At 49.1% G+C, this 114668-nt stretch overlaps 4 protein-coding genes, 1 long non-coding RNA gene and 2 pseudogenes across 29 annotated transcripts; 5 read left to right on the plus strand and 2 right to left on the minus strand.

Moving 5' to 3' along the window:
* Nucleotides 1–1308: 1308 nt before the first annotated feature.
* C19H19orf18 (chromosome 19 C19orf18 homolog) lies at nt 1309–22377 on the minus strand. The gene is made up of 6 exons (XM_028838785.2): nt 22153–22377; nt 21940–22044; nt 19693–19734; nt 10722–10824; nt 5171–5331; nt 1309–1592 (listed from the first exon to the last, which is right to left on the minus strand). Exons 1-6 carry the CDS (start codon nt 22271–22273, stop codon nt 1474–1476), a joined length of 651 nt encoding a protein of 216 aa, XP_028694618.2. The 5' UTR covers nt 22274–22377; the 3' UTR covers nt 1309–1473.
* A 2625-nt stretch (nt 22378–25002) lies between these two features.
* ZNF606 (zinc finger protein 606) lies at nt 25003–52161 on the minus strand. 7 transcript variants are annotated; one of them, XM_077980111.1, is made up of 7 exons: nt 51586–52161; nt 50120–50188; nt 49519–49575; nt 48636–48724; nt 37679–37805; nt 37291–37386; nt 25003–28212 (listed from the first exon to the last, which is right to left on the minus strand). In XM_077980111.1, exons 2-7 carry the CDS (start codon nt 50148–50150, stop codon nt 26234–26236), a joined length of 2379 nt encoding a protein of 792 aa, XP_077836237.1. In that variant the 5' UTR covers nt 50151–50188; nt 51586–52161; the 3' UTR covers nt 25003–26233. The 7 variants fall into 7 exon arrangements, with proteins under 7 accessions (XP_077836237.1, XP_014980527.1, XP_077836241.1 ...); XM_015125041.3 differs by having other exon boundaries at nt 51206–51648; XM_077980115.1 differs by having other exon boundaries at nt 37674–37805; nt 51206–51648.
* On the plus strand, nt 50921–57548 carry LOC106994879 (uncharacterized; annotated as a pseudogene). The gene is made up of 4 exons (XR_013409783.1): nt 50921–51857; nt 52026–52151; nt 54331–54335; nt 57189–57548. The product of XR_013409783.1 is annotated as an uncharacterized LOC106994879 (transcript).
* Nucleotides 57549–58262: 714 nt separating this feature from the next.
* On the plus strand, nt 58263–61539 carry LOC144337140 (uncharacterized). The gene is made up of 2 exons (XR_013409812.1): nt 58263–59394; nt 61000–61539. It is a non-coding gene; the product is annotated as an uncharacterized LOC144337140 (long non-coding RNA).
* A 2709-nt stretch (nt 61540–64248) lies between these two features.
* On the plus strand, nt 64249–89664 carry ZSCAN1 (zinc finger and SCAN domain containing 1). Of its 4 annotated transcripts, none has more exons than XM_015124971.3 (6): nt 64249–64318; nt 66067–66305; nt 67633–68105; nt 70351–70445; nt 87027–87165; nt 87973–89664. In XM_015124971.3, exons 3-6 carry the CDS (start codon nt 67736–67738, stop codon nt 88593–88595), a joined length of 1227 nt encoding a protein of 408 aa, XP_014980457.3. In that variant the 5' UTR covers nt 64249–64318; nt 66067–66305; nt 67633–67735; the 3' UTR covers nt 88596–89664.
* Nucleotides 78776–81305, plus strand: LOC106994877 (mitochondrial proton/calcium exchanger protein-like; annotated as a pseudogene).
* A 4005-nt stretch (nt 89665–93669) lies between the features above and the next one.
* ZNF135 (zinc finger protein 135) lies at nt 93670–103003 on the plus strand. 15 transcript variants are annotated; one of them, XM_077980150.1, is made up of 8 exons: nt 93830–93882; nt 94529–94595; nt 96060–96186; nt 97896–97991; nt 98082–98210; nt 98884–98948; nt 99675–99798; nt 101195–103003. In XM_077980150.1, the coding sequence occupies exons 7-8, from the start codon at nt 99702–99704 to the stop codon at nt 102913–102915; spliced, it is 1818 nt and encodes a 605-aa protein (XP_077836276.1). In that variant the 5' UTR covers nt 93830–93882; nt 94529–94595; nt 96060–96186; nt 97896–97991; nt 98082–98210; nt 98884–98948; nt 99675–99701; the 3' UTR covers nt 102916–103003. The 15 variants fall into 15 exon arrangements, with proteins under 15 accessions (XP_014980514.3, XP_077836270.1, XP_014980510.3 ...); XM_077980153.1 differs by lacking the exons at nt 98082–98210; nt 98884–98948 and adding an exon at nt 97503–97576 and having other exon boundaries at nt 93830–94415; nt 99701–99798; XM_077980151.1 differs by lacking the exons at nt 98082–98210; nt 98884–98948 and having other exon boundaries at nt 93830–94415; nt 99701–99798.
* The last annotated feature ends 11665 nt before the right edge of the window (nt 103004–114668 follow it).

Below are 114668 nucleotides of genomic sequence, written 5' to 3' on the forward strand. Positions count from 1 at the left end.
AAAGGAAAGAGGTTTAATTGGAAGGTGGAAACAACACAAATTTCCATTAACCAATAAGTGGATAAGCAAAATGTGGTCTATCTGTACAATTAAATATTTTTCAGCAACAGAAAAGAATGAAGTCACTCTGAGAGGCCGAGGTGGGAGGATCACGAGGTCAAGGGATTGAGGCCATCCTGGACAACATGGTGAAACCCTGTCTCTACTAAAAATACAAAAATTAGCCAGGCGTGGTGGCGGGCGCCTGTAATCCCAGCTACTCACAAGACTGAGGCAGGAGAATGGCTTGAACCCAGGAGGCGGAGGTTGCAGTGAGCCGAGATCGCACTACTGCACTCCAGTCAGGGCGACAGAGCAAGACTCCATCTTAAAAAAAAAAAAAAAAAAAAAAAAAGAACATTAGTGTACAGGTTTTTGTGTGTACATGTGTTTTCAATTCCCTTGCATGTATACCTAGGAGTGGAATTGCTGGGTCGTAAGTAACTCTGTGTTTAACTTTCTGAGGAACCGTCAGATTGTTTTCCAAAGCAGCTGCACCATTTCACTCAATCTTGCCTCTTTGCATTCCCACAGCCCTTGGTGTCCACTTGCTACCTCTGGCTGTGTTTCTTAGCTCCTTGCCTGTGGGCCTGTTTCCCTTGAGAGAGCTGGAACCTGACAGCGATGAGCATACATTTCCTTTTTTTGTGGAGACGGGGCCTCACTATGTTGTCCAGGCTGCTCTTGAACTCCTGGACTCAAGCAATCTGCCTGCCTCATGCTCCCGAAGTGTTGGGATTGCAGGCATGAGCCATCATGACTGGCCTGGATGAGTGTGTTTTATTTACTTATTAATTTAATTTATTTATTTATTTATTTTTGAGACAGGATCTTGCTCTGTCAACCAGGCTGGAGTGCAGTGGTGCAATCTCGGCTCACTGCAACCTCCGCCTCCCGGGTTCAAGCGATTCTCCTGCCTCAGCCTCCTGAATAGCTGGGATTACAGGCGCGCACCACCAGGCCCGATTAACGACTATGTTTTAATCCGGTGTCATATTTATTTTGACATCCTCAGTTTCCTCATGTGTACAAAGGAGACAAGGTATGTAACTGACAGGTAATCTCACCAGGAAAGTTTGGCTTCATGAAAGCTATTCCCTGGCAAAGTCTGGGAGATGGCCCCCCAAAACTACTTATGCCATATTTCTGGTCAGGGGCAAGAAAAGAAAATCCTGACAAGTTCTCTTCACCCTTAACAAAGTTAGATTCTTTTCTATTTTCCAATTAAGTTATAATTATTCATGAAATATGAGAGCCAATAAGCAAGAGTTGCTATATCATGTGCCTTTATTTTCTGGGATACACGTTTGGCGTTTCTTTCTTTGATGTTCTCTTCCACAAGGTTCTCTGGGAGCAAGCCACGCCCACGGGCTCAGTCTCCCAGCACCCCCATAGTCTCTCCTCTGCCTCAGCCGGCACCTCTGTCATCTGTGTTCACAAATCTTCCATTTTTCCATTATGTGACGCATTCTTTGTTTCTTTTTGTGTTACTGAGTTTTTATCTTCCCTCAGTTTCTTCTTCTTCATATTTTTCCTTCTTTTTGATCTAATAACTAAAATGTAGAAACGATGTTATCGATATAGTAATAAGTGAGGATTAAAACTGGAGACACAGGGGTGAGGGAAAAAGCCTGGAAAAATGGAGGTACCAACAGTGGAATTTTCAGAGGATTCATAATGAAAGTTATTTGTCTGACAAGGATGGTGAAAATTAAATTTTAAAATTATTTTCCCATATTTTGTATTCAAGTTGTATAAATGCCCAGTAAAAGAAGAAGAAGAATGTAGAAAAGTTATAATCCAATGTGGTAAAGAGACATTGGGAAAGTGTTTTCTTTTTCTTTTTTTTTTCTTTTTTTTTTGAGGCGGAGTCTCGCTCTGTCGCCCAGGCTGGAGTGCAGTGGAGCGATCTCAGCTCACTGCAAGCTCCGCCTCCCGGGTTCACGCCATTCTCCTGCCTCAGCCTCCCAAGTAGCTGGGACTACAGACGCCCGCCACCTCGTCCGGCTAACTTTTCGTATCTTTTTAGTAGAGACGGGGTTTCACCGTGTTAGCCAGGATGGTCCTGATCTCCTGACCTCGTGATCCACCCGCCTCGGCCTCCCAAAGTGCTGGGATTACAGGCTTGAGCCACCGCGCCCGGCCCGGGAAAGTGTTTTCTACAGGTTATGACAAAGCCCTCTGCCTCAGTGAGCATCAGTGATCTCTCCTGCTCTGGCCGTTCTGCCTCTTTCTGGCTATGTCTGGAGTTTTTAGAGAGTAAGTTCATGTGAGGAATGGTTAGTATGGCTGAATCACACACTGCACTCTCTATAGGTTTCTCTCTAGAAATTTTTAAACAGATACCCACGAATCTCAGAACTTCTAGGCTGGGCTCAGTGGCTCAAACCTATAATCCCAACAGTTTGGGAGGCCAAGACAGGAAGATCTCTTGAGCCCAGGAGTTTGTGACCAACCTGGGCAACACGGCGAAAACTGTCTCTACTAAAAATACAAAAACTAGCCCAGTGCAGTGGCTCATGCCTGTAATCCCAGGACTTTGGGAGGCTGAGGAGGGCGGATCACTTGAGGTCAAGAGTTCGAGACCAGCCTGGCCAACATGATGAGGCCTTGTCTTTACTAAAAATACAAAAATGAGCCAGTCATGGTGGTGCATGCGTGTAATCCCAGCTACTCGGGAGGCTGAGGCACGAGAATCACTTGAACCCAGGAGGCAGAGGTTGCAGTGAACCAAGATCGTACCACTGCACTCCAGCCTGGGCAGCAGAGCGAGACTCCGTCTCAAAACAAAAACAAAAACAAAAATGAGTTGGGCATAGTGACTTGCACCTGCAGTCCCAGCCACTCAGGAGGCTGAGGTGGGAGGATTAACTGAGCCCACAAAGTTGAGGCTGCAGTGGGCTGATATGGCACCACTGCACTCCAACCTGGGTGACATAGTGAGACTCTGTCTCAAAAAAAAGAAAAAAAAAAAAAAAAGCCAGGAGTGGTGGCTCACGCCTATACTCCTAGCACTTTGGGAGGCCAAGGCAGGTGGATGACTTGAGGTCAGGAGTTTGAGACCAGCCTGGCTAACTGGTGAAACTCCATCTCTACTAAAACTACAAAAATTAGCCAGGCATCACGGTGCACGCCTGTAATCCCAGCTACTCTGGAGGCTGAGGCAGGATAATTGCTTGAACCCAGGAGGCAAAGGTTGCAGTGAGGCAAGATTTCGCCACTGCACTCCAGCTTGGGTGACATAGGGAGACTCTGTCTCAAATAAATAAATAAATAAGTAAATAAGGCCAGGCGCGGTGGCTCAAGCCTGTAATCCCAGCACTTTGGGAGGCCGAGACGGGCGGATCACAAGGTCAGGAGATGGAGACTATTCTGGCTAACAGGGTGAAACCTCGTCTCTACTAAAAAATACAAAAAACTAGCCGGGCGAGGTGGTGGGCGCCTGTAGTCCCAGCTACTCGGGAGGCTGAGGCAGGAGAATGGCGTAAATTCGGGACGTGGAGCTTGCAGTGAGCCGAGATCTGGCCACTGCACTCCAGCCTGGACGACAGAGCGAGACTCCGTCTCAAAAAAAAATAATAATAAAAATAAATAAATAAATAAAAAATAAATAAAATTCTATAGCTGGGGTGCACTGGCTCACTCCTGTAATCCCAGCACTTTGGGAGGCCAAGGCGGGTGGATCACGAGGTCAGAAGATCAAGACCATCCTGGCTAACATGGTGAAACCCCGTCTCTACTAAAAATACAAAAAATTAGCCAGGCCTGGTGGCGGGCACCTGTAGTCCCAACTGCTGGGGAGGCTGAAGCAGGAGAATGGTGTGAACCCAGGAGGCAGAGCTTGCAGTGAGCTGAGATTGCGCCACTGCACTCCAGCTTGGGCAACAGAGTGAGATTCCATCTCAAAAAAAAAAAAAAAAAAAAAAAAAAGAACTTGTACAAAATCAGTTTTAAATGATCAGTGTCACCCTCTTCTCACAAGTACAGGAGAACATGTCTGTGGTGGACATGGCATGCTGGGAACTTTGACCCTGGGCTAGTGACCTCTATTTTGTGGGTCTGGATCCCATTTCCACATCAGATGGAGACATGGTGCAGGTGAAACACCTGCGTGTTGGTGTTCTGAATGCAGGATAACATCATGGTAATGAGTATGTTTAACGGAAACATGTTTTGTGCTGGGAAAAGTTTGTTTCCTGAACTCTGTTAGATCCTTGGAATTGCCCTGCAAAAGGAACTGAGCAACCCCACAGTTGTTCACCCCTCTGTAAGATTTGATGAGAAAGGTTCATTTCCATAAGTGTGGCTGTGAATATTTGTCTCTCTTACTTCAAACTCCCTTAACTCCCACTTATCTTTGCCTTTGAAAACCAAGCCACAGGCCGGGCACAGTGGCTCACACCTGTAATCCCAGCACTTTGAGAGACTGAGGCAGGCAGATCACAAGGTAAGGAGATCAAGACCATCCTGGCTAACACGGTGAAACCTTGTCTTTACTAAAAATACAAAAAAAGAAAGAAAGAAAGAAAGAAAGAAAGAAAGAAAGAAAGAAAGAAAGAAAGAAAGAAAGAAAGAAAGAAAGAAAGAAAATTAGCTGGGCATGGTGGCACGCTCCTGTAGTCCCAATTACTTGGGAGACTGAGGCAGGAGGATCACTTAAACCCAGGTGGTGGAGGTTGCAGTGAGCCGAGATTGCGCCACTGCACTGCAGCCTGGGCAACAGGGAGACTCCGTCTCAAAAAAAAAAAAAAAAAAAGTTGGCAGCAGTGGCTCACGCCTGTAATCCCAGCACTTTGGGAGGCTGAGGTGGGCAGATCACGAGGTCATGAGATCGAGACCATCCTAGCTAACATGGTGAAACCCCGTCTCTACTAAAAATACAAAAAATTAGCTGGGCATGGTGGTGGGCGCCTGTAGTCCCAGCTACTCGGGAGGCTGAGGCAGGAGAATGGTGTGAACCCAGGAGGCAGAGCTTGCAAGGTGAGCCAAGATCGCGCCACTGCACTCCAGCCTGGGCGACAGAGCAAGACTCCATCTCAAAAAAAGAAAAAAGAAAGAAACAAAGAAAAGAAAACCAAGCCACCACTGCCAGCTTGGCCTTCCTGCGAGTGGCTCTGACAGGTCACGTTACCTGAGTGGATGAACTTCTCCAGCTCCTTTTCGTTCTCTGGAAGTAGGTGCGTGGACTCATCCTCATCCTCTGAGCCCTCTTCTTTGTCTCCTAATGACGGTATCCTGATATTCTTATAAAGCGACTCGAGCTGTTGTCTTTCCTCAGCCTGTGCCAGTCGACTGGAGAATGATATAAATAAATTTAGAAGCACAGTTTTCATGGTGAATAATTCATTTCTCAATCATGCCACTTTTTGACTGGAAAGGAGTTGCTTGTGGGGTGGGTGTAGAAGTAAGACTTTGAAACCAGACTAATCATGGTCAGATCTCAAATGTCTACCTGGTCAGGTCATTTCCTGGAGTAAGGAGTAACTCTTATCCCAAAGCATGGATCAAAGCCAGGACTAGACGTGAGCAAGGCACTCACATCGGGTTCCAAACTTAAGGTGTTGACAAAAAGCTCCATAATCAGACAAATCATCTTTCTTTCTCTCTTTTTCTTTTTCTTTCTCTTTCTTTCTTCCTTTTTCTTTTTCTTTTTTCTTTTCTTTCTTTCTTGTTCCTCTCTTTCTTTCCTCCCTCCCTCCCTTCCTTCTTTTTTCTCTTTTTTTTCTTTCCTTTTTCCCTTTTTTTTTTTTTTTCTCTCTCTCTCTCTTTCTTTCTTTGGAACAGGGTCTCAGTCACCCAGGCTAGAAGTGAACTGATGCAATCATGGTTCACTGCAGCCTCAAACTCCTGGGTTCAGTCTTCCCTGCTCAGCCTCCTGAATAGCTGGGACCACAGGCTCATGGCACCATGCCCGGCTAATTATTTTTGTATTTTTTTGTAGAAATGGGGTCTTGCTATGTTGCCCAGGATGGTCTCAAACTCCTAGGCTCAAGCTACCTTTCCTCCTTGGCCTCCCAAAGCACTGGAATTACAGGTGTGAGCCACTGTGCCCGGCCATAGTCATATTTCAGTGTAATATTTTACAAAATAAAAATGGAAGAAATCCGTGATGAACAAAATGGGATAGAAAGGGTGTTACTGATGTTTCTACCTCACTGTAGGTCCAATCCTGGAAGTGGATCATTGAACAGCTATTTCTGTTTGGTGTGGAAATGGATGACAGTGTTTTCTTAACATACTTACCTTCCCAGTACTTTGTGAATTATGTAATAAAAAAATACTTTTAGATGCCAGGCGCAGTGGCTCACGCCTGTAATCCCAGCACTTTGGTAGGCTGAGGCGGGCAGATCACCTGAGGTCAGGAGTTTGAGGCCAGCCTGACCAACATGGAGAAACCCCATTTGTACTAAAAAAATACAAAATTAGCAGGGCATGGTGGCGCATGCCTGTAATCCCAGCTACTTGGGAGGCTGAGGCAGGAGAATCACTTGAACCCGGGAGGCAGAGGTTGCAGTGAGCCGAGATCGCACCATTGCACTCCAGCCTGAGCAACAAGAGTGAAACTCCGTCTCAAAAAAATAGAAAATAAAAACTTTTAGGGTTAGCTTATTTGTTTTTTGTTTTTCTTGCTCAAAGCCAAATCCCAGCAGAGGGTTGGCTCCTTTGGGTTCCAGGGGCAGTGGTGTTGGAAGGGTGTGGGCACTCTAGAAGCTGTGAGGCAACAGAGCTGGCCGCAAACGTCACCCAAGATCGTCAAAAGGCTGGGGCAGGAGCAAGAATTGAGTGACAAGAGGGAGGTGCTCGCCTCAGTGTGAAATGTAAGGAGGTGCCCCAAACACTGAAAAATGAAGATGAGTTTTTTTTTTTTTTTTTTTTTGAGATGGAGTTTCGCTTTGTTGCCCAGGCTGGAGTGCAATGGTGCGATCTCGGCTCACCACAACCTGTGCCCCCCAGGTTCAAGTGATTCTCCTGCCTCAGTCTCCCAAGTAGCTGGGATTACAGGCATGCGCCACCACGCCCGGCTAACTTTTTTTTAATTTTTAGTACAGATGGGGTTTCTCCATGCTGATCACGCTGGTCTTGAACTCCCAACCTCAGGTGATCCACCCACCTCAGCCTCCCAAAGTGCTGGGATTACAGGCGTGAGCCACCACTCCCAGCCCTTAACTCAATATTTTTAAAAATTGAAATGAGGCAAAAAAAAAAAAAAAAAAATCCAGGATATACCAAATATCAAAATTTTAAACAGAGATAGGATCCAACAGTGCTGTGCTGAACCACGGGGGAGCTTGAGTCAAAAGGAAAGGTGTGAGTCCCTATACATATGTTTTAATGTATTTTTAAATGCTTATTCTTTTCCAAAACACTTAAGAAGTTCAGAATATTTTTAATAATTGAAAACTGGTGTATGAAAAGTCACAACGTTAAGTTTAAGTATTTTATCTAGGCCAGGCATGGTGGCTCACGCCTGTAATCCCAGCACTTTGGGAGGCCAAGGCGGGCAGATCATGAGGTCAGAAGATCGAGACCATCCTGGGTAACTCAGTGAAACCCTGTCTCTACTAAAACTACAAAAACAATTAGCCAGGTGTGGTGGCGGCGCCTGTAGTCCCAGCTCCTTGGGAGGCTGAGGCAGGAGAATGGCGTGAACCTGGGAGGTGGAGCTTGTAGTGAGCAGAGATCGTGCCACTGCACTCCAGCCTGGGCGACAGAGCAAGACTCCATCTCCAAAAAAAATAAAAATTATTAAAAAACCATTTATACCCCAAACAAAATTAATTGTAATTTTACTTTCCTGGTTTAAATAAAAGCAAACTTACCAATAGTATTTTCAGAATCTACTTCTGGAAAAAATGAACCACTAAAAATTACATAAAACTTGTAATTTTGAATAGGTAGTTTTGTTTTTTTTGTTTGTTTGTTTGTTTCGGTTTTGGCCTCAGGCTCCACTCTAGCTTAGTGCTAATACAAATGTGAAAACAATAAGAATTGACTAGCTCAACAACTCAATTCAACACTGAGTGTCCAGGAGATTTTTTTTTTTTTTTTTTTTTTTGAGACGGAGTCTCGCTCTGTCGCCCAGGCTGGAGTGCAGTGGCGCGATCTCGGCTCACTGCAAGCTCCGCCTCCCGGGTTCACGCCATTCTCCTGCCTCAGCCTCCCGAGTAGCTGGGACTACAGGCGCCCACAACCGCGCCCGGCTAATTTTTTGTATTTTTAGTAGAGACAGGGTTTCACCGTGGTCTCGATCTCCTGACCTTGTGATCCGCCCGCCTCGGCCTCCCAAAGTGCTGGGATTACAGGCGTGAGCCACCGCGCCCGGCCTGGAGATATTTTTTACTGAGTTGCATTAGAAAACTTTATATTTATTAATAGTTTTGTCTATAATAATGAAATATACAGAAGCTACAGTTACATATTTTTTTTTTTTTTTTTTTTTTTTTTTTGAGACAGGGTCTCACTCTGTCGCCCAGGCTGGAGTGCGGTGGTGCGACCTCAGCTCACTGCAACCTCCATCTCTGGGGCTCAAAGCATGCTCCCACCTCAGCCTCTAGAGTAGCTGGGACTACAGGTGTGTGCCACCATGCCTGGTTAATTTTTGTATTTTTTGTATAGATGGGGTTTCACCATGTTGCCCAGGCTGGTCTCAAACACTTGAGTTTAAGGGATCTACCTGCCTCGGTCTCCCAAAGTGTTGGGATCACAGGTGTCAGCCACTGCCCCCGGCCTATACAGTTGCATAAATTAAGTGGATGTAGTGGAGATAACCCACAACCAAGCATGCAGGTTACACTCTCATTAGCAACATTTTTCTCTTTTACCTTTAATGTCACTTTGCCTTCATGTGACCTACTCCAAGGTGGTCTCAACATAGCTGCCTCAAAAAATATCCCACACATGGCAATATATCCCATTTTCATACTTAATTCTAATGAAGCAAGTAATTTTGTACTTCTCAAGCTGTTTCTGGTGAGATAACAACGGAATCCTAGCATGGAATCATAGAGTAGGAGTCAGGGTCTGTTGCTTTGCTGTGACATGAGGTCACAGTGTGTCTCACCATTTTCTACCATGAATTTCAAAACGATTACATCACTCGAAAGAGCTTGATCTCAAGCTTTATTTGCGAAGACGGTGACGTATCTTCCCCCAAAGCTGCTATCACCCCAGACTGCACTGACATATTTCTAGTGAAAAGGAGAGTCGTCACTCTTTTCTGCTGTGCACTATTGAGATTCCTTCCAAAGTAGCAAGTTCATTTTTATTTATTTATTTATTTATTTATTTATTTATTTATTTATTTATTATTTGAGACAGAGTTTTGCTCTTGTCGCCCAGGCTGGAGTGCAATGGCGTTATCTCTGCCCACTGCAACCCCCGCCTCCCAGGTTCAAGCGATTCTCCTGCCCCAGCCTCCCAAGTATCTGGGATTACAGGCGCCCACCACCATGCCCAGATAATTTTTGTATTTTTAGTAGAGACAGCATTTCACTATGTTGGCCAGGCTGGTCTCGAACTCCTAACCTCAGGTGATCTGCCTGTCTCAGTCTCCCAGAGTGCTGGGATTACCGGCATGAGCCACCACACCCGGCCTCAAGTTCATTTTAAAATACCAAATGCTGGGGTCTGAGAATGGTGGCTCACATCTTTAATCCCAGCACTTTGGGAGGCCCAGGCGGGTGGATCACCTGAGGTCGGGAGTTCGAGACCAGCCTGACCAACGTGGAGAAACCCCATCTCTACAAAAAATACAAAATTAGCCAGGTATGGTGGCGCATGCCTGTAGTAATCCCAGCTGCTTGGGAGGCTGAGGCAGGAGAATTGCTTGAACCCAGGAGGCAGAGGTTGCAGTGAACCGAGATCCATACCACTGCACTCTAGCCTGGGCAACAAGAGCAAAACTCCGTCCCCACCCAAAAAAAAAAAGTAAAAAAATAAATAAAATACTGAATTTTGGGAGGATGCCAGCATCTCAAACTGTGTCTTTCAAACATTTTTTTTATCATGACTCCCAGTAAAAAATATATTTTATTTCACAACCATGTGACTCTGTGTGTACATGTCTCACATGTGCATCTGAAAAGTTTAAAAATCAGCCTTTTATATTAATATTTTAAGTAATATTTCCTAATATATTCTATTCTGCTGAATTGTATTCTGTCCTGTGCCTTTCTTTCTTTTTTTTTCATGTGTATCATGACTCAACATGAGTACAACCCACATTTTGAAAAACACTAATCTGGAAATTTATAATGACTATAATAATTTAACAATTGTAAGATGTGTCATCATCATCCTTTGACACTAAATAATAATCAGTTGACTTGTTACGTCTCATTTAAGGATAGCAGATTTTTTTTTTTTTTTGAGATGGAGTCTTGCTCTGTCGCCCAGGCTGGAGTGCAGTGGCCAGATCTCAGCTCACTGCAAGCTCCGCCTCCCGGGTTTACGCCATTCTCCTGCCTCAGCCTCCCGAGTAGCTGGGACTATAGGCGCCCGCCACCTCGCCCGGCTAGTTTTTTGTATTTTTTAGTAGAGACGGGGTTTCACCGTGTTAGCCAGGATGGTCTCGATCTCCTGACCTTGTGATCCGCCCGTCTTGGCCTCCCAAAGTGCTGGGATTACAGGCTTGAGCCACCGCGCCCGGCCAGGATAGCAGATGTTACTTAGCAGATACTTACTATATCATATAGAAGATTGCCATCCCACTTATCAGGGCAATGCTGAAGGCTACGCTCGAAATTAAAATTACTTTAACAAGAGCAGGTCTATGCCGAATTATTGCTAAAAAGAAAGAAAAGAAAATAGTGCTCAAAAATGTTCATTTTAGCTATGTCTTTCAGTTAATATATTTGTCCTTACAGAGGGGAATAGAAGTCAAAACCAGACACACTTTTAAAAATAGCTTTTTTTTTTTTTTTTTTTTTTTGGACACAGAGTCCCTTTCTATCACCCAGGCTGGAGTGCAGTGCATGATCACAGCTCACTGCAACTTCCATCTCCCGGGTCCGAGCGATTCTCCTGCCTCAGCCTCCCAAGTAGCTGGCACCACAGGTATGCGCCACCACACCTGCCTAATTTTTTTATGTTTTTGTAGAGATGGGGTTTTGCCACGTTGCTCAGGCTTTCTTAATTTTAGAAAATACTGGGCCGGGCGCGGTGGCTCACGCCTGTAATCCCAGCACTTTGGGAGGCCGAGACGGGCAGATCACGAGGTCAGGAGATCGAGACCATCCTGGCTAACACAGTGAAACCCCGTCTCTACTAAAAAATACAAAAAACTAGCCGGGCGAGGTGGCGGGCGCCTGTAGTCCCAGCTACTCGGGAGGCTGAGGCAGGAGAATGGCGGGAACCCGGGAGGCGGAGCTTGCAGTGAGCTGAGATCTGGCCACCACACTCCAGCCTGGGTGACAGAGCGAGACTCCGTCTCAAAAAAAAAAAAAAAAAAAAAAAAAGAAAATACTGAAGTTAGATTTTACGGCCTATGTGAACAAATATAATTTTTGCCCCCAACAATCCCTGACTCAAGTTCACCTTCCGTCCTGGGCTGGAGCCCTCCCCTCTGCTCTGTAGAGACACTGGGTCCCTGACTCTGTGTGGCAACACCTGCTGTGTATGCAGCTGAAGGGGAAGTGGCCTTCATCTTATGATTTGGGTGCTGCCCTGATGGTCTCAGATTGTGTGGTGCTCTCATGAAAGGACACTGCAGGACAACTTAGGATGGAATTCCATGGACCTGCATTCCAGGTGTCAATTTTAGGACTACGGAACACGCTATAAAATCACGGCTGTTCTTTGCAGGCTCAGGTGTGTCATCCTCCTTCATATTACCTGTAATGTGAAAAATAACGAGTTGTTGTTTGTGCAAACTGAACAAAATAGCAGCTGGCGAAGTAAGTGCATTATTCAGCCACTTGTAAAATCTGACAAGTTGGGGCCGGGCGCGGTGGCTCAAGCCTGTAATCCCAGCACTTTGGGAGGCTGAGATGGGCGGATCACGAGGTCAGGAGATCGAGACCATCCTGGCTAACACGGTGAAACCCCGTCTCTACTAAAAAATACAAAAAACTAGCCAGGCGCGGTGGCGGGCGCCTGTAGTCCCAGCTACTCCGGAGGCTGAGGCAGGAGAATGGCGTGAACCCGGGAGGCGGAGCTTGCAGTGAGCTGAGATCCGGCCACTGCACTCCAGCCTGGGCGGCAGAGCGAGACTCCGTCTCAAAAAAAAAAAAAAAAAAAAAAAAAAAAAAAATCTGACAAGTTGGAATGGGTGCCGTGGCTCACACCTGTAATTCCAGCACTTTGAGAGGCCAAGGTGGGTGGATTACCTGAGGTCAGGATTTCGAGACCAGCCTGACCAACATGGTGAAACCCTGTCTCTACTAAAAATACAAAAATTAGCTGGGCATGGTGCCGCGTGCCTGTAATCCCAGCTACTCAGGAGGCTGAAGCAGGAAAATTGCTTGACCCAGGAGGCAGAGGTTGCACTGAACCAAGGTTGTGCCATTGCACTCCAGCCTGGGGGACAGAGTGAGACTCCATCTCAAAAAAAAAAAAAAAAATCTGACAAGTTGAGGCAGCTCCCCCTTGCCTCATGCCTGGCCTTCCCCTGACTGCCATCTCTTCACTGGCACAGGGCAAGGGGTTCAGCCACCTGAGCTGAAAAGCGTCCTGAGATTCACCTGTCAGTGGAAACAGCATACTGAAAACAGCCTGGACTATGAAAAAGCTAAGCGTGTAAAATGAATAACTAGATTTTAGGTGAGGGATATGGGGTGTTCACTCTACAGTTCTGTCTACTGTTCTGTATGTTTTCAAATTTTCATGAGGAAATATTTTGGGAGGGAAAAGAACACAGGTTGCAGATAGTTTAGGTGTGATGAAAACTGAAAATGGGCCAGGCGAGCTGGCTCATGCCTATAATGCCAGCACTTTGGAAGGCCAAGGCAGGTAGATCACTTGAGGTCAGGAGTTCAAGACCACTCTGGGCAACATGGTGAAACCCCGTCTCTACTTAAAATACAAAAATTAGCCGGGCATGGTGGCTCACACCTGTAGTCCCAGCTACTTGGGAGGCTGAGGCAGGAGAATCACTTGAACCTGGGAGGCAGAAGTTGCAGTGAGCTGAAATTGTGCCACTGCACTCCAGCCCGGATGACAGAGCGAGACTCTGTCCAAAAAAAAAAAAGAAAAGAAAAGTAAAGACAACTGAAAACGGACCATTGGATGGGGCATCCAGGAGTTCATTAGAGATCTAGGCAGAGGACATATTAGCTGTGTGGTGGGGACACAACTGAAGCAGGTTCAGGAGGGAGTAAGAAGAAAGTAACTGGAAACCGTGATTTTGAAAATGATTTTGGGGAACTTTGTATAAAAGAAAGAAGAGAAATGGGCACAGCTCCTGGAGGAGTCTAAGAGATCGAGAGACGGATCTTGTTTTTAAGACGTGAACATTGGCAGCACGTTCGTGAATGGGAATGAGACAGTGAATCGTGATACTACAGTACCAGTTCATTCTGGCTGCTGTAACGAAACACCACAGGCTTGGTGGCTTAGAAACCACAGACACAGCCAGCCGCAGTGGCCCACTCCTGTAATCCCAGCACTTCGGGAGGTGGGCAGATCATGCGTGAGCTCAGGAGTTCAAGACCAGCCTGGGCAACATGGTGAAACCCTGACTCTACAAAAAATACAAAAATTCGTCGGATGAGGTGGCAGGTGCCTGTACTCACAGCTACTCAGGAGGCTGAGGCAGGAGAATTGCTTGAGCTAGGGAGCGGGAGGTTGTAGTGAGGTGAGACTGCGCCATTACACTCCAGCCTGGGTGACGGGAATGAAACCCTGTCTCAAAAAAAAAAAAAAAAAAAAAAAAAAAACCCTTTGGGAGGCTGAGGCAGGTGGATCAGGAGGTCAGGAGTTCAAGACCAGCCTGATCAACATGGCAGAACTCCATCTCTACTAAAAATACAAAATAAAATTAGCCAGGCATGGTGGCTGACGCCTGTAATCCCAGCTACTCAGGAGGCTGAGGCAGAAGAATTGCTTGAACCCGGGAGGCGGAGGTTGCAGTGAGCAGAGATCACACCACTGAACTCCAGCCTGGGCGACAGAGCAAGACTCTGTATGAAAAACAAAAAACAAAAAACAAAGAAACAACAGACATTGATTTCTCACAATTCTGGAGGCTGGGAGGTCCCAGATCAAGGTATCAGCAGCTTTGGTGGCTGGCGAGGGTTCACTTTCTGGTTCAACAGAGGATGGCTTCTTTGTTGTGTCCTTACAGGGTGGAAGGAGTGAGATAGCTCTCTGTGACTTCTATTGTAAGGGTACTATTCCCAATCATGGGGGTTCCACCCTCATGACCTCGTCATCTCCCAAAGGCTGCAACTCCTAATATCCTGACCTTTGAGATGAGGATTTCAACACATGAATATGGGGTTGGGGGACACCAGCATTCAGACCGGAGCATGCAGGAAAGGGAGAAAGAATTGCCAGGAAGTCCTTGAGTTGGCCTAAGAGGATGGAAGCTGGGACAGAGGCCAGCCTTGGCATGGACGGTTCAATTTCCAGCAAGAGATGGAGAAAGGGGGTGTGATTGCTGTTAGACAGGAGGGTGTGGACACTGTCTTTTAACTGCTTAAATTTTGTTTGTGAAGGAGGCAAACAAGGGCATTCTGGGAGCGCAAGGCTGGGGTAGAATACACTGAGATATTTGCAGAGCTAGATAAATATATGAGAAAGTCATGAAGCAGGATGGGAGAAGTAGACTAGGAAAATGAATAGCATATTTTTAATAAAATTTCCTAGAAATAGACCAGGCATGGTGGCTCACACCTGTGATCCTAGCACTTTGGGAGGCCGAGGTGGGTGGATCACGAGGTCAGGAGATCGAGACCATCCTGGCTAACATGATGAAACCCTGTCTCTACTAAAAGTACAAAAAAAAATGAGCCGGGTGTGGTGGCAGGCACCTGTAGTCCCAGCTACTCGGGAGGCTGAGGCAAGAGAATGGCGTGAACCCGTGAGGTGGAACTTGCAGTAAGCCAAGATCGTGACACGGCACTCCAACCTGGGGGACAGAGTGAGCCTCTATCTTAAAAAAAGAAAGAAAGAAATTCCTAGAAATGGAATTGCTGGGTGGATTTATTATATTTTCTTATTTTCTGTATTCCTGATGCTCTGGCATTTGGGGCCTTAATCCTGGAGAGACCTCCCTTCTCAGGGCTAGTTATTTCTTAGAGACAGCAGATGACTCCCCTGCAAGCACACCTTTGATATACAAACCAACCAATCCAGAGCCCACACCCCAACCATCTCCTTTTCAAACTCACACACTAAGCCAATCTCTCCCTGCCTGCCCTAAATCACTCCAGGGTCAAATACTGGATAACTAGAAACCACCCCTATGGTTTGCCAAAATTAAACCATTCAAATCTAAATTTACTCAGAGTACCTGCCATGCCTCACCCATTCTTTCCCTCGGAAACCCCAGGAGAGGCGGGGGCCATGCTCACCCTCCCTCCCTGTGCTTCCTGAGGGTCCTGCTGTGCCCCTCTGTGGTGGGCCGTGTCTCCTGTTTCCAGGAATCTGTGGGTATAAACTTTTTCCTTCATGAAGATCATTTGTATGTCTGGGAGTTTTGTCATAACTGATTAAAATAAATCCCCCAGGTATATTTCAACACTCTAAGTTAAAAAGTAACCACTGGCCAGGCGCAGTGACTCACACCTGTAGTCTCAGCACTTTGGGAGGCCGAGGTGGGTGGATCATGGGGTCAGGACTTTGAGACCAGCCTGGCCAACATGGTGAAACCCCATCTCTACTAAAAATACAAAAATTAACTGGGTGTGGTGGTGCACACCTGTAATCCCAGCTGCTCGGGAGGCTGAGGCAGGAGAATCTCTTGAGCCCGGGAGGCAGAGGTTGCAGTGAGCTGAGATCACGCCATTGCACTCCAGCCTGGGCAACAGAGCAAAACTCTGTCTCAAAAAAAAAAAAGTAATTGCCTTGGCCAGGCACGGTGGCTCACCTCTGTAAGCCCAGCACTTTGGGAGGCCGAGCCGGACAGACCACCTGAGATCAGGATTTCGAGAACAGCCTGATTAACAAAGTGAAACCCATCTCTGCTAAAAACACAACATTAGCTTGGCATGGTAGTGGGCACCTTGGCTGGGCGCAGTGGCTCACGTCTGTAAGCCCAGCCCTTTGGGAGGCCGAGCCAGACAGACCACCTGAGATCAGGATTTCGAGACCAGCCTGATTAACAAAGTGAAACTCCATCTCTGCTAAAAACACAACATGAGCTTGGCATGGTAGTGGGCACCTGTAATCCCAGTTACTCGGGAGGCTGAGGTAGGAGAATCGCTTGAACCCGGGAGGTGGAGGTTGCGGTGAGCTAAGATCTTATCATTGCACTCCAGGCTGGGGGCCAAGACTGAAACTCCATCTCAAAAAAACAACAACAAAAAAGTGATCGCATTGTTTTTCTATTTTTTTTTTTTTTTTTTTTGAGACGGAGTCTCGCTCTGTTGCCCAGGCTGGAGTGCAGTGGCCAGATCTCAGCTCACTGCAAGCTCCGCCTCCCGGGTTCCCGCCATTCTCCCGCCTCAGCCTCCCGAGTAGCTGGGACCACAGGCGCCGCCACCTCGCCCGGCTAATTTTTTGTGTTTTTAGTAGAGACGGGGTTTCGCCGTGTTAGCCAGGATGGTCTCAATCTCCTGACCTTGTGATCCGCCCGTCTTGGCCTCCCAAAGTGCTGGGATTACAGGCTTGAGCCACCTCGCCCGGCCTGTTTTTCTATTTATGAGAACTGTCAATTGCCCTTTCTAGAAGTTGTGCTCACTGCTAGCCTACAAACAAGACCTGAGGTTATGTTTCCCAGCTCCTTTGCCGATACAGTTATGAGACATTTTACCCACTTTCAACAGGATAGCTGAAAACCGGAATTACAGTGTAGTTTTATGAAATCAAATCATTCAAACTTAAACTAATTTAAACTTAAAGCTGCTGGAACCTTGAACAACTCTGAAACTTGAGAGCAATGTGGCTATGCAGCTTGAATCACAAGGATGCAGCAGCAACTTCTGCCTTTTTTTCCTGTAAATAAGAAGACCAAGAGGTGCCAGCTGTGAGAGCCCCCTCTGATGGTTGCTCCTCCTCACACAGCAATAATCTTCCTTGGAACGGGGTTACTGTCTGGAACCAATCAAATAGATGTAACTTATGCACTGGTCTCACATGGAAAATGTTACAATCCTGCTACAATGTCAGTCTCTGTGCATATAAGTGAAACCTTAACTTCTCTTTAGAAATGCTGTCCCCATTAGTTTGGAGTCAGTGTCTCCTGGGTGGACATCCTCAAGCTTTGTGCTCAAATAAACTCTGTACTTAATCTTATTTGTCGAACTTCATTATTTAAGCTTGGCAGTTTCAACGCACAATTCTTACTATGAGTAAGGCAGACATCTTTCCATATATATATATATATATTGATATTGATATAGAGTCTCACTCTGTCACCAGGCTGGAGTGCAGTGGCTGGATCTCTGCTCCCTTCAACCTCCACCTCCCGGGTTCAAGTGATTCTCCTGCCTCAGCCTCCTGAGTAGCTGGGATTACAGGTGCCTGCCACCATGCCCAGCTAATTTTTGTATTTTTTAGTAGAGATGGGGATTCACCATGTTGGTCAGGCTGGTCTCAAACTCCTGACCTCAGGTGAGCTACCCACCTCAGCCTCCCAAAGTGCTGGGATTACAGGCACAAGCTACCGCAACCGGACCATCAACTTTATTAGACAATTTTGTCCCGCCTCCATTCTACCTACAACTGGGACCTGAAGCTCAGGGGTGGCAGAGGTCTCAGTGACCTTCCAGCGCCAGCGCACAAAACAAGCTAGTGTCAAAAGAAGGACCAGTGTACAGGCCTTTGACACCCCAGCCGGGACTCAAGCTCTGTGCTTTGGTGACGGTGGTGTCAATGAGCAGGTGAAATAGTCATAGCTGAGCTTTAGGAAGATTGATAATGTGTTTGGCATGGATGGATGTATTCATTGTGTTTTTTATTTTCTGCATTTCCTGATACTTTGACATCCTGGGGCCTTAACTGACCCTTGAAGATACTGCCCCTCCCAGGTCCAGCCAATTCCTAAAGATAGTAAACTCTGGCCTGCGAGTCCACCTTTCATGTGCAAGCCGACCCACCCGAAGCCTACGCCCCAACAATCTCTATGGAGCTCTCATGCTCCAGGACACTATCCCCTGCCCCCAGCTACCCCAGGGCCAGGTCCCGGACAACCAGGGACAGACCCCATGCTGCACAGCCACCAAATCACTCAAGCTGATCCCAAGCCTGCCTTGCCTACCTGCTTCCTATAAAAACCAGAATAAAGTTTGTTTTGTTTTGTTTTGTTTTGTTTTTGAGAAGGAGTCTCGCTCTGTCACCCAGGCTGGAGTGCAGTGGCCAGATCTCAGCTCATTGCAAGCTCCGCCTCCCGGGTTCACACCATTCTCCTGCCTCAGCCTCCCGAGTACCTGGGACTACAGGCGCCCGCCACCTCGCCCGGCTAGTTTTTTGTATTTTTTAGTAGAGATGAGGTTTCACCGTGTTAGCCAGGATGGGCTTGGCCTCCCAAAGTGCAGGGATTACAGGCTTGAGCCACCGCACCCAGCGTTTGTTTTTTTAAAGACAGTCTCCCTCTGTTGCCCAGGCTAGAGTACAGTGACGCAATCTCAGCTCACTGCAACCTCCACTTCCCAGGTTCATGCGATTCTCCCCCCTCAGCCTCCCGAATACCTGGGACTACAGGTGCCCACCACCACTCCTAGCTAATTTTTGTATTTTTAGTAGAGATGGGGTTTCACCATATTACCCAGGCTGGTCTTGAACTCTTGACCTCAAGTGATTTGCCCGCCTCGGCCTTCCTAAGTGCTGGGATCACAGGCATGAACCACTGCGCCCGGCCCAGAATAAAGGCTTTTGCTCACACTTTCCTGGCTCCCTTTGCCTCCTGACCAACCCTGGTGCTTCCTTGTGTGGCCTCCTACTTCTAGGGACCCGTGAGTACCAGGCTTCTTCCTTCACGACAGTCATTTCTGCGTCTGCATGTCTCACTCAGCGTACGTGATTAAAACAAATGGTGGCTACGTGCTAAAGCGGTGGGGATGGGTGGGGGGCGGAGCTGACTCAGTAGCCGTCCAGTTGCAGGCACTTAGCGAATGTGCAGAGGAGAAGGAAGGACGCTCTGGGGCGGGAGTAGCAGCAGGACACAAGGTATCTTCTGCTTTGGAGGACTCTGAAGCGAGTGGTGTTGAGGAGGTTCCAGGACAAGCCACAGTGGGGAGAGTTGCTAGAAAGGCTGCTGACGGGGTCGCTGTGTGTGCCCATGCATTCTGTGTGTTCCACAGAGATCTCAGACACAGCCTGTGCTCTACTCACTACACCACCAGCCCATGGAGTTCAGCCACCTTCTCACCCGCCCCAGACGGTGTCACTGTGCATCCCCCTCCATAGGGGGCACCTTGTCTAACACACGTGAAGGTGCAGACTCCTTGTGCAGACTCCTTGGTGACCACCCGGCACCCTCTGCAGCCACATATCACAACAGCTTCAGGAATGTTGCGGGTCCACCCGCCCGCCCTTCCAGATCCCTTGTCTTACCTTTATTCCTCAGGAATTTCATGGGGTTCGTAGGTGACGCCGCTAAAAGGGCATCAAAGGGGATCAAGAAGAAGAGATTTTAAGATGGCTTAAGATGAATTTGGGAAAACAAGGAAATAACTTGGCATTAGAGAAGGCTGCCTAACACACAGCTTCCAAATATCTCAGATGGCATGTGTTAATACATTCCTCCCAACGCCTGGCAGCAATGTGTGGGTTAATTTGCAGAAACCTGGTGTTTTGCATCCGGTGCTCCCTATCACGAAGAATGACCTTTAGGAACAGGATACCTTTGGTTTCTGGCCTCCTTTTGCAGTCATACAAGTTGGGAAATCTCTGCCCAAATTGAGGACCTGGAGGGAATTTGAGTTGAAGGGGCTATGACCTCATTAGAAGGTCAGAGAGGGTTGGGCACAGTGGCTCGTGCCTGTAATCCCAGCGAGGCAGGCAGATCACGAGGTCAGGAGTTCGAGACCAGCCTGACCAACAGGGTGAAACCCTGTCTCTACTGAAAATACAAAAATTAGCCAGGCATGGTGGTGCATGCCTGTAGTCCCAGCTACTCAGGAGGCTGAGGCAGGAGAACTGCTTGAACCCGGAGGTTGAGGTTGTGGTGAGCCAAGATCGCGCCATTGTACTCCAGCTAGGCAACAAAGACTCTGTCTCAAAAAAAAAAAAAAAAAAAAAAAAAAGGCCGGGCGCGGTGGCTCAAGCCTGTAATCCCAGCACTTTGGGAGGCCGAGGCGGGCGGATCACAAGGTCAGGAGATCGAGACCACGGTGAAACCCCGTCTCTACTAAAAAAAATACAAAAAATTAGCCGGGCGCGGTGGCGGGCGCCTGTAGTCCCAGCTACTCAGGAGGCTGAGGCAGGAGAATGGCGTGAACCCAGGAGGCGGAGCTTGCAGTGAGCCGAGATCGCGCCACTGCACTCCAGCCTGGGCAACAGCGTGAGACTCCGTCTCAAAAAAAAAAAAAAAAAAAAAAAAAAGATCAGAGAGCCAGGCAGAGAGGCCAGGGAGCCAACAGTAGTGTCCTTTCCTCGGACACAAATTAGATGCAAATGTATCACACAGCATTTCCTTTGCACGGAATGGAGATTGTTTATAAGCATCATGTATCTCCACAGAGGGTTGCTGAGCTTCAAAGATTGTTGGGGTTGGTTTTGCTGTTGTAAGATAAACAGACATCCTCTAGTACTCAAATTAGAAAGGAACCATAGAAAACATTTATAAAGAATTCTCGGCCAGGTGTGGCAGCTCATGCCTATAATCCCAGCACTTTGGGAGACTGAGGCAGGAAGATCATGAGGTCAGGAGATTGAGACCATCCCGGCTAACATGGTGAAACCCTGTCTCTACTAAAAATACAAAAAATTAGCTGGGCCTGGTGGCAGGCGCCTGTAGTCCCAGGTACTCAGAAGGCTGAGGCAGGAGAATGGCGTGAACCTGGGAGGCGGAGCTTGCAGTGAGCCGAGATCGCACCACTGCACTTCAGCCTGGGCGACAGAGCAAGATCCGTCTAAAAAATAAAAATACAGGCCGGGCGCGGTGGCTCAAGCCTGTAATCCCAGCACTTTGGGAGGCCGAGGCGGGTGGATCACAAGGTCAGGAGATCGAGACTATCCTGGCTAACATGGTGAAACCCCGTCTCTACTAAAAATACAAAAAAAAAAACTAGCCGGGCGTGGTGGCGGGCGCCTGTAGTCTCAGCTACTTGGGAGGCTGGGGCGGGAGAATGGCGTGAACCCGGGAGGCGGAGCTTGCAGTGAGCCGAGATCACGCCACTGCACTCCAGCCTGGGAGACACAGTGAGACTCCGTCTCAAAAAAATAAATAAATAAATAAATAAATAAATAAAAATAGAAATACAAATAAAAATAAAAATTCTCTACACTCGTAAACCTTCTGTGTCTAGACTTGCATGCTCTACTGCCAAAACATGCACCAAATTACAATTCAAGTCAGACAGACACATCTGTGTAATCTGGATGGGATCAAGGTTTTTGTGTGTGCTAATTAAAGTGAAATGAAGAAGAAAGAGAAGAAAGTGGCAATCCCTAAAGAGAAAGCACAACTTAACAGAGTGAAGAGCATAAAATCGAATTTCCAAGCAAATGTTTATCTAATTACACTCTATTTTATGAACCTTTCTACTACCAAGCACACAGTACACATTCACATAGCAGATAAGAGAGGACTCCAGGCTACGATTCTCACTTCACTGAATGAGGAATTCAATGACTCACCCACGGATCTCGACGCAGCCCCTTGAATCCCAGGTAACTGGGTTTTACGAGAGAACACTTTGGGCCCTTTGGTGATGTTTCTGGGTGGTTGTGATTGTTTATTGCCTTGAAAAGAAAACGTTTTGCAGTGAAATGTAATTACCCTCTTTTTATCTCTCCTGAAACAGCTTTTCAGTTTTCCCTGAGTCACGTAAAACCAATGGTTGAAGCTACCTGGTAAGCCTGTTACGTTTCTAGTGGGATGGAGTCCATCTGCAAACGGCAAGCATAAATGAAGTGGGCATTCCATTACAAACAAAAACAAAATGAGGAAACCACTCTGAACCTTGTCCATCACTCTCAAATTATCAGCATTTTATCCTATGGATGAAAGGAAATACTCAGCTACAGTCCAGCATCTGCCCTCTATTTATCTGAGCAATCAAACTCTACTCCCTTCAGAATGTTTGGGCAGTGACTTGGAGCCACCAGTGTGAGGTCAGTCCTTGCTGTGGTAACGGAGTTCCTTCATGGAACCAAGCTGACCAATGGGGAGACTACAGGGTAAAAGGGCAGTGCTTGGAGGTGCAGGCATGATGAGACCAGGTCCCTGCCTGCAGTGTGCAGATTAGTGAGGAGGCAGAAAGAAATCAATTACAGTCAGCCCTCTGCATGCGTAGTTCCCCATCCGTGATTTCCACCAACCTCACTTGGAAAATGTTCAGGAAAAAAGGAATGGCCACGGTAGCTCACGCCTGTAATCCCAACACTTTAGGAGGTCAAGGGCAGATCGCTTGCAGCCAGGAGTTCAAGAACAGCCTGGCCAACACAGCAAAAGCCCAGCTCTACTAAAAAGACAAAAATTTGCTGGGTGTGGTGGTGTGCACCTGTAGTTCCAGCTACTTGGGAGGCTGAGGCATGAGAATCACTTGAACCCAGGAGGTGGAGGTTGCAGTGAGCTGAGATCATGCTACTGCACTCCAGCCTGGGCAACAGAGCAAGACTCTGTCTCAAAAAGATAAAACAACAAACGCAAAAACAAAAACAAAAACTAGCCATGCATGGTGGCGTGTACCTGTAGTCCCAGCTACTTGGGAGGCTGAAGCAGGAAGATCACTTGAGCCGAGGAGGCAGAGGTAGCAGTGAGCCAAAATCGTGCCACTGCCCTCCAGACTGGGCAACAGAGCAAGATTGTGTCTCCAAACAAACAAACAAACAAACAAACAAACAAAAACAAAGAAAGAAAGAAAAGAAAAAGAAAAGAAAGTGGAAGGAAAGCAGTTACCCTTAGAAGGGAGGCAATGTGCACCAGGGAGACCCACAGCAGGAAGGTGAAGGGGGACTCCTGATGACTGAAAGTGGGCCCTAGGCTTCCGAGATGGCAGGAATGGAAGATGGGCTCAAAAAGGCAATGAACTCAGTCATGTATGAGGGAGACAGAGGGGACCTGGGAGTCCTGGACATTAGGGAACACCAAAATCAATCTTGATTCTTTAGTGTCCAGGCTGTGCATGATAGGTGACAGGAAGGGAATACTTCCCAGAAGAAGCAGAAGTCTGGGACTTTCTTTTGACTCGTGATGTGACCTGAGCCACAGGAGGCCACCCCCCTTTTTTTTTTTTGAGATGGAGTCTTACCCTGTCACCCACACTGGAGTGCAGTGGCACAATCTTGGCTCACTGCAACCTCCACCTCCTGGGTTCAAATGATTCTCCTGCCTCAGCCTCTGGAGCAGCTGGGATTACAGGCGCCTGCCACCACACCCAGCTGATTTTTGTATTTTTAGTAGAGATGGGGTTTCCCCATGTTGGCCAGGCCAGTCTCGAACTCCCTGATCTCATGATCCATCCACCACAGCCTCCCAAAGTGCTGGGATGGCAGGAGTGAGCCACTGTGCCCTGCCAGGAAGCCCTTTAAGACATTAAAAAAACTGTATCTATTTAAACAGAGATGGGATCTTGCTATGTCGCCCAGGCTGGCCTTGAACTCCTCAGCTCAAGTAATCCTCCTGTCCCAGCCTCCCAAAATGCTGGCATGAGCCTCGGTGCCTGGCCTAGAAATTTTTTCAAGATAATAATCTTGATAATAAGGTTATAAGTTACCAGGATGCTTGTGAAATATTGCATATGACTTATGAAATCCTTTGGAATCTCTAAATCAGAGAATTTGGATTCACTTTGGATATTAGAATACAATATCCACATCCTACTGGTAGTATGATTCTGGGTATATTATGCTGCTTTCTCTAAGCTAATACTGCTGACTTCATTCTCTCCAAGGGCCTTTGCATAAATCATGTAAAAAAAAAAAAATCCATCAATGACTAACTTGCCCCTGCCACATTTATCAGGTGACCACTAATGTGTCAGGCCCTAAAAGGACTGCAATGAAATGTTGCACACCTAAGTGAGCCCCAGCTGGGAGTCAGAGGGTGAAAACAGCCTCCCCATGACATCACTAGGCCATCATTTCTCAACCACCGGGGAGCCATGGGCCCTTTAAAAATTAGATGAGCTTTATGAACCCCAGAGTTCCACTCAATGCCCTTGAAGCCTATCCAGGAAGGATCCTTGGCCCCCAGTTAGAGCCCTGTTTTAGAGAGCACAGGAAATACTTATGACTGGAGAGAAGCCACCCAAGTCTTTCGATCCATCTTTCCCCTGTGAACACTGAGACTTCATTACTCTAGGTGGAATGGCTAGCTCTCTTCCCTTCTGAATCCTGCTCCTTCAAGTAAGCTTTTCATCTGCAGAAGATTTTGAAAAAATAAACACTGAATTCAAGGTAAACCTTGGGAAATGGTGCTCTGAAGTGCAGTGGTGTCTGGTTATGGAAAGGAACAAATATCCTTGCCCTCTGCTCTGTAAGTGGCATTCTAAACCCACCAAGGGACTTGCCCAGTCCTCCAGCAAGTCCTCCAGGCCCTGCTGCCCTGTAATCCTTGGGGCTGTAGGCAGCAAAGTTCTAGGAAACTCAGGTCCCAGAAAATGCAGTGATTCTGAATGTCCAATACAGACTTCATATTCCAAAGAGATATTAGTTCTCATGTTACTATAAATCCTTCAAGACAGAGAAACAGGTAACTTTATTCCTCATTGTTTAGGATTTTCTTTTTATTATCAAATCTCTACTATAGAAACACTGAAGAAAATGGAAAAAAAAAAATCACTGGCGAGGCAGCATAAAATGGTGGCTGAAAACAAGAACTCTGGAGCCAAACAATCTCAGCTCTACTCCCTTACTAGTTGTGCCCCTTAGGTAGGATCCTTCAACATCTCTGCTTCGGCTTACCCATTTGTAAAACTGGGGTAACAGTATCTATCTCATAGAGTTAAGGGGACTAAACAAGTTAACACTTGGAAAGCATTTAAAATAAAGCCCAGCACATAATTGTTATATGTATTTGTAAAACTTTTTTAAAATCTCAAATTAACTGGGTTAATTTTTCCATGGATCTTTCAGGTCTTTATCCATACACATTTTTTAGATCTGTTACAGTAAATATGTATATACAATTCTGTATCCTTTTTATTCCTTTGTTATGTATACTGATGCAGTGTCCATAATTATAATTTATAGTGATTGCCTAAAACAAAATACAAACTAATTGCCCAACAATGCAGTGGTGAGTAACAATAGACGCTGACACACTGGGCTAAAGATCACTTTCTGTCCAGCAACATCAGTCTCATACTCCTAGGCAATAACTTTTCTACCATTAGTCATCTCATTCATTAATTTTCTCTAAGGAGGTTAATCAACAGTAAATACCCCATTCAATACTATTATTTTTCTTACATTCAGATTCAGCATTTCATATTCTACTCCTGAGCACCTAGACCCTCCCCTTATAACAACAAAATCTGCATTTCTACAATTATGCACAAAATGTTATTGTAAAGTTTTCCATCCAATACTCCAGCTTGATGCAAAACAGTGTATTTCCAGTCAAAAACTTTTCTCTGCTTAAGGTTTTTCCCTTAGCAATTCACACCAATCTAGGTGAGAGCTCTTGCTAAAAGATGCCTCATTCCCCACAGTCACGGTTCTCAAGTATGAATTACTGGTAGACCGTAAGGGGAGTTTAGTTTTTTTCATTGTAATTATCTGATTTTGAATAAGGGCTACATAACTGCTGAAAGCTTTTCCCTATTCTTTTACTTCACGGGGTTTCTTCTAAGATAGATACTTTCTAGTAAATAATGCGGGAGAAGTCTTACTGAACTCTTAATGAAAAATGTCCCCTCTTGATTATGTTTATAGAGTTTTCCTCAATGTGTTGTCAAAATGTATGATAAACAAAAAACTCGCAAATTCAATTCAGTTTCTCTTCACTGTGATTTCTCTGGTGTTGAAGAAGGGCTGAGTGACCACTAAAGGCTTTTCCACATTCACTGCATATAAAGCGCTTCTCTCCACTATGCATTCTCTGATGAATAATAAGGGAAGAATTCTTACAAAATGCTTTCTCACAATGATTACATTTGTAGGGCTTTTCTCCAGTATGGTTTCTTAGGTGTACAATAAGGGATGAACTCTCATTAAATGCTTTCCCACATTCATTACACCTGTATGGTTTCTCTCCAGTATGAGTTCTCCGGTGTGCAATGAGGTGAGAACTACAGTTAAAGGATCTTTCACATTGATTACATTTATAGGGTTTCTCACCAGTGTGAATTCTCCGATGAGCAACAAGGTGACAGCTTTGACTGAAGGATTTCCCACATTTATTGCATTCATAGGGTTTTTCTCCAGTATGAGTCCTTTGATGTCTAACAAGGTGAGCCATTTGGCTACAGGATTTTCCACATTTATTACATTCATAGGGCTTAATTCCAGAATGAATTATCTCATGTTTAGTGAGGGCTGAGCGTTCTCTGAAAGCTTTGCCACATTCCTGACAGTTATACGGTTTCTCTCCCGTGTGAGTTCTCTGATGGGCAATAAGATGGGAGCTCCAGCTGAAGGATTTTCCACATTCAGTACATTTATATGGTTTTGCTCCAGAATGAGTTCTTTCATGTTTACTAAGGGCTGAGTAGTCCCTAAAAGCTTTTTCACATTCATCACATTTAAAGGGTTTCTCTCCAGTATGCATTCTCATATGGGCAATAAGATGGGAGCTCCAGCTGAATGATTTCCCACATTCAGTACATTCAAAAGGTTTCTCTCCTGTATGAGTCCTCTGATGTCCAATAAGATGAGAGTTCCAGTTGAAAGATTTCCCACACTCATTGCAAACATAAGGTTTTTCTCCTGTATGAATTCTCTTATGTACAATAAGATGAGAATTCCAGCTGAAGGCTTTTCCACATTTATTACATTCATAGGGTTTTATTCCAGTGTGAGTCCGTTCATGTTTAGTAAGGGCTGAACGATTCCTAAAAACTTTTCCACATTTATCACATTCATAGGGTTTTTCTCCAGGATGAGTTTTCTTATGCTGAATAAGGTAAGAGCTCCAGATGAAAGACGTCCCACATTCATTGTAGTCATAGGGTTTCTCTGCAGTGTAAGTGCTTGTATGCTGAGTAAGGAATGAATCATACCCAAAGACTTTCTCCCATTCATTGTATTTATATGCTTTCTCTACAGTACCAATTTTTTGATGTTCCATAAAGGATGAGAAATAAAAGATATTCTCATATTCTTTGTAATTATACTGGTTTTCTCCAACATGAAGCCTTGGGTGTTCATTAAATGATGGGCTCTGGTTAAAGATTTGATGGCATTCCTTATATTCATAGAGTTTTTCTCCTGTGTGAATTCCTTTATGATCACCAAAATGTATTATATGATTGAAAGATTTAACAGCATCAGTACATTTGAAAAGATTATCTCCAGTTTGTATTCTTGAAGGGTAAATAGGTTGAATGGACTGATAAACAGTTTTGTCATAATCATTATTTTCACAGGTAACCTTATCTGCATACATTATGGCTGAGTCACATCTCCAACTTTCAGCATGCGTATCAGGCTGATAGAAATGTTCTATCTGAGAAACTCTCTGAGATGGAACAAAGTTTAAGTTCTGGCTAAACTCTGCCCCAAGTTCACAGAATTCAGAGCTTCTCTGGGATAGTACTTGCTTTTGCATGAAGACCATCTGCCTCATAGCTGTACTCTGGTTCACGTGATACATTTCTAATTGGTCTTTACATCCCAAAACTTCTAACCTGGAGAACCAAGGATCATCCCATATATATCTTTCCAACTTCATGCCATGGGATTGTTCTTCCTCAAAAATGCTCTGTGCTGGGATCAATGCTTTGCTTTCAAGATTTCTCATCCATTCTGAAACAGACAGAAAAAAAGCTATGACAGCATAGAGAAAGATACTAGAATAAAGTGGGAATGGTGAGATTTACTGTCCATATTATCAAAAAGACAAGTGTAAGTTTATTTTCAAGACCAGACTTAGAACTCAGAGAAAGATCATAATAGGGAAAAGAATAGTGAAAAGTAAACAACAGTTAACCAGAATAAAGTGTGTACTGAAAACTAATGAAACCATTTAAAAGTACTTTCCATGAAAAGGAAGACCAGGATAAGAATGTGCAAGAAAGAGGCTGGGCGCGGTGGCTCACCCAGTGCTGTAATCTCAGCACTTTGGAAGGCCGAGGCAGGCAGATCATGAGGTCAGGAGATAGAGACCATCCTGCCTAGCACAGAGAGACCCTGTTTCTACTAAAAATACAAAAAATTAGCCAGGTGTGGTGGCAGGTGCCTGTAGTCCCAGCTGCTCAGGAGGCTGAGGCAGGAGAATGGCGTGAACCCGGGAGGCGGAGCTTGCAGTTAGCCAAGATTGCGCCACTGCCCTCCAGCTGGGTGACAGAGCGGTACTCCATCTCAAAAAAAAAAAAAAAAAAAAAAAAAAAAGAACATGTAAGAAAGAGTTAACTCTGCAGGCCTGACATGCTCAAACCTTGCAACGGTGGCCTGTTTCCTAACTGGCCCTTAGCCAACTCCTGGGAATTAAGATCTTGGAATGTTCTAACTAGTAAGAGTGTTTTGCATGCTCAAGGTATTGAAGCACATTTACCAATTTCTTCAGATATGTGTGCAAACAATGTCGTTCATAGTGATCACCTGCTTTCCCTCTGGGTGGTCTGGAGTTTCAGCGATTGCAGTGAGTCACGCAGGCACTGTGTGCCTGTACAAACCACCTCTCAATAAACACACTGGACTCCTAGACTCAGGCAAGTTTCCTAGTAGACATTTCACGTGTGTTGTCACAACTCCTTGCTGGAGGAATTAAGTGTGCCCCATGTATGCTACTGGAAGCTTGCACCTGGTCTAACCCCATGCACCTTTTTCCTTTGCTGATGTTGCTTTATATTCACTGTAATAAACCATAATCCTGAGTATAATCACTTCTGAGTCCTATAAGTCCTCATAGTGAATCAGTGAACCTGGGGCGGTCTTGAAGATCCCTGACAAAAGGACACAGTGAATGTTATTAAGGTTAAAAAAGAAAAAAAGAGAATAAAGCCTTTCATCTTAACAAAAGGTAGGTAGGTGAGCACACAAGGCCTTTAGCAAGTAATGTTTACATCATGAGTGCTCTAATTCACTTCTGTGTCATAATGTCCTTCTACTCCCATATCTTGACAAATGCAGAAAAAAGGAGGAGAGGGGTGTTAAGAGAGTATCACCAAGTGAGGCTTCAAGCCAGGCTGTTACCTATGACAAAATGCTATCACATTGTTTCCTGTGTCACAGAATCCAGTCAATCACACAAGATCCATCAACCCAAAGGGCAAACATCATCACAGTTTATGGATACCCCTAAAGTTACACTTCTATCCACCACAGAATATTTTTAGAGCAATGATAGATGGACTAGGAAGACAGCATAGTGTAAAAAAACAGACACAGGCGTTACATATAGGTTACACAGGCTAACCTATATTTGAACAATGGCCCTGCTGCTATCCTTAGAGAACTTTTCTGATAACTAACGAGACTCAGAATCCAGCCAAACTCCTGGTAAGTTTAATACACAGGAGCTGCCTATTGTCACTGCTGAAGTATCAGTTCTCTAACAACCAAAGGAGGCTATATTAGTTTCTTTCTGCTATTGTAACAAATTACCACATATTTAGTGACTTAAGATAATACAAATTTATGATCTTACCATTCTGGAAGTCAGAAGTCCAAAACGGCTTTCACTGAACTACAATGGAGTTATCGGCTGGGTTGTGCTCCCTCCAGGAGCTCTAAGGAATCCACCATATCCTTGCCCTTTCCATCTTCTAGAAGCTGCCCAAATTCCTTGGTTCACAGCTCCTTCCTCCATCTGCAAAGCTCATCACTCTGACCTCTGCTTCTGTCATCACTTCCTCTCCCTGTGTCTCTGACCCTCCTACCGCAATCTTGTAAAAGGACCCTTGTGAGTACAGTTAGAATCCACTCAGACAATCCAGGATAATCTCCCCACAGCAAGATCCTTAATTTATTCTCATCTGAAGGTCCCTTTTGCCACACAAGGTGCACTATTCACAAATTCTGGAGATTAGGATGCAGATATCTTTGTAGGGGAAGTCATTATCCAGATTGCCACAGGGTCTCAAGTCCCAGGCAAGTCCCAACAAGAACTAGACCCTGTCCTCTCTCTCTGCTTCTTTTTCTCTCTTTACTGTATGTAATTTTCCCCCTTTTACCACCCAAGTCCATTATTTTTTGTTCAATTTTTTTGAGACAGGGTCTCACTCAGGCATCATAGCTCACTGTAATCTCAAATTACTGGGCTCAGGCGATCCTCCCACCTCAGCCTTCCGAGTAACAGGACTACAGGCGTGCATCCTGTACACATAACCATGCCTGGCTAAATGTTTTTAATTTTTTTGTAGTGACAGGGTTCTGCCATGTTGCCCAGCATGGTCTCAAATTCCTGGGCTGAAATAATCCTCCCACCTTGGCCTCCCAAAGCTCTGGGATTACAAATGTGAGCCCCCATCCTGGCCCCCACGACCATTATAACAGAGGGTCTACTCTGCACAACTGGCATTTATTATCAATTTCAAGCTCAGCTCTTAAAAGTTACTGAATTATCTTCATACAGATTTTTTTTTTTTTTTTTTTTTTTTTTTTTTTTTGAGACGGAGTCTTGCTCTGTCACCCAGGCTGGAGTGCAGTGGCCGGATCTCAGCTCACTGCAAGCTCCGCCTCCCGGGTTTACGCCATTCTCCTGCCTCAGCCTCCTGAGTAGCTGGGACTACAGGCGCCCGCCACCTCGCCCGGCTATTTTTTTGTATTTTTTAGTAGAGACGGGGTTTCACCGTGTTAGCCGGGATCGTCTCTCGATCTCCTGACCTCGTGATCCGCCCATCTCGGCCTCCCAAAGTGCTGGGATTACAGGCTTGAGCCACCGCGCCCGGCCTTCATACAGATTTTAAATCCTTCCAGTAAAAGCTTTTACAAATGGAAGCTGACCAATTCCCTGACCAAATGAAAGACCAACTGAAAGACCAAATGAACAGCTCTTATCCAACTTTATACTCACTCAGTACTTGTAGTCTACTGAGTTTCCAGTACCAGAGACGAGGCAAGAAAGTATGGCCTCCCTGGAAGTCAGAATCTATGTGATGAGAGGTCATACCAAACAGTGATGAATATATATGAAATATCACTCTGAGGCTGGGCGCAGTAGCTCATGCCTGTAATCCCAGCACTTTGGGAAGCTGAGGCAGGTGGATTACCTGAGGTCAGGAGTTCAGGACCAGCCTGGCCAACATGGTAAAACCCCATCTCTACTAAAACAATACAAAAAAATTAGCCGGGCGTGGTGGCAGGCGCTTGTAATCCTAGCTACTCGGGAGGCTGAGATAGGAGAATTGCTTGAACCCAGAAGGTGGAGGTTGCAGTGAGCTAAGATCATGCCACTGCACTCCAGCCTGAGCAACAAGGGCGAAACTCCATCTCAAAAAAAAAAACAAAAAAACCCAAAAGAAACATCACTCTGAGATACTGGGGTTATAGAATAGATGCTAAGTGGGTAGGAGATCAAAAAAGGAGATCAGCACTAACTGAAGTGATTGAGGATGGTTCACACAAAAGAAACAACATGAGCTCAGCCTTGAAGCACGACCTGGGTACAGAATGACTAGTCACTCTGCATGAGCAGAGGCATGCATGGCCTGACCAGTGTGTAAGGAGGAAGATAAGGATACCTACTGAATAAACTCCAGGAACTATTCAGGAAATGAGAGAAACAATAGAAAAAATAGAAGGTCTTGAAATCCAGTTGTTTTGTTAAAAGGCAATTAGAATCACTCTAGGTTTACTGACAGGGACCTCATAATGAAGGATTTCAGGGATATAAACCCAGAAATAACATCTGAAGTGGCTAACAAGAAGTGAGAATTTCCTCATCAACTTGGGCCGGAATTTTATGAGAAAGGGGCCGGACTGAGAGTGATGATGGAAGCTGAATGACATAACTAACATTTCAGAGGAAGAAAATCTTGGGAGTTAGAAGAGAGATTACTTCTTGGCGAGGAAAGAGTAGGAAGTCAAGATGACTTCTTAATCTCCAGCTTAGGGGACATGCAGAAATACATCTCAGGGAGATGGGAAAACATCTAGAAAGAGGAGACAAGATTACTGGTTCTATCGGCTGTGATCAAGGAGACAGCTGAGATGCTTTGTAAAGGGGAGAGGTGTAAGGACAGAGGTGCTGGAATTGTAGGGCTCTGGATGGTAATTAAGGATGGGCAGCACCGAAGGCAGAAGAATTAAAGCTCCTGGAATTCATGAGCTCTTAGGGGAAAGTTTCCAATTTGAATAGAAAACAACTGGCGAGATTCTCCACCAAAGTCCCCTCCATTAGAGTGGGTGGAAGATAATCCAACTTCAGGACTCAAGAAGAGACTGTGGCACATTGCCAAAAACAGTAAGATAAAGACAATGTGTATAATATTCCTACTGGTGAAAACGTGAAAAGTAACACAAATTCCTACATGCTTGTAGTTGCATAAGGAAACTCTGTTATGCACATAACAGAAATTACTAAAAGTGATTACCTGGGGCAGAATGTCAGTGAAAATGGCAAAGTAAAGACATCTAAAATTTCAACACTCTGTAAAACCAACTAAAAAACTGGCAAAACTGTCAGAAGGCAATTTTTTCAAAATTCTGTAAATTAACCAAAGCCTTGCAGCAACCAGGAAACATTTATTCCAGAAAAGTAAATTTTAATAAGAATAGTAAGCTATATGGTGTTTTCACTTACCCTGGTCTCATCTCTGGCTCAGTAACAGCCTTTGAAAATGACAGCTCCCACTGCTGGTACTTCAGTGAGCGAACAAAGCTGGAGCTTTTTCAAAGCCTCAATCCCAAAGAACAATCATTACTAGACCTGCCTAGTGGCTCCCTGGAAGACTCCACCGGAAAAGCTGGTCTTTATTTTGCCTGACACAGAACTCTCATAGTGTTAAAAAGCCTCCAGGGAGGACGTACTTTTCTAACATTTACAGGCAATGTTTTAAAGTCACCATTGGCCGGGCGCGGTGGCTCAAGCCTGTAATCCCAGCACTTTGGGAGGCCGAGATGGGCGGATCACGAGGTCAGGAGATCGAGACCATCCTGGCTAACACGGTGAAACCCCGTCTCTACTAAGAAATACAAAAAATAGCCGGGCGAGGTGGCAGCGCCTGTAGTCCCAGCTACTCGGGAGGCTGAGGCCGGAGAATGGCGTGAACCCAGGAGGCGGAGCTTGCAGTGAGCTGAGATCCGGCCACTGCACTCCAGCCTGGGCTACAGAGCGAGACTCCGTCTCAAAAAAATAAATAAATAAATAAAAAATAAATAAAAAAAAATAAAGTCACCATTGCCCAAGGTGATGGCGAACAGGCGGGGCCCAAAATACAGGAGTCAAAAAGACAGAATGAAAGAACTGAGGAATGAGATGTCTATAGGGACTCTGAGAAGCTCCAACCTAGAAGGCTACATGCATACACATAATAATTAAACTAGGGCCGGGCGCAGCTCACGCCTGTCATCCCAGCACTTTGGGAGGCCGAGGTGGGCAGATCACGAGGTCAGAAGATCGAGACCATCCTGGCTAACACGGTGAAACCCCGTCTCTACTAAAAATACAAAAAAAAAAAAAAAAAAAAAGTAGTCCGGCGTGGTGGTGGGTGCCTGTAATCCCAGCTACTCGGGAGGCTGAGGCAGGAGAATCGCTTGAACCCAGGAAGCAGAGGTTGCAGTGAGCCAAGACTGCGTCACTGCACTCCAGCCTAGGGGACACAGTGGACTCCGTCTCAAAAACAAAAACAAACAAACAAAAAAAAGAATTCTACACTCAGTAAAATTATCCTTCAAAAATGAAGGAGAAATCAAGAGATTTCCAGATAAACAAAACGCCACAGTTTGCTGTTAGCAAACCTGTCCTATAGGAAATGCTGGCTGGGGATAGTGCCTCATGCCTGTAATCCCAGCACTTTGAGATGCTGAGGCGGGGGCATCACTCGAGCTCAGGAGTTCAAGACCAGCCTAGGCAACATAGTGAGGCGTCGTCGTGTGCACCTATAGTCCCAGCTACTCAGGAGGCTGAGATGGGAGGATCACTTGAGCCTAGAAAGTTGAGACTACAGTGAGCCATGATCATGTCACTGCACTCCAGCCTGGGCAACAGAGTGGAAATGCTAAAATGAGTCCCTCATGCTGAAATGAAAGAACATTCAACAGTAACTCTAAATAAAAAACATCAATAAAGGCAGCTACATAAGTATGAAAAGACAATATAAATACAATTCTTGTTTCTAGCTCCTTTTCTTAGTCTGTTAGAAGACAACTGCATAAAGCAATAATTATAAATCTATATTCATGAATACACAATGTATAAAGATGTAATCTGTGACAAAACAGCATAAAAGGAGGACAGAGCTATACAGAAACAAAGTTTTGATATACTATTAATATTAAACTAGTATTAATCCAAACTACATTGTCATAAATCAAGATGTCAATTGTAAGGCCAGGCGTTGTGGCTCACACCTATAATCTCAGCACTTTGGGAGGCCAAGGCAGGAGGATTGCTTATGCACAGGAGTTCAAGACTAGCCTAGGCAATACAGTGAGACCTCATCTCTACAAAAAAAAAATTTTTTTTTTAATTAACTGAGCATGACGGTGCATGGCTGTAGTCCCAGCTACCCAGGAGGCTGCGGTGGGAGGACTGCCTAAGCTTGCAATGCAGAGGTTGCAGTAAGTCAAGATTGTGCTACTGCACTCCAGTCTGGGCAGAAGAGCAAGACCTTGTCTCAAAAGATGTTAATTGTAATCCCCAGGGCAACTATCAAGAAAATAACTCAAGTTTTCTTTTTTTTTTTTTTTTTTTTGAGACAGAGTCTCACATTCTCGCCCAGGCTAGAGTGCGAGACAGAGTCTCACATGCTCGCCCAGGCTAGAGTGCAGTGGTGTGATCTCGGTTCACTGCAAGCTCTGCCTCTCGGGTTCATGCTGTTCTCCTGCCTCAGCCCCCCAAGTAGCTGGGACTACAGGCGCCTGCCACCACGCCTGGCTAATTGTTTATATTTTTAGTAGAGACAGGGTTTCACCGTGTTAGCCAGGATGGTCTCAATCTCCTGACCTTGTGATCCACCCACCTCGGCCTCCCAAAGTGCTGGGATTACAGGTGTGAGTCACCGTGCCCGGCCAAAATAACTCAAGATTTTATAGTAAAAGAAAAGTGGTTACCTGTGTGTATGCCTCTGTGTATCTCTGTTTTGGGGGAATAACAGTAATGTGACTAAGAACAAGGAGTATAAATGAATTATTTTTGGTGGTGTTTTTGAGACAGGGTCTTGCTCTGTTACTCAGGCTGGAGTGCAATGGTGAAATCACAGCTCACTACAGCCTCAACATCCCAGGCTCAAGCAATCTTCACCTCAGCCCCCTGAGTAGCTGGGACCACAGACATGCACCACAAAGCCCAGCTAGTTTTTTTAATAAAGGAGTTTTTTTTTTTTTTAGCTTACACATTTTAAGTAGCTTTCAGGTATTTGAACATTACCTATATTTTAAAAATCTATTTTGTTTGGTATCCAAGAAGATCTCAGTAAGAAAGAACAAAAGCCCAAGCCGGGCACCGTGGCTCATACTGTAATCCCAGCACTTTGCGAGGCTGAGGTGGGTGGATTACTTGAGATCAGGAGTTCGAGACCAGCCTGGCCAACATTGTGAAACTCTGTCTCTACTAAAAATACAAAAAACAGCCAGGCATAGTGGCGGGTGCCTGTAATCCCAGCTACTCAGTAGGCTGAGGCTGGAGAATCGCTTGAACCCGGGATGCGGAGGTTGCAGTGAGCAGAGATCGCACTACTCACTCCAGCCTGAGCGACAGAGCGAGACTCTGTCCCAAAACAAACAAACCAAAAAGCCCAACAAACCTATTTTTTTTAAAGAAGTATCTGTAGTTATAGGTTACAAGTTTGGCAACAGAGGGAATAAGGAAAACATTTTAAGTAGCTACATGGATGAGAGGTAACGTTAGAGGAAGGGACCGCAGAAAACAGGACCATCAAGAGAGCCGCCAGTGAGGGAGGGAAACTGCAGCACATGAAAATGGCTATCTTATTAGGATGGTGATGCTTCTTTTTTTTTTTTTTTTTTTTTTGAGACAGAGTCTCGCTCTGTCGCCCAGGCTGGAGCGCAATGGCCGGATCTCGGCTCACTGCAAGCTCCGCCTCCCGGGTTTACGCCATTCTCCTGCCTCAGCCTCTCCAGTCGCTGGGACTACAGGCGCCCGCCACCTCTCCCGGCTAGTTTTTTGTATTTTTTAGTAGAGACGGGGTTTCACCGTGTTAGCCAGGATGGTCTCGATCTCCTGACCTCGTGATCCGCCCGTCTCGGCCTCCCAAAGTGCTGGGATTACAGGCTTGAGCCACCGCGCCCGGCCGGTGATGCTTCTTTGCTCTAAATCAAAAGCAGCAAGAGAAGAAAGCTCTTTAGAGGGAATTCTAAATATATCCGAGGAAGGTAACTCTTCATGGCCTTATTCCATTTCTTTTTTTTTTGAGACGGAGTCTCGCTCTGTCACCCAGGCTGGAGTGCAGTGGCCGGATCTCAGTTCACTGCAAGCTCTGCCTCCCGGGTTCACGCCATTCTCCTGCCTCAGCCTCCCAAGCAGCTGGGACTACAGGCGCCCGCCACCTCGCCCGGCTAGTTTTTTGTATTTTTTAGTAGAGACGAGGTTTCACCGTGTTCACCAGGATGGTCTCGATCTCCTGATCTCGTGATCCACTCGTCCCGGCCTCCCAAAGTGCTGGGATTACAGGCTTGAGCCACCGCGCCCGGCCTCCATTTCTTAACAAAGAGGGCCTGGGGGGAATTCCGTTCCTTGTTCAGCCTGGGCTCTGCCCTCACCTGGACAAGTGCGTTGAGGACATGCCTGCTCCACCGACCATGGCTCTTCTCCTTGCTCCAACAGGGAGATGACCTCAGGCTTGGCAATCTGATTTCCTGTGCATGGAGGAAAAGCATGGAACTCGTGTCATGAGGCGTTGGGACAGCTAAAGAAAGCTTCTCTTGCTTATTCCTCCCTGTGACTTCTCAATCTGGGCAGAATACACAAGGTCCTTCCCACTCTGTGCTCTGTAAGCATTAGGAGTTTTGTCCCCGAACCTCAGGGCCCAAGATCATCGCAGCTCTTCTGAGACACCACCCTGGCCCCTGCAACGAGCTTCTAAACATGGAGCAGCTGAAGGCATTACCATGGGAACAGCTTCGTTTACTTGGGCAGCACCTGCCTTACCCACAGAGAGCAGGTGCCCATAGGTCTCCAGCATCACATCGCGGTACAGAGTCCTCTGAACAAGGTCCAGCTGCCCCCACTCTTCTTGGGTGAAGTCCACGGCCACGTCCTTGAAGGTCACTGGTTCCTAAAAGAACACAAATGTTCCTTCTCAGCCTGTGACCACCGCCTCCAATATTTCTAGGGATGGAGTGAGGCTGACAGCCCTGGGGAGAGAAGACAGGATATAGAGAAACTGTCCTGGTTATTCACGAGTCTGACTAATGTGAGGCAGGGCTCATTGAGAACCACCCAAGACCCCATCTTTGGTATATACTCTTAGGGAATTAGATACCTGGGCCCACAAGAACCACAGCAAAGCTGAGCAGGTCTCTTCGAAGACTCTTGCCAAATTCCAGCACACTGGCTATGTCCCCCACCTTGGCAATGCCCCTCTTCTGGAAAGGCAGTCATGTAATAAGGCCTGGACCGGTGCGGCAACAGGCTATAAGCAATGGTTGCAAGCCAGAGACCTTTAGGATGGAGTCTTTGCTTCAACACCCAGATCAAGGACCTGAAAGGGTGATCTGTACATTCACAAGTTGTCTTTCTGGCCATGGTGGGGAGCCTTCCATTCCCAGTTCATCTCTGTCCCAAGGACTGAAGCTAAGGGTGTGCAGGATGCCCCAGAGCAGCCCAGTCCAAGGAAAATTGGTTACAGCTGCCATCAAAAGCACTTTAGTTACAAATAATCTAAACTGATTTTTTTTTTTTTTAATGAAAGCAAGAAAACTGGAAAACTAGAAGGAAAAAGGAAAGGTAACCTAAGTCTGGCTTTTCCTATGAATACATCCCTCAAGTCTTTTTATTATTATTTTTAAATTATTTTTCTCGAGACAGAGTCTAACTCTCGCCCAGGCTGGAATGCCATGGTGCGATCTCAGCTCACTACAACCTCTGCCTCCCAGGTTCAAGTGATCCTCCTGCCTCAGCCTGCTGAGTAGCTGGGACAATAGGCGTGCACCACCACGCCCGGCTAACTTTTGTATTTTTAGTAGAGATGGGGTTTCACCATGTTCACCAGGCTGCTCTTGAACTCCTGATCTCAGGTGATCCGCCCACCTTGGCCTCCAAAAGTGCTGGGATTACAGGCATGAGCCACTGCACCCAGCCTCAAGTCCTGATCTGAGCCAGCCCTCCCTGCTGAATCTTCAGTGTATCAACTTTTATTGTCTCAATTGCTTCCCCTCTACCTTCACATGATGGGCTTAAAACAAAGAACTGCTTCTGCTCCAATAAATACCACACCTTGAAAAGTCAACTCCTGCTCACAACTCCCCAGGCTCAGCCTTACTGTACCCCACGGCAAGGACTGTCCATCCTCTTTTCCATGGCTGAACCTCACCTCTGTGTCCCACATCCTCGGAGGCAAAGAATCATCCCTCCCAAAGCCTCACACCCCCTGTAGAGACGTCTCCTGCACCCTTGTCCCATTTCTTCTGTGTCTCACGTCCTCAGAGGCACAGAATCACCCCTCCTGCAGCCTCACACCCCCTGTAGAGACGTCTCCCGCACCCTTGTCCCACTGCTTCTGGCAGTCAACCTCCTCCTGCAAGGTACAGTGCACTCTCACCTTCTCTCCTTCCTTGTCGTCCGGCCTTGCCCCAGGGCAGTTCCTTCTCTGCCTTTATTATCCGTTTTCCTGTTCCTTGGTAATGGAAATTTTTCCTGAATATTTGTCATTTTTGCTGATCTATATTGAAGCATTTTGGAGCAGTAATTATATGAGTCTTATTTTTACCAAGCTCTCACCAAGATCTCACCAATGTCTTGTGATTGCCAAGTCCAAAGTTTGATTTCTGCCTTTACCTTCTTGGCCTATGCAGCATTTAGAAGTGCTGGCCACAACCTCCCTCTATGATACCCTCCCAAACCCCATGGTCAATGACAACTTCTTGGTTTTCCTCTCACAGACTGCCCAGACCTCAGTATGCTTGACGGCTACTGTTTCTACATTTTATGGTAATGTAATTTTTTTTTTTATTTAAATGTAACATGGGAGTTGGGAGCACTGGCTCATGCCTGTAATCCCAACACTTTGGGAGGCCAAGGTGGGTGGATCATTTGAGGTCAGGAGTTCAATACCAGCCTGGCCAAGATGATGAAATCCCGTCTCTACTAAAAGTACAAAAATTAGCTGGACATGGTGGAGCACTCCTGTAATCCCAGCTACTCAGAAGGCTGAGGAACGAGAATCCCTTGAACCCGGGAGGCAAAGGGGCAGTGAGCCAAGATCGCATAACTGCACTCCAGCCAGGGCGACAGAGTGAAACTCTGTCTCGAAAAATAAAAAAACAAAAAACAAAAAGTAAATGTAACATGGACAGAGAAGTGCACCACACCTACGCCAGATGCACTTTCACAGAGCACAGCACCTGGGGAGGCAGCTAGGCAGCTGTGCTGATGACCCAGGGTGCCTCTGACCCGGTGCTTCTCTCACACATCGTAACCTCCCTGGGGTAGCACCTTCTTAGATGGCTTTGATGTTCACCTACACTGACAAGGTGCAAACCCACATCCTAACGCTCTCCAGCTGGTAGACCAAGCCACAAATTCACTTCCCACCCCTCCCAAGACCCCAGTGGAATCATTATATGTTTAAAAATACAGGAATTAGGTCTAATAAACACAAGAGGAATGAAATTGTGAGAGCGGTTCTGCAGTCCCGAATAAAACAGTGGACAGTGGCATGACCATCAATGACTGCTCAGCCGCAGGTGAAAGGTAGACAGGGGGCTTTATAATGGAGGGGTCAGCCTGACAGTACCTGCACCCACTAACCCACCATACCTGAAAATGGGACAACCAGACACCATGTGCTCACGGATGCAAGCAGTACGAAGAACCCAGCACCACCTACGAAGTATTCTTTCTAAAAATACCAGATGAGTCTACTCAGGCCTCTAGTCCAACTACTGCTCACAGGAGACGAGGCGATGGAGGAACGTATTCAATGACATCATGAAGGCAAAAATCAGGCAAATCAACGAGACCAGTGACCTAGCTTCTTCCGCATAGGAAGCACGTGCAGTGTGTGAGCCTTGTTTGGATCCTGATTTGAACAAACCAACAACTGTAAAAAGCTATCTTAGGGACATGTAGAGAAAACAGTATGAACTGGATATCGGGTAACATTGAGGAATTATGGGTAATTTTGCTGAGTATGATAAACGTATTATGATTTCTTCCTTAAGGGTACATATCTCTTAGATACATACACAGAAACACTCACAGGTGAAACGATACAATTCTGAGATTTGCTTTCAAATCCTCCAGTTTAAAAAAGGTTGTGTTGGAATAGATGAAAATAAATGCAGAAAGCAGAAAGCTGACAGCTGCTGAAGCTGGTCAACATGGGTGCTTGCAGCAGGCTGAATGACAGCCCCCAAAAGATGCCCATCTCCTAATCCTAGAACCTGTGACTGTTATCTTAATGATAAAAGGAACTTTATAGATATAATTAAGAATCTTTAGTGGGATTATCCTGGATTACCCAGGTGGCCCAATGTAATCACCAAAGTCCTTATCAGTGAGAGAGGGAGGCAGGAGTCTGAGTCACAGAAGATATGACACAAGCAGAGGTCGGAGTGATGTCCTTTGCAGACGGAGGACAGGGCATGAGCCAGGAAATGGCTCATGAAAGAGGACAGGACATGAGCCAGGAAGCAGTCTCCCTTGAGCCTCCAGAAGAAACACAGCCCTGCAGACCCATTTTAGACTTCCGAGTTGCAGAACAGTAGAATAAATTCATGTTGTTCTAAGCCATAAAGTCTGTGGTAGTCTATTACAATAGCAACATAAACCCAAACTAATACAGGGTTCATCTTCTACTTTGGGGTTCAAAAATCTCCTAACAAGTTTTTTTTGTTTTGTTTTGTTTTTTGAGACGGAGTCTCGCTCTGTCGCCCAGGCTGGAGTGCAGTGGCTGGATCTCTGCTCACTGCAAGCTCCGCCTCCCGGGTTTAGCCATTCTCCTGCCTCAGCCTCCCGAGTAGCTGGGACTACAGGCGCCCGCCAACCCGCCCGGCTAGTTTTTTGTATTTTTTAGTAGAGACGGGGTTTCACCGTGTTAGCCAGGATGGTCTCGATCTCCTGACCTTGTGATCTGCCCGTCTCGGCCTCCCAAAGTGCTGGGATTACAGGCTTGAGCCACCGCGCCCGGCCAAGTTTTTTTTTTTTTTTTTTTTTTAAAGAAAGTTAAAGAAATAACCCAGCCAGTGAAAAAAAATGGGGGCGTCAGCACCTTGAATTCCACTCATTCCTCCCAGAGGCAGAACAGATGAAGGTGAGGCTGACCAACTAGACTAGAGGCGAATCCAGCCCCACACTAGGAGGCACCATGGTGAAGCAGGTGCTTCCTGCAAGAGGACTCTAGGAGAGGCAGGAGTGAGTCAGGCTGAGAACAGCAGGCAGAAGCCTGCACTTGAATAGCTTTGCAAGTGCCCCACCTCGTGGGCGGCACTGCCAGCAGCCATGCACTTATACCCAGGCAAAAGTCCCAGGAGCCTCCTCAGACTTCAGACTGCGGCTAAGTTCTCAGGCTGCCCAGATGCGTGGAGACCTCTTCAGTCCCACCAGATGGGGAAGAGAAGGGAGTCTGTGGCCTCACAGCTCTTTATCTATGAAACTGGAAGTAGAGCTGATCGGCTGACCCTGGCCCATGAAGGCCCACAAAACCCAGGGCATGCCTCACCAGGAGGGCAGAGGGGAGCGGAAAGCACCAATCAGGAATCAGATCTACGCAGCTGCAGTAGAGCAGGACTTCCAGCCTCACAGCCCTGCCCTAGACCAGACGACTCTTGGACATGAGAAACCCCTGATGCAGATCAAGAGACTGAACTAAGTAGCCACAAGGCCAGAGAATCCAGACAACAGCCACATTCAACTTTTAGAGAACTGTAATTCCTATTCTCAGATTCTCAGATCAGAGTGATTTCAGTATAAAGTGGGACAGGATGCTACAAGAGAGGCTGAGAGAAGAGGAAAGCCTTCACAGAGTAAGAAAAGACCAGAAGACACAGCAATTAGTTCAGGAGGCCCTAGACAGTTCTGCTGTGGTGAGAACATGATCATCACACCCCCAAACTCTGCCAAGAAAAGGACATGGAATATAAAGAGATCAGAGACACGGCAATTTGTTCAGGAGGTCCACCACCTAACAGAAGAGCCCAGAAAGAGAACATAAAGGAAAAGGACAAGAGGGAAGTATTACTTTTTAAATAACACAAGACTTCTTAAAATAAGACACACAAAAACACTAGCCATAAACAAAGATAGGCACATTTGACAAAGACATACCAACATTCAAACATCTGACTGACAAGACACCACCAGTTAAGACAAGCTACAAGGCCGGGCATGGTGGCTCAAGCCTGTAATCCCAGCACTTTGGGAGGCCGAGACGGGTGGATCACGAGGTCAGGAGATCGAGACCATCCTGGCTAACACGGTGAAACCCCATCTCTACTAAAAAATACAAAAAACTAGCCGGGCAAGGTGGCGGGCGCCTGTAGTCCCAGCTACTCGGGAGGCTGAGGCAGGAGAATGGCGTGAACCCGGGAGGCGGAGCTTGCAGTGAGCCGAGATCCGGCCACTGCACTCCAGCCTGGGCGACAGAGCGAGACTCCGTCTCAAAAAAAAAAAAAAAAAAAAGACAAGCTACAGACTGGGAGGAGACAGTTGATATGTGACAAAGAATTAGGATTCAGAATGTGTGTGAAATACCTACATTAAAGTTGGTCTCTAGAAATCCAGGGATGGGGGAAGAGAAACAAAGACAGAAGGAAATACAGACGGACAATAAAGACATCAAAAGGTACTTAGCAATCAAGAAGATGCACATTCAAGTCATGCAATATACCTTTCTGGTCCTGAGGTAAGCAAATATTTAAAACACCTGATAATGTCAAGTGTTGACAAAAATGCAGGAAAATGGGTATTTTCTCCCAGAGTGGGGAGACTGTGAAGTAGCTTCGCCCCTTGGAGAGACATGTGGCAGCACTAGTAACATTGAAAGTATATACCTAGCCGGGCATGGTGGCTCACACCTGTAATCTCAGCACTTTGGGAGGCCAAGACAGGTGACTCATGAGGTCAAGAGATGGAGATCATCCAGGCCAACATGGTGAAACCCCGCCTCTATTAAAAATATAAAAATTAGCTGGGTGTGGTGGCATGCACCTGTAGTCCCAGCTACTCAGGAGGCTGAGGCAGGAGAATCGCTTGAACCGGGGAGGCGGAGATTGCAGTGAGCTGAGATTGCACCACTGCACTGCAGCCTGGGCAACAGAGCAAGACTCCATCTCAAAAAAAAAAAAATACCTAAAACCAGGTACAATTCTGCTTCTAGGGGTATGCCTAGATAAAAAACTACATACACACTTGCACAAAGTGAAGCTACAGGAATGTTCACACAGCTTTGGCTCCAGCAGCAAAAACAATGGGGGAAAGAGGAATTTATAAACCTGTCCATAAAAGAAACTATGAACAGAGGCGCACTTCTCTAATGGATACACTTGGCAGCACAAAAGGAATAAGCCTGACTTCTCCCTATCTATCAACATGGATGGACCTCAAAGTCAAAAAAAGAAAATTATAGGAAAACTACATGTAGAAAAAAATCACTGGGAAAAAAATAGAGTGTTTGACCAGGTGCAGGGGCTCACACCTATAATCCCAGCACTTTGGGAAGCCGAGGCAGGCAGATCACTGAGGCCAGGAATTCGAGAACAGCCTGCCCAGGATGACAAAACCCCACCTCTATTAAAAATACAAAAATTAGCCAGATATGGTGTCACATGCCTGCAATCCTAGCTACTTGGGAGGCTAAAGCACAAGAATCCTTTGAACCCGGGAGGCGGAGATTGCAGTGAGCCGAGATCACCCACTGCACTCCAGTATGGGCAACGCAGTGAGACTCTGTCTCAAAAAAAGAAAAAGACTATGTCTATATGGTTTATCATCTACGTATGCATATGAAAACGAATTAGCTGTGTACAAACTGAATCCATGAGTGGTTGCCTGAGAAATGGTGGAAAGACAGAGTACTATGTAAAAGAAGAAAAAGGTAACAAATATGACAAAACAGTAATAATTGTTCACTGATGGTGATGCCATTTGCTTCCTTTTTATACTCTTCTGTAATTATGAAATTTGTTAAAATTAAAATTAAAATAAATTTTTAAAAAATTCAGAAATGAAAAAGGGGACATTTTCAAACTGTAAGGCCCATGGGCTAAAAAGCAGGAAGAAAAAAAGAGCTGCCCCCAGCTGAATATGTAATCATGTCCTGGCCCACAAATCATGGAGGCCTCACCTCAAGGATGGTAATGGGACCGCGCACAATGGCTCATGCCTGTAATCCCAGCGTTTTGAGAGGGCAAGGCAGGCAAATCACCTGAGGTCAGAAGTTTGAGGCCAGACTGACCAACATGGTGAAACTCTGTCTCGACTAAAAATACAAAAATTAGCCGGGTGTGGTGGTGCATGCCTGTAATCTCAGCTACTCGGGAGGTTGAGGCATGAGAATCCCTTGAACCCAGGAGGGGAGGCTGCATCAAGCTGAGATCGTGCCACTGCAATCCATTATGTACAACACAATGAGACTCTGCCTCAAAAATAAAAATAAGTAAATGAATGGTAAGGGGACACAGTAAACACCTTTGGCCTAGAATTGCAAAGGAAAATGCAAAACCAAAAGGCCAGAAGGAAGAGATGGTGGAAGACAGGAACCTAGTGTCACAGGCTGTGGAGATGAGAGGGACCCTTCAAGGATAGGAGAGGAAATGCAGGTTTCACTGTTGCCTGATGCTGAGGTTACCACAAGGGTGCTAAAGAGAGAAGAGTCCTGCTAGAGGGAGGAGCAAACCCTTCTGGTCCACAGGTCACCCTCATGAGCTACATCTGCATTTTTCAATTATATCCTAGGATGACTTGCAAACGTGTTTCACCCAAATTCTCATAAACATTCTTGCACACATCACTTTGTACACACGTATAAGCACTTATCTAGGCATTCTAAAACACTTTATGGAATCTGCTAACAAACCAGCCACACATTTAAACCCTGTGAGAGTCTGAAGGAGAGAAGACCAAGGGTGCTAAGCTGGGTCTCAGATGTTTGCTAACAGATCTTGCCCAACTGCTCCCCCTTCAAGGAACCTGGGGCAATTCAGATGGCTTCTATGGTAGATTTCACTGCAGAGAAGGAAAACAGAACTAGACTAGGCACATCCCCAAGTCCGACCAAGGATGAGCGCAGATTATTATTGGTGTTTTATGTACATCATGTTTGTTACGCAGATATCCTAGGTGGATTGTTACAGAGGGGTTTGAATGCTTCCATATTTGGAGAGGCTGGTTGGGGTTTTTTAGATGGAATGAGATATTATCACTACAATTATTATTTCCCCCTATTTCTAGAAATAAGGGGATCTGGGCTTCTGTAGTTAAAACCTCACTATTCAACGTACTTCCATGAATGGACTATTCAGATAATGAGGGATGACAGCATTTGATGTTTTCACCAGATAAATGCTTTATTTCAATAAATATTTAAACTTGGAGGGAACAACAAAGGACACCGGGTTCTTTTGCATTCCTGAAGATCTCACTTAGTTAAAAACACACAGCAGTCAAATCCAAGTTTCCCACAGGAAAAAATCCAAAGTGTGGGGAGGGGGGCCAGCCAGGAGCATGTTATCAGAAATCACAACTCTTCAGACATTGGAGGATGTTGTTATTTTTAATTCTGTTTTATTTTCTCGGCATTAACTTGGATAATTCTCAGAAAGCCTATCATAAATTAACAGCAGAGTGTAGTATGGTGGTTAACAGGGCTTCTTCGCAGTGTTTTATTATAGCTAACTTCTACTCCTCAGAATCTGATTCACGGGCCATCTTTCAGGCTAGCCTAGCTTCACTACTGATGATTCTGTTTTAGGATTTAATAATGACTGTACATTGTAACAGCAGCAAACCTCATAGCTGCCCAAGTTCTGATACCAGGCAACAATCACCTTGCATCATATGGTTCAGGCCGTCTGCTTCCCATCTCATCCGGACCAGGGATAGCAACGCTGCCAAGTGGGGACAGCATACTTATGATGTATTTCACCCACCAGATTTGAAACTGTGGGCGGTTTCATTAATATTTTTTAATTTCAGGGGGAGGCACAAAGTAGAGACATGATTTTTAAATTGTTTTATATCCAAGTATGTCACATCTGCTTGATTCATTATTTTAACTTAAAAATAAAAGACCTAAAAAAAAGTAATGAAACTGTTTTTCTTCATCTTTCATAGCAGGGAGTTAACAGGGTAAATGTAACTTTCATGAATTAGAAAAAACTAATTTTTAAAAATCTCCCATTTAGAAATACAGAGACAACTCTAAAAAACTGAAAACAGAAAGTTAAAAATGGCTGCCTCAGTCATTAAAAGAAATATTGACGCAATGCTACAACATGGGTAACTCTTGAAAACGCAAACACTATGCTAAGTGAAAAAAGCCAGACAAAAAAGACTGTGCCATATTATGATTCCATTTTTAGGAAAGTCCAGACTAGGCAAATTCATAGAAACAGAAAGTACACTAGTGGTTGGCAGGGAGGAGGGGGACAGGCAGTGACTACGAATGGGTACAGGATTTATTTTTGGGGTGATGAAAATGTTCTAGAATTAGATACTGGTGATTGTTGCACAATTCTGTGACTATACTAAAAACCACAAAATTATAAACTTTAAAAGGATAAACTTTACAGTATGTCAGTATCATCTCAATAAAGCTATTATAAAAATTTTTTTAAGTGGTTGCATGTGGTGAGGAGGCTGGGCAGGAGGAGCGCAGAGAGATGACACCTTTCCTAAGTGACTCCATTGTCCTATTTCTCTCAGGAGCCACCCTGTCCCCATAATCACAAAGGCCCCTGCTTTGATTTCCTCATACCTCTCCTCCCTAGTTCCAAGGTCCTGGTCAGACTGAAGCCTGAAACACCAGCCTGCTTCCCACAGCCCTCCTCTTCCACAACCATCACCACATTTCGAACCCTGGTGCCCCCTGATCCCAAGACTTCTGAGGCTCTGCAGCAGGCATTCAGGGCCTGGCTGGGTTCATTCTGGCCTCTCTAGCCTAAAATCTAACTGGAGTCAGTCTCACTCAAACACTGGTCACGTAGTGTGCCTGCCACCCCCCACCCCTGTAGTGCTGCAGGAGGCCAGACTCCCACTCACCAGGCTGTGCCCAACTGGCTGATGCATTCTTTTCACCTCTTGGCCCAGGTCTCCCAAGCAGCCTTCCCCTCACAGCAAAAGCTGACCTCACACAGACTGTCCCATCTCCCAACTCATCAGGTGACTGAGCTCCTCCGGGCCTATCCTACCCGTCTCAGGTTTCTCACATCCCACACTGCATGTGTGGCTCCAGGTAGGCCGTGAGATGTCCTCAGCTGAGTGAATAACCCTGGAAAAGGGTCTGGGAGCTCCTCAGGGTGGAGGCTCACACCTGTCCTTGTTCCCCTCACAGCAGGCACTGCACAGCATAAGCCTAAATCAGGTGCTAAAGACATAAGTGAAGGTGGCAAGAGAGAAGTGGGGCTGCCAGCCAAAAGGGCTGCCCCTCATGCCCCACAAGCAGCCAGGCTAGTAGGAGCTCAGCACTGTGGACAGGCGGGTCCGCAAGGCCAGGCTAGTCGGAGCTCAGCACCGTGGACAGGCTGGTCCGCAAGGCCAGCCTCCGAGCAAGGCTCCGAGGCACTAAAATCAGCCTGATTCTGCCTGCCTCCTCTCAGGAAGCATTAACTTCCAGTTGCTTCCTTTCCTACCCAAACTCCAACTGTTGTAAACTGGTGAGCCACATCAACTGGGATGACCAAGGATAACCTGGACATCATCCTTTGGGAACAGAACAGCCCCATCTCACCTGAACCTGGGCTGCTGGGAGCCCAGTGGCCCTCCTCCCCTCCTCGAGGTTCCCCTCCACGTGCCAGGCAGGATCCTGAGGACACAGAGCTAAGAAACGAGAAAAAAGTCATGGAGGCAGCTCTCGCTGCCAGGAGCTCACCTGTCCTTCTGCGGGGCTGAGGACCAGCCCCTGCCCCTCCCCCTTGAATGAGGGAAGAGACCTACTTCCTCATTCTATAGATGAAGGAATTAGGGTTCAGAGAAGGTTAGGAAAGTACTTGAACACATGAATCTCTCATTGCCCCCACTGTGCTATTAGGTACCATCTCTGAGAAGCAGTGTCTGGTCACAACCTTCCTGGGCCTGAATCCTAAACGGCCACACATGAATTCTCATGCATCTTGAGATGTCACCATCACCTTATTGCTCACTAGTTTTCTGATCCCTCCTTGCTCCAACTCTGCACATAGACAGATCTGGACCACCTGCCCTAAAGCCCCACCTGTTCCCCATTCTTTTTTTTTTTTAAGATGGAGTCTGGCTCTGTCACCCAGGCTGGACTGCAGTGGCGTGATCTTGGCTCACTGCAAGCTCTGCCTCCCAGGTTCACGCCATTCTCCTGTCTCAGCCTCCCGAGTAGCTGGGACTACAGGCGCCCGCCACCTTGCCCAGCTAACTTTTTGTATATTTAGTAGAGACGGGGTTTCAGCGTGTTAGCCAGGATGGTCTCGATCTCCTGACCTTGTGGTCTGCCCGCCTTGGCCTCCCAAAGTGCTGGGATTACAGGCGTGAGCCACCGTGCCCAGTCCACCTGGTCCCCATTCTAATCTCCAGCTGTGGCAGAGCACTACAGCGAGAGGCCACAATATGGCAGCCCACAGCTGACCGGGCTCTTGACTCACCCCAGGAGGCCCATGGGTCAACAGCCGTCATCCCCCAAGACTGGTCCGTAAGGGCACCTGCACAGAAGGATCAGGTTAGGACTGTGACACCAAACCTAGTGATTTGAGGCGACAAAATACAAGAGGAGACTGACTTGCTAATGGGCGCTACAAAATTCCATAAACAGAGCCCAAAGGCGTGTAAAAAAATCCAACATAAGCTGGATTCACACAGACAATGCACAGGTGAGTCGCTATTGCTTAACACTGTTTTAAAGTTACCGACCAATGCTATATAAGTAAAAACAACAAAGGTAAAAATATATATGGGAGCAGTAGAGACAATATTTTCTTATATGTATTACTGTTGTTTAGGAAACCCCATAAACCACCAGAAAATCTCTTAAAACTAATGACACCTCTCAGGAGATGACTATAAAGCACATAAAAGTTAGTGTCTTTTATGCCAACAATTTTCCTCCTTTACCACCAATCAGTTCTAATTTTGTACCAAGATAGACCCCCTTCCATCCTCAAAAGACCTCAGCCCGTCCCAGCTCTGACCCATGACTGCAGCAGCTAATGTTAGGGGAGGCCCAGAAGAAACACAATTTGGACTCACCCCAGGAGGCCCATGGGTTGATGGCTGCCATCCTGAGGACACCTGCTCAGGAACACTGCAAATTTCAACCTAGTGACAAAAGTGAAAGAAGACAAAACTAGTCCTTTCTCATAGAAAACCAAGTGGGAACAAAGAAGGGAATCCATCCACAGAAGCGACAAAAAAACTTGCAAGGAGCATCATCAGAAAAGACAATTTACATGTCAAAAAAGTAACAATTCCTGGAAAGAAATGAAGGGTAATTTGCATAAGCTGGAAAAAAGCATGATCCTGATAGAGAGGGTACAAATTTGTCAGCCATTCCCAAGAGACAGCCAGTCACAACACAAATGGAACTTTTGGATTGACAACAATTATTGTAAAATCAACTTGCAATCCTCATATATTAGTGGTTGCCTAGAGCTGGGGGAAAAATGAAATGGGGAGTGACTGCTTAATGGGAACAAGGGTTTCTTTGTGGGGTGACGAAATGTTCTAAAATTAGATAATGGGGATGGTTGCACAATTTTATTAATATACAATAAAACCAGTGAATTACACACTTTAAAGTGGTTAAAGTGGTGAACGTTAAGCAAATTTAATCCCACCTCCAAAAGAAATTCACGTCCAAGATTTACTAAGCCTAAGCTTGTGTGTGTCTGGAGGACTTAGGGATGGGCCTGGCGCCCAGACCCCTAACTCCTCAGGTTCCAGATCTTTGTACAAGTCAGCAACCTCTCGAATGGATTCCTGGGTATGTGTATAAAGCACTAGAACACACAGTGGGCCTCAGGAGCACCGGAATCAGCGCGAAAACGCAGAATGCAAACCGTATTTTGCACCGTTATTTGCAACTTGACAGTGACCGCCACCGTCACTGCATGTTTAAGGGAACCCGGAGCTGTTTCCAACCCAGGTCTGACGTCCTTCACAGTGCTTTGTGTGAACTGGCAGGGAGAGAAATGCCGGCTGGGGAATGAACGGGGTTATTCGTCCCATCAATGGCCTCAGAAGCATCCTTATCACCTGCTTCCAGAGCTACCGACCCAAATTTCCTCCGCAAGACCGACGCGGCCGCGACGCTGCAGAAGCTCGTCCCGGCCTCACCTGGCTTGCAGCCGCCGGTCCCCCTTGAAAGCGGCGCAGCAGGCTCGGGGTCGCCTCGCCTGGGGCGTTTGGCTTTTGTCCCGCGCCGACGTCCGGCCCAGCAGTGCGCTTGGGAGCTCTAGGCGCGGCCTCGGGGACAAAGGCGCGCGGAGCCGACTTGCAGAGTTCACCCAGGCCCGTCCGGCCAGACAAGGAAGAGCGCCCGGAGGCGGGAGGCCGGAGGCAGGCTGCTGGCTGGAGAGCCGAAGGCAACGAGGGCGCAAAGCCGGCGCGGAAAGGGCAGGCGCAGGACCCGCCCTGGCACCGCCTTTCCCCGCCGGCTCTCCCGACCCCCGAGCCCCGCAGCTACCGCAGCCCTACAGCCCGAGCAAAGGCCTCGCCTCAGCCGCGGACAATGGCGGCTGCTCCCCCGGCTTCGACCGGGGCGCGCCGCAGGGTCTTCTGGGAGCTGGAGTTCCAGGCGGGCACTTCCGGCGTCGGGCAGCTGCGCCGCCGTGACGGCTGCGTGGGCCGCCCCGCCTCGCACCGCCCTACTTGGGCGGGGTAGGGACCATTCTGGCAGCTGCGTCGAAGCCGGCGGCAGGGTGTACTACGTTGTCCCGGCCCGAGACCACCCTCTTCCACCGCCGCCTCCCACTGCAAAAGGGCCTGGGTAAGTCGCGGCGCCGCGGGCCTCAGTTTGCCCGTCCGCAAAATGGCGCCTCGTGATCCCGGGTTTCCCGGGAGGAGCTCGGCGAGTTCTCAGCGCTCTCGAGGGATCCTTCCATTTGGCGTTCGCAAGATTGTGAGAAAGTGGCTGCTCTTATTCTCTTTATTTAAGATAAGGAACCTAATTCGAGGTACCCCTCTCTGTGAAGCCCCACGGCTGAGAACGTCAGGGCTCGTTCCCAGGTCTCTTTCTAGAGGCCAGGCTTTATGGGAGCATGGATTACCAGCGACGCATCCTGTGAGTTTTCCTGTATCAATATGTATGGAGCAGTTCGGGCGCGGTGGCTCATTCCTGTAATCTCAGCATTTTGGGAAGCTGTGGCGGGAGGATCGATTGAGTTCAGGAGTTTGACACCACCCTGGGCAACATAGTGAGACCCCATCTCTACCAAAAAAAAACCACAAAAATTAGCCCGGTGTGATGGCGCGCGCCTGTAGTCTACTACAGAAGGCTGCGGTGGAAGGATTGCTTGAGCTCGGGAGGTCAAGGTTGCAGTGAGCTAGGATCGCACCACTGCACTTCAGCCTGGGCAACAGAGCAAGACCTGGCCTTAAGGAAAAAAAATAGGCCGGGCGCGATGGCTCACGCTTGTAATCCCAACACGTTGGGAGGCCAAGGCAGGTGGATCGCCTGAGGTCAGGAGTTCGAGACCAGTCTGGCCAACATGATGAAACCTCGTCTCTACTAAGAATACCAAAAATTAGCCGGGCGTGGTGGCAGGCACCTATACCCAGCTACTCGGGAGGCTGAGGCAGGAGAATCGCTTGAACCGGGGAGTTGGAGGCTGCAGTGAGCCGATATTGTGCCATTGCACTCCAGCCTGGGCAGCAAGAGCAACATTCCATCTCAAAAAAAAAAAAAAAATGTATACATACACACACACATATATATGGAGAGGCGCTGGGAAATAGAGCAGGGAGCACGGTTAAGGACACTGCCTTGGCGGCTGCCATTAAAAAACACAAACAGGGAGGCTAAAAATGAAGGAGCCTGAGGTGCTGACCCCCAGCCTGATCCTGGAGGATCCGCTTGGCAAAGCCCATTGACGCCCCTTTGGGATCCTCACAGAGCCGCCTCCTCACCTCTGTTAAGGATGACTCTAGGTCGGGCGCGGTGGCTCAAGCCTGTAATCCCAGCACTTTGGGAGGCCGAGACGGGCGGGCACAAGGTCAGGAGATGGAGACCATTCTGGCTAACACGGTGAAACCCCGTCTCTACTAAAAAATACAAAAAAAATTAGCCGGGCGAGGTGGCGAGCGCCTGTAGTCCCAACTACTTGGGAGGCTGAGGTAGGAGAATGGCATAAACCCGGGAGGCGGAGCTTGCAGTGAGCTGAGATCCGGCCACTGCACTCCAGCCTGGGTGACAGAGCGAGACTTCGTCTCAAAAAAAAAAAAAAAGGGATGACTCTAGCCCAGAGCTTCCTTGCTCACTCCCCTCCCCATACCCAGTCCCTGTGCTCCTCACTCTCCTCGTGTATTTGTCCACCCTCATTCCCACTGCTCCTAGGGTCTGATCTGGGCTGGTTGTCTTCCCTCACGCAGTACCTCAGTGAGAGACCCACTTTTCATGCACCCACTGCTTGCTGCTTGCACGTTTTTACTTATTATTTTGGTTTGGTTTTTTTTTTGGTCAGAGTTTTGCTTTTGTTGCCCAGGCTGGAGTGCAATGGCGTGATCTCGGCTCACTGCAACCTCTGCCTCCCAGGTTCAAGCGATTCTCCTGCCTCAGCTTCCCAAGTAGCTGGGATTACAGGCGTCTGCCACCACGCCCAGCAAATTTTTTGTATTTTTAGTAGAGATGGGGTTCACCATGTTGGCCAGGCTGGTCTCATACTCCTGACCTCAGGTGGTCCACCGCCTCGGTCACTCAAAGTGCTGGGATTACTGGTGTGAGCCACTGTACCCAGCCTATTTATTGAGACAGGATGTTGTTCAAGCTAGAGTGCAGTGGGGCCATCTTGGCTCACTACAGCCATGACCTCCCAGGCTGAAATGACCCTCCCACCTCAGCCCCCAGAGTAGCAGGGACTATAGATGCCTGCCACCACGCCCAGCTAACTTTTGTATTTTTTGTAGAGACAGGGTTTTGCCACATTGCCCAGGCTGCTCTCAAACTCCTAGGCTCAAGTGATCTTCCCACCTCAGCCTCCCAAAGTGCTGAAGTTACAGGAGTGAGCCACCACACCCAGCATTTGTTTTTTCCTTGCACGTTCATTGAGCACCTACCCTGTGATAGGTGTGGAGGTGTTCAAGACGAGACTTGTTTGTGGCCTGTGAGGATCCACACCTTCAGAGGATGACAGGGAAGAAATGTGGTAAAAGTGGCTCAGGAGTGGGGTGTGTGTTTGTGTGTATGCATGGGTTTCAGAGAAGCAAAGGATCAGCTCTATTAGAAAGGGAAGAGGTGGCCCCAGATCAGGTGTTGACTGATGCAGGACATTTACACTCGATATGGAACAAATGGAAGAGGTTGTCTAGACAAAGGAAAGAGTGTGTGCAAAGGCTTAGGAGCATGTTAGGAGATAAGTAACTGGCTTAAAGTTGCTGGAATGGAGAGTGTCAGAGAGCAACAAAAGTGGGAGGAGAAATAGGAGTGACAAGAGATACAGCTTTTATAATGAAGTTACAGAGACCCATTGAAAGATTTTAGGCAACGGCCGGGCGCGGTGGCTCAAGCCTGTAATCCCAGCACTTTGGGAGGCTGAGACGGGCGGATCACAAGGTCAGGAGATCGAGACCATCCTGGCTAACCCGGTGAAACCCCGTCTCTACTAAAAAATACAAAAAACTAGCTGGGCGAGGTGGCGGGCGCCTGTAGTCCCAGCTACTGGGGAGGCTGAGGCAGGAGAATGGCATAAACCCGGGAGGCGGAGCTTGCAGTGAGCTGAGATCCGGCCACTGCACTCCAGCCTGGGCGACAGAGTGAGACTCCGTCTCAAAAAAAAAAAAAAAGATTTTAGGCAAGGAAGTAGTGAGGTTACATGTGAATTTTAACAAATCAGGCAGCTAATATAAAGAAGGGACTGGGCCAGGCGCAGTGGCTCATGCCTGTAATCCCAGCACTTTGGAAGGCCAAGGCCGGCAGATCACCTGAGGTCAGGAGTTCAAGACCAGCCTGGCCAACATGGTGAAACCTCATCTCTACAAAAATACAAAAATTAGCCAACCATGATGGTGGATGCCTGTAATCCCAGCTACTCGGGAGGCTGAGTTGGGAGAATCGCTTGAACCCAGGAGGTGGAGGTGGCAGTGAGCCAAGATCAAGCCATTGCACTCCAGCACGCCAGCCTGGGCAACAGAGCGATCCTCTGTCTCAAAAAGAAGGGACTGAGGGACTGTAGGTGGTGATACCAAAGGCAGCATGGCCATTTAGGAAGCTGAACTTGAGTGAGCAGTGGGCAAGAGAGATCTTGAAGATATTTCCACTGGTAATGGAGGATCATTTTAAAAAGCAGGCCTGTGGGTTGAGCTTTTGTTGTTGGGTGGTGTTGGCACTCACTGTGGGTGGGCAAAGGGGAGTAGCCCTTTCAGAGGAAGAGGAAAAGTTCAAGTAGAACAGGCTGAATTCAAGGGAGAGGACTAAGAGAGAGGTAAGATGGAAGGGGCAAGGTATTGGGACAGGCCCCAGCTGGCAGGAAGGTGAACCTAGGCAGAGTGGGCACTGAGAGGAAAGCAATCTATGGATGATATAGCCACAATTTCCATCTCAGGCTCAAGCAGAGAAAGAGACGCTGGAGAAGGAAGAGTGACAGAAGTAAGAGGAGTATCTCTCCGCTTCCACTCCAGCCCCCTACAGCTCATCCTCCAGCAGGCAGCCAAGTGCACTTTTAGGATGTCACATCAGGTCCTTGCCTCACATTCTGCACTGACTTCCCAAGTAGTTAGAGTAAAATCCAAACTCCAACTCGCAGCTTAGAAAACTCAGCAGGACTGGCCTCTGTCCTATCCCACACCCCACCTCAGTCCCTCAAGCTCATCTCCTGTCACTCCTGCGGACTCCAGCCATTCCTCAAACAGGGTAAGCCCATTCCTGCTTCAGGGCCTTTATACGTATTGTTTCCTCTTCTGGAATCTTCTTCCTTGTACAGCCACAGGGTTTTCTTTTCTTCATTCAGATTTCAGCACAGATGTCACATCCTGATAACAGCCAGCTGTGACTCATCCTCCCTAATTCTCAGTCACATTACCCTCTTTTTATTTTCTTCATATCAATATGTAAAGTCATAACTGATTATCTCGTATAGAAGCTAAGTTTTATGATAGGCAATCACCTAATACCTGCTACACAAACCTCAATGTTCATATAAGACTAGAATTCATATTCTAAAGAGAGATAAGGTAGCTCTGTTCACTTTTGAGAGAGCACTCAAATGAGAGAGATACCTTTGACCTAAAGGTGTCAGGAAACTGATGAAGAAAAACACCCCTGCTATGTTTTGAATGTTTTTATCCCCTCCAAAATTCATGTTGAAACTTAATCCCCAGTGCAGTCGTGTTGGGAGGCAGGGTCTAATGGGATTTATGTCGGTCATGAGGCTCTGCTGTCATGAATGGATTAATGTTGTAAACCAAAAAATAAAATTATAAGCCCCCCCCCAACTATATGAATAGACCTCGGCCAAGGGCATTCCAAAGGTAACCTGAAAAATGAGTTTGGGCCATGATGGGAAGCAGAAGCTGGACTTGCTTCATTATACCCTCCTCCCTTCTGGAATTAGTGATGGAACAGACTTTAAGTCTGATAAGAAACATTTACAGTCTGTTATCTCTGGAAGTTTCATCTGCATGATAAAACCTTGAGCTCCACAACCCCAGACATTCCTTTCTATTGACAATAACTCTTTAAATCAATTGCCAATCAGAAATCTTAAATCTGCCTATAACTTGGAAACTCTCTGTACCATTGTACATCTTATATGTATTGATTGATGTCTCATGTCTCCCTAAAATGTATAAAACCAAGCTGTACCCTAACCACCCTGGGCATGTCCTCAGGATCTCCTGAGAGCTGTGTCAGGGGCCATTGGTCACCATATTTGGCTCAGAGTAAATCTCTTCAAATATTTTACAGAGTTTGACTCTTCATCAACAATGCCATTGTAAAAGGCTCATGAAGAGATTCTGCATGTACTTGCATGCTCTTTCTCTCTTTCTCTTTCTCTCTCTCTTTCTCTTTCTTTCTCTCCCCCCACCCCTACCCCTCCACCACCCTGCCCTTTAACTTCTGTCATGTGAGAATGCAGTCCCTGTCCTTTACCTTCTGTCCTGTGAGGATGCAGTGTCCAAGGCACCATCTTGAAATCATCATCGCCAAATATGTCAGCACCTTGATGTTGGACTTCCCAGCCTCCAGACCGGAAGGCAATACATTTCTTTGTAAATTACGCAGTCTCAGGTATTCTGTTATAGCAGCACAAATGGACTAAGACAACTCCTGAGATAGGAAGGGGTGAGGTAAATGTAATCAGAGTTGGGGTTTTAGATCTTAGTCCAGTAAAGGAGCTGGAACTGTTCTGTATAAACAAAGGGCAAGGTAATCGCTACATAGATTCTTTTATTATTATTGCTGATTCTTATCCTAAAATAAAGGATGTTGCCACTATACATCCACTAGAATGACCAAAAATAAAAATACTGACAGCATCAAATGGGACGACATGGTGCCAACTGGAATTCTCATACCCTGCTGATGGGAGTATAATGTGGTACAGTCACTTTGGGAAAAAGTTTGACAATTTCTTATAAAATTATACATAAACCCGTACTATGATCTAGAGATTCTACTCTTGTTTGTTCAAAAGAAAGGAAGGCCGGGCGCGGTGGCTCAAGCCTGTAATCCCAGCACTTTGGGAGGCCGAGACGGGCGGATCACGAGGTCAGGAGATTGAGACCATCCTGGGTAACACAGTGAAACCCCGTCTCTACTAAAAATACAAAAACTTAGCCGGGCGAGGTGGCAGGCGCCTGTAGTCCCAGCTACTCGGGAGGCTGAGGCAGGAGAATGGCGTGAACCCGGGAGGCGGAGCTTGCAGTGAGCTGAGATCCGGCCACTGCACTCCAGCCTGGGTGACAGAGCGAGACTCCGTCTCAAAAAAAAAACAAAACAAAACAAAAAAAAAAAAACAAAAGAAAGGAAAATATCTGTCTGCTAAAAAGATATGTACAAGAGTGCTCACAGTGGCATTATTTATGACAGTCCAAACCAGGAGATAATCCAAATGTCTTGTTACCAAGAGAATGGATAAAGAAATTTTGATACGTCAGTTTAATGGATTACTACTTAGCAATAAAAATAATTAGCCACGCTGGGTGCAGTGGCTCACGCCTGTAATCCCAGCACTTTGGGAGGCTGAGACAGGCAGATCACCTGAGGTCAGGAGTTCAAGACCAGCCTGACCAACATGAGGAAACCTCATCTCTACTAAAAATACAAAATTAGCCAGGGTGGTGGTGCATGCCTGTAATCCCAGCTACTCGGGAGGCTGAGGGAGGAGAATCGCTTGAACCCGGGAGGCAGAGATTGCGATGAGCCGAACTCGCACCATTGCACTCCAGCCTGGGCAAAAGGAGCGAAACTCCGTCTCAAATAATAATAATAATTAGCCACATATCCACACAACAATATTGCATTATCACAGGTATAGTGATACTGTATGATTCCATTTATATGAAGTTCAAGAACAGGCAGGTAATCCATGGTGAAAGCAGTACTTACCCCTGGGGGTGGCGGTATTGACTAAAGAGGTACAAGGGGGTCTTCTGGGGCCTGGAAATGTTCTATATCTTGATCTGGGTGGTGGTTACACAGGTATATGCGTGTTAAGAATTCATCAAGCTGTATACTTAGTAGTGTACTGTAATGTAATTATACTGTATTTCGATTAAAATGTGAAAGAAAAAAAGGGGGTGTCTTTTGCTTCCACATTTGTAGCCCCAGCTTCTGTAAGTATCTCCTGCGTGATAATGGTTGGATGAATTAAAAGGTAGGAGGGATAGAAGAGGAGAGAAGCAATAGGAAGAGGAAGGTTGGAAGAAAAGCCCAGCTCCACTGTCTCACAGGGGTGTCACTGGGTACTGGGGAACTTGGAAGCACTAAGGAACAGAGAGGAAGTTGCTGTCTCAGGCTTCCACTTCTCAGCCCAGAAGTGAGAGGCTGTGAAGCTGTTGGTCCCTGGTGGGGGACAAGTGAGACCAGTGAGAGAGGGTTTTTGCCTTTGAATTGCCCCTTCCCTGGAGACAGCAGCAAGATGAAGGCCTCTCAAGAAGTGCTTCATCCTCTGGAAACCAACTGAGGAAATGACTTTCCCAAGAGAAGGATCATACATCACTCAATCATCAGCAAACATTTATGAAGCACCTGCTCTGCGCCAGGCCCTAAAGTGAAAAAAACAAACACTGCACTTACAGAAGCACGAGATAAACAATAAACATAAGTAAGTTAAAGAGTAGTTAGAGGCCGGGCGCGGTGGCTCAAGCCTGTAATCCCAGCACTTTGGGAGGCCGAGACGGGCGGATCACGAGGTCGGGAGATCGAGACCATCCTGGCTAACATGGTGAAACCCCGTCTCTACTAAAAAATACAAAAAACTAGCCGGGCGAGGTGGCGGGCGCCTGTAGTCCCAGCTACTCGGGAGGCTGAGGCAGGAGAATGGCGTAAACCCGGGAGGCGGAGCTTGCAGTGAGCTGAGATCCGGCTACTGCACTCCAGCCTGGGCGACAGAGCAAGACTCCGTCTCAAAAAAAAAAAAAAAAAAAAAAAAAGAGTAGTTAGAAGGCAACAACTTTGGAACAAAGAAAAAGAACAGTGTAGGTGATGTAGTGCCCAGATGGGAAGGGCAAGTTGCCATATTAAATTAGGTGCTGAGGATGAGTCAGAGTCACCTCATTGAGGTGACATCTGAGCAAGGACTGGAAGGAAATGAATGCAGACGGCCGGGCACAGTGGCTTACACCTGTAATCCCAGCACTTTGGGAGGCCGAGGCGGGCGGATCACGAGGTCAGGAAATCAAGACCATCCTGGCTAACATGGTGAAACCCTGTCTCTAGTAAAAAAATACAAAAAAAAAAAAATTAGCCAGGTGTGGTGGTGGGCACCTGTAGTCCCAGCTACTCGGGAGGCTGAGGCAGGAGAATGGCATGAACTTGGGAGGCAGAGCTTGCAGTGAGCCAAGATGGTGCCACTGCACTCCAGCCTGGGTGACAGAGCAAGACTTCGTCTCAAAAAAAGAAAAAAAAAAAGGGATGCAGATATCGGAGGGAAGAGCTAGAACAAAACCCCTGGTGTAAGGCCGGCCTAGTCAGCTGCAGGAACAACACAGAGAGGCAATAAGGGGGTCAGATGGTAGAGAAAGCTGAAGGCATCATGGGGGCTCTGGCAGGATTCTGAGTAGACCATTGATGGGCTCTAGCCTCTGTGGAGAGTAAACTAACCAAGGGAAGCAGTGGAGTGATGTGTGAAACCAATGTAGTAGTTAGGTGGGAGATGATAGCCACTTGAATGAGATTGGTGATCAGTGGCTGGATGGTGAACATGCTGATACTTTAAAGGTAGAGCCAACAGACCGTAGGTTCAAGGTTTTGCATCATAAGGGGCAATATAGCCCATAATGTCCAGAACGAGTCAGGACATAAAGGAGGCCTCTCAATACAGAGCTATTCACCAAAGGCCTTGATGGGTAGGAAATGAGTTGCAAGTGTGTGGAGATACTGCTCCCCTCTGGCCCAAGCTCCCTCCCACTCCAGTTACCCAGTGTTCTGGGTAGCACCCTATTCTCTTCTGTGAATAGGCAGAGGCAGGCCACACCGTCTTCTTGGATGCACCTATTATGGGAGACTGGAGTGCAATGGTACCATATTGGCTCACTGCAACCTCCGCCTCCCAGGTTCAAGCGATTCTGCCTCAGCCTCCTGAGTAACTGGGATTATAGGCGTGCGCTACCATGCCCGGCTAATTTTTCTATTTTTAGTAGAGATGGGGTTTGGCCATGTTGGCCACGCTGGTCTTAAACTCCTGACCTCAAGTGATCTGCCCGCCTTGGTGTCCGAAAGTGCTGGGATTACAGGTGTGAGCCGCCATGCCCAGCCTGGACTTGCCTTTTACCTCATCCATGGTGTCTTTTGAAGAAAAAGATTCTTTAGAAATACTTTTTCTTTCATAACTTGTGTTTTATGTATTACTTTCAAGATCCCAACTACATCTAGGTCCTAAAAATAGTATCCTACCTATTCTAAGTTTTTGGTTTTTTTAAAAATCAACTTAATTGTGGTGTAATTGCACACTGCAGATAAAATGCACATGTTTGAAGTGAGTAACGTTGTAAGATTTTTGTCTTGGAGCCCTGAGGTAAACTTTTATTTCTAGCTGACAGGACTTCCACACCCATGCTCCTCTCGGCACCTTTCACCCAGCCCAAGCAGCGGCGGCCCAGTGCAAAAGTGCCGTGGCCAAAGGGGTGGGAGACTCACTCCGCATTCTAGGCCGGAGAAGCGGGCGGGCTTGGGATGCCGGCAGGAAGCAATGACTCTCCCCAGGCGCTGCATCCTGGCTCCAGGGCACAGGCTCCTTTCCGCCCTGACGCTGATGCTCGTCTGGCTGCCTCTGGTTCCTTGGCATCAAAATACCAGACGACGGTGGCACACTCCGTGGCCTGGGCTGCCTCACCTCGTTCGGCCCCGCCCAGAAAGACCAGACTACCAGAAAACCAGAAGCCGGTCACAGCGACAGCCGCGAGCCTCAGCGTCCACGCGGGTTACCTGGGTAACGCGCCGCTTGGGCTCGGTGCCCAGCAGATGACAGGGGAACCCTGCCAGGCAGCAAGCGCCTCCTCCAGCCCCGGGGGCCTCCAGCTGTGCACCCGCCCGCCCTCCCTTCCTCCCACTGTGGTCGCCTGCATGCGTTTTGACAAATCTCTAAACCCACAAAACCATCACTAGCTCTGGTTTCCCAGGACTCTTGAAGCCCCTCGGTTCAGCATTCCACGCCCCTCTGCCCTGCTTTCAAACCACCGCCAATCTTTCTGTTATATATACAGATTAGTTTGGATTTTCTAACAGTTGTATATAAATGCAGTGACACAATTGAGTGTACTCTTTTGTGATCTGGCTTATTTTACTCAGCATAATTATTTTGAGATTATCCATTTTGTTGCGTTATGTAAGTAGCTCATTCCTTCTATTGCTGAGTGGTGTTCCATCTCATGGATGCACCACAATTGTTTATCATGCTGGATATGTGAGCTGTTTCTATTTGGGGCTGTTAAAAATAAACTTATGTGAACATTCGTGTACAAGTCTTCCTAAGGACACACATTTCTTTGTTGGATAAATGCCTAGGAGTTGAATGACTGGATCATATAGGAAATGAAAGTTCTTTTTTTTTTTTTTTTTTTTTTGAGATGGAGTCTAACTCTGTCACTCAGGCTGGAGTGCAGGGGCGCGATCTCGGCTCACTGCAAGCTCCACCTCCCGGGTTCAGGACATCTTCTGCCTCAGCCTCCCAAGTAGTTGGGACTACAGGTGCCTGCCACCACACCCGGCTAATTTTTTGTGTGTGTATTTTTAGTAGGGACGGGGTTTCACTGTGTTAGCCAGGATGGTCTCCATCTCCTGACCTCATCATCCACCCACCTCCACCTCCCAAAGTGTTGGGATTGCAGGCCTGAGCCACCGCGCCCGGCCACTCCTGGGACTCTTAATCTCCAGGCCCTGTTTTATTTTCTTCTAGGTATTTATATTTCCATGAAGCATCTGCTTTGTTTACTGGCGTTTGCCCCATGAACATGGGCTTCCAAGGGACTAAAGCCCTATCAGTCCCTCTCACTGACGTGCTCCCACCCCAGTGTCCAGAACAGTGCCTGGTACGTATAGGCCCTCAATAAACAGCTGTTCAGCAGATGCATGGTGGTCAGGCCCAGGCCCCTGGAGGTGGGTCCTCCTCTCCTTCCTTAGCTCACACTCTCCTGCTTCTTCAGCAATGGGCAGGTTCACCTACCCTGAGCTCAGTCCCAGAGTTGAGGACCCCTCCTTGCATCATGATCTCACCCCCACCTGATTTTCAGATACAAACGGAATATATGTGGAATCCTACTATTCTGGCACATGGTTACATTGTAGACAATATTAAAACTTATGTATATGAAATGTACTTATGTAACGTTTCATTAAAGTATATGAAATATAGGACACATTGATACTAATTCCTTTTCTCTTTTCTTTTCTTTTCTTTTTTTTTTTTTTTTGAGACAGAGTCTCACTCTGTTGCCCAGGGCAGGCTGGAGTGTGTTGGCAGGTCTTGGCTCGCTGCAACCTCTGCTTCCCCGGTTCAAGCGATTCTCCAACCTCAGCCTCCCAAGTAGCTGGGATTGCAGGCACGCGCCACCATTCCTGGCTAATTTTTGTATTTTTAATCGAGACGGGGTTTCACCATGTTGGCCAGGCCGGTCTCAAACACCCGGCCTCAGGTGATTCGCCTGCCTGGGCCTCCCAAGTCTGGGATTACAGGCGTGAGCCACCGCACCCGGCCTACTTGTTTTTCTTCAGTTTACATATAACTGAGCTTTCTTTTTCTTTTCTTTTTTTATTTGAGACGGAGTCTCGCTCTGTCACCCAGGCTGGAAAACTGGAGTGCAATGGAGTGATCTCGGCTCACTGCAACCTCCTTCTCCCCGGTTCAAGTGATTCTCCCGCCTCAGCCTCCTGAGTAGCTGGGATTATAGGCATGCGCCACCACGCCCAGCTAATTTTTGTATTTTTAATAGAGACGGGGTTTCACCATATTGGTCAGGCTGGTCTCGAATTCCTGACCTCGTGATCCGCCTGCCTCCGCCTTCCAAAGTGCTGGGATTACAAGCGTGAGCCACCGCGCCCAGCCGACGTCCTGTATTTTTATTTACTAAGTCTGGCGATCCTAGTCTGGGACATAATCGTACCAAACATATTTATATTAAAAACAATGTTTTCACATACTACTCTTGGACACTGTAAAAAACGGTTGTGTGTCTGGAACGTCCTCGTTTTGCCCAGCGGCCGCATCGTACATGGGCATCCCCGCAGCCTCCCCCTTCTCCACATCCCCCAGCAGTGCCCCCTACGCTGCGCTACCCGTTGCCAAGACGACCGTAACCGCGGGCGGAGGTTACTGGAGGGCACGGCGGGGGCGGGGCACTCATTCCAGGCGGCTTCTGACTGGCCCCGGCCGCCTCATGCGTCACAGCCCCGCCCCTGCCCGGGAGTCCCGCGGCGCGTGACATATCGCCGACGCTCGGCGCGCTCCAGCGGACCAATGGCGGCCGCCCGCGGCGCGCGGGGTGCCGGGATGGGGTCCGCCCGCGGCGTGGGGCCCGCTCGCCAGCCCAGGGGTCGCCATGACTGAGCGGCCCAGGCCCGAGCGAAGCCCGCGCGCGGTGAGTCCGCCGCGGCCCATCCGTCCCTCCGCCCGCCAGAGCGTCCATCGGGACGCCCACCCGGGAGGGGCGCGGCGCCGTGTCGGCGGGAGCTGGCTCGGGATTGCGGGCCAGGGGCGCGCGTCGGGGGAGGCGGGCCCGGGCGGGGGCGGACCGGGCCGGGGTTCCAGAGCCCGTCCGGAGTCCTGAGGTCTCCGTAGGGGAGGGGAGGGGAAGGCTAGAGGCCACGCGGCGCGGGGGACTTGGGGGCTAGGGCCGCCCCTTCCTCAGGGATCCCAACCCCCGTTGGCATCCGCCTGTCAGTTTGAGGCCGAAGCCCCTCTACGTACCCCCTTTGTCCGCCCAGACACCGCTCGGCCGCGTCCAAGTTCTCCCTTCCACACATGATCGGCATCCCGTGACCTATCTCCCTCCTGAACAGCTGCCCCCGGACCCATCTCCCTCCCTACCAGCCCCCCGGGCCCATCCCCCACTGGAACAGCAGCTCCCGACCCGTCTCCCTCCCTACAAGCTCCCCCGCCCGGGCCCATCTCCCTCCTGAGGAGCCGCCACGACCCATCCCCCACCCGACCAGCCGTCGTCGCTGCCCCTCCCCCGTGTTCCCAGTGCACACTTCCCCAGCCCATTTATTATGGAGCTCCCCCGGGTGGCATCCTAAGCTCCCAACGCCCTCCCTACTCTAAGCCCTTCTCAGAGCCAGAGCCATTCACTGACTGTCGCAGCGAACACGTCTACTATGTCACTAAGCATCCGCCATCAGCGGCAAAGCCCTCCCGCCCATCCCCACAATAGAATTTGGGGCTTGGGCTGCAGATCTCAGTGCTCATGTCAAGTGAACCTGGCCCTTCCACAGGCACTGAACCCTCCAAGTGACACTCTCTCTCACACACACATCCCCAGCATTAATCCCAGACTCCCACCAAAGTACACCTCTAGGACCCCAGGGCCACCACAGCATTGCCCATGGGGGGCCCAGATCCTCCTCACCAGCCATGTAGACCTCAGTCCCCTCCACATCATCCCAGGCCCTCTTCGTCTTCCAGAAGTGGCCCCCCCATCAGTCCTGGACTCTCATCAGCTCAGGCACCCCCACATTGGCCCAGGTTTTCCGTCAGCCCCCATATAGACCCCAGACACACCCATGGACCTCTGGTGCCTTCTGCTAAGACCTCCTCTTTACCCTCATCCGGGATAAACTTAGCCTCTCCTCCCACAGACCCCAGCCCAAGACCCTGGAGGATGCTGAGGGGCTACAGCCCCCCTCCCTGCAGTCTCCAGTGTGAGCTGCCATGAGCACTTGAGAGAATGTAAGGTCTGAGGCCCCAGGGCAAAGGGACTTCTTGAACCTGTGGAGCTTCCAAATGGGCCCTTTTTTCTTACTCAAAACTATATATATAAGAGCGTAAATACAACATAAGAGAGCATTTTTGCCTGTGGCCTTGGCAGGGAAGACCAAGCTGGTAGTTTCCCAATCAGGGTATGGGTGGCTGGGTACGCTGACTCGAAGATGGCTGGCCGGGCACAGTCCCCATGAGTTGCCTTTTCTGCCACCCTGCACCTCTCCTTTCTCCTGGATTGTAAAACCAGATGCACAAGAACTGCAGAGTGTATGAAAAATGCAGCAGAAGATGAAGAGGGAAAAATCCCATGGAACTCCTCCTTTTCATTTGTCATAAGCATTTCCCATACGGTTAAAAATCCTTCCTAAAGATTTCTTGTTTTGTTTTTGTTTTTCCATGTTGATGAAGGTCACATGGGATCCTGACACCATTTGGAGATTCAGAGAAGTATGAAGAGCACAAAGCACTTGGCTGCCCTCCCGTGGGCCTCTTCCCAGCACTCCCTTTCTATGACACTCATGCATCATCCTGCATCCCACGTTCCCTATGCCTCATGTCATCTGTACATCATGTGTCTACTCCCCATGGTCATGTCATGGTGTTGTGTACTGGACACAGTTGAATACTCCCGTCACATGATGGGGAAGGTAGTTGATCCCACCACATTCAACTGTTGGGCACTTTTGTAGTGAATCTTGGTGCCTGAATCTCACATCTTGCACGCAATCTACCAAGTGTTCTTGATACATAAGTGGCCACAGTGCTTTCCAGAAAGGTCGTGACAATTTATATTCTCACCAGCAGATCAGTCCAGAGTACAATAGTTAAAGACAAACAACCAAAACCTCCCTGCTTATTTTTATTTTCACAACTTTTAATGTTTTCTTCAGTTATATGTTTACCATAATGGGCTTGGAAAATGTACAAAAGGTAACTTCTTTTTTTTTTTTGAGACAGAGTCTTACTCTGTCACTTAGGCTGGAGTGCAGTGGCACAGTCTCAGCTCACTGCAATCTCCGCCTCCTGGGTTCAAGCGATTCTCCTGCCTCAGCCTCCCCGGTAGCTGGGATTAGAGGTGTGCACCACCACACTGGCTAATTTTTGTATTTTTAGTACACGCGGTTTCGCCATGTTGGTCAGGCTGGTCTCAAACTGCTGATCTCAGGTGATCCACCCACCCCGGCCTCCGAAAGTGCTGGAATTACAGGTGTGAGCCACCGCACCCGGCCACAAAAGGTTATTTTTTAATTGCCCTTCCCACTTTCCCTCTCTTTTCAGAGTCTCCAGTCTCCCCTGCCCTCTTCCTGGTCTCCTCTCCCAACTTGGACTAGGTAGGAAAGGCAGGAAGACAGCAAAGATAACACCATGGGCAGAGCTGCTGCTGCTGGTGCTGTCATCCATTATTATGTAGCCCACCTGGCTGCTTCCATTTAAATGGAATTTAAATTTAAAATTCAGTTCCTATTTCAGGTGCTCCCAGCCACCTGTAGGTGGCTGCATGGGTAGAGAATGTTTACATCCCTGTAGGAACTACGCTGGCCAGTGCTGGCCACACCACAGGGCAGGCATTCTTGTTCCCGCAGCTCAGTCGATGTGTGTTGAGTGACTAAATGAGAGGGAGATAGACGCTAAACTAAGTAAGGGGAAAAGATATGTTCAGAAAGTCATGGGGGTTGTGAAGAGGGCGCCATGAGGATGATGGCTGGGACATCTGCGAGGGGAGGAGCTGGGGGGAAGGGGGAGGAGCTGGGGTGGGATGGCAGGTGCAGAGGTCCTGGGGCAGCCAGTGGCTTGAACTCAGTGCAGAGTAGCCCGTGAGAGGCATGTGGAAGATTAGGTCAGGAGGTGGGAAGAGGTCAGGTTAGTTCCTTGGGGTGCTGGAGATCAGGACAAGGAAGCAGGGAGCCGAGGGGCATCCTGAGTATGGAGGGCCACCATCTGATGTGGCCCTTCTGTCCCTGCCCCTCTCTGCAGGCCCCTGATTGCTGACTCTGCCCGCCTGCCACACTGGCTGTGTCCGGAGCCACTCGGGATCCAGTCCACACACACCCCTCAGACAGGCCCTGTGGCCAGAGAAATGCTCCCACGGCCCAAAGCCCCTGCCTCCCCCAGACGCCCCCAGACCCCAACCCTGAGTGAGCAGGACGCGGACCCTGGGCCAGCAAGCCCCAGAGACACCGAAGCCCAGCGTCTGCGCTTCCGGCAGTTCCAGTACCACGTGGCGGGCGGGCCTCACCTCGCGCTGGGTCAGCTCTGGACGCTGTGCCGCCAGTGGCTGAGGCCCGAGGCGCGCTCCAAGGAGCAGATGCTGGAGCTGCTGGTGCTGGAGCAGTTCCTGGGCGCGCTGCCCAGCAAGATGCGGACCTGGGTGCAGTCACAGGGCCCCCGAAGCTGCAGGGAGGCCGCCAGCCTGGTGGAGGACCTGACACAGATGTGCCAGCAGGAAGGTGAGAGGCGCAGGCTCCGAGCCCTGGGACGGGCAGGGGGCCTGACGTCTCCGAGGACCGAACTGCCCTCCTGCCCGCCCGCATCGCTCCCACCCCTGCCCGGTCCCTCCCGACCAGCAAACCTCTCCTGCCCTGCGGCTGTGTTTTTAATTATTTTTACATATAAATGTGCTGCACGCCTCATCTGCCTCGGGTTTCTCACTCAGTGATTAAAGATGCCTCCATTTCCCATGCGTCCATCTGTCCTGTGGCTTTGTGTCCGCTGCTCCTCACCGGCTGCTCTCTGGGAAGGACGCTGCCCGGCCACTTCCTCCCAGCCACATGCAGCGCCTCCTGCAACACTTAGGAATCCTAGAGATCCTTAAGCCTTCACAGGGCGCAGGCCCCATCGCTGGCTGATGGTGGGGAGAGACGCTTAGGTCTGCATCCCGACTCTGGGAGCTGGGAAATGTGGGGTTGGAACTGGGCTTCCTCCCTGTCTCCTCTCTTAGCTCCCCTCTCCCCTGAGAGGGCTTTGTCCTCCCGCATCTTTGCCCCTGTGACCCCACGTGGAGATTCCATCCACCCAGGGCCCAGTCCCATGACTGAGGCTCTTTCTTTCCTAGTGACAGAAGTGCAGGGATTGGACACTGGGAGGCCAAAAGAGGCAGCCACGAATGGTGAGAGCAGTCATAGCACTGTGGCCTCGGGAGGGCTTCCTCAGCAGGGCCCCAGCAAGGAGGGTATGCCAGGCAGCCACACTGCAGGAGCAAAGGCTGGGAGTGACAAGGGTCGGATCAGAGCTCCGAGAAAAGAGGGCTGGAGCAAGGGAGAGGAACAGGCCCTCCCTTTGCACCCTCGGACTACAGCTTTCCTACAGGCTAACAGTGATTATCAGTTTGCAGAACACAGGTTCCAGGGTCCCCTTACTGCCTCAGGGCAGCCCGTGAGCTTTCCAGAGGCACAAGGGTAGCCCTGTAAACTGCAAGGCAGAAGCCAGATGAATTGGCCCTTTGAACTTTCTGCTCCTGGGGCAGAGGGCCCAAGACCACTGGCTTCTGATGCTCTGTGGACCTCACAGCCATCCCAGCCCAGAGCCACCCTTGCTAGGTTTAATGTTCCATGGTCACTCTCGAAATTCTTCATCGCTTTTGAGCAAAGGGCTCTATTTGTCTTCCATAGCAGTGGTCTGCTTTTTACATTCCATATTTTGAGCCTACGAAACGGTAGAGCAAGTATAATGAACAGCCCTGCACATACCACCCAGCCCTATCAAAGCCCAACCTCCAGAAAGGCTGACTTGCAGTTGTTTTAAAAGAAATACCCATGGCCAGGCGCGGTGGCTCACCTCTGTAATCTCAGCACTTTGGGAGGCCAAGGCGGGTGGATCACAAAGCAGGAGTTTGAGACTAGCCTGGCTGACATGGTGAAACTCCGTCTCTACTAAAAATACAAAAATTAACCGAGCGTGGTGGCACATACCTACATTATATCCCAGCTACTCAGGAAGCTGAGGCAGGAGAATCGCTTAAACCCAGGAGGCGGAGATTGCAGTGAGCCAAGATCATGCCACTGCACTGCAGCCTGGGCGACAGAGCGAGACTCTGTCTCAAAAAAAAAAGAACCAACCAGTGGAGTCGGCTGAAACCCCGTGCACGTCTCCTAGTCCTGTTGTCCCTCACTCTGCCTGACACCCCAGAGGTGGCCATGGTCTTGAATTTTTCTTTTTTTTAATTAAAAAATAGAGGGAGGGGTCTCGCTGTGTTGCCCAGGCTGCTCTCAAACTCTTGGTCTCAAGCAATCCTCCTGCCTCAGCCTCCCAAAGTGCTGGGATTACAGGTGTGAGCCACCTCGCCTGGCCTGGTTCCCACATCTTGACCCTTCTGTAAATGGTGTCCTGAACCCTGCTTCAGCAGTTGTCCTGTCTGTGCACAGCAGCCCCGGGGGTCTTGGGGAGCAGCGGGCTCACGGTGTCCGGGCCTCCCTAGTTGGTCAGGGCTGCAGTGCGTGTCCTCGTGGGCTTCTGGAGGCACACAGGGGTGTGGAGTGTGAGTGAAGAGGGTACTTGTCCTCAGCAGCCCTCGGTGTCACCACAGGTTCCTACCCAGCAGCCACATGGAGGGACAGAATGACAGCCATCGCTCTTGCCTGCGCCTCAGGGATGCTGCAGGAATGTTTGGGGAAAGTCTGCCCTCCCCAGAAGGTCTGGAGAATTGGGGGCTCCGGGAAGAACAGACCCCTCTCACAATCCCTTTCTCCCGCACAGTTCTGGTATCTCTGGACTCGGTCGAACACCAGGACTGGAGTTTCGGTGAGGAGGAAGATGGGAAGAGTCCAAGGTCCCAGAGAGAACCATCCCAGGTGAGCCCGAGGGCCCCCTGCTCCGTGCTCCTGCACCCCAGGGTGTGCGTGCCGCTCCTGGGACGGACTCAAGGAAACCCCATCCAAGGACTGTGTGAGGTTGTCCCCAATGCTCCCAAAAAGCCCAACCTCCAAACTCCCCGCCTGCCCCACAGATTCCCCAGGCTTCCTGGGGCTCAGTGCTGGGCAAGGGCAGTGAGTGCAGGTGTGTGTATGCCGTGTGCCTCTGGGCCTCACCCCAGCCCCTCCCGTCCTTTCCAAGCCGCGCAGTTAGGACCCAGCCTCCTGTGTCACCAGCACCAGATGCTGGGTGTTGAGAAAGTCCTGCTGCCCCTGATCACCTTCTCTCAGTGAACCCAGGATTCTGGGCGGGGCCAGAAGGAAACGCTGAGGGCTCCCCGGCAGCTAGACCTGCTGGTGCACAGGCCTCAAGGCAACAGGAGGGGCCCAGCTGGGTTGGGAGCCTAGCAGATCTTGGTGTGGCTGGAGAGATTAAAATCAGGGGTGGAGCCACGCAGATGTGTGAAATACAGGGGTAATGGGTAAATCACAAAAGAACAAAAGTAAGAACCGCTAAGTGAGTAGCATGTGTTCCTACAATCAGGGCTACCGTGAGTTTGAACACTTTCTGCCCCTGGATCTTGGTATTGGAGCTGCCAGGGGAAACACAGCACGGTGGAACAATGGATAGAGCAAGGTTTTGCTCACAGAGCAGAAACAGGGCCAGAGCACCATCTGCCCATGTGGCTGTCAGGCCCAGGCCAGCAGGTCCCTCCTAGAGGGGACCTGATCTAACAGTGGGGCTGTCTAGATGCCACGTGAAGCACACGCCTGAGCAGAACAAAGGGGCACACATTAGGAAACAGAGACCCCCACATGAGGCACTGCGCCTAGCACAAACTGCGGGGACCCCTTATCTCTTGGTAAGGAGATATTCTAAGCCCAGGGCCCACTCTCAGGCAGCTGAGTAACAGGCTGAAAGACTGCACATGTGTCTCTCCCACTGACTTAGTCCATTCTGGGTGCTATAACAAAACACAGCTGGGTGTGGTGGCTCATCCCTGTAATCCCAGCACTTTGAGTGAGGCCTCACGGGAGGCTGTGGTGGGAGGACCACTTGATCTCAGGAGTTCAAGAACAGCCTGGGCAACATAGCAAGACCCCATGTCAAAAAAAAAAAAACAAACCATAGCCAGGTGTAGGGGCATGCACCTGTAGTCTTAGCAACTCTGGAGGCTGAGGTAGGAGGATCACTTGAGCCCAGGAGTTCAAGGCTATAGTAAGGGATGATCATGTCTCCACACTCCAGCCTGGATGACAGAGTGAGACCCTGACTCAAAATACAAAAACAGCCAGGCGCAGTGGCTCATGCTTCTAATCCCAGCACTTCGGGAGGCTGAGGCGGGCAGATCACAAGTTCAGGAGTTCAAGACCAGCCTGGCCAGCACAGTGAAACCCCATCTCTACTAAAAATACAAAAAAATTAGCCAGGCATGGTGGCGGACACCTGTAATCCCAGCTACTCGGGGCTGAGGCCGGAGAATCGCTTGAACCTAGGAGGTGGAGGTTGCAGTGAGCCAAGATTGCACCACTATACTCCAGCCTGGATGACAGAGCTAGACTCAGTCTCAAAACAAACAAAAAAACTAGCCTGGATGGCTTATAAACCACAGAAGTGCTGGGCATGGTGGCTAATGGCTGTAATCCCAGCACTGTGGGAGGCCAAGGCAGGAGGATGATGAAGTCAGGAGTTTGAGACCAGCCTGGCCAACATGGTGAAACCCCGTCTGTAATACAAAAATTAGCATGGTGTCGTGGCGCACACCTGTAATCCCAGCTACTCAGGAGGCTAAGGCGAGAATTGCTTGAACTGGGGAGGCGGAGGTTGCAGTGAGCCGAGATCGCACCACTGCACTCCAGCCTGGGCAACAGAGCGAGACTCCATCTGGGGAAAACAAAACAAAACAAAACAAACAAACCACAGAAGCTTATTTCTCACAGCTCTGGAGACTGGGAAGTCCCAGGTCAAGCTGCCAGCAGATCCAGTGTCTGCTGAGGGTCGGCTGCCTCATTCACAGGTAACCTCACAGGGTGGAAAGGGCAAGGGAATTCTCTGGGGCTCTGTTAAAAGGGCACTAATCCCAGTTGTGAGGGCTTCAACCTCATGACCTGATTCTCTATCAAAGGCCCTACCTCCTAATCCCCTCTATTTGGGGGTTAGGGCTTCAATATATGAACTTCATAGAGACACAAACATTCAGACCAGAGCAGCAACAAAATCGAATCACTTCCCCTTCCCTCTGGCACTGAACAGACAGGGCCATGTCCTCATTCTTCTTCAGAGCGCAGGCCCCTCTCTCTCCTTCTCTGAATGATAACCTTGTCTCTCTTCTTTGTCCTCTTGAACAATAACTGCCAATCCCCGGCTGTGTCGGGACCTCAATCCCTCCAGCACACCGTTGACAGCCTGGGCGGCCCCAGGACACCCCCACGTCTCTCTCAGGGCCACCCAGCTTCCTTCATCCTTGACTGAGGTTGCAGGCCTCCCCTCCAAGCCCCCCACGCCCTCTGTACCATCCACTCACAGCCTTGCAGCATCTTTGGTTTCCTCCATGTTTTCTGTTTTTTGGGGAGGGGGTATCTCACTGTTGCCTAGGCTGGAGTGCAATGGTACAATTGTGGCTGACTGTGGCCTCAAACTCCCAGACTAAGGTCATCCTCTCACCTCAGCCTCCTGAGTAGCTAGGACTACAGGTGCGTGCCCCACCACACCAGATAATTTTTGTATTTTTAGTGGAGATGGGGTTTTGCCGTGTTTCCCAAGCTGGTCTCGAACTCCTCGACTCAAGTGATCCACCCGCCTCAGCCTCCCAAAGTTCTGGGATTACAGACATGAGCCACTGCGCCTGGCCTTAATTAGCTTTTATAGATAATGAGTTTTAATCCATGAAGGCCCTGTTTTAACTTACATGCGACCATATTGTTTGAAATGCTTGTTCCCTGGTGCCATAAAGAAATAGCACTTGAACATAAATTTAATTTCCTTAGCAAGGCCATTTTTACTTTCTGCAGAAAGGGTACAGTCACCAGCAGTTTTGCTACGAGAGTACACTGAACAAAGGAGACAGGGTCATTTATAACCTGATGTGTCCACCCTACTGCTGTGTCCAGTTTCCATTGGCTGGAATGGGACCTTACATTCTGTATTTGTCCTAATTGGCTAGTAACTTAGAACTTTTTAAAAGAAGCGGCTGGGCATGGTGGCTCCTGCCTGTAATCCAAGCACTTTGGGAGGCCGAGGTAGGCAGATCATAAGGTCAGGAGATGGAGACCATCCTGACTAACACAACAAAACCCCATCTCTACTAAAAATACAAAAAATTAGCCCGGTGTGGTGGCGGGCGCCTGTAGTACCAGCCACTCAAGAGGCTGAGGCAGGAGAATAGCTTGAACCTGGGAGACAGAAGTTGCAGTGAGCCGAGATCGCTCTACTCTACTCAGCCTGGGTGACAGAGCAAGACTCCATCTAAAAAAAAAAAAAAAAAAAAAAAAAGAACTTTTTAAAAGAGGCAAAGTCAGAAGAGAACAAAGGAAGGAGGAAGTAACTTGTGGAATGCTGAGAAAAGTAAAAACACCTTCTAATAAGGAAGAGAAATAAGCTATAACCTAATGCTTGCTTAGACCAATATAAGCATGCCAGGGCAGATATTTAGGCTAAATTGTGGGAGCTAAGAACATAAAGTACAGCCGGGCGCGGTGGCTCAAGCCTGTAATCCCAGCACTTTGGGAGGCCGAGGCGGGCGGATCACGAGGTCAGGAGATCGAGGCCATCCTGGCTAACATGGTGAAACCCCGTCTCTACTAAAAAATACAAAAAACTAGCCGGGCGAGGTGGTGGGCGCCTGTAGTCCCGGCTACTCGGGAGGCTGAGGCAGGAGAATGGCGTAAAAACCCGGGAGGCGGAGCTTGCAGTGAGCTGAGATCCAGCCACTGCACTCCACCCTGGGCGACATAGCAAGACTCCGTCTCAAAAAAAAAAAAAAAAAAAAAAAAATACAAAAAACTAGCCGGGCGAGGTGGCGGCGCCTGTAGTCCCAGCTACTCAGGAGGCTGAGGCAGGAGAATGGCGTAAACCCGGGAGGCGGAGCTTGCAGTGAGCTGAGATCCGGCCACCGCACTCCAGCCTGGGCGACAGAGCCAGACTCCCGTCTCAAAAAAATTAAAAAATTTAAAAAAAAGAACATAAAGTACATTGATTTTTTTATTACAGCTAGCAGATATTTAAGAATGTTAGCACAGGTCTTTTAATAAATTTTGCTTCCTAAGAGAAGTTACTATTTATTCCTAATTAGATGCAGAGGAAAGTCTGCACCTCTACTTTACTTTTTTTTTTTTTTTGAGATGGAGTCTTGCTCTGTGGCCCAGGTTGGAGTGCAGTGGTCCGACCTCGGCTCACTGCAGCCTCTGCCTCTCAGGTCCTGGTTCAAGCAATTCTCCTGCCTCAGCCTCCTGAAGAGCTGGGATTACAGGCACATGCCACCATGCCCAGCTAATTTTTGTATTTTTAGTAGAGAAGAGGGTTTCACCATGTTGGCCAGGGTGGTCTTGAACTCCTGACCTTGTGATCCGCCTGCCTCGGCCTCCCAAAGTGCTGGGATTACAGGCGTGAGCCACCGCACCCAGCCTTACTTTATTTTTTACAATATGAACTACTTTACCGGGGAGTTCATGAAGTCCCATCATATCTGGCTAATTTTTAAGTGGCAAAGACTTACTTTAATTTTTATTTGTCATCGTTATTATTTTGAGACACGATCTGACTCTGTCGCCCAGGCTGAAGTGCAGTGGCCCAATCATGCCTCACTGCAGCCTCGACCTCCCAGGCTCAAGTGATCCTTCCACCTCAGCCTCCCAAGTAGCTGGGACTATAGGGACATGCCACCATGCCTGTTTACATTTTTCATATTTTTTAGAGACGAGGTCTCTCTATGTTGCCCAGACTGAGCTCAAACTTCTGAGCTCAAGTGATTTGCCCACCTCAGCTTCCTGAAGTATTGAGATTACAGGTATTAGCCACCAGGCCTGGCCAAATTTTAATTTATTGTTTATTGTGTCAGAATATCTATGCCCGGCCAGGCGTGGGGCCTCACGCTTGTATTCCCAGAACTTTGGGATGCCGAGGCAGGCGGACCACCTGAGGTCAGGAGTTCGAGACCAGCCTGGCAACATGCCCAAACCCCATCTCTAGTAAAAATACAAAAATTAGCCAGGCATGGTGGCTCATACCTTTGATCTCAGCTACCCAGGAGGCTGAGGCAGGAAAATCACTGGAACCTGGGAGGTGGAGGCTGCAGTGAGCCGAGATCGCGCTGTTGCACTCCAACCTGGGCGACAGAGCAAGACCCTGTCTCAAAAACAAAAAAGAAAAAAAATGCCCAATACAGCAATGGAGATGATGACTATGGGAAATATAGGCCAAGCTACAGTGAATGTGAGGCATACCCATTTTTCAGATACTATATGGTCACCTTCTCAAGAGTATAGAGCAGAGAAGGGCTCATTTAGGGGGACAGGGATGGTGTCAGAGGTTCCAGAGGGCACCCAAGGGAGGCTGAGACTGCACCGCCTACGCCACCTGGGGGAAGTCAGGGTCAGAGGTGAGCATTGCTGCTGGGGCCACCTACTGTGTTCCTGCGTCTGACACCAGCCTGAGGCAAGCCAGCCTGAGTCCCTAAGTATGAAGATGTGTTGGCATCAGGCAGTTGGGAGGAACCCTGGGTACCCAGTGTTGGTAACCTCAGTGTCCTTAGACTAGTCACTCTATTGTCATTCCCGGCAGATCTCTGCGGCCCCAGAGAGCCTCCCTGCTGTGGGGCAGCTGCACAAGCCACCCAACACTTGCCAGCGTGACCCTGCTGCTGGGACACGGGCTCTTCAGGGTGGCTCTGTCTCAAGAAAAAAATTTTTTTAATTATATATTTTATGACCACACTGGTATAAAGATCAATATATTCCAGGCTGGAGTAGTCTTTATGTTCGTTTTTTCCATTTAACTTTAAAATCAATTTTTTTTCTTTTTTTTGAGACGGAGTCTGGCTCTGCTGCCCACGCTGGATTGTAGTGGCCTGATCTTGGGACACTGCAAGCTCTGCCTCTCGGGTTCACGTCATTCTCCTGCCTCAGCCTCCCGAGTAGCTGGGACTACAGGTGCCCACCACCACGCCCGGCTAATTTTTTTGTATTTTTAGTAGAGACAGGGTTTCACCACGTTAGCCAGGATGGTCTGGATCTCCTGACCTCATGATCTGCCTGCCTCGGCCTCCAAAAGTGCTGGTATTACAGGCGCGAGCCACCGGGCCTGGCCCTAAAATAAATTTAAAGATCATCATGAGAACCCCTCTCCTGCACCAAAACAAAGTTTCGTGGGCCTGTGGTCTCTCTTCTGCATCTAACGGAGGCATCTAACCTGGGTAGACTACAGTTGTCGGCCACGGGTTTCCTCAGCTTCTGCAGGCAGATGTGCTATCTGACTCCCTCTCCCATCCCAGACTCCACGTAGAAACCACAGCTGCGCTCAGAGGCCATCCCCTCACTACACAGCAACTCAAAGGACTCTCTTTTTGGGTGGTCGTAGGTGGGGAAGGCTGCTGAGAGGATCCTTGTTGGCGCTGGGTTTGGCTGTGGGGCTGGCTCAGCCGCAGCAGGGTGCCCCAGCATCCCTGAGTGAGCGGCACTTGTGGTGGGAGGGGCCTTAGGGCTGAGGCCTGGCACCTGCGTGGAGCGACAGCAGCTCTGGGAAGGGGCATTGATGGTGCTGGTGCGCGCCAGCCCAGGCATTCCCGCTGCCAGGAAGCTAACACTGCCTGAGGTACCTCTGCTTTTGAAGCCGCCGGGTATTGGAGAGTGGGAGTACAGATGAGGCAGAGGTGGAGCCGCTCTGCGTGGGGCAGCCCGGCTCGCCAGAAGGCACTGTGGAGTGGGCACAACTGGCGATCGCTGAGCATGTACAACCGCCGAAGCATCAGGACGCCTTTTGAGAACTGCTTCCTTAGGCAGTTTCGTCACCATGCATACATCGCAGAGGGCACTCACATACCTAGACGGCACAGCCCATGGCTCCTAGGCTACCGACCTGCACTGAATACTGTGGTGACGGTAACACAATGTTGTGTATTTAAACATAGAAAAGATACAGTAAAAATACAAAATAGAAGACAAATAGTACACTTGTATAAAGCACTTGCCAGGAAGGGAGCTTGTGAGACTGGAAGTTGCTCTGGGTGAGTCTGAGTGGTGAGTGAATGTGAAGGCCTGGGAAGTTATTATGCTGTGGACTGTATAAACATGGCGCACTGAGGCTACTAAACTGACAAATATATTTTCTTCTTCAATATAATTTATCTAACTGTAAGTTTTCGCTTTACATTTTTTTTTCTTTCTGAGACAGAATCTCATTCTGCCACCCAGGTTGGAGTGCAGTGGCATGATCAGGGCTCACTGCAACCTCAACCTCCTGGGCTCAAGCGATCTTCCCATCTGAGTCTTCTGAGTAGCTGGGAACATAGGCACACATTACCACACCGGCTAATTTTTATATATTTAACATTTTTTTTTAGTTTTTGTGTAGATGGGATTTCACTATGTTGCCCAGGCTGGCTTCAAACTCCTGGCCTCCTTCCTCAGCCACCCAAAGTGCTGGAATTACAGGTGTGAGCCACTGTGCCTGGCCTGAAAAACTTTCTCTTATAACAACATATTAAAACATAAACAAGCCAGGCGCGATGGCTCATGCTTGTAATCCCATCACTTTGGGAGGCTGAGTTGGGCGGATCACAGGAGGTGAGGCATTCAAGACCATTCTGACCAATATGGTGAAACCTTGTCTCTACTAAAAATACAAAAAATAGCTGTTCATGGTGGTGCACGCCTGTAATCCCAGCTACTCGGGAGGCTGAGGCAGAAGAATCGCTTGAACCCAGGAGGCAGAGGCAGCAGTGAGCCGAGATCGCGCCATTGTACTCCAGCCTGAGTAACAAGAGCGAAACTCCGTCTCAAAAACAAAAACACTGTGTCATTTTAAAAGAAACAAATGATACATCATTATCCCACAGAAAGGTTATGCTCTGGAGGCAGCAGAAACAAAAGCTTTGTTTGAAAGAAGCGGAAGAAGGATTATACCTTTTTTAAAAACACAAAAACATCGGAGCTGTGCGCCTCCCGTCGGAGGCCAACCGCCGCCGTCAACCGTTCGCGCCGGCCGTGCCTGAGGTGCCGCCGAGAGGGCGAAGAGTCGCCGCCGCCGCGGAGGAGGAGGAGGAGCCAGCGCAGGCATGGCGTCCATCTTACTGAGGAGCTGCCGGGCCGGGGCCCGCCCGCCTCCCGCCGCCGCCGCCTCAGGTCACCGCCCCGCGGGGTAGTCCGGAGGATCCAGCTCATCTCAGCTGTGCCAACATCCTAGGGTTGAGGAGCTGCCTGAAAGTTCCATTTGGCTGCTGTACTCGCATCCATCCTGTGTATCCGTCCTTCAGAGGCGATCACCTCAGCTGTTGCGCTCTGAGGCCCGAGTGCCTTCGCACGGCGTGGAGAGCGCCATGGACCCCCACCTCTGTGGGTTTTGTGGTCCCGGGGCCTCGGTGCCTTCCTGTGTACGGATGGCACTCTTCGCGCCCTGTTGGCGATGACTCAATAGTAGTGAAGTCCCTCAAGTCCTTGAAGGACAAGAAAAAGAAGGTGGGGGAAGGCGGCCTGGTGTACAGCGCCCCCGCAGAGGTGGTGGTGATCCTGGGGGCAGAAGGTGCTGGGCGAGCTGAGGCACTACTACCATGGCTTCCGCCTGCTAAGATCGACACCAAGATGGCAGCACGCATGCTCCGGCGCATCCTCAAGGGTCACACCCTGACCCGCGGGCAGGCAGGCAGTTCCTCCTGATCTGCGCCAATCTCTTCCACCTGGTGCGTGTTAGCAGTGGTGCTGTTTGTGGAGTTTCTGCTGCCTGTTGCTGTAAAACTCTTCCCCAATATGTTGCCATCCACATCTGAGACTCAGTTCATCAAGGAGGAGAGGCTGAAGAAGGAGCTTTGGGTCAAGCTGGAGCTGGCCAAGTTCCTCCAGGACACCATTGAGATGGCCTTGAAGAACAAGGCAGCCAAGGGCAGCGCCACCAAAGAATTGTTTTTGTTTTTTGTTTTTTGTTTTTCCAGAAGATCCGGGAGACAGGGGAGAGCCCCAGCAATGAGAAAATCATGCGTTTTTCCAAATTATTTGAGAATGAGCTGACCCTGGACAACCTGATACAGCCGCAGCTGGTGGCCCTTTGCAAGCTGCTCGAGCTTCAGCTTCCTGCGCTTCCAGCTCACCATGCGGCTGCACTCCATAAAGGCAGAGGACAAGCTGATTGCTGAGGAAGGGGTCGACAGCCTGAACGTCAAGGAGCTGCAGGTGGCATGTCAGGCACGAGGCATGTGGGCCCTGGGCGTCACAGAAAACCAGCTGAGGGGTCAGCTGAAGCAGTGGCTGGACCTGTACCTGCATCAGGAGATCCCAAGATCGCTGCTCATCCTGTCCCTGACCATGTACCTCCCGGACACCCTCTCACCAGCCGACCAGCTCAAGTCCACACTGCAGACCCTCCCAGAGATTGTGGCAAAGGAAGCGCAGGTGAAAGTGGCCGAGGTGGAGGGCGAGCAGGTGGACAACAAGGCCAAGCTGGAGGCCACACTGCAGGAGGAGGTGGCCATCCAGCAGGAGCACCGTGAGAGGAAGCTGCAGAAGCACTCCGAGCGGCGAAGGATGTTGAGCCCAAACATGTGGAAGCCGCTCCCCAAAGGCCAGGGGTCCAGCCACAGCCATAAGTGCCTGACACAGTCCTGCAGTCAGAGATCCTGAAGGACACTGCCCCCATGCTGGAGGGCTTGAAGGAGGAAGAGATCACTAAGGAGGAAATCAACATCCTCAGGGATGCCTGCTCTAAGCTGCAGGAACAGAAGTCACTCACCAAGGAGCAGCTGAAGGAGGACATGCAGGACTACAGCGAGGACTTGAAGGAGGTCAAGAAGGAACTTTCAAAGACTGGCGAAGAAAAATACGTGGAAGAATCTAAAGCCAGCAAGAGACTGACAAAAAGGGTGCAGCAGATGACGGGCAGATCAACGGCTTGATCTCGCAGCTGGAGATGGACCAGCAGGCCAGCAAGTTGGCCCCAGCCAAGGGCATGCCCACGGGGGAGAATGTCATCAGTGTTGCCTAGCTCATCAATGCCTTGAAGCAAGTCAAGCACATTCCCGAAAGCAAGCTCACCAGCCTGGCCACAGCACTGGATGAAAATAAGGATGGCAGCCAGGCATGGTGGCTCATGCCTGTAATCCCAGCAATTTGGGAGGCCGAGGCGGGTGCATCACGAGGTCAGGAGATGGAGACCATCCTAACACGGTGAAACCCCATCTCTACTGAAAATACAAAAAATTAACCAGGCGTGCTGGTGGGCGCCTGTACTCCCAGCTACTCGGGAGGCTGAGGCAGGAGAATGGTGTGAACCCGGGAGGTGGAGCTTTCAGTGAGCTGAGATCACACCACTGCACTCCAGCCTGGGTAACAGAGCAAGACAACGTCTCAAAAAAAAAAAAAAAAAAAAAAAAAAAAAGAAAAAGAAAAGAAAAAAAAAAAGAAAGAAGAGAAAAGGAAATAAGGATGGCAAGGTCAACTTCAACCACCTTGTCAAGGTGATTGAGCTGGTGGACAAAGAAGATGTTCACATCTGCACCAGCCAGGTGGCCGAGATTGTAGCAACACTGGAAAAAGAAGGTGGAGAAGGAGAAGGCCAAGGAGAAGGTGGAGAAGGAAGTCGCAGAGGTGAAGAGCTAGAGCCACCGGCCCGGGCACCTGTCCTCTTGCTGTGCCGCCGCCCTGGCGAGGGCCATGAGAGCGATTGCTTTGTGGTGATTCTTAGTGGCTCATCTGATACTTTGGCTGGAATAAGTCAGAGACTTCCATAATCAAGTAAACTTTCATTTTCATCATTCCATGGAGATTGAATCTGTCTGGAATCCCAGAACCCCTCCACAGAATCGTGTCTGGATCCACTGTGGTATGGCTGCTACGGCCTCCTGGCTCTAGAGGCGGCCGGGCCAGGCCAAGGCAGGAAGGCACCCCCCTGTGTGTAGCCTCACGTCTCAGCATCTGACTGTGCTGCCCTGTCCCCAGGGAGGGGAATAAGGACCATGTGGGCTCTGCCCACACAGAGCTGGCTGCTGTGCCCACCCTCAGAGGTGTCAGGAGACACAGCCTGGTCTCCTCAGGGCTAAAGATGCCTCCATTCACCTGTGGACCTTGATTTCTAGATTTCAGCATCAGTAGACCTGTCTTCCTGAACGCTTTCAAGTTGGATCTGGGTCACTGTGGAGACAGAGGTATCTGCCATCTCTGTGGCCTCTGGAGAGTGATGTCTCCCTGCTGGGAGTGCCGCTTCTCACATGCGGTTTCCCTTGTGTATCAGAGCTCTTTCTTGACTTTCTATTTTCCCCCAATTCTTTAAGCAGTCGATTGGCACAGAGTTTTCCCACGCCGGTGTGCCTGCCCCAAGAGCCATCGTGACTCGGACGTAGCCCTGGCCATGAGACTCCCTTGGGTGGTGCTTGGGCTGTGCACCACAGGGGCTGCAGTGGATTTGCTGTGTCAGGGATGAGCCTGGCTCAGGGGTTGGTGGGGCTCTGAAGCACATTTGGGGTTCTTTGTAGCTTCTAATGCGAGGTTTGAGTCCAGTGCACCCACAGCAGCATGCCTTTCTTACCCCTGTGGTGTTGCAGGCTCAGGCCCCTGGGCTCCTTTAACAAGCAAGCTGGTCACTGAAGCACGAAGATGCAGCACAGGGCATCCCCTGGGGCTTCAATGACAATACCTGCAGTGCTTAGGGTTTGCCCTGTGCCCTCTGGGTAGGGCGGCCTCTCCGCACTCGGCACTCGGCAGCATGGTCGGGCTGGCCAGGGCATGGGCAGACAGTGTCCTGTGGCCACCTCCACCCTCCTGCCCAGCCGGCTGTTTCACACTCATCTTTTTAAGGTCAGGTTGGTTCCTGGCAAAAATGTCCCTCCAGGGGCCTCCAAGCATAGGATTTGGAAGACATAGGAACAGCACAGGCAGCCAGGAAAGCAGCTGCGCTCAGACGATGCCTTCTCCATTACTCAAAGCTTCTTTTTGTTCAGCCAGTAAAGAAACTTGACAAAATAGGAACAGGAGATATTTCTCAATTGTAAACCTTTGTGCAGGGATAGTTGGCTTCCAAAGGCTTTCAGATTTCAATTACTTGAGAAAGAAGTTTGTTTTAGATCCTTAATATTTATGAATTCTCAAAAAAATTGATGAATAGGCATTTTATAGCTTTAACCCTGCAAGTGTTTCTTAATGAGTATACTAACTGCCCTGGGGCACGTAGGTAAGTGTAAATGCTGTGGTTTGAGCCGAGTTTTCATCTGTAATCCCAGTGTTTGAGGTGGCCAAGGCCAGAGGATAACCCAAGCCCAGGAATTGGAGGCCAGGCTGGACAATGGAGTGAGACCATGTTACTTTCTTTCTTTGTCTTTTTCTTTCTTTTTTTTTTTTTTCTGAGATGGAGTCTTGCTCTGTCGCCCAGGCTGGAGTGCAGTGGCATGATCTCGGCTCACTGCAACCTCCACCTCCTGGGTTCAAACAATTTTCCTGCCCCACAGATGAACACCACCATACCTGGCTAATTTTTGTACTTTTAGTAGAGACGGGGTTTCACTACGTTGGCCAGGCTGGTCTCGAATTCCTGACTTCAAGTGATCCACCTGCCTTGGCCTCCCAAAGTGCCAGGATCATGGCATGAGCCACTGAGGCCAGCCCTTTTTTCCTTTTTTTGAGATGGGATCTCCCCAGACTGGGGTGTAGTGGTGCAGTTACAGCTCACTACAGCCTTGACTGCCCAGGCTCAAGTGATCCTCCCATCTCAGCTAGAATTACAGGCTTGAGCCACAGTGCCTGGTAATTTCCCAATTTTGTAGAGATGGGACTTAGCTATGTTGCCTACACTGGTCTTGAACTCCTGGTGTCAAGCAATTCTCCAGTCTCGGCCTTGGCCTCCCAAAGTGGTGGGATTCTAGGTGTGAGCCACTGCGCCTGGCCTTTAAAATTTCAATCTCTCCAAAACCTCCAAAATATTCTTTAGTTAGTTCTTCAGAAGTAGCTGGGCTCAATCCACCCACAAAAACCTTTCAGGGGGTTCTTTCCCTTTTCAAGCTTTGGCTCTATGTGGCAGGGGTGGGGGGTGGTCCTATCAATTTGCCATCCAGCTTCTGTTCTTTCCATTCCAAGGCCTTAACAGCACTAGCATTTTCCAAAAGCACAAATACAAATCCCCTTGATCTTCCAGTAACTGTTTTAACTGTGCAGTCTGCAACCAGCCTAAGTCAAGACACACCATCAGATCTCTTTTTGCTTGTAACACTGTACCATCATCCTGCAGATCTTGGATCCCTCTGTGATTTCCTCTGTATTGCTTGCGGTACTCATTCAGGTCTTTGCTGGTCCTGGAGGAGTTGTAGGCAGGGGGCTGCTGGTGCACCCTCAGGGTAAGGAAGCAGTGTATGCTATGGAGTTGGACTTCAAATGGTGGTGGAAGACAGTCATTATAATTTTATGGGACCACGGTGGTGTGTGTGGTCTGTTGTTGACTGAAACGCCATCACCTCATGTGGGGAGCTGCCAGAAGCCTGTAAGAGTAGCTGCCTGAAGCCCTTTGGGGGTAGCACTCTAAGGTCCCTTAGATCACATGGGTGTAGCACCCTGAGGCCCTGGCGGGAATGACTGTTGGAACCTCTGTCAGTGGTAAGTGATGCCAGTGTCCTCTGTGGAGCAAACTGCTGGGGTCCCTGGTGGTTCCCACCGTGTAGCTGACACTCGTGGCCTCTGCTTTTCTTCTTTGTTCACAGTGTTCTCCTGGCATCTCAGGTATGCATTATCTCACCAGTGAACTTTTTCATGTGGACATTCTCGGGTTTTTTCGTTTTACTCCACTGTGTTGCTGCAGATCTTCAATGGGTCCTTGAGCGTTCTGGGCTATTCTGGCTTGTGAATATCTGTCTGTAGTTGATTTGTGTGTGGGTAGTGGGAGGGGGAAATGAAGGTTGGTATCTCCTACTCCACCGTCTTGGTGATGTTGCTCCACTCTTTCCTTTCTTTTTTTTCCAAAATAACCCAGCAACATTGCCCCAACTAAAGCCATTAAGATAATTCCTGGCCGGGTGCGGTGGTTCACGCCTGTAATCCCAGCACTTTGGGAGGCTGAGGTGGGTGGATCACTAGAGGTCAGGAGTTCAAGAGCAGGCTGGCCAACATGGTGAAGCCTCATCTCTACCAAAAAATACAAAAATTAGTTGGGTGTGGTGGCACGTGCCCGTGGTCCCAGCTACTCGGGAGGCTGAGGCACAAGAATCGCTTAAACCCAGGGAGTGGAGGTTGCAGTGAGCTGACAGACATCGCGCCACTGCACTCCAGCCTGGGTGACAGAGCGAGACCCTGTCTCTAGATAAATAAATAAAATAGAGCCATTAAGATAATTCCTCAAAAACAGTAAGTTGCCAGGCATTCACATTTCTCCTTTATTCTCGTTTTTGTTTTGTTTGAGACGGAGTCTCGCTCTGTCACCAGGCTGGAGTGCAGTGGTGCGATCTCAGCTCACTGCAACCTCTGCCTCCTGGGTTCAAGTGATTCTCCTGCCTCAGCCTCCCAAGTAGCTGGAACTACAGGTGCGCATCACCACACTCAGCTAATTTTTGTATTTTTAGTAGAGATGGGTTTCACCATGTTGGCCAAGATGGTCTCGATATCCTGACCTCTTGATCCGCCCGCTTCTGCCTCCCAAAGTGCTGGAATTACAGGCGTGAGCCACCATGCCTGGACCCTCATTCTTGTTTTCTTTTTCTCGGTTGCTTGGTTTGCATTAGGACTTTCCCAGGGTGTAACTGCGTCTCCCTCCCCTGTCCAATCTCCCCACCTGTCATCCCTGAGACAATAAACCTGGGTCCATCTCTGGAAGGATAAGAGCCCAGATCTGTGGCCAGTGGCTCACTGGGGCTATGGGGATGTGTTTGCATTGAAGGTACAGATAGGGCCCCAGGAATGTCTTGGTTTCTGTGCCCGACCCAAGTGTGCTGATAGCTCCTCAGATGCCTCCCGAGAGTCAGGGGAACTAAGCATGCCCGTCTCCACACACACACACACAGGCCACCCACTCTTCTCTCCACGCAGCCCCTCTGCTGCCCTTGATTAGTCACAGACACCAAGGTGGGTGAAGTAGGGAGTAGGCTGACTGTCCACAGTGGCCCCCAGCAGCCAGGTACCGGAAAGAGGCGTAAAAGGGAGTCCCGCCTTTACTCTTGCAGATGATGGCTCCTCTGGTGACGATTTCAGAATTCAACATGTTTTACAATCAAAACTAGCATTTGATAATAAATAAAAATCAACAGCCCAGCCAAACACACCATCCACATACTCCCAATGTGAGAGCAGGAAGACTCTTGTGCCTTAACTCCCTTCCTGCCACCAGCTCCCTCTCTCCCTCCCTCCTCTGTCTCTAGCCCAGCAATCCCTCCACTCCGGTTCTGCCCAGCTGTTGGGAATCTTGGACAGCTTCCTGAGATCCCTGTGCATCCAGTCAGGGTTGGGGCAGCAGAAAACGAAGACCCACTCAAGACCTTATCAGTGCGTGCTTGACTCCTGGTCTCTCTTCTCATGCTTTGTTTGACTCGACATACCTCCTCCAACAACTTGATTTGCATTGATAAGTGTCACTGTGTTTTCCTTTGACACGACCCTGTTGCAGTTTGCCGAGCCCTTGATGGTACCAGGCTCTGGGCACGTAGAACCTACATCCTCATTGGAAACCCAGAGAGCTAAAGCTCCTCAGCCAGGGTCACAGAGCGAGCAGAGCTGGAGCCTGGATACCAAGCCAAGCCCCTCTGTTTTGAATTCTTGCTCTTCAACTACAGCTCAGTCTCCTCCCAGGAAGTGGTGATCCCCGCTTTGGGCGGGACAGGGTTAAGTGCCTCAGAGGTCATAGGTCGCAGGTGGGATGTGAAGTCTGTGCAGTCGCCCACCTTCTCTGGGCTTGTGGGCAAGGACAGTGCAGCCTTGGGGGATGGGAGTTAGGAGCCCCAGCGGGTAACAGTGACCTGAGCCGTGGCACGGGTCCCCTGGCTCCATCTTATGCTCTGTTGTCACCGTCCTGAAATGATCAACTATTTTTGAACAAGGGGACTTGCATTTCCATTTTGTACAGGGGCCCCTCGAATTATGTCTCAGGTCCTGGTAAGAGCTCCTTGGGAGTGGTTACTTATCTTTTTGTATAAGCAGAGCCTTGCTATGTTGCCCAGGCTGGTCCCAAACTCCTGGACTCAAGCAATCCTCCGGCATCAGCATCCCAAAGCAGGGGAACAACAGGCACGCCACCACATACCGCCCTGGGAGACAGCCTTTGGGGATGACGCCCGTTCCTTTGTTGTTCCGTGGTGGTGGGGAGGACGGCTCCTGAGGGGCAGCTGCCGAACAGTCCTGTGCTTGCCATTCCAGGCGTCTGAGCTGATTCTGGATGCAGCGGCAGCAGCCCCGGCACTCCCTGAGGAAAGTGAGTGGCTGGAGCCCACCCAGCTCCTGCAGAGTCTGCACACCAGGGCGGAGGCCGAGGCGCCCCATGCCCCTGGCTTGCTGGGTGAGTCTGGCTCCCGCGTGAATTAAGGGTTGGAAATGGAGTTTGGCACCTCAACCCAAAGTCACAGACTTTGTTAATGGGTGGAGTTGGGGGCTTCGGTGGTAAACTCCACACTTCCCCCAGAAACCATGCACACCTCCTGTGGGGACTGAGATCAGGGGCCCCTAGAACTGCCACATACATCGTTCAGCCCACGAGAAGGGCCTCAGCCTCCCCACCTGAACAGCAGCCAAGGCAGACAGTCTGACAGTGTTGGAGCACAGGGTTACCCAGAAGGCCAGCCAGGTAGGAACAAGGGGCCAGTGCTGTGGGATCTGCTCCCAAAACACATGCCCTTCTTTTTTTTTTTTTTTTGGAGATGGAGTCTTGCTCTGTTGCCCAGGCTGGAGTGCAGTAGTGCAATCTCGGCTCACTGCAACCTCTGCCTCCCGGATTCAAGCGATTCTCCTGCCTCAGCCTCCTGAGTAGCTGGGATTACAGGTGCCCACCGCCACACCTGGCTAATTTTTGTATTTTAGTAGAGATGGGGTTTCACCATGTTGGACAGGCTGGTCTTGAACTCGTCACCTCATGATCCACGCTCCTCGGCCTGCCAAAGTGCTGGGATTATAGGCGTAAGCCACTGCGCCCAGCCACATGTGCCCTTGTATCTTAAAGGACAGAACAGAGGGCACAGGGGACATATTGAGCAGAAGAAGGGCCCAGACTTGGCTCAGTCATTGGGGTCCTCCACGCCCCTGGGGGGCACAGGGAGATGCCAAAGCCATCCACTCACTACAGGTGACCTGTCTCCCTCGCCCTCCACAGGGTCCCGGGCCCGCCTGTCTCTGAAGCCATGTATCTGGGACGAGCCTGAGGATCTTCTCGCAGGGCCCTCCTCAGACCTGCGTGCAGAAGGGGCTGTGATCTCAAGCCTCAAGGGTCCGAGTGCTCAGAGAATCAGTCCCCGAAGGAGAAACAGGAACACTGACCAGAGCGTCCGCCACCAGCCATCCCTCAAGCACACCAAAGGTGGCACCCAAGAGGCTGCTGCAGCGGTCTCAGCAACGCTGCGTGGGCCCCGAGGTGGGCGGCCCTTCCAGTGTGCCGACTGCGGGATGGTCTTCACCTGGGTCACCCACTTCATCGAGCACCAGAAGACCCATCGCGAGGAAGGGCCCTTTCCGTGCCCCGAGTGTGGCAGGGTCTTCCTGCACAGCTCTGTCCTTGCTGAGCACGGCAAGATCCACCTGTTGGAGCCACCCAGGAAGAAAGTCCCCCGGAGCAAGGGCCCCCGGGAGTCCGCCCCACCCAGGGATGGAGCCCAAGGCTCAGTGGCCCCTCGCAGCCCCAAGAGACCCTTCCAGTGTAGCGTCTGCGGGAAGGCCTTCCCCTGGATGGTCCACCTCATCGACCATCAGAAACTCCACACGGCCCACGGCCACATGTGAATGGCCAGCCTCGGGCCTTGGCCACCCGGCCCTGAGTCCCCGGGGGGCACCGATGGGCACCAGAAGATGGGGGACATCCCCCAGCCCCACCAACCCCTGGCCACCATGGGACTCCTCTTGAAGGACACAGGCTGCTTCTCAGAAGATCCTGGACACCTGCTCCAGAGCCGAGCATGGCTTCCCAGGATCTCGGCCAAGCAGCAGCAGTTCCACAGCAAAACCTGGTCAGTCCTGCACACTGTGTTTTGCAAGTGGCTTGAAGAGGAGTTTCATTCACGTCTCGTCTTTCAGAAGCCTTGTCCAGGTCTCCCTGTGAGCACCTGACTCAGGGGCAGACTCTGCCGCTGGGTTTTCATTTCACTGTGGATATCCCTGAGGCCATGAGGGCGGGAGCCGGCCTGGGCAGCTCCAACTCCAGAGAAGGGTACAGCTGACCCCGGCTGCCCTCCTGCCAGCTCAGCCCCCTTGGAACCTAACAGATAAACAGGGTTTTGTTTTTTTTCCTTTTTTGGGAAACATAAAATTTACCATTTCAGTCATTAAAAATGCACAGTTCAGTGGCATTAAACACATTCACAACACTGTGCAACTACCAGCACTCTTTAGCTCCAAAGACATTTTCATCTCGCCCAGAAAGAGAGCCCACAGGCCTCAGCACGCCTTCGCCGTTCCGCCTGCCCTGACAACCAGAATCTGCTTCCTGTCTCTAAGGATTTCAGGCGCAGTCTTTAGGCCTGACCAAAACTGACCTGCCTATATTTTGTTTGACTTACAGAAGGAGTTTTTTTTTGAGATGGATGCCAACATTTGTTTAAACCATAAAAATCTGGCATTCTGGTCTGCCAGGAAGAACCAGATGGTCTCCAAAGAGTGGGGCCGCCTCTCCTGCTAGACTGGAGCAGAGGTGGGCAGGCGGTGAGGTCACAGCAGGGAGCCAGCCTCAGATTCAGCGTCTCGCCCATCCCCAACTCATTGTTGCTGGACACTTGTCCTCTTTCAAGCCTTAAAAGTTTTTGTCTTTTTCTTTTTCTCCTCCCAACTTCACTTTGAAACACAGTGTTGGGCTGACTGTGAATCTGCACAGGCAGACATTTTTCCAAGTCGCCTTCTAACTCAAAAGCCTTTGGACCTACCCACGTCACATCCGCCTGCTGCTGATTCTCAACCAATCTGCCCCCACTCTCGGCCTCTGTCCCCGACGGCCCTCACAGGCTGTGCAGGTCCCACGGACCCGCCGCTGCCTTCACTTCATCCTCGCTGCCGTGCTTGCCTTCTCGCGCTTGCCTTCTGGAGCGCCCCCAACCGGGCCTCTGGACTTTGCTTCCCCGGCTCCCTCCGGCATCCCCAGCTTTTCCCTGCAGTCCCCACTGGGGGCTCCTGGCTCTATCCTATGCCTTAATTGCTGATGGGCTCCAGCTCCCCTCCTGGGGCCTTCTCTCTCATCCTGCAAAGGAGGAGCTTCTTCTACCGAGCTCAGGATGGAGGGTGGGGTCTTGGCCCCGCAGTCAGCCCATTACTCTCGGAAGCCCCCCTGAGCCTTCTCTCAGGGGCAGATCGATCATCTCGCACAATGGGATATGTAAAGATAGCTCTCCCGAGTGCCCCCACTTGTTGGGAGCCAGGGGCTCATTCCATGCAGTTTCCATCTCGGTCTCCACCTGCTGGAGGCACAATCACAGCTGTTTGTTGGTGCCCGAATTGCACAAGAAAGTGGGTGCCATTGAACACAGGGCATCAGTCAGGCTCAAGTCTACCTGGGCTGGCCCCACAGACATCCATCTCGTGTCCCTCAGTCCTCCAATTGAGTTTGTCCAAATAACTCATCTTCCCTTGTGCAAAAACAACAAAAAACATGCAAACTGCCTCCCCTCTGGGGTTCCCACTCTCCTCAGAGGGACCACCACCTTCCAAGGCCCCAGAAGGATTTTTGATTGCCCTGGGAACCCACCTCCCAACCCCTCTGAGTTCTCTTTTCTCCTCTGCACCATCAGCCCCAGGCTCTCTCCCCATTTCTTGAATGCCTGCAGCTGCCTCTAAGCAAACTCTGCCTCCAGCCCCTTCCCTCTGCCCCATCCCCATCCTGCAGCCAACAGGGTCCCTCTAAAATGCAGACACTGAAAAGACAAACCCCAGCAGGGCAGCTCCATCGTGTCTTTTGTGGCCCTGCTGCCTCCACAGCTCCCAGCACTGGGATGGTGGAGGCTGGTGTCCTTAACTCACTGTGTCTCTGCCTAACTCCACACTGCCTCTCACCTTGGCCTCCTCCTGTGCCTAGAACAGTCTCCACTGCCACACTTGACCACACTCAGCATACAACAGGCCCTGCAGAGTGAAGGGATGACTCAATGAGTGAGGGGAAGTCCCTGTGGAGATAACTGAGACACTGTTGTGGGCTGCAGTTTCCAGCCGGGGAAGCCTCCCTCAACCTCTGAGGGGAGGTGGGCCACCCCTGGAGGGCCACTCTCACGCACTCCACCTTAGCTGACAGAAGCAAGGACGTGGCCCAGGGTCCTGGAGCAGTTGTGGCAGCTGCCGCAACTCTCGAAAGCCACCACGTGGTGTTCTTCGCCCAACTTGCCCAGTCCCAAGACCCTGCCTGAGCTGCAGTGAGACACAAAGCTAGCCTCTCTCTTCTCTTTAGGTTCACCCCAGCTGTGGAAGCCCCAGCACCTCAGCACGCCTCCCTCACCCTGTGCCTTCCTCTGCCAGCACTCCCCAAAGACCCCAACACCCCCATCATAATGTGCCCCAGTCTCCCGTCCTCCAGCCCTTGTCACAGGAGCTGTGAGCCCAGCCCTGGGCACTTAATGCTCTGGAAGACTAGAGTCTCACAGGTCACCTTTCTCCCTGGCAGCCAGGGTCTCTTGGGTCAGAGGAGGGCTGGACACTGCTAGGTTTTGAAGCTCTCAAAAAAAAATTTTTTTTTAAGGGAGAAATATGTCCAGGGAACTGTAACTGTCACAGTATATTTTAAATGTATATGTTGAACAGATTAGCTTTTTAAACATTAACATACAGCATGACACAGTTCTGCTATCCATGCTGTGATTGCAGGATTGCTTGGAAGCTGCACTGATGTGCAGCCCACCTGCTCATGGTGGGGGTTCCTGTCCCAGGCCACACAGAGAGGCAACCAGCAATGCTCTGCTTGGAGATTCGGACAGGAAGCCAAGAAGGAGCTGAGAAGGGCCCAGCCAGTGGTTATGAAAGAGCAGGAGGTTCAGACCACAGCAAGGGCGGCACCGGAGTAGCCTCCAGCTCGTCTTATTTGACTGGTAGTGTTATTAAAGCCTTTGAAATCCCTACCAGCTTTTAAAAATCAAGAGATTTCGGCCGGGCGCGGTGGCTCAAGCCTGTAATCCCAGCACTTTGGGAGGCCGAGACGGGCGGATCACGAGGTCAGGAGATCGAGACCATCCTGGCTAACACAATGAAACCCCGTCTCCACTAAAAATACAAAAAAATTAGCCGGGCGCGGTGGCGGCGCCTGTAGTCCTAGCTACTCGGGAGGCTGAGGCAGGAGAATGGCGGGAACCCGGGAGGCGGAGCTTGCAGTGAGCCGAGATCGCGCCACTGCACTCCAGCCTGGGCGACAGAGCGAGACTCCGCCTCAAAAAAAAAAAAAAAAAAAAAAAAAAAAAAAATCAAGAGATTTCACACAGAAATCACGATCTCTGGGTTCTTTTGAGAAATCCAGACCTGGGACGCTGGGCTTACCAGTCTGCAAGACCCCACTTGGCTGGAGCCAAGCAGCACCTGCCCCTGTAGAAAGAGCCCGCCCCTGCTGGCATGTACGGTTTAGAAACCTGGCTGAGAAAAACCGAGGATCAGAAGGTCTGAGGAAGGAAACAGAGGGGCAAGTGTGAGGGAGCTGGGCAGGGCCGCCTGGCCACCATCAGGGCTGAGCAAGCTCAGTGTGGCACCACCGACAGCGTCTCACCAGGACTATCAGACCGCTTGGGAAAAAGACTTCACCATAAGTTGTGTGTTCATACCTTTTGATCCAGTAAAAGGAAACGGGTGGAGGAGGTGGGGTGGGGGCAGGGGACAAAAGAGTATACATTTTGTGAAAGAAAAACATAGACACACAAAATGTTTTGTGGCATTTGGGTTTGTGAGTGAGAGAACTGAAAAATGGCATTTTATGTACAATGGAAAGCCTCTTTACTGCAGTAGAGTGAAAAGCAGGCTGGCTTTCAGTGTGACGGTCACTAATGTGGGGCTTTACAGCTCTTGGAACGTACAGGACACCCTTAAAAGCCTAGAAGCTTGCCTTTGCTTTGTTTACATCAGTGCATTATGATTTTGAGCCATTATATCTCTTCATAACTGCCACTGTTTTAGGGCTTATGACATTTAAAGTCTTAACTTATGTGTCAACCAGCTAAATCTTTTCAAGTGTCTGTGTGTGGTATGAGAATTCGTATTGTGTTCTCTGCTGTTTTCAGAGTTCAGTCAAAGAAAAAAAAATGCCCCTGTCTTAAAACTTTTCCGCAGCTTCAAATACAGTTCCCAAGCCCAGGCTGATTGGAATTAATCAGTCCTCTCTTAAAAGAGCAAAAGCACAAGGCTCAGCCCTGGCTTTCCCAGCTCCTCTCGCCTGGCTGCTCCATGCATGTGTGATGTATGCTGGTGAAACGAAGCCCGCTTGAATGGGGGCTTCGCTACTGTGTGCTGCTGAACCTGGGCCTAGCGCCTGGCAGGCTTTGGTGAATGTTCAAAAAATGACAATTCATTTCTTGTCCGCGAGAACACACCAGCTTTGAATATTATACTGCTGTTCAAATGCACAATTTTGACTACCTAGCAATGTCCGAAGTCGTCATAATTGTTAGTGTCTTGCACATTATGTTCCTTATAACCATGTAATAAATACAACAGGAAGTCTCCAGGGCTGCCTCAGTGTGGAAAATGCAAAGACTCCCGTGCGTGCGATCTTGGTGAATGCTTTGGTTTGAAGTATGTGTTTTGAAAAACCACTGCTTTGTTTGCAGCAACAAAGCTGACGTGGAGTTTCCAACACGAAAGCCCGTGTGGTCGCGCCGGGAGCTCACGGCGTTCCAGGTGGCCCCGATCCCGCGTTGATGCCCAGGCACCTCCCACGCCCTGTTTCACCAGGCCCGGTGACTCCAGCTCCAGCAGCACTGAGAGGCCGCCAAAGCCAAGGACAGCGACTTGGGGACCCGAGGCCGGAAATGCGCGCGCGGCTTTCCGGGAAATGGAGTCAGGCGCGCGCAGGCGCAGTGTCGGCCGCCGGTGCCGCGGCCTTTGTCTAGCCGTCAGGCGGGTGAGCTAGGCCGGCGAGGTGGGGGAGGGGAGGCCAGGCTGGGCCGGGCCGGGTGCAGGGGTCCGGGGATCTTCCTGGGGCCCTGGCGGGGCGAGTTTCCAGCAGCGCGCGTCTGTGTGGAGTCCGTTTTGCTGCCCGGGGCCTGGGGAAGGCCGTTTCGGGGCTGGCGGGGACAGGATTTGGGAGGCATCCCTGGTCTGAGAGGAGGGCGGGGCCCAACGCTCAGCTGTACTGGAGCTGCTCCGACAGCCCCTGAGGGAACGCGCGCCCCGCCCCCGGCCCCACTGCTGCCCTACACCGGGCACTGGGCCGCCACCCTTGTTGATAGAAGAGGGAAAGTGAGGCACAATGCCCAGGGCCAGGGGACCGCAACCACCCGGTCCTTGTCACTGTAGCGTTAAGGCCCAGAGTCTGCGCAGCAGGCATGTGTCGGCACCCGCCAGGCCCTCAGCTTCCCTCAGACAGGTGGGGAAACCCTAGGCTGCCCTTCCCCGCGCGGGGGGCCGCCCCACACACAGCAGGCGCTTAAACGGGTACGCGGGGCCCTGGAGGGCTCTCCACGGAGCTAGGCTCTGGCGCACTTCCGCGGCTTGGGGACCTGAGCACCGCCTCGGCCTCCCAGCTGCTCACCTCCCCTTTCCCACAGAGCAGGGTCAGCCGTTCCTGCCAGAAGCCAGGGCATGACCCCTGGGCTGCGCGTCTCCACAGACCCGGTGAGAATCTCGGACTCGCGCGTGTTCTCCACCTCGTGCCCGGCTTCCTTCTCGTGCGCGGCCTCCTCACACCCGGCCTCCTCTTTGCACCCCGTCCCTACTCGCGCGTAGCCTCCTCCTTGCGCCGGGCCCCTACTCCGTGCCCGGCCTCTGCTCGTGCTCGGCCTCTGCCTGCACGCCCGGCCTCCTGAAGTCCGCGCCAGGCTCCCCAACCACAGCCTCTGCTCTGCCCACGCTGCGCTGGCGGTCAGCGGGCACGGGTCCCGGTCTGAGTGGGCTTTATGTTTGTGCGGCCGTCATTGCATACCTGAGGCTGGGTGATGTCAGACAACTGTAGGTGCCCTGACTCTGCAGTCTGAAGTTGAAGGCCTTCGCATGCTCTGCGCTCCAAGATGGCGCATCGAGTGCCGCTTCCTCAGACGGCTTGGAGGCCAAGGGGGCGGAACTCGCCTTTTTATGATGACATTAACCCCACCCATAAGCCCCCGAAAGAAACCGGCCTCCTGTGGGAATGTCAGAAAACCCATACAAGGGGACTGGTGCGGTGGCTCGTAGCTGTATCCATAAGCCCAGCTACGGGGGAGGATTGCTTGAGCCCAGGAATTGGAGGCTGCAGTGAGCCATGATCGTGCCACTGCACTCCAGCCTGGATGACAGCGAGACCCAGTCTCTAAAAAATTAAAAAACTCAGATTCAGGCCGGGCGCGGTGGCTCACGCCTGTAATCCCAGCACTTTGGGAGGCCGAGGCGGGCGGATCACAAAGTCAGGATATCAAGACCATGCTGGCTAACACGGTGAAACCCCGTCTCTACTAAAAATAGAAAAAATTAGCCGGGCGAGGTGGCGGGCGCCTGTAGTCCCAGCTACTCGGGAGGCTGAGGCAGGAGAATGGCGTGAACCCGGGAGGCGGAGCTTGCAGTGAGCCGAGATCGCGCCACTGCACTCCAGCCTGAGCGACAGAGCGAGACTCCGTCTCAGAAAAAAAATAAAAATAAAAAAAAACCCTCAGATTCAGTCTTTAGACTTGCTGCTACTAGCTTTATAACCTTGTTTATCCCCTAGGCTGAAGTGCAGTGATGCAATCACGGCTCACTATAGCTTCAAACTTGTGTGCTCAAGTGATCCTCCCCACTCAGCCTGTTGAACAGCTGGGACCACGGGCATGTGACACCATGCCGGACTGGTCCACTCCTTTATTATTATTTACTCCTTTATTTTTATTTATCCTCTGCACCATTTCTTATTTCAAGAGACAAATTATTGGAAATGGGAATGATGCCTTAGATTCTAAGATCCTCCACCTCATCAGCAGGGCCCCCATCCAGGCCCCACAGAAAAACCTGACCCAAAACCCCAGACCAAAGAGAACTCCATCCGACCCAGCCTGGCTGGCATTCACCAGCTATCCCACCTACAGCCAGTGCCAGGATTGGCTTGCTGAGGACACATGTGTGATGTTTCAGGAGCAAGTGACCTTTGAGGACGTGGTGGTGGACTTCAGCCAGGAGGAGTGGGGGCAGCTGAAGCCTGCCCAGAGGACCCTGTACCGTGATGTGATGCTGGACACCTTCAGGCTTCTGGTCTCTGTGGGTAAGGCCATACCCATGCCCTATCTGATGGTCTGTCCCTGACATGAATTCTGAGTCTACTAGGTTAAATATGGGTATAGGATGGAGCTTTAAAAGCAAATGCCTGGGGCTGTATGTCTTGGGCTTTAGGAACCTGACTGTTTTAATGTAGGAAATATCAATTAGGACCAATATCAACAAGTCTCAGACTCAACCTGAAATCAACAGAAGCAGAGAAACATACTGGGTCTCAAGACTACAGAATCCCAGGGTAGAACAGGGTCTTCTGTAGAGCTGTCAGGAGCCCTTCCTTCTTTAACACCTCCCTCTGCACTTCTGTCTTAGTCTGTTAGGGCTGCTAGAATACCTTAGACTGGGTAATTTATAAACAATAGATATTTGTCGCTTATGGTTCCAGAGGCTGGGAAGCCTAAGATCAAAGTGTCAGCAAATTCAGTGTTTGGTGAGGGCCTGCTCCTCACTGATGGCACTTCCTTCCTGTATCCTGACATGCCATAAGGGGCAAGGGAGCTCTCTCAAGCTTTTTTTATAAAGGCCCTAATCCCATTCATGAGTGGAGCCCTCATGAATTAATCACTTCCCCAAGGCCCCACCTCAACACTGTCACATTACGTTCCAACATTTGAACCTTTTTTATTTATTTATTTTTTATTTATTTTATTTTTTATTTTTGAGATGGAGTCTTGCTGTGTTGCCCAGGCTAGAGTGCAGTGGTGCGATCTCGGCTCACTGCAAGCTCCACCTCCCAGGTTCACACCATTCTCCTGCCTCAGCCTCCCGAGTAGCTGGGACTACAGGCACCCGCCACCACACCTGGCTAATTTTTTTTTTTTTTGTATTTTTAGTAGAGACGGGGTTTCACCGTGTTAGCCGTGATGGTCTTGATGGTCCTGACCTCCTGATCTGCCTGCCTCAGCCTTCCAAAGTGCTGAGATTACAGGCGTGAGCCACCGTGCCCGGCCTGAACCTTTTTTATTTTTAAGAAACAAGGTCTTGTTCTCTTGCCCAGGGTGGAGTGCTGTGGCACAGTCGTACTTACTGCACACTCAACCTCCTGGCTCAAGTAAACCTCCCATTTCAGTCTCCCAAATAGCTGGGACTACAGGTGCATACCACCACACCCAGCTAATTTTTAAAATTTTGTAGAAACGGGGCCTTGCTGTGTTGCCCAGGCTGCCCTCAAGCTCCTAGGCTAAAGCTCCCACCTCAGCCTCCCAGAGTGCTGGAATTACAGGCATAAGCCAGTATGCATAGCCTAAATTTTAGGGGGACACCGACATTCAGACCATAGTAATCTCTTTCTGGCTTCATTTCCAGAGAGGCTTCTCTGGAGGTGACAAGACAACTGCCAAGGTGCCTTTCTTGGGACCAAGACCAGCAGAAAAGACAGGGTCTGTGTCCCAGGGTTGTCCTGGTTTGGCTGCCAGGTCTTCTTCACAGTGATCATTGTTGCCAGCGGGCAGGGGAGGAACCAGAGTTCTGATTGTCCAGGCCTGGGTCACATGTCCACCCCAGAAGCAGGGGTAGGGTCGGGGACTGAGAGTAGGGGAATGAGTCCCTGGGGAACATCCAGGGCTGTGGGTATGACAGCTGAAGTCACTCAGGGGTCCCCAGCCATCTGGGACCTGGAAGACCAAAGGTGGAATGGGCTGAGGCTCAGGAAGGGTCCTGGGATACAAATGCTCACTCTGTGGGTCTCTCCCTGAGTAGGACATTGGTTACCGAAGCCGAATGTCATCTCCCTGCTGGAGCAAGAGGCAGAGCCACGGGCAGTGGACTCTGGAGTTCCCCCAGGCGTGTACCCAGGTGAGATGGGAGCCCTCTGGGGCTGAGAGAAGCCTGTCCATGCTTGCTTCCTGGTTTCTCACTCTGCAGCTGTTCTCTAATTCTTCACAGAAAATTTACTACTCAGCCTTAGTGAAGATTTAGCGAGCACCCATTTTGCTGTGAGTGATGACACCAAGTCCTCATCTCCACTGAATTTACATTCTTGGTGAGGGAGTCGGGGAGACAAACAATAAATCGGTAAAATAATAATAATAAAATGAGTTGGATGATTACAGATTGTGATGAATGCTGAGAAAATGAAAATGAGCAATGAGGTAGACTAGGATGGAGGTGAGGAGACTTTAGCAGAGAGATGAGGGATAGCCTCTCCAAGGGGGTGACATGTGACTTGAAGCCTGAGCCATGGGGCAGTCTGAGTGAATAGTAGTATTTCAGGCAGAGGAAACAGCAGGTGCAAAGGCCCAAAGTCATGCATCAGTCAGCTCTTGCATAGGAAAAGCACTCCGACCTCAGTAGCTTAAACCAAATAATTGTTTATAACTCATGTGTCTGTGGGTCAGTGGATCCAGGCTGGGCCCTGCCATGTGCCTGTAGGGTGATTGGTAGGTAGCAGAAGTATTCCAGTCTAATGACAGTCAATTTCCCATTGGCATCAGATGGGAAGACTGGCCTGTCACCAGAGTCCAGGAGGGATGGCCAGTGTGGGAGAGGGTCACGGTAGGGTCCCTCCACATCAATAAGAGTCAGCCCTTACGCAATATATTAGCTTGCTATTGCTGCTCCTGCAACAAGTTACCATTGACCCTTAAACAACATGGGTTTGAACTGTGTGAGTCCATTTATACATGGATTTTCTTCTGCCTGAGCCACCCCTGAGACAGCAAGACCAACCCCTCCTCCTACTCCTCAGCCTACTCACTGTGAAGACAAGGAGAATGAAGATCTTTATGGTGGTCCACTTCCATTTAATGCATAGTAAATATATTTTCTCTTCCTTATGATTTTTTTAAATAGCATTTTCTTTAGCTTACTTTAAGAACACATTATATAACACATATACAAAATATGTGTTAACTAAGGGCTGGGAGCAGTGGCTCACACCTATAATCCCAGTACTTTGAGAGGCCGAGGCAGGCAGCATTTGAGGTTGGAAGTTCAAGACCAGCCTGGCCAACATGGTGAAACCCCATCTCTACAAAAAAAATACAACAACAACAAAAAAATTAGCTGGGCATGGTGGTGCGCGCCTGTAGTCCCAGCTACTCAGGAGGCTGAGGCAGGAGAACTGCTTGAACCCAGGAGGTGAAGGTTGCAGTGAGCCAAGATCACGCCACTGTTCTCCAGCTTGGGTGACAGAGCAAGACCACGTCTCAAAGAAAACAAAGTGTTAACTATTTATTTTATCAGTATGGTCAACAGTAAGCTATTAGTAGTTAAGTTTTTGGGGAGTCAAAAGCTATACGCAGATTTTTCTATTGTACTGGGGTCAGTGCCCCTAGCCCCCTCATTGTTCAAGGGTCAACAGTACTACAAACTTCGTAGCATAAAGCAAAGCAAATTATCTTAAAGTTCAGGAGATCAGAAGTCCAAAATGGGTCTCTCTGGGATATGATAAAGATGTCAGCAGGGCATCATTCCTTCTGGAAGCTCTAGGGAAGGGAAGAATCCATTTCTTTCTTTCTCTCGTTTTTGTTTTTTAAGAGATGGGATCTTGCTCTCTTGCCCAGGATGAAGTCCAGTGGTATGATCATGGCTTACAGCAACCTCGACCTTCTGGGCTCGGGTGATCCTCCTGCCTCAGCCTCCTCAGTAGCTGAAACTACAGGTGTGTGTCACCATGCCCAGCTAATTTTTTTATTATTTTTTGTAGAAACAAGGTCTCATCATTTTGCCCAGGCATGTCTTGAACTCCTGGGCTCAAGGAGTCCTCCCGCCTCAGTTGTCCAAAATGTTGAGATTACAGGCATGAAGCCTTGTGCCTGGCTAAGAATCCATTTATTTGCATTTTTCAGCTTCTAGAGGCACCCACATTCCTTGGCTATGGCCTTGTCCATCTTCACAGTCAGCAAGCCCTGGTCAAGTCACACATCATATTCACTCTGACTCTGACCCTTCTGCCTCTTTTCCCCATTTAAGGACCCTTGTGATTACACAGGTCCACCCGGATAATCCAGTGTAATTTCTGTATCTTAATGTTAGCTGATTAGCAACCTTAATTCCTCCCTCCCATGTAATTGGAAACATACAGGTTCTAGGGTTAGGATGTGGGCATTTTGGGAAGCCACTATTCTGCCATTCACTCCTGGCTTAACTTTTTTTTTTTTTTTTTAACTGAACTTTTCACTGAAACATAACAATATGGGGAAGGTGCCCACATCACACCTCTCGGCCACTGTGGGGTCAGGGTAGGGGCAGCAGGCACCCAGGTCATTGCTGTGCAGAGAGGGCTGGGTACCAGAGCAAAAAGAGAGTCCTGCCAGGAAGGAGGAGGAGGGAGTGCATTTGTTCATTCATTAAGCATGTATATTGAGCTCTTGCTGTGGGCTATAGATACAGTGGTAAGCAAGGTGGACAGAAACCCCTACCCTCAAGGGGTTCCCAGTTAGTGAAATGGACGAAATCAAAGTACTGTAATACACCACGGGTCATTTATCTTCCTCTTAGTGATGCACATTGCAGCTATTCCTGTTTGTGGGGAGCAGATAGGTTCCTTTACATCTAGAGTGAGGTGGTACAACAGCATATGCTGTCAGGAAGAAGCTGGGTGTCAGCCAGCTTTCTCCATGCAGCACCGTTTTCTCTGTTGCCACCTGGCATCGTGGAGGCCACTGTAGCTGGGGCCTGGGTGCCACACTTTTCCTTCCAAGTCCAGTGCCTCTGTAGTGCTCTCTCCTGGGCATCCCCTTTGCACCCACCTCTGTGCTCCCCTCACAGACTACATTCATATTTCTTGTGCCAACTGTTTTTTTGCTCCCTCTCCTCTTCCTTTCCTTATTCTGTTCTTTCCACTTCCTTTCCTTATTCCTTATTTTCCTTTTCCTTATTCTGTGTTTCCCTCTCTTCCTTTCCTGATTTGCAAAACTATATTTTTAAATGGTCAAAGCCACTTGAACCTTGAACCTTTCAAAATCACTAGTTTTATCCTTCCTCTTCCCATCTCACCACAAACTTTTGCCCTGGAACAGAGATTAAGGGACATTTCCAGTTTTTGCTTCTTTCAGACTTGGAAACTAGACCCAAAGTCAAACTGTCAGTTCTAAAACAAGGCATCTCTGAAGAAATATCCAACAGTGTCATCTTGGTAGAAAGATTCCTATGGGATAGTCTGTGGTACTGCAGGGATGAGGACACTGAGGACCACTGGGAATGGAGTTGTGAAAGCCTGGAGAGCCTGGCAGTGCCGGCGGCCTTCACGCCTGTGAAGACGCCTGTTCAGGAGCAGTGGCAGAGGAATGGGTTTGGGGAAAATGTAAGTCTGAACCCTGATCTCCCACATCAACCAATGACTCCTGAAAAACAAGGCCCCCACATGTGGGGAACACGTGGAAAAAGGGAGAAGCCAGACCTAAATGTTCTACAGAAAACGTGTATAAAAGAGAAACCCTACAAATGTCAGGAATGCAGAAAGGCCTTTAGTCACAGCTCAGCACTTATCGAACACCACCGGACACACACAGGAGAGAGACCTTACGAATGTCACGAATGTGGAAAAGGCTTCCGGAACAGCTCGGCACTTACCAAACACCAGAGAATCCACACTGGGGAGAAACCCTATAAATGCACTCAGTGTGGGAGGACCTTCAACCAAATTGCCCCACTGATCCAGCACCAGAGAACTCACACAGGCGAGAAGCCCTATGAGTGCAGCGAATGTGGGAAATCCTTCAGTTTTAGGTCCTCCTTCAGCCAGCACGAGCGAACTCACACAGGTGAGAAGCCCTACGAGTGCAGCGAGTGCGGGAAAGCCTTCCGGCAAAGCATCCACCTCACCCAGCATCTGCGAATCCACACTGGGGAGAAACCCTATCAGTGTGGTGAGTGTGGCAAGGCCTTCAGCCACAGCTCGTCCTTGACCAAACACCAGCGAATCCACACAGGGGAGAAGCCCTACGAGTGCCATGAGTGTGGAAAAGCCTTCACCCAGATCACCCCACTGATTCAGCACCAGAGGACCCACACAGGAGAAAAGCCCTATGAGTGCAGTGAGTGTGGGAAAGCCTTCAGCCAGAGCACACTCCTGACCGAGCATCGGAGGATTCACACAGGAGAGAAGCCCTATGGATGCAACGAGTGTGGGAAGACCTTCAGCCACAGCTCCTCGCTCAGCCAGCATGAGCGGACGCACACAGGAGAGAAGCCTTACGAGTGCAGTCAGTGTGGGAAGGCCTTCCGGCAGAGCACACACCTCACTCAACACCAGCGAATCCACACAGGGGAGAAGCCCTATGAATGCAATGACTGTGGCAAAGCATTCAGCCACAGCTCATCCCTCACCAAACATCAGCGAATCCACACTGGGGAGAAGCCCTATGAATGCAACCAGTGTGGCAGAGCCTTCAGCCAGCTTGCTCCCCTCATTCAGCATCAGAGGATCCACACAGGAGAGAAACCCTATGAATGTAACCAGTGTGGCAGAGCCTTCAGCCAGAGCTCCCTTCTCATCGAACACCAGAGGATTCACACCAAGGAAAAGCCCTATGGGTGCAATGAGTGTGGGAAATCCTTTAGCCACAGCTCCTCGCTCAGCCAGCATGAAAGGACGCACACTGGGGAAAAGCCCTATGAGTGTCACGATTGCGGAAAGTCCTTTAGGCAGAGCACCCACCTCACTCAGCACCGGAGGATCCACACAGGAGAGAAGCCGTATGTGTGCAGGGACTGTGGAAAGGCCTTTACACACAGCTCCTCCCTTACCAAGCACCAGAGAACTCACACTGGATAAACCCATTCCACATGTGCTGGGGACATAAGAAGACCTTAAGCCATAGCTCATCCCTTTCCAGATTTGACCCAATCATACACATGAGAAATGTATATTCATACACAAGCCTTTTCACACAGCACTTCCCTCAGACACCCTCAGAGAGTTCACACTGATGGGAAATGACCATAGGACCACCAAGCTCTAGGTCGTCCATCCCTGCATCCAAATAGTAGGGAAATGTGGAGATAATCAGCACTCAGGACCTTCACCCTCGAATGCCCATTAGTGCTACGTTATAGAACCTACAAAAAAGAAATGGAACAAGTGTAGTGGATTCAGGGAAAGCTTTTGTCCAAGGACTCACCATATTCCAAACCAGAGATGTTCAGATTGGTGAGAAACCCAACAAATGCCTTTCATATGTACAAGAACCAAATGAAGTCAGAATTTGCCATTGTTGCACATCACGTTTTGTGGGGGGAAAGTGCTTATGAATGGTGCAGGTTGACTCTGATATTCCCAAATGACAATATGGCAGAGTGTTCCAGAAATGAGAGTGGCATCTTTATGGAATCACTATGGATACTGACTGTCTCAGTAAAAAGCTGTCTGGTTTGTGTGTATATTGTTTGATCAGGGTACATGCCAGCCAGTCACCGATTGGAATTCCATATGACAAAGTATCAGTGTACTATAAACAGGTTTTTAGTTATCCCTGCATTATTTTTGCAATTAATCTTTATATGCAATGAGATTGAAAAGCTTTGTATGGGAAGACTTAAAATGTAAAGTTGCTTCCATAGAGTCTCACTGATTCTGAGATGGCTTTTGCTACTCTGTTCTCCCTCTACATTTCTCTGCAGAACTCGCGTTAGAACACACAGGTATTTGTTTTACAAAAAGGAAGATTTTTCCTTTGTTAAACCATCATCTTATAAGCAATAGCAAATTCGTGTTAGAAACTTCTGTTTTGCAAGATTCATCTTTTTTGGGAAATGTTCAAGTTAATCCTCTCAAACTGCTTTTTCATTGTTTTCATACAATTTAACATTTTGTTAAAGCCTAAGTCCACAAATAGCAGTCTTTCTGACAACTATAACCTTTAAACGGTGACTTGCTGCCCTCATTAGAAATTGCATTGGCTAGCCGGGAACGGTGGCTCACGCCTGTAATCCTAGCACTTTGGGAGGCTAAGGCAGGAGGATCACCTGAGGTCGGGAGTTCGAGACCAGCCTGACCAACACGGAGAAACCCCATCTCTACTAAAAATACAAAATTAGCCGGGCATGGTGGCATATGCCTGTAATCCCAGTTACTTGGAAGGCTGAGGCAGGAGAATTGCTTGAACCCGGGAGATGGAGGTTGCGTTGAGCTGAGATTGCACTCGAGCCTGGGCAACAAGGGTGAAACTCCATCTCAAAAAAAAAAAAAGAAATTGCATTGGCTGCTTTTGGTTATCAGCTGTCAGTTGTGGTTACATCCATCAATTTGATTTTTCTAATCCCAATGCTGGGATATAAATTTCCAGTTACTTGAAATTTCTCTCTTGGGGAAACCATGTTGCAGACAGTCTTCCAATATTGCTTCACAGTATGATTGTGGAGTGCCTCTTGGGATAAATGCCTTTGTCATTTACAAGCCACTGGAGAGCCGGACGTGGCTGCACCTGCCTCTAGTCCCAGCTGCTTGGGAGGTTGAGGCAGGAGGATCACTTGAACCCAGAAGTTCTGGGCTGTAGTGTGCTCTGCTGATTGGGTGTCCACACTAAGTTCGGCGTCAATATGATGACCTCCAGGTTGCCTATGTAGGGGTGAACCAGAGCAGGTCAAAACTCCCATGCTGGTAAGGCTCACACTTGTAATCCTAGCACTTTGGGAGGCTAAGGCAGGCAGACCACCTGAGGTCAGGAGTTCGGGACCAGCCTGACCAACATGGTGAAACCCCATCTCTACTAAAATTACAAAATTAGCTGGGCACGGCAGTGCATGCTTGTAATTTCAGCTACTTGGGAGGCTGAAGCAGGAGAATCACTTGAACCTGGGAGGTGGAGGTTGCAGTGAGCCTAGATTGTGCCAATGTACTCCAGCCTAGGTGACAAGAGTGAAACTCAACCTCAAAAAAGAAAAAAAAAAACCTCCCATGCTGATCATTAGTGGGATCATGCCTGTGAATAGCCACTGTGCTCCAGCCTGGACAACACAGCGAGATACCATCTCTACAAAAAATTTAAAAGCTAACCAGGCATGGTGGCACATGCCTGTAGTCCCAGCTACTCAGGAGGCTGAGGTGGGACAGATCGTTTGAGCCCATGAGGTTGAAGCTATAGCCTTGGTGACAGAGCAAAACCCTACCTCAAAAAAAAAAAAAAAAAAAGACTGGGCACGGTGGCTCACACCTGTAATCCCAGCACTTTGGGAGGCCAAGGCGGGCGGATCACGAGGTCAGGAGATCGAGACCATCCTGGCTAACATGGTGAAACCCTGTCTCTACTAAAAATACAAAAAAATTAGCTGGGCGCGGTGGTGGGTGCCTGTAATCCCAGCTACTCCGGAGGCTGAGGCAGGAGAATGATGTGAACCCAGGAGGTGGAGCTTGCCGTGAGCCGAGATTGCGCCACTGCACTGCACTCCAGCCTGGGTGACAGAGCGAGACTCTGTCTCAAAAAAAAAAAAAAAGAAAAAAAGAAACACCACTGGTAAGCTGGGTGTGTTGGCTCACGCCTGTAATCGCAGCACTTTGGGAGGTCAAGGCAGATGGATCATTTGAGGTCAGCAATTTGAGACCAGCCTGGCCAACATGGTGAAATCCTGTCTCTACTAAAAATACAAAAAAAAAAAAAAATTAGCCGTGTGTGGCGGTTGCCTTTACTGCCAGCTACTTGGGAGGCTGAGGCAGGAGAGTTGCTTGAACCCCAGAGGCAGAGGTTGCAGTAAAACAGGATTGCGCCACTACACTCCAGCCTGGGTGACAGAGAGAGGCTCTGACTTAAAAAAAAAAAGAAACACACACACACACACAACCGGTAAATTACCTGCCTCTCAATGTGCAGTGATGATTAAATGAGCTCCTGGAATCCCAAAGCATGTGGCAAAGTATAAAGTGTATGTAAAATATCCATTCATTTGCATCACTTGTAAAACTGTCATGCCCATTCAATGCCCAAAAGAAGAGGCTGTTTCTGAAGACAGTCTCTTTGTTATAGTACACACATACTTTATATAGCAGCGCACAGACGTATATATTTAGATACTGTACACATTCATATAGAGAGGAGGTAGTCAAAGCTTTAGCTATCCTTAGGAGAAGCCAAGAGTGACACCATGAAACCACACGTCGCTGGCTCTAGCCCACATCCGAACTCAGTGATTTAGATTTCTGCTGGGAGATTTTCCTGCCTTCAAAGGCCACTCCATGCATTTCTTTTTCTTTCTTTTTTTTTTAAATCCTTAGGGTCTTACTCTGTCACCCAGGCTGGAAGGCAGTGGTGTGATCATAGTTCACTGCAGCCTCAAACTCCTGGGCTTAAGCAATCCTGCCTTAGCCTCCTTAGTAGCTGAGACTACAGGCACGCACCACCATGCCCAGCTAATGTTTTATTTTTTGTAAAGACGGGCCCACTATGCTATCCAGGCTGGTCTTGAACTCCCAGACTCAAGCAGTCCTCCCACCTTGGCCTCCCAAAGCACTTGGATTATAGGCATGAGCCACCACTCCACCATGCTCCACGCATTTCTGCAACACACTCGCCCCCAAAGTTATGTTTCTTTTAGGAGAGTGAGGGCTTTAAGGGAAGTCCTCAGGGTTTACTGTCAAAGGAATTGATTAGTTTATTCTTTTCTTTGAGCCCAAAGTAAACAAGTGTAGACCACACAGAAAATGCCCCTTGCCCTATGCAGGTTGCAAGCTAGTGGGCAAGATAGGCAAAGCAGGTCATCAGAAGAAAAACAAGGTGAGTCATAGTGGAGAAAACACGATAAGACGGGCCAGACACGGTGGCTCATGCCGTAATTTCAACACTTTGGGAGGCTGAGGCGGGGGGATCACCTGAGGTCAGGAGTTCAAGACCAGCCTGGACAACATGGTGAAATCCTGTGTCTACTAAAAGATACAAAAATTAGCCAGGCATGGTGGCAGGCGCCTGTAATGCCAGCTACTTGGGAAGCTGAGGCAGGAGAATCACTTGAACTTGGGAGGCAGAGGTTGCAGTGAGCTGAGATTGTGCCACTGCACTCCAGCCTGGGTGACAAGAGCAAGACTTTGTCTCATTAAAAAAAAAAAAAGGGATAAGATGAATACTAGCCAGAGATGATAACAACTTGAGGATTATTGTGTTTGGTGAATGGGGTGAGAGACGTCACATTAAAACCATGGCATCAGGGCAAACCTCTATGAAAAGACAGGCATAGCCATAGCTAGAGAGACCTCTGCAGTCCCAGTGGCCTTGGTGAGGAGCTGGGGAGCTTAGATTTCCCATGTCCCAGAAGCCACCCTGTCACTGAGCGAATTTCCCTGGCAGTTGCCCCCATCGCATGTGACTGGTCCCTCAGGAGCCCGTCTCTCAGGAGCTACCTGGTCAGCCGGAGGCTGGGCTTTGGAAAGCTGTTCATTTCATTGAGACGTCTGGGAACCTTTCTACAAATTCAGGTTCTTTCGGGTTGAGGGAAGGCTGGCCTGCACTATGTTTTGAGGCTCTGGCTTTGTGGATTTGCCATGAAAGTAAGCTGAAACTCTAGTTCCCTCACTTTCAGGGATCCCTTCAAGACCAAGCACCTAATTTTATCTTTGTAATTTTGAATTATTCTTCTGAAGAGGGACCCTGCACATGTGTGAGCCTCAGGCCCAACAAATCTGGATTGACCCCTGGTTCCAGCAACCCTCGTCTTGGAGACTTCTGTGTGGACACAGGGAAGACAGAACCCAGCACTGCCAAGGGTGGTGGATCTCCCATTTTGATGTGAGTGAAAACCACCTGAAGGTGGAGGGTGTGAAACCTGGGAGCTTGCTTTGGTTGGTCCGAGGGGGGTTGGTAATCTGTACGCCAAGGCACTGGGTGATTCTGTGCCGTAATCACCCAAAGCCTGGAAGCCTCAAGTGAGAATTGTGCCCAAACTTCCTGAAGCGGTTCCTCTGCGAAGCCCATAGTTCCCAAGTGTGGCCCCATCCCAGGAGCCTCTTAGGTTGAAGGAACAGCTATTAATAAATCACTGACTTTTCACTGGGCTCAGGGTAGGCAGAATGGAGTATCTGCCTTTCTTTGCATCAAAAGCACATCACCCTGTCCTGTTCTGCATCTGCCTGAAGGAAGTCCACAGGGTATTCCCGAGGCCCATCAAACACCTCACTCATTTTTTCATGACACCCAAGAGACGTGCTTAGAATGTGCGCAGACTACATATATACCAAACACATTATACTCACATCTCATACCCTGAAAAATGACTGGGAGACATAAATACACTGAGATGTCAAAAGGAATAGTCTGTTGCCCAGGCTGGAGTGCAGTGGCACGATCTCGGCTCACTGCAACCTCTACCTCTGGGTTCAAGCGATTCTTGTGCCTCAGCCTCTTGAGTAGCTGGGACTATAGGCACGCACCACCATGCCTGGGTAATTTTTTTGTATTTATACTAGAGTCAGGGTTTCACCATGTTGGCCAAGCTGGTCTTGAACTCCTGACCTCAGGTGATCCTCCCAGCTGGGCCTATCAAAGTGCTGGGATTACAGGCGTGAGCTACAGCGCCCGGCTGAATCTGTGTGTTTTTAACTTTTACATAATTGGGATAATTCTTTTCAAAATGGTGAAAAATGAACTTTATTATAAAAGCCCATGGCCGGGCACACTGGCTCACACCTGTAATCCTAGCACTTTGGGAGGCCGAGGCAGGCAGATCACTTGAGGCCAGGGGTTTGAGACCAGTCTGGCTGACATAGTGAAACCCCATCTCTACTAAAAATACAAAAATTAGCTGGACACGGTGGCAGGCGCCTGTAATACCAGCTATTCAGGACACCACGGTGAAAGAATTGCTTGAACCTGGGAGGCAGAGGTTCCAGTAAGCTAAAATTGTGCCACTGCACTCCAGCCTGGGTGATAGAACGAGGCTCTGTCTAAAAGGAAAAAAAAAAAAAAAAAGCCCTGTAAGTGCGTAACTTTCTTTTTTTTTTTTTTTGAGACGGAGTCTGGCTCTGTCACCCAGGCTGGAGTGCAGTGGCGCAATCTCGGCTCACTGCAAGCTCCGCCTCCCGGGTTTACGCCATTCTCCTGCCTCAGCCTCCCGAGTAGCTGGGACTACAGGTGCCCGCCACCTCGCCCGGCTAGTTTTTTGTATTTTTTAGTAGAGACGGGGTTTCACCGTGTTAGCCAGGATGGTCTCGATCTCCTGACCTCGTGATCCGCCCGTCTCGGCCTCCCAAAGTGCTGGGATTACAGGCTTGAGCCACCGCGCCCGGCCAAGTGCGTAACTTTCAAAGGAATTCCAAAAACTGAAATAAATGTCCTCATAATTTCATGACCCTAACACAACTGCTATTTGCATTTCTATACTTTCTTTGCTAGGATTTGACAGCTAATGCCCACTGTTTATACAGTTGCAACAGAATCAACAGTTGCATTCTACTTCTTGAACTACACTTAGAAATTACTCTTCTAGGGCCAGGTGCGGTGGCTCACACCTGTTATCCCAGCACTCTGGGAGGCTGAGGCGGGTGGATCATGAGGGCAGGAGTTTGAGACCAGACTAACCAATATGATGAAACCCCGTCTCTACTAAAAATACAAAAATTAGCTGGGTGTGGTGGTGCATGCCTGTAATCCCAGGTACTCAGGAGGCTGAGGCAGGAGAATTGCTTGGAGCTGGGAGACGGAGATTGCAGTGAACTGAGGTCACGCCATTGCACTCCAACCTGGGCAACAGAGAGAGAGTGAGACTCCGTCTCAAAAAAAAAAAAAATTAATTAATTAAAAATTCTTCCATTTTGCTAGTCTTAATGATCATTCATGCCTTTTTACTATTGCTTTGAATGGCTCTACCATTCATATTGAAGTTATAGTATCTAACTTCATGCAAATCAGCACCCTTGTGTATATATATTTTTTGGTCCTTTTTTTTTTTTCCTTTTTGTGGAGAATGGGGTCTCACTATGTTGCCCAGGCACATCTTGAACTCCTGGGCTCAAGGGATCCTCCCACCTGGGCCTCCCAAACTGTTGGGATTATAGGTGTGAACCACTGTGCCTGGCCCCATATTGTTACTGAATACAGTTGGACTGTTAGCTTTCCAAAATGATTGCACTAGTTGGCGCTGATTCATAAAACTCTCCTCAACTCAAATAGTGATGGCAGACATGTATTCGCCTGCTTGGGCTGTGATCACAAAATACCACAGGCTGGGAGGCTGAGTCAACCGGAATTTATTATTTTCTCCCTGTTCCGGAGGCTGGAAGTCAGAATGGGTTCCACGTGAAGCTTCTCTTCCAAGCTTGTAGATGGTTGCCATCCTGCTGTGTCTGCACCTGCACATGGCCTTTCTTCTGTGTGTGCACAGAGAGGGAGCGATCTCTGGTGTCTCTTGCTATCTCTCTTTTTTTTTTTCTTTGAGACAGAGTCTCACTCTGTCGCCCAGGCTGGAGTGCGGTGGTGTGATCTCAGTTCACTGCAACCTTCACCTCCCAGGTTCAAGTTAATTTCTTGCCTCAGCCTCCCAAGTAGCTGGAATTACAGATGCCTGCCACCACACCTGGCTAATTTTTTGTATTTTTATTTATTTTATTTTATTTTTTATTTTTTGAGACAGAGTCTCGCTTTGTTGCCCAGGCTGGAGCGCAGTGGTGCAATCTCGGCTCACTGCAAGCTCTGCCTCCTGGGTTCACACCATTCTCCTGGCTCAGCCTCCTGAGTAGCTGGGACTACAGGCCCGGCTATTTTTTTTTTTTTTTTTTGTATATTTAGTAGAGACGGGGTTTCACCGTGTTAACTAGGATGGTCTCGATCTTCTGACCTTGTGATCCACCCGCCTCGGCCTCCCAAAGTGCTGAGATAACAGGCGTGAGCCACCGCACCCAGCCAATTTTTTGTATTTTTAGTAGAGACACGGTTTTGCCATATTGGCCAGAGTGGTCTCAAACTCCTGACCTCAGGTAATCCACCTGCCTGGATCTCCTAAAGTTCTGGTACAAGTGTGAGCCACTGTGCCTGGTCCTCCCTCTCTTTTTTTGAGAGTGTCTTGCTCTGTCACCCAGGTTGGAGTGCATGGTGTATCATAGCTCACTGCAGCTTTGACCTCCAGGGCTCATGCCATCCTCCCACCTCAGCCCCCCACACAGCTGAGACTACAGGCACATACCACCACACCCAGCTAATTTTTAAGTTTGTAGAGATGAGGTCTAGCTGTGTTGCCCAGGCTGGCTCCTGGGCTCAAGGGGTCCTCCCACCTCAGCCTCCTAAAGTGCTGGGGTTATAAGTGTGAGTCACCTCGCCCAGCCTCTTGCTTTTCTTTTTTTTTTTTTTTTTGAGACGGAGTCTTGCTCTGTCACCCAGGCTGGAGTGCAGTGGCCGGATCTCAGCTCACTGCAAGCTCCGCCTCCCGGGTTTACGCCATTCTCCTGCCTCAGCCTCCCGAGTAGCTGGGACTACAGGCGCCCGCCACCTCGCCCGGCTATTTTTTTGTATTTTTTAGTAGAGACGGGGTTTCACCGTGTTAGCCGGGATCGTCTCTCGATCTCCTGACCTCGTGATCCGCCCGTCTCGGCCTCCCAAAGTGCTGGGATTACAGGCTTGAGCCACCGCGCCCGGCCGCCTCTTGCTTTTCTTATAAGGACACTAGTCCTGTTGGATGCAGGCCCCACTCGAACGACCTCATTTAGCCTATGTACCTCCCTAAAGGCCTTGTCCCCACATATCAGATTGTGGGCTAAGGCTTCGACATATGACATTTAGTGGGGGACACAATTCAGCTCGTATCAGAGGGTGTTTAAGCATTTTCCCATTGAAATGTATTCCCACCTTTCCAGGTTTCCATCTCTCATTTACTTTTCCTACTTATTGAGAACACAGCTACCTTCCAACACCCTGTATAAACCCACCCTGAACTCTACCCCTCTTCACTGCCAGCCTGCCTGGGGCTTTCCCTTGCCCCAGAGAGTCTGTGTCCTTTTGCACACGTCCCATCCCTGCCAACTCCACTGGACAGACCTGAGCCACCCTCTCCTGCCTCACCCCACCTGTCTTTCTTGCTGGTCCATGTTGCTGCGCTTTTGTATGGGAGCTGAGACCCACTGCCCCAAATGCCTGAACCAGCCCAGTTGCCCCTGAGGTTAACAAGTGGAAATATCTAGCTTAATAAAACATCCATTTGTGCTCCTTACATCCTGGGCAGGGTGGTAGTGGTAGGGGAACAGCAAACAAACTCCAAAATCTCAGTCGGTTCGCTTTTGGTAGTGGTTTGGGAAAAGAAATTCTGAAACTATATTAGAGTTATTTTAAGATTCATCGAATTAGTAAAATGCCGAATTTTGGGGTGTCAGGGTTCTCAATGTTAAAGAAAACACATACAAATATGGGCTGGAGGGAGTCACGGATTGAGTTGGAGGTCTTACTGGATACGTACGTGCATGTGCACAGACACACCTTTGTGTGGGACCTATGTGCAGTCATATATTTCATAGCTCAGCAGGAGACACCTCAACTGGCTCCCTATCTTGGTCTCTAATGCCGTTACCCACTAAAAGGAACCAGTTCTTCAAAGACATGGCCAATTTCAGGGCTGAGGAAGGGTAGAAAGGAGATGGGCTTGGAACATCCTACTACACCAAAAAGCAAATAAGCACTTAAAAAAAGGGGGGGGGGGGAGGGGCATGTCACGAGGATACAGGAGTCAACTGAAGGGAGTCTCATTGGCCTCATCTAGGGCAACTTGAGCACCAAAATAAGATCAGAAGCTAGTTATAAACCACTGAATAAACAGAAATTCTCGAGTCCATTCCAATACTAAAGACAAATTCTTGGGGAGAAGAAGAGTGCTGGCTGGCAGTAGGATGCTGAGGGCCAGCTGGTCAGCATGGAGGGAGGGCTGGTGTTGGAAAATCACCACGCTGGTAATGACGGATTCAGGCAAGAATGAGAAATGAAAGCCAAATTTAGGGGGAAGTTTTGATGAGGAGCAGGATATTTGCATCATCTTTAATCTTTTTGTGACAACTGAAGATCATCAATATTTGCATGATCTTAAAAGTCTCTTCCCACCAATTCTTATTCGTTGAAAGGAGAAAAAGTTAACTATATTCTTTTTTTTGAGACAGGGTCTTGCTCTGTCACCCAGGCTGGAGTGCAGTGGCTCGATCTCAGTTCACTGCAACCTCGACCCCCTAGGTTCAAGCCATCCTCCCACCTCAGCCTCCCAAGTAGCTGGGACTGCAGGTGTGCACAACTACGCCCAGCTTCAGCCTTGCAGGTGCTGAGATTACAGGTGTAAGCCTCTGCATCTGGCTCCAGTTAGCTATACAGTGGGAAAACTGCACTCTAACCAGGTGAGCAAAGAGAACATCACTGACAGGAGGAATGTGGACACTGTGCACCCTGGATGGGGTGGTGGAAGGTGCACACAAGCAGGCCATAGGTAAGCAGGGTCGAATGTTAATAGGTGGGTCTGGGTGAGGGTGTGTGAATGATCTGTGCACTATTTTAATTATTGTGCCTTTTAAAAATATATAATTATTTCCAAATAAAAAACTTTAAAAAAAAGGCATAGACATCTGGCTGTGCACTAAATGAGACAGGAGATGGGAAACTGAAGATGGGAGGGTGAGGCCCTATAATAACAAATGACAATCACCCACAGCCTGAGAGCTCAGTGGAACACATCTCAGGGGATGCTCCCTGTGGCAGTGCAAGAAGGTTAGCTCACAGGTTCAGCTGAGAAATGAGAGGCTACATTTTAGCCTTTTTCTTTTTTTTCTTTTTTTTTTTTTTTTTAAATGAGATGGATTCTTGCTCTGTCCCCCAGGCAGGAGTGCAGTGGTGCGATCTTAGCTCACTGCAACCTCCGCCTCCCTGGTTCAAGCGATTCTCCTGCCTCAGCCTCCTGAGTAGCTGGGATTACAGGTGCCTGCCACCATGCCCAGCTCATTTTTTATATTTTTAGTAGAGACGGAGTTTCACCATGTTGGCCAGGCTGCTTTTGAACTCCTGACCTCAGGTGATCCACCCGCCTCCGCCTCTCAAAGTGCTGGGATTAGAGGTGTTAGCCACCATGCCCGGCCCATTTTAGCCTTTTTCTTACCAGAGCCACACTCAGCTTGGAGTTTAGTTAGGATGGATAGGCTAAGAGGAAACTAAACTTAGTAACTGTTGCAGAGACAGACACTCCAGGTGACAGTTCCCAGGCCCTTCCAAGTGACTGGGGCCATTTCTGTCTGGCCATTTCTCTGGAATCATTTCTCTCCAAGGATATGTGAGTAGAAGTGATGTGTGTCATCTCCCAGGTGAACAGGTGTGGGCTTCCCCACATGCTCCAAGAGTACAGTGAAGAGTGGAGCTACAACAGGGATGGGGTCTGGATCCTTCAATCACTGTATGGAGCAGAGTGCAAACCAATACATAAGCAAAGCAACACCAACACAGGACAATCAACTGTGAGCAAATTTTTTTTTTTTTTTTTTTTTTTTTCTGAGAGTGTCTCACACTGTCACCTAGGCTAGAGTGCAGTGGCACGATCTCAGCTTACTGCAGCCTCTGCCTCCCAGGTTCAAGTGATTCTCCTGCCTCAGCCTCCCGA

Source organism: Macaca mulatta, chromosome 19 (genome assembly GCF_049350105.2).
Source record: "Macaca mulatta isolate MMU2019108-1 chromosome 19, T2T-MMU8v2.0, whole genome shotgun sequence".
Classification (NCBI taxonomy): Eukaryota; Metazoa; Chordata; class Mammalia; order Primates; family Cercopithecidae; genus Macaca; species Macaca mulatta.

What these genes read in the sequence shown, in the direction of transcription:
- ZNF135 (XM_028838787.2), top strand. Translation starts at nt 94,307, where the DNA reads ATGTGTCGGCACCCGCCAGGCCCTCAGCTTCCCTCAGACAG. An exon ending in TGCGCGTCTCCACAGACCCG is followed by an intron (nt 94,596 to 96,059) that starts GTGAGAATCTCG and finishes GTGATGTTTCAG; the next exon opens with GAGCAAGTGACCTTTGAGGA. An exon ending in CAGGCTTCTGGTCTCTGTGG is followed by an intron (nt 96,187 to 97,895) that starts GTAAGGCCATAC and finishes CTCCCTGAGTAG; the next exon opens with GACATTGGTTACCGAAGCCG.
- ZNF606 (XM_077980111.1), bottom strand. Translation starts at nt 50,150, where the DNA reads ATGGCAGCCATCAACCCATGGGCCTCCTGGG. An exon ending in CAACCCATGGGCCTCCTGGG is followed by an intron (nt 49,576 to 50,119) that starts GTGAGTCCAAAT and finishes CCTTCTGTGCAG; the next exon opens with GTGCCCTTACGGACCAGTCT. An exon ending in TCCTCAACGCACTTGTCCAG is followed by an intron (nt 28,213 to 37,290) that starts GTGAGGGCAGAG and finishes TGTCTGTTTCAG; the next exon opens with AATGGATGAGAAATCTTGAA.
- ZSCAN1 (XM_015124971.3), top strand. Translation starts at nt 67,736, where the DNA reads ATGCTCCCACGGCCCAAAGCCCCTGCCTCCCCCAGACGCCCCCAGACC. An exon ending in ACAGATGTGCCAGCAGGAAG is followed by an intron (nt 68,106 to 70,350) that starts GTGAGAGGCGCA and finishes TCTCCCGCACAG; the next exon opens with TTCTGGTATCTCTGGACTCG. An exon ending in CCATGCCCCTGGCTTGCTGG is followed by an intron (nt 87,166 to 87,972) that starts GTGAGTCTGGCT and finishes CGCCCTCCACAG; the next exon opens with GGTCCCGGGCCCGCCTGTCT.
- C19H19orf18 (XM_028838785.2), bottom strand. Translation starts at nt 22,273, where the DNA reads ATGGACAAGGTTCAGAGTGGTTTCCTCATTTTGTTTTTGTTTGTAATG. An exon ending in GGCTGCGTCGAGATCCGTGG is followed by an intron (nt 19,735 to 21,939) that starts GTGAGTCATTGA and finishes ATGCCCTTTTAG; the next exon opens with CGGCGTCACCTACGAACCCC. An exon ending in GAAATTCCTGAGGAATAAAG is followed by an intron (nt 10,825 to 19,692) that starts GTAAGACAAGGG and finishes CTTTCTTTTTAG; the next exon opens with CAATAATTCGGCATAGACCT.